Genomic DNA, 144,179 nt, shown 5'->3' with positions numbered 1-144,179 from the left:
CCTTAGAAACAAGAGAGAGAGAGAGCAATAGGTCCTCCTAGCTTCCCAAATAACTCCACACAACAACTCACAAACTCTAATTGAAGAGGTTTTATGGAGAAATTGCAAGTTTCAATGGTTGGTTTTGATGATTTGGAGCAAACTTGAAGAGTTTTCTTCCTTGTGCTTAGAGTAAGAGAGAGAGAAAGAGAGAAAGAGAGAGCCGACCAAGATGGAGAAGAAAAGAGTGAATTTTTGGTAATTTTTGAGATATTTTAACCAAATGGTAAAAGCATGAATAGCAGTCAAAAGTTGCAACCACTCACAAAGTGACACTTGTCACTTCATTAAAGCATCTCTATCCTTTTGTTTCCTCTCACATCAATCACATATCATCCTCTAATTATCTCTTAACACCCGATAAATTTAACCCAATATCCGAAACTTAACCTAGTTGGCCGAATTTTTCCGAACTTTTCGCACTAGTGGGCCCCACGTCCGGTATACGCTCTTAATTTCAAAAAACTATTCGATACTAGAAAAATCATCTAAAAACTATATTTACTCATAAAAATTATTTTCACAATTTTTCAAATCAATAAAATGTGGAAAAACGTGCAATTAAAAGAAAAATAAAACTTGGTACTTAAAAAAAAAAATTACGGGCTCTCACATTTACACCAAGAAGTTTCGGATAACAAGTCCCAAAACATCGTTAGTTTCAAATCTATCCAAATGCATGGTTTTCCTTCACAAAACCAGTTTCGAATTTTGATCATAAATCACTCAATTCAACTCGGAATTATGCGTGGTTGATGGCGTTAGAAAATAGACTCATAAGACTATATTTTCTCAGAAGAAACCATTTTCAAAATCTGTCCATAACCAGCTCATACGTGAGCATCAAATTGCAGTTCATAATCTGCCTCCCAGTGACAAACGAAACAGGACAGCAATTTTTAAATGAATGGTTTGGCTCCCTCGAGAGGAACCAGAAAGTGCATTTTACACCAAATGAAATCTGGGAATGTCTAGTTTCCAGTGCCGCAAACGGCACTTTATTCCGACATCGGAGCGATGAGTTATAGCCAAAACAAGACGACTGCCTGGGCAGTGACGGGAACAAAATTCCAGTTTTCTACCCTTTTGAAATTTCAACATTTGGGTGACCAAATCAAGTTATTTTTCAATGAAACTTTTTACACAACTAATATAACACGTAAACAACATAAACAAGCCATTAGAACCTCAAAATTTTGCACAAAAGTGGTCGAACAATGCAGGGGTAAAACGGTTACTTTTTCCCATTGCACCTCATTTGAGTTTCCATCAATAACCCAACATTAATCCACTAGTTTAAGCACTAAATAAACATTATTACCATCAAAACACCACAAATCACTTCATATATCCAAGGTGGGAGTTCATAGAGCCCACACAACCAATTTTCCATCACAAACAAGCTACCCATATGCAAGTAAGAGTTTAAAGGTGCACTAGAACTTCCATAAATTTAGTTTCCGAGGTTTGATCGTTACCTACTTGCTTTGATGTGTACAATAGAAATTTCGGCTCTCCTTGGCTCAAGAAAAATCGCGGACAGCAGCTCCTTTTCTTAGCTAGATGAAATCTCCAAGTGTTGAGCTAAGTGTGGTTGAAATTTGAAGTGAAATGGTGATGATTTGGAGCAAGTTTAGGTGAAGAAAATTAAAGAACTTGAGTTGTTCTTCTTTGGGATGGTGGCCGGCTGTCTTGGAGAGGAAAATGAGAGTGTTGTACGCCACTTTAGATGATGAATTGAAGGGTTATGATCTAGTGTGATGCACCCAAGAGAAACTTAATAATGTGTGGCTCAAAATGCTCCAAAAGTCAACTAAGGATAATGCGCGTACACACGCACTTCGTGCTCGATTCCTCTCGAGTTTATTTCACTAGTGCACTAAACCTTTAATGCACTGATATTCATATAAATATTGTCCACTCTTAATTGTCCCAAAATGAGGGTCTAAAATCTCTCAATTAAGTCGCGCGTGTGAAAACGCGTATCCCAAATTAAGCGCGATAAAGCGAAACTTCCAAGAATTTTTTATAACGATAGTACTAATAACTATCACTTAAGTATTTAAACATAAAATTACCTATTTTAAGTCTATCCTACAAGTATCTAATTTTCCAAACATAGTGTATCCTCGAATCGATTATTAACTCCAATCGCGTATTCGCTATTTTCACTTCACGAGTTTCCAAAAATTAAATTTTGAAACGAGTCACTTTAAAATTATAAAGAAGCTATAAACTCATGTAATTAGGTCTAAATGGACTAGAAAATAATATTCAGAGTAAATGGGCAATTAAATATTTAAATAAACTCGAAATGGAATTTAAAATAATAAATTTTGCGAGTCCTCACATGAGTCGAGTTTTAACTCCTCAAATCTCAAGTTAACTTTTCTTAATCTACTATTGATCATTCTTACTTCTCCAATTAATATACTCTCGATTCAAATATAGCCTCAAAAAGTGTATACTTGTTGTTCTGAACTAAACGAGTTTTCGAAAAGTAAATTTTCTAGCAAAACGTTTTAAAAACATAAAAGAGGTGTTTTTCCATATAAATGGATTTCAAGTAGTTGAATTAAATAATTCAGAGAAAATAAGTAAATAACTATTTAAATAAACCAGTAATATATGACGAAAATAAGAAAATTTTCGGATCCTCACACACCTTCCAAACCTTCAATGTCTCGATGAACTCCTTGTTGGTCTTGCACATTCCACACAAGGGTTTGGAGTGATTCCTTGAATTGCTTAGCCCGTGTACGTGTAACTAGGCCCAATGGTACTCGAATTGGGTCATTGCGTGGGCCAAGATCTGTGCACACATCAGTACCCCAACAACTTCACAAAAGAAGGAAAAAGAATCAAGCAATTTAGAGACGATTGCAAATGATTTCTTAATGAAGAAGATGATGCAAAATCCGAAAATGCTTAAAGAATATTTGAATTATTTGCAGAATTAAGACAAAAAAGATGAGTTAGCTAGATCATCGTCAGAATCTACTTTTGATCCGTTCGGTGGTCCTTGTGCTCAAGACCCGGCAGACTTTTGATAAAGTTGTCGGCCAATTTCAAAAAATAAGGATAAGAATTTCAAAAGCAACCAATCAAGATAAGGTGTCGGCAAAAAAAGCAAAATGAAAAGGTGTCGGCAAAAAAAGTAAATGAAATTCAAATAAAAGTATCGGAAACCAAATGAAGATGAAATTACAAAAGCCTCTATAAATAGAGTTCAAAACCAGAAGAGGAGGCATCGAGTGTTTTAGCTGTTCTAAGAAACTCTCTGAAACCTCTTACTTCCATTCAGTTTTAAATTCCCTTATACTCATATTTCAATATTTCAATAAAGACATGAAGTTTGATTTCATCTCAAAGGCTCTACAATTAAAGCTTCCGTTCCAAAGATTACTCTGATTTTTTGTAAGTTTTTATTATGCTTATCTATTTAACATTATTAATTAGATTTATTTTATACCCTGGGTTGGTTCTGGTATCAGAGCCAAAACCATAGTTATTGTTATTTTGAAATATTTCTTATCTTAAATTTTTAATTCATGCATTCATGTTTAGATATCTCATTTAAAATTTTATCTTAGCATTGGTAAGACTTTGAAGCTTTGTAAGTCGGTTGGTAAGTCCAAGATAGGATGTTCCACGCTTAGGCTTGGTTGTTCCTGATAAGATAAAAGATTAAACAAGATATTAAATATGGCAGCATTTCTTAGACAATTGAAGATAGGATCTAGTTCAAAACATACAAATATAGTACAAAGTCATGACTAGCATATGCCCATAAATAATTCAGATTAGACTATTCCAGAAGAAAAAAATAGAACATATTTATAGAATAGGCCTTAGATTTTAAAATAGCTTTATCAGTTAAAACTCATGAAGAAACAATATCTATTCAAGAAGAATATCAATCCATTCCATTATTGAATCATAATACAATTCAAAAGTATCTTAGTAAAGGGTATAGATATATTCATATAGGATTAATCCAAGTTGCAGGAAAACCTTTATTCCATCTAGGAGTAGATGCCCCTATATATCTAGCTTTAAGAGACACAAGACTTAAAAGATATAAAACTTCACTTTTATCTATGATCCAAACAAATGTATGTAATGGACCAATTTACTTTAATTGTGCTCCAAATTTTTCAGTAGATTTAACTAATCCACATGTTTTAAATTTAGTAATATTGGATATTCATTTACAAGGTGATGAATTTGAAAAACATACAAAGAATTTTGCTGCGAATTACAGAACGTATTATCGACCTTTGTTTTCGCAATTAAATCCAAAATTCATTATGACTCCAACTTTAAAAAAAGAAACAATATTATTACAAGTTGATGCAGCCTACTACTTATACTTCAAAATGACTAAAATGGAATGAAATCACTATACCTAATGAATTTATAATACAAAATCCACAAATACCAAGAAATATAGAACAAACAAATCCAGAAGATATAATAGAAGAACTTGATGGAAAAATTTTAATGAGATTTTTTTCATTTAGAGAAAGATATTCAACATCAAGCCATTCTTGGATACCAGCTAGACGATCTAGTTATGAATCAATAGATACAAATTTTCCCTTAGAAAGTTCTTCAACCTTAAAGTTTAAAACTCCAGTACTAGAAATAGTTAATCAAAATCAATCAGAATATTCTCCAACACATTCTCAAATGAAAGCAGAAATAAATGTAATAACCAGAGAATATAAAATAAATCATAAAAATTACAAGAAGATTTTGATGATGAAGAAAACACAAAAAAAAGAATTTGATTTTTTTAATTATCTTTTGAATATAAAGAAAAATTAATATTAGAATGGAAGAATGAACTAGAAACTAGAAAGTTTGATTTTCCTTTCTTTACTTGGTTATCATTCTACATTTCAAAAATAGGAATAGAGGATGTGTGAGGACCCGAAAATTTTCTTATTTACCGAATATTACAAGTTTACTTAAATATTTATTTATTTATTTTCTCCGAATTATTTATTTCGACCATTTAAAATCCATTTATATGGATTACGCCTCTTTTATATTTTTAAAACGTTTTGTTGGAAAATTTACTTTTCAAAAAAAATTCGTTTAGTTTGGAACAACGAGTGCACGTCTTTCGAGGCTATACTTGAATCGGGAGTGTATTAATATTAGAGAGTTAAGAATGATCAATGGTAGATTAAGAAAGGTTCATTGAGGAATTAATACTCGACTCATGTAAAGACTCACAAAAATTTACCTATTTTAAACTCCAAATTCTAGCTCATTTAATTATTTATTTGGCCAATTGCCCCAAATATTATTTTCTAATATTTTTAGACCTAATTAAAGGGATCTATGGCTTAGTTATATTTTTAAAGTGACTCGTTTCAAAATTTAATTTCTGAAGACTCGTTAAGTGAAAATAGTGAATACGCGATTGGAGTAAATAATTGAATCGAGGATACAATAAGTTTGGAAAAATTGGAGACATGTACATTAGTCCTAAATTGGGTATTTTATATTTAAGTGCTCAAATATTAGTTAGTAATATTATCGTTATAAGAATTTCTTAGTGATTTCGCGTTATCACGCTTAAATTGGAAATACGCGTTTTTACGCGCGCGATTAATTGAAGGACCATAGACGTTTACTTTGGGACTACTAAGAGTGAATAATGATGATATGAATGTAAGTGCATTATAGGTTTAGTACACTAGTGTAACAAATTTAAGAGGAATCGAGCATAAAACGCGCACGTACGCGCATTATTGGAGAGTTGACTTTTGTACACTTGAAACCCACAATTTCTAAGCTTCTCACGGAAGCCTCACCATCAGCAAACACTCTCCATTTCTCACCTCAACACAACCGAACAGCAAGGGAAAGAAGAAGACCAAAAAGCTTCTTCATCTTTTCACTCCATCTTGCACCAAACTACTTCAAATCTCCACCAAATTACCCCAAATTTTAACTACACTTTGCTAAACACTTGGAGAGCAACTCAAGCTAGAAAAAGAGCCTCAACTCCATGGTTTTCTTGAGCTTATTTGGGCCGAAAATTTCTGTTTGAGTCATCCAAAGAGGTAATGAACGATCAACCTCTTAATTCTTGATTTATGGAAGTTAGATTACACTCATGAGCTCTTGGATTCTCATGGGTAGCTTTAAATTGTTGTAAAATTGGTGAGTGGGCTCTATGAACTCTCACTTTGATGGAAAGACTAATTTGATGATTGATGATGAAATTAATGGTGTTTTAGTGCTTATATTAGTGGATTAATGTTGTATTGTTGGTAGAAAATCAAAGGAGGTACTTGGAGCAAAAGTGACCATTTTACCCCTACCTTGTCCGACCACTTTTGTGCAAAATTTTGAGGTTCTAATGGCTTGATTATGTTGTTTTACATATTATATTGGTTGTGTAAAACATTTTATTGAAAAATAACTTGATTTGGTCACCCAAATGTTGGATTTACGACAGCTTAGCAATCTAGAAATTTACCCCGTATTCACCCAGGCAGTGTATTTGTTTCGGATATATCTTTTTATTCCGATGTCAGAATTGAATGCCATTTATGGCACTGGAACTACACATTCCCAGCTTTCTAACGGTATAAAATGCATGTTTTGGTTCCATTTGAGTGAGCCAAACCATTCGTTTGAAATCCACTGTCCTGTTTCGTTGCTTCCTGGAAGGCAGCGCAAGAGTTGCAAATTGATGATCACGAATGAGCTATTTATGGACAGATTTTGAAAATGGTTTCTTCTGAGAAAATATAGTCTTATAAGTCTATATTCTAACGCCACCAAACACGCTCAATTCCGAGTTGAATTGAGTAATTTATGATTGAAATTCAAAACTGACTTTGTGAACAAAAATAGTGTTTTGGACAGATTTGAAACTAACTACGGTTTGGGACTTGTTATCCAAAGCTTCTTATTGTAAATCATCTATCGAATGTATCTTGAACATATTTTGGACATTTCCTACTGGAATGAACCATGTTGGAGATGTTCCTTGACCAAATGTTTGGAAACGGCAAAACGGAAGTTCAAAGGCAGCTTAGCCTTAGAATTTCTTGTGATTTCAACGGTTTTGTTAACCCACTTTCTGTGCTTATTTCTCCATGAAATTTGGTAGAGGAACAACCCTTATATGGTAGTATTATACTACTAATTTTGGTGTTATTTCGATGCCGTTTCATTTCTCAACTAAACTTCCAAAGTTTGTGACTTGATTTTGGAAAACCCTTGTTTAACAAGGAAATTTGGGTAATTTTGAGCTACCATATTTTGATGCTCGAAACTTTAATTCTCATTCTGCTTATTTTGTTTTAAACCTGGATTACAACTCTAATAGAGTTCCAAATTTCAAAGGCTAGTTCAAATTGAGTGAATTTTGCCGAATTTCCAAAGTTGGCCAAAAACAAACCCTGAAAGCTGTCTTCATGTTCAAAACAGCAACTTTGAGCCAATTTTTGAATACTTTCCATCTGGAATCATGGGAAAGTGTATTCTATGAACTTTTAGTACCTTGGAAGAGGTTTCCAACGGTATCAAGTTTTCCAATTTTTGACTTGTAAAGTGTGAGATACGATTTTTCTAATATATCGTATCAAAACTGAAAATTTTCAAATATCAAGGAAATGGAATTTTTCGAGTACTCCTTATTCCTTTGATATTACTGGAACGTTTTATACTTGATTTCCAAGATGGAAACTAAATCTCTCTTGTACTGTGAAACCCCACTTGAGAGCCTTGATTTAGGATAAATAAGGCTCGTTTCACGAGACTTCTCTATGATTGTACTATGGTACGATCTTCTTTAATAATAGGGGTTTGTAAATGATAGTCTATTGTTAATTGCTCAGGCATACAAGAGGACCCCACAGTGAACGCCTAAAGCTCCGAGGGATATTTCTTCCTCATTTCTTATATTGGTGAGTGTCTAGTGTGTGTATTATGTGATGTATCTGCAAAGTGATAAGTGTTATATAAATTGAGATTTTGAAACCTTTGAATCGAGTGTTTACTTTATCACACTCGTCCTCATTTAAACGAAGTAAACTTGAGTTCGTGAAGTGAAGTGCTTACTTGTTTAAGTAACTTGTTAAGTGAATATATGTGAAGTGTTTAAGTGATTATTTATGCTGTGACTGCATAAGTCGTTGGAGTGAACTTCCTCGATACAAAAGTGTAAAAGTGGGGGACGTCCAAACTCTCTTAATGGCTAGCCTTGGACTCGAGCTAGCATGGATTTGATCGAGCTCCTCAGTGAACCATGAGATTTCATAAGCTCGACCTATTGAGATGTCTTGCTTGGCATACTCGCTGAAGTATTGCCTTATAAATGTATTGCAGGCCCGGTGTGGTATGTAAGGTTGAGAAGGGGAAGTGTAAGTGATGTTTCTACGGATTAAACCTATCCGGTTGACGGAGTGTCAACGCGTGGAGATTCGTGATCGTGCAAGTGAAAAATAGTTCCTGAGAGCTCCCATATCCTTGAATTGTTTCTGTTTACTTTTCAGTAAAGTGCTCTTTATTGAATGGTTATTGTTTTAAATTGATTAATTTGGGAGTGTTACTTGAACTACATGCTTGCATGTGTGTTCTTGGCCTCACGAGCGTTTTGCTCACCCTGTAGATTTGTTTTCCTTAGCAGGTTTTGGGCTTGGAATGAGATTCGAAGGAATTTCTCTTTTGTGTACTCTTGAAATGGGGTTCCAACTCTTTTGTCTAGACTCTTGGATATTATATATTTTGGGCTGTATTATAGGAAATCCGATGTGAGGATTGGATGATTGTTATATTTTGTTAAGCTTGAACGCTTTCGCACTAATTGTATTTATCTTTTCCAGTTGTTGAATCCTAGCACCGCTATAAGCTTGAATGGAAATTGCTTGAGTCTTAGCGAGGGCTGGGCAGGCGTCCCGCGGATATCCTTTGGTTCGCTTTAGGGAGAAGTGGGGGCGTCACAGTTGGTATCAAAGCTTAGGCTTTAGATCTCTGTAGTGTATCCTAGGTTTAAAAGTTTAGGATGCCGGACTGTGGAACAGGTTAGGAAGTTAAGTGACAGCTTGTGAAAAAAAAAAAAAGAAAATTTGAACCGAGGTTTGAATTAGTGGATGACAAGAAGTCTTGATCTTGTGTGATACATGTGGGTTAGTACGAAATGATCAAATCTAGTTTATTGAATATATCTGGACCCACATGAGTTTTTACTTTTAAGTGTAAGCTATAGAAGGTAAGGGTGATATTAAATTGTCTCGACGCGCCTTCCGGTGGTCCATTATCGAGAAAGACCTAACGGAGAATTAAGACTTTATGTGATTTTCAAAGGACTTGCTCGCGCCCAAATAATGGGGTATTAATAGTGGTCAATCATTAAAAGTGGCTATCCGAGGAACTTAGGGTGATTCGAGGGGATAATCGAGAACTGAGGGCAATTGCGGATGCCTAGACTACTAGAATTCCTGAAGTGGAGATTGAGATACTTAAGGAGCGAGAAAGACAAAGGCTCCTTGTGAGAAGATTTAAAAACTAAGACCCGACTTGTTAGGGTAGTGCTTGAAATTAAAGACATGATGGATAAGTCGATGGCTGGGTGTGTTACCTTGGTTGAACAACTGGAGAATGACAAGATGTTCGATAAGGGACATGAGATCTAAAACTCCTAGTGCTGGAAATGAAAATGATCCTACGGAAGTAGTGAAGATTTTTGGCTTCGCCAATCTCTAAGTGAGTGATTTAAACTATTTTAATAGTTTTGCCAAAGATAGACGGGTGGCGCTCGCTTAAAGGCCATTGCATTTTTTATTTTGTTTTACTATGTTTCCTATCTTTTGAGGTAAATAAACGTTACTCATGACATGCTTGACTTTACTGCTTCATGATTTCAAATCTATGATTGGGATGTACACATTTGTGATTATTTTGGTGTCTTCCCTTTTATTCTTGTATTTGTTTGACGTGATAAAGGTATCACTTTTCAAACTCCAGTTATCTGCACTCACTTTTTGTCATGCCTTTAAACATGTTAAATTTATGAGTAGACGAACAAGTGAAAAGGGACTGAGGGCGAGGGATTAAGCAACCCCAAGTTCAAGGTGATGATTAGGGAACGACTGTTGGACTGAACCGAAACCCTAGAAATGAAGGAAAACAATCACGTAGTTACTGCTATTGACCATACGATTGATGCCCTAGCACGATTAGTTGAGCACTAAATCTCTAAACCAATTCACCAACCTGGGGACCAAGAGAGATGTGAAAATGGAATGATTCTTGAAGTTCGCCTATCTAGGCTTCGTGGAGAACCTAATTTCGAAATAGTAAGATTGATTTAAAAGGATACAATAAGGCACTAGTGAGCGCAAGAGGTTATGATTTCTTCTCGAACAACTTTGTAGATAAGTATTGGAGAGTGAACTAAGACATGGAATTTTATAGTAAGGAATAAGGTCTCCGTATCTGGTTGTGTTTGTAAGTAACGATAGTAATCTTGTGGAGACTTAAGAGCTCGCCCGTGTTAAGCGGAGAGTAGTTAAGATTTAAAATCCGGAGCAATCTATAAGCAAAAGAATGCAAGAGTAATATGGCTCGAGCCTCCCTTATGAATGGCTACTCATTTCGATTCTTTGATTTGCCTGGCAGGCTAGCATTTGATTTGAACCAACCGGTAAGATGACAAATTTGGGAGAAATGCGTAAAGAGATGAACATTCTTCGAAATGAGGTAGAATTTCAAAGAAAATTAGCTGAGTACTGGGAAGGACGGTGGAAACAAGAATATACAGAGAAAACTGAGTTGTTACGCCAGAACGTAGAACTTGAGAAGAAACACAAAGGAAATTCTCAAGCTAGTCAGGCCGTCACTTCTCATGTAACTTGTGGATACTGTGGCATGATTACCCACACTAAAGCCGGGTGCTGGAGAAAGCAAGGAAAATGTTTTAAGTGCGGTAGTGTCGAGCATAAGTTTTCGAATTGCCCTGGTAACCCTAACAAAAGGAAGAAATACTCAGCTGCCAATTAGATTTGCTCAAAGCAATCGAATGTCAGATGTGAGTAATAAATACTAATGGCTGTAAAGAGGACCCAAGTAGTGGAGGTTTCACATAGAGGTTGTAACTTTACCCTCGACTAGACTGGTACTTTTGGAGATTTAATCTTTTGTATAAGGGAAAGTCTTTTGTTATTTTGTATCTTGGTAACTCGGCACGTTTTGCTATAATCTTGTTGTTTTCCTTTCCCTTCTGAACTGATTTGATAAATCTATTCCAACTTGATGTACCTATTATGATCCTTATGACATATGAAACTTTACTCACTTTTGATTGGTTTTATGACTTCCATGTATGTTCAAATCTTGCCCCACACTTTTAGATTCATAATAAAACACGAACGATGTTAGACGTAGTCGAGATTGTGCTTGAGAATATAGACCACCCTGAGGTCTTGGAGGCGACCAGGGATCATGACCAAATCGAGAGTTTGGGGTTGAAGTTGGGATCCAATGTTTGGTTACCAATTTGATATATTAATACTGTGAGACTTGGGTTAGTGAAAGAAAATCTTTGGTAGAATTGATGAGCATAATGATTGAGGGATCGGATATCACATTTGGAATGGAAGCTCCAGGGTATATATATATATATATAGATTATCGAGATTTGAACGATGTAACTACTAAGCACAAATACTCCATAGCTTCACATAAACGGAAATTTTGATCAATGGCCAGGAGCTGTGAATAAGGAATTTAAAGTTGAGCTATTACCAGTTGAGGATCCTAGAAACTGATGTGGTTAACACCGCTTTCAATTTAAGACATGGACACTTTGAATTTTCAGTACACCCTTCGAGTTGACTGAAGCACTAGTAGCATTTATAGGTCTAATGCATTGGAGTTAAATCGTATTTGGATGAATCGGTGGTGGCATTGGTTGATGATATATCGGTATACTCTAAGGTTTGAGAAGATCACGAAAGATACCTGATAATAGTTTACAAACCTCTAGAGAGCATCAACTTTCGTTAAGTTCAATAGATGTGAGTTCGAATGGAAGAAGTAACCTTTCTAGGTACACAACATCTAAGGAAGGAATTGTTATTGATTCAACTATAGTGGAAGCTGTTTAAAAGGAAATGACCAAAGAATCCTACCAAAATTTGGAATTCTTAGAGTTAGTCGAATACTACCTTTGGTTTATCAAGGATTTTATAAGAGTGCAAGACTTGACAAGTTAATTGGGATTCTAGATGTGAGGAAGATTTTGAAAGTGGAAAATGTTTAATCGATGCACCAAGGCAATTTTGTGATTTATATAAATGTTTCAAATGATGGTTTAGAATGTATACCACTGATACATCATGAGTTGATTTTGTATGCCTCTGGAAAGTTAAGATATCACGAGAGAAAATAACCAACTCATGATTTGGATTTAATGGCTGTAATAATGGCATTAAAGAAGTGAGAACATTACCTATGTGAGGTAGACATGAGGCCGATTAAGTTGCCCTATGACTCGGAAGTTAAAATGCCTATTGAAAAAAAAAATATATATATATATATACATTTAAATTAAGTTTTGATTACTAGTTGAATGAACAGAAATTATGAAGTATAAGTTGAAAAACGTAAGTTAGTGATTGGCCTGACAGGCTTAACCATTAAGAGAATGATATTATCTTAGGTGTGAATTTCGGGGACGAAATTCCTTTTAAGGAGGGGAGGATGTGAGGACCCAAAAATTTTCTTATTTATCAAATATTACAAGTTTACTTAAATATTTATTTATTCATTTTCTCCGAATTATTTATTTCGACCATTTAAAATCCATTTATATGGATTATGCCTCTTTTATATTTTTAAAATGTTTTGTTGGAAAATTTACTTTTCAAAAAAAAATTCGTTTAGTTCGGAACAACGAGTGCACGTCTTTCGAGGCTTTACTTGAATCGGGACTGTATTATTATTAGAGAGTTAAGAATGATCAATGATAGATTAGGAAAGGTTCATTGAGGAATTAATACTCGACTCATGTAAAGACTCACAAAAAATTACCTATTTTAAACTCCAAATTCTAGCTCATTTAATTATTTATTTGGCTAATTGCCCCAAATATTATTTTCTAACCTTTTTAGACCTAATTAAAGGGATCTATGGCTTAGTTATATTTTTAAAGTGACTCGTTTCAAAATTTAATTTCTGAAGACTCGCTAAGTGAAAATAGTGAATACGCGATTGGAGTAAATAATTGAATCGAGGATACAATGAGTTTGGAAAAATTGGAAACAAGTACATTAGTCCTAAATTAGGTATTTTATGTTTAAGTGCTCAAATATTAGTTAGTAATATTATCGTTATAAGAATTTCTTAGAGATTTCGCGTTATCGCGCTTAAATTGGAAATACGCGTTTTTACGCGCGCGATTAATTGAAGACCTTAGGCGTTTACTTTGGGACTACTAAGAGTGAATAATGATGATATGAATGTAAGTGCATTATAGGTTTAGTACACTAGTGTAACAAATTTAAGAGGAATCGAGCATAAAACACGCACGTACGCCCATTTCTCACCTCAACACAACAAGGGAAAGAAGAAGACCAAAAAGCTTCTTCATCTTTTCACTCCATCTTGCACCAAACTACTTCAAATCTCCACCAAATTACCCCAAATTTTAACTACACTTTGCTAAACACTTGGAGAGCAACTCAAGCTAGAAAAAGAGCCTCAACTCCATGGTTTTCTTGAGCTTATTTGGGTCGAAAATTTCTGTTTGAGTCATCCAAAGAGGTAATGAACGATCAACCTCTTAATTCTTGATTTATGGAAGTTAGATTACACTCATGAGCTCTTGGATTCTCATGGGTAGCTTTAAATTGTTGTAAAATTGGTGAGTGGGCTCTATGAACTCCCACTTTGATGGAAAGACTGATTTGATGATTGATGATGAAATTAATGGTGGTTTAGTGCTTATATTAGTGGATTAATGTTGTATTGTTGGTAGAAAATCAAAGGAGGTGCTTGGAGCAAAAGTGACCATTTTACCCCTGCCTTGTCCGACCACTTTTGTGGAAAATTTTGAGGTTCTAATGGCTTGATTATGTTGTTTTATATGTTATATTGGTTGTGTAAAATATTTCATTGAAAAATAACTTGATTTGGTCACCCAAATGTTGGATTTACGACAGCTTAGCAATCTGGAAATTTATCCCGTATTCACTCAGGCAGTGTATTTGTTTCGGCTATATCTTTTTACTCCGATGACATAATCGAGTGCCGTTTGTGGTACTGGAAACTAGACATTCCTAGCTTTCTAACGGTATCAAATGTACATTCTGGTTCAATTTGAGTGAGCCAAACCATTCGTTTGAAATCCACTGTCCTGTTTCGTTGCTTCCTGGTAGGCAGCACACGAGTTGCAAATTGATGCTCACGAATGAGCTGTTTATGGATAGATTTTGAAAATGATTTCTTCTGAGAAAATATATCCTTATGAGTCTATTTTCTAACGCCACTAACCATGCTCAATTACGAGTTGAATTGAGTGATTTATGATCGAAATTCAAAACTGACTTTGTGAACAAAAACAGTGTTTTGGACAGATTTGAAACTAACTACGGTTTGGGACTTGTTATCCAAAGCTTCTTATTGTAAATCATCTATCGAATGTACCTTGAATATATTTTGGACATTTCCTACTAGAATGAACCATGTTGGAGATGTTCCTTGACCAATTGTTTGGAAACGGCAAAATGGAAGTTCAAAGGCAGCTTAGCCTTAGAATATTTTGTGATTTCAACGGTTTCGTTAACCTACTTTCAGTGCTTATTTCTCAATGAAATTTGGTAGAGCAACAACCCTTATATGGTAGTATTATACTGCTAATTTTGGTGTCATTCCGAGGCTGTTTCATTTCTCAACTAAACTTCCAAAGTTCGTGACTTGATTTTGGAAAACCCTTGTTTAACAAGGAAATTTGGGTAACTTTGAGCTACCATATCTTGGTGCTCGAAACTTCAATTCTCATTCTGCTTATTTTGTTTTAAACCTGGATTACAACTCTAATAGAGTTCCAAATTTCAAAGGCTAGTTCAAATTGAGTGAATTTTGTCGAATTTCCAAAGTTGGACAAAAACCAACCCCGAAAGCTGTCTTCATGTTCAAAACAGCAACTTTGAGCCAATTTTTGAATACTTTCTGTGTGGAATCATAGGAAAGTGTACTCTATGAACTTTTAGTACCTTGGAAGTGGTTTCCAACGGTACCAAGTTTTCAAATTTTTGATTTGTAAAGTGTGAGATACGATTTTTCTAATGTATCGTATCAAAACTGAAATTTTCCGAATATCAAGGAAATGGAGTTTTTCGAGTACTCCTTATTCCTTCGATATTACTGGAACGTTTTATACTTGATTTCCAAGATGGAAACTAAATCTCTCTTGTACTGTGAAACCCCACTTGAGAGCCTTGATTTAGGATAAATAAGGCTCGTTTCACGAGACTTCTCTAATATTGTACTATGGTACGATCTTCTTTAATAATAGGGGTTTGTAAATGATAGTCTATTGTTAATTGCTCAGGCACACAAGAGGACCTTCAAGAGGACCCCACAGTGAACGCCTAAAGTCCGAGGGACATTTCTTTCTCATTTCTTATATTGGTGAGTGTCAAGTGTGTGTATTATGTGATATATCTGCAAAGTGATAAGTGTTATATAAATTGAGATTTTGAAACCTTTGAGTCGAGTGTTTACTTTATCGCACTCGTCTCATTTAAACGAAGTGAACTTGAGTTCGTGAAGTGAAGTGCTTACTTGTTTAAGTAACTTGTTAAGTGAATATATGTGATGTGTTTAAGTGATTATTTATGCTGTGATTGCATAAGTCGTTGGAGTGAACCTCCTCGATACAAAAGTGTAAAAGTGGGGGATGCCCAAACTCTCTTAATGGCTAGCCTTGGACTCGAGCCAGCATGGGCTTGGTCGAGCTCTTCAGTGAACCATGAGATTTCATAAGTTTGACCTATTGAGAGGTCTTGCTTGGCATACTCGCTGAAGTATCGCCTCATAAATGTATTGCAGGCCCGGTGTGGTATGTTGGGTTGAGAAGGGGAAGTGTAAGTGATGTTTCTACGGATTAAACCTACTCGGTTGACGGAGTGTCAACGCGTGGAGGTTTGTGATCATGCAAGTGGAAAATAACTCCTGAGAGCTCCCATATCCTTGAATTGTTTCTGTTTACTTTTCAATAAAGTGCTCTTTATTGAATGGTTATTGTTTTAAATTGATTAATTTGGGAGTGTTACTTGAACTACGTGCTTGCATTTGTGTTCTTAGCCTCACGAGCATTTTGCTCACCCTGTAGATTTGTTTTCCTTAACAGGTTTTGGGATTGGAATGAGATTCGGAGGAATTTCTCTTTTGTGTACTCTTGAAATGGGGTTCCAACTCTTTTGTCTAGACTCTTGGATATTATATATTTTGGGCTGTATTATGGGAAACCCGATGTGAGGATTGGATGATTGTTATATTTCGTTAAGTTTGAACGCTTCCGCACTAATTGTATTTATCTTTTCCGGTTGCTGATTCCTAGCACCGCTATAAGCTTGAACGGAAATTGCTTGAGTCCTGGCGAGAGCTGGGCAAGTGTCCCGCGGATACCCTTTGGTTCGTCTTAGGGAGAAGTGGAGGCGTCACAAGATGCATATAATACTCCGCAAATAAATGTTCCGTCTAATTTATATAAAAAATGGAAATTAAAAGACGATCAAGTGATAACTTTAATTCATCCTCCATTACAAGAAATAAAAATTAACATAGGACAAGGAGATATAATCGCATCTCCTTTCAAAAAAGGAAGAGAAGCTGAATCAAGTAGTAGTAGTAATGTAAATTTGGAAGATATTAAAAAATTATACCAGCAAAATAATTATACAAATCAAATTCTTCACACTATATCACAACATATAGAAGCAATAAATACAAAGATAGAAAGTATTCAAAAACCAGTTACTAGATTTCCTAATGATATTACAGCACCTCATTTTCAACCTAGAAGTTTAACTAGAGTAAGAAAACAAGAGTTAGTTCAAAATGTTAATATTCAGAAAATAAACAATATAGATAATATATTGAATAGAATATCTCAGACGTTGCAAAGTTTAACAACAGAAGCTCAAAATCAAACTCCTAGAATAAATACATTAGATAATGTAGTAACTGAAGGAATAATATCAGAAGAATCAAGTTATTCAGAAAATGATGAAGATATAATTTTACCCATTGAAGATCAGTTTAAAGATGAAGGAGATAATCAAATAAATAAAATAAGAAGAAGAAAGCCTTTTAGAAGTAATAAAAAAGATTGGCAATTGGTAAGCACTATAAATTATTATCCAAGACCTAACCCCCAGATATTCAATATGAAGAAAGATCCAAATTTTATACTACTAAATATGATAGAGATTCAATTTATGAATGGAATATAGATGGAAGAGCAAAATATGAAGTATTAAACACTTTACAAGAAATGGGAATGGCTAGATTAGCTTATAAGATTAGAAATATTCAAGAAATATTGCAACATTATTAGTATCAGGATTTACAGGACAATTAAAAAATTGATGGGATAATACTTTAACACTTCAAGATAAATTATCAATATTAGATCATACACAAGAAATTGAAAATGATCAAGGTAATATTCAGGTACAATCAGATGCTGTAGAATTTTTAATTGTAACAATAATAATGTATTTTGTAGGAAATCCAAAAGAAGAGTTAAATGCAAATAAAACATTCTTAACAAATTTAAGATGTCCAACTTTGTCAGACTTTAGATGGTACAAAGATATGTTTTTACAAATATACTAAGAAGACCAGATTGTAATGCTTCATTTTGGAAAGAAAGATTTATTACATGATTACCAAGTTTATTTTCACAAAGAATAATGGATAATTTACAAAAAGAAATGGGAACAGATGTTATTTCATTCGAAAATATTACTTTTGGACAATTATTTGGTTTTGTGAAAAAAGAAGGTTTAATATTATGTTCAGAATTAAAACTTCAAATTAAATATGGTTCCAAAATAAAACAAGTAGGGTCATTTTGTGAAGCATTTGGTATAAAAAGAATTAAATCACCATCAGCACATAAAAAGAAAAGTAAAAAAGATAAAAAAAATACATAAGATATAAAAAATCTAATAAAGATGGAAATTTTGAGAAAAAGAAAAGCAAAAAAATTTATAAAAAGAAGATTGTTTATTATAAATGTGGGAAAGTAGGACATAAAGCAAATAAATGTAAATTAAAAGAAAAAATAAATGAAATCTGTGCAGAAGACGAAGAAATAAAAAATAAATTAATAAATTTATTAATAAATGAAAAAGAACAAAGTACAGAAGATGATTATTACAATGATATAAATAGTTCAGAAAGTGAAGTAGAGTGTAATTGTTCAAGTGATCTAAAATATATAAATGTAATTACAAACTCAAAGTACATAAATGTCATTACAAAAAAGGATGATAAAGAATTTTTATTAGGTATAATAGAAAAAATTGATGATCCTTTAGCTAAAAAAGAATATTTGGAAAGATTACAAAGTTTAATCATATAAGAAGACAAGATGCCAAAAACAATTGAACCATTTAGTATTTCAAAATTAATGGATAAATATCCTAATATAAATAGTATGAAAAAAGAAACTACAAAAGATCTTCAATCATAAATTAATAGTTTAAAGACTCAAGTAAAACAATTACAACAAGAAATTATAGAATTAAAAACTAAAGATTTAGAAATAGAAGCTAAAATGACATTAATAGAAAATAAAAAAGATCAACCTTCTACTTCATAAACATTAACTACAGAAGAAATAATTATTCCAGAAAAACCAGTAAATGAACAACAATATTTAAATGTAATAGAAAAAATGACATTTCAAAAGTGGTATTTTGAGACCCCGTAATTTTCTCATTTTCTGGGTCTTATTCTATTTAATGGCATATTTTTCTGCATTTTCTTTATTAGGAAAATTTCTAGATAATTTTTATGAGTAAATATTCTTTTTAGAAGATTTTCTAGTATCGGTTAGTTTTCGAGAAATTAAGAGCGTATATCGAACGTGGAACCCGCTAGTGCGGAAAGTTCGGTACAATTCGGCCAATTAGGTTAAGTTTTGTGTACTGGGTTTAATTTGCTAGATGTTAGGAGATAATTAGAGATTGCTTAGATGGTTAATGATGGAGAGACAAAAGGATAAGTTTTAACAAAAAGGGATGCTAGGTGTCTTCACATGGTTGGAACTTGGACTTTGATTACTAATTCCTAACTTTACTAAATACCAATTTGGACCAAAAATCATCTTCATTTTGTCTTGCTTTGGCCGAATTTCTTAGAGAGGAAAGGAAAGAGAAGGCTTCAACTACTTCATCCATTTCTTGCACAAATCTTGTGATCCAACCATCCAAACTTGAAATCACTCCATAAAACTCCCTAGCTAGGTAGGATTGTGGAAGGTGGTGGAGTGGTTTGGAAAGAGGAGGTGCTAAAGTGCTTCTTTTCTTGAGGTTTCAAGGTGAGTAGCTAAGGAATTCCCTCTTTGATCTTGTTAATGTCAAATTAATGGTTTATGTTGGTTAAAGATGTGATTTTATGGAAGATTAGCACTTGAATGCATGAATTTCAGATTAGGGTTTCTAGTTTCTTCAATTCTTCCCGATACTGTTACACCTAGTTAGAGGCTGAATTGGCCTTAGTACAAAACATGAAAGTTGTATAGAATGATTTTTTCTAGTTTCCTGTAAGTTTTCAGCCCAATCCGAGCTCGGTAGCCTGAGATAAGACGGAAATACCCAGACTGGTCTAGGTAGGAGTTCAGCGAACAGGGTTGACATTTCACCCAATCTGACCGTGATTTTTCACCATTAGCCTTACCGAATTAGATTTTGGCCAAAACATGAAAGTTGTACCCAATAGTATAAACTAGTTTCCTGAAAAATTTCAGCTTGACCCGACCACTGTAGCATGTCAAATGATCGAAATACCCTTGACTGTCCATGAAACCTGTTTCGTGCCCAGAATTTTGTTTTCGTGTAGTTTTCCATTTTTGATCATGAAAATACGTGATTTGGCCTTGGAGGTCTTCATAAGAAATGTAGGGTTGTGTTTGAGCTTCAAAACACCATAAGATACACTTCAATCGGACTTCGGTAGCCTGAGTTATTGCTGTTTAACAATTGTACGGTTAGCCAACCTGTTTGTGAGATTCTGGTTTCGTATATTTCAATTTTGACCTAGATACATTGCAAACTGGACTGAGTGGACTTCTTCAACTTTGTAGCCCCCTGTCTTAGCTTCGAAATGGTATAAGTTTCACCTCAATCTGATAAGCATAGCCTCGGACGCACCCATTCCGTAAAAACCCGTCGAAACTGTCTTTTGTAAACTTCGTTTCCGCACTTGTTGTTAGCCTAAATCTTGTCCTTGTATTGTCTTGAGCATATTGAGTGGCTGTTTATGTTATGTGTAATGTTAGGATTGATTGAGGAAAACAATGAAGCCATAAATGGCTGGAAATAGGAAAATACAAAGGGCGTGCTGCCCAAATTTTCGCTCAAGGGCTAAGATTCTATTTGAACTTGTATATTTTTCGTTTGGCAAATACTATGACCGTTTTCCATCTTAAAACATGATACCTTTTCCATTTGAACCTTCAAATGTTTATTTACTACTTCATACCAAAATATAGAGGTATGACCTAAGGTTTTCTCAGTCAAGACATGTAGGCCATAATACCTACTTGAATGTATATTGATTTTGAACATAAATGATTCCGAAAAATAATATTTCTGAGCCTATCTAGTTGGATTCCGACTTGACTGTGATTCAAGTGTTTTCCATTGGAACTATTATAACCCTTTGAGTTTGGTTTATAAAACCCTAGTTGTTTCCGTCCACAGATCCAAATGGCTTTATTTTCACTTTAAAGTCACCTTTATCAGTTTTACTCGTAACTAGTCGAGTTCCTTGATTCCACTTACTTGTTTTGCTAGATGAATTGTAATATTCTTTCTCGTTGAATCATAGGTTTTCTCAGTGACCGAGGGTAAGATCCGATAGGACATTTTGGACATTATTTTGCATAATTCGGTGAGTGTTCCTTGTTTGTTGTATTTTCTTGACTTCATGACTTGTATTATTGTTTGATAACGTGTTAAGTGCTTTCAATGATTTTCAAAACGAGTTTTTTAGGCGAGTGTGTACTTTATCGCATTCGACCTAAATAAATGTGAAATTTTCAAAGATTGAATGATTGGAACGTTACTTGTGCATGAATGTAAGCCTTTTGGCTGAACTGGGCCCTACCCCTTGTTACCGATCGACTCGAGCCAGAAGCGGACTCGGTCGGGCGATTTGGTGACCTGGGTGAACGTTTGGTATACTCGAGTATTACCTTGTAGGTTGGTGGAGGTTGGTGGAGCCTGACCAATGTCCAGGAAGGGTTGAATGAAATGAACGAACGAATGAACGAGGGTTTTATTGATAAATGAAAAATGCATTTTCAAACGAATGAAGGAATAAGGGGAAGGACAGGAGAACGAACGAATGAGCGAACGTATCCTTTTCATGTGTGACTTATTGTAAATGTTGTAAATGTTTCTTGACTTATTGTTTGATTTATGGCTTGATTCTATGTTCGGAACCTCACTGATCTTTTAGCTCATCCCTTTAGTTTTGTTTTCCTTCACAGGGGAAGGCGAGCAAGGGCGAGAGCTCTGTATCGACTAGTTGGGTCTAGTTTTGGTTTTGTTTTGGTTCTAGCCCTAGTGCTTGGCACGGGCTGGTTGTATGGTGACTTGAGAACTTTTGCATTCTCGACGGTTGTACTTCTTTCTGAGATAGCAATGTATATAAGTTTTGTTTTAAGTTTTGGATCCTTGTTTTCCTCTTTCTTGTGGTTTTATTTTCGATTTGTGTGAGTGAACGACTGAGTCCCGGCGAGAGCAGGGCAGGCGGTCCGCTGAACCCTCTGGTTCGCCTAAGGGGAAAGTGGGGCTGTCACAGTTGGTATCAGAGCCTGCTTCGCGTGGTCTCTGAACGGAGTGAGCCTGGACTGAGTGGTGAATAGATATGAAGGAATAAGTGCTTGTTTGAGCATAAGTTATGAATTGTGAATGTTATAGGTTTTAAATCTCTCTCATGGTATCTGAGGACCATAGATAGGTATGTCAGGTTGGAATTTCGATAGTAGATGGTTTACTTTCGGGACTGGCCAGCTCGAGATGTGAATTGTCTTATTTCGGATTCTTGTGCCCGAGTACTCTAGCGTTGAGGCGATGCTCAGTATTTGAGATTCACACTTTGGGAAATGAACAGGCTTTGTCTAGCTAGAATGATTTCAAGAGGCCAATGGACATCTAGTTGGATAGAAAGTGACGTGAGAGACCGGACGGGGTTAACAGGGTGTGGGACAACGTATCCCTTTTCTTTTGATGCACCCATATATGGCTACTACATAACGTTAGCCTGTGAATTCATGTATATGATTATCTGTCAAACTTGATATGTATTTGTGACATGTATTTGTGTATTTGATTATCTGCCTCCTTGATATGGCGTGTTACGTGCATATATGATTACTTGTGTATTTGGTATGCTGGAATTGGTGCTTAGTCAATTTACTGTGATTATTCACTAAAATTACCTTTTGGGGAAAAAGAAAAGAAAAGAGAGAGGGAAAAACATATCTATGGACGGGAGACGTAGTCATGGACGTGGTCGAGGCCGGGGAACTAAGCGGACCCCGGAATCAAGAGGAGAAAGGGAAACGTCAGCCGAGCAAGGGCAAGGATCAAGAGCTGCGACTGGAGACCAAATGGCAACGGCAATGCAACAAATGACGGATATATTGGCAAGACTGGTGGATCAACAAGGCCAAATACCCGTAAACCAAAATCGGAACCCTGAGATAGGGGAGGATAAGGCTCTTGAAAGGTTCCAGAAGTTTGCTCCGCCAAAATTCCTTGGAGGGCCCGATCCGAACGTGGCTGAACAATGGATAGAAACCATGGTTAATATCTTCACAGCCCTAAACTACACTGAGCAAAGGCAAGTGAACTTTGCAGTATTTCAATTTGAGGTTCCGGCCCGATCATGGTGGAACGTAATTAGAGCAAAGTGGGAAAGAGAACAGACTATCTGGACATGGGCGAACTTCATATGAGAGTATAACGAGAAGTACCTCCCACCTTTAGTCCAAGAAAGGAGGGAGGAGGAGTTTATTGGGTTACGCCAGGGAACGTTAAGTGTGACCGATTATGAAACAAAATTTACAAGATTATCCAAGTTTGCTTCTGAACTGGTAGCCACTGAACGGCGAAGAGTAAGACGGTTTATACAGGGACTGAATTTGGACATCCAAGAGGCGTTAGCTGCGGCGCAAGTGAATACTTTTACGGAGGCCCTTGAGAAGGCTCAACGAATCGAGAATGCAAAGGCACAAGTAAAAGCCTCCCAAACTCGGAAAAGAGGTGCAGTTGGTAGTGTGATTGAAGAACCTCCTGGTGAATCAATAGCACCTTCTAAAATGCAGAAAGTGAACTTTTTGTCCTACCTGCCATGGATAGTAGGGGCGAGAGATGAAAGGTCTACTAAAAGAGGCCAAACCGGATATGGGGAGACTTCTCCAGAAAGCCAAAAGATGGCTCCCTACTTGACTTGTGGCTATTGCGGAAAGGCCAATCATACCGAGAACGATTGTTGGCGGAAAGGGCGGAAGTGCTTGATTTGTGGGAGTGGTGAGCACCAAGTTAGCAACTGTCCGAGGAAACAGTCACGCGGAGGTAGTATTCCGCAACTGGAGGGAGCTAAAACAAAACAAGCAAATGAAAGAGGGAACCGAACTAGTGGGCCAGCAAAAGCTTATGCGTTAGGCACCCAAACAGTTCCGGATTCGTCTGAGGCAAATGAAGGTAAAATTTCGAGGGCGAAATTTTTTTAAGGGGGAGAGGGTGTGAGACCCCGTAATTTTCTCATTTTCTGGGTTTTATTCTATTTAATGGCATATTTTTCTGCATTTTCTTTATTAGGAAAATTTCTAGATAATTTTTATGAGTAAATATTCTTTTTAGAAGATTTTCTAGTATCGGTTAGTTTTCGAGAAATTAAGAGCGTATATTGGACGTGGGACCCGCTAGTGCGGAAAGTTCGGTACAATTCGGCCAATTAGGTTTTATTTCCGATTTGCGTGAGTGAACGACTGAGTCCCGGCGAGAGTTGGGCAGGCGGTCCGCTAAACCCTCTGGTTCGCCTAAGGGGAAAGGGGGGCTGTCACAGGTATGCTTTAATTACAATAATGGTAGAATATTTCAAAGAAACATGTGTAGCTTTATTGGATAGCGTAGCAGATTCAAGTTATATAAAAGAAGGAATAATTCCCGCTAAATACTGTGAAAGAACAAATGAAATATTAATAGCAGCAAATGGAGAAAATTTACAAGTAAAATATAAATTTACAAAAGGATCAATATGTAATAATAATTATTGTCTTAGACATAATTTTTTAATTGTAAAAAATATAAGTAATGATATAATATTAGGTACACCCTTTTTAATTCAAATATATCCATTTTTAGTAGGATATGAAGGAGTTTCTACTAATATTATGGGAAAAACTATTACTTTTAAATTCTTAACTCCAATTAAACAAAGGGAATTACAAATATTACAATCATCCTCTATTTATAAAACAATAAATACTATTACTAAAGTTAAACAACATATAAATTACATAAAGGAAGAAAAATCTTATTTAAAAATTAAAGAACAATTGAAAGAGATAAAAATGCAAAAAAGAATTTCAAAATTAGAAGAATTAATTGAAAAAGAAGTTAGTGCAGATATTCCGAATGCCTTTTGGGATAGAAAACAACATATGATAAATTTACCATATGAAAAGGATTTTAATGAAAAAAAATTCCAACAAAAGCTAGACCTATACAAATGAATACTGAATTATTAGAATTTTGTAAGAAAGAAATACAAACATTAATAGATAAAGGATTAATAACACCTTCAAAATCATCTTGGAGTTGTGCAGTTTTTTATGTAATGAATCAAGTTGAAAAAGAGAGAGGAGTTCCAAGATTAGTTATTAATTATAAACCATTGAATAAAGTATTACAATGGATTAGATATCCAATTCCAAATAAAAAGGATTTATTAAATAGATTATATAATGCAAAGATATTTTCAAATTTTGATTTAAAATCAGGATATTGGAAAATAATAATAGCTCCCGAAGATAGATATAAGACGGCATTCACAACACTCTTTGGTCATTATGAATGGAAAGTAATGCCATTTGGATTAAAAAACGCGCCTTCAAAATTTCAAAATATAATGAATGATATATTCAACTCTTATAGTTCATTTAGTACAGTCTATATAGATGATGTGTTAATATTTTCAGAATCATTAGAACAACATTTTAGACATCTAAATATATTTTTAAAGGTAGTTAAGAAAAATGGATTAGTAGTATCAGCATTTAAAATAAAATTTTTCCAAACTAAAATAAGATTTTTAGGACATGACATAGATAAAGGAACAATAAAGCCAATAAATAGAGCTTTAGAATTTGCAACTAAATTTCCAGAAGAAATAAAAGAGAAAAATCAATTGCAAAGATTTTTAGCATGTTCAAATTATATTGCAGATTTCTTTCCTAAACTAAGACAAGAATGTTCCATATTATTTAATAGTTCCAAAGTACTAAAAGTTTCTAGAAGACACTTTTTCAAGATTCAAAATAGAGGATATTCAAAATTCAGCTTAAAGTGGCTGATTTGAACCTATAGGCAGTTTCAGTCTTAGTTTTCGGTAAACTTTGGAAATTCGGCAAAATTTATAGAACGTGAGCTAGCCCATGAAATTGGTAACTCAATTAGAATTCCAATCAAGATTTAAAACACAATAAGTGGAACAAAAATCGGAGTTTCGAGCATCAAGATATACCAACTCAAAGTTGGCAAAAAAATGAAAACTGTTTGCACATTTTCCAAATTTGAAGAGCAGATTTGGGACATCATTTGTTTATTGAAATGGTTTTAGATTGACACCAAAATGGTACAATTCAACTTCCATATGAGGACTACTCCTCTATCAAATTTCATTTGAAAAATTCACACGGGAAGGTAGTTAACAAAACTATCAAAGTTCAAGGAATTTCCAAGACAAGTATGTCTTCTTGCTTCCTTTTCCCCTTTTCAAACATTTGGCCAATGAAATCAACTCCAATTTGGTTCATTTGTGACACTATGGTCTAGGAAATATCTAATATACATTTGGTAGGTGATTGATACCAATATTTTCAAAACAACATGTCCCAAGTCAAGCTAGGCCATTCGGCTAGCAAAATTAGGGTTTTCTATCTTTGTTACTGGTTAGGAATTGGGCTATATCTCACTCAATACAAGGCTACATTTCATTAGAAGAAATTGTTCTGAAAATCAGTTCATAAATAGCTCGAATTCAAGCAACAAGCCTCAGCTTATTACTGCTACTCGAACAGTGCAGCAGAACAGAACAGGAAACTTTTGCGAACTACTACGATTCACTCAGTTCGAATTAGGAGATGCATTTTACACTGCTAGAAAACTACGAATATCTAGTTTCGAATGCTACTGACGGCACTCAATTCCAACCTCCGTACAGAGAAATATGTTCGTTCAAATGTGCTCTGTCCAGATCACCTGAATACACTTTTCCAGATTTCCAAAATTTCGAAATTTTCACTTTCATTCAATCAAATCAAATGATTCTTGGTAGAAACTTTCTACACATCATATACAACATATCTACATGAGTTTCAAAATCATTTGAGCAACAATAATTCGAGTTAAAGCCACGGCAAATTAGAACAGTTTTTCGGTCAACTTTCCTAGGAAATTTCCTTCAACCTTTCTTTCATTTTCTATCCATAATGTCTTCAAATAACATGTAAACAATATCAAACAATCATTATATCATCATCTCAGCCCATATATCCAATTTGGAAATTCATAGAGCCCACTCCAACCATTTAAATCCAAATGACAACAACCATAATGAGGCTACAAGCTTCATAGCAACAATTAAACCCACTAAAGCCAAGATTAAATGGTTGGATGATTACCTCCTACTCCTTGAGATAAATCAGAAATTTTCGCACCTCTAAAGTCCAAGAGAAACCGTAGGATGATGCTTTTCCCTTAGCTTAAGTTGCTCTCCAAGTGAAGTGAAAGTTGGTTGCAAAGTTGGAGGTGATTTGGAGCAAGAATGGAGTAGATGATGAAGAGCTTTCTTTCCTTTCTTTTCTCTAATTCCAGCCAGCACTAAGGAGAGAGATGAGAGAGGTTTGTGTGCCGAAACTTGGAATAGTAGGTATAGGTGTTGGCCCAACAAATAGTAGGTATAGGTGTTGGGCCAAAAAGTTAACTCTTAATAGTTGTCGCGCGCGCGGGTTTCGTATCCGATTTCTCTTGGATTTGTTTCACTAGTGCACTAAACCTCAATTGTAATTCCTTTAACACTATAATTATTCACTCTTAATAGTCTAGCATAAGTTTCTTAAATCTCCATTTAACCATTCCGGTTCGATAGACTCGAACTTCCGATTCGCGCGCTCTAAGAGCTTAATTAAAACTCATTCACCTCTACTTTCTCAATTGACTTTTCTTAGTCTACTATTAATCATTCTTTATTCTCCAAAATTATTAATACACTCTCGATTCATTTATTATCTCGAAAAACATGAACTCATTATTCTTTACTAAACTAGCCTCCGAAAAATTAAATTTGCTAATGAAATATATTAAAAACATAATTGAAACATTATTCCATGAAAATAAGTTTAAAATGGTTGAAATAAATTATTCGAAAAAAACGGGTGAGTAAATAATTAATTAAGCCAGTAAATTAAAATACAAATAAAAAAAAATGCGGGTCCTCACAACCTTCCCCCCTTAAAAGAATTTCGTCCTCAAAATTCATACCTTCCATAACCTCAGATAATTCTGAACCTTGTTGTGTGATCATTTCATATGTTGTTGCAGATGCCATTGGTCGATTTCCTCCTCCATTGACTTGTCGAGGAATAGTTCTATTTCCTTGTTGAATAGTAGTCTCTCGTGGATATTTCTTTGGGCAGTCATGAACTTTATGGTTGGTGCTCCCACATCCCATACACTTTCGCCCCTTCACCCAACAGTTTTCTTCGGTATGATTCATCCTTCCACAATATCCACAGGTCAGACGAGGCGTTATGACTTGACTTGCCTGCGAAGTTTCCCTTGATCGTATCTATCCTACTGGAGCGCCTCTTGACATAGTCCCTTCTGGTTTCTTTATCATGAGTGGTGAAGGAAGTGATAATTTTATTCCATCCATTCCTTTTCTAACTTTGGGTAGTGGTCCAATTTCTCTTAATCTGCTATCGGATACATCTCTTTTCCTCACTTGAAAGGCTCTCAGTTGGGATTTTGTGCTCTCCACCCTTTGTGCTTTCTCGAGAGCGTCACTAAATGTTTCAATCTGTGCTGCAGCAAGGGCATCTTGGATTTCTAAACTTAATCCTTGGATAAACCGTCTTATTCTCTTCTGTTTCGTAGCCACCAATTCTAGAGTATATGTAGATAATTTCATGAATTGTGTTTCATACTCAGCCACACTCAAAGTTCCTTGACGAAACTTTATAAAATTGTCTTCTCTTTTTTCTTGAATTAGTGGAGGAAGAAATTTTTCATTAAATTCTCGTACAAAGTATATCCAAGTCCTTGGAGTTTGATCTCTTTCCCACTTGTTTCTTATAACATTCTATCAAACTCGGGCTACTCTCTCAAGTTGAAACACAGCAAAAGTGACTTGTCTTTCTTCTGTGTAGTCCAAGGTATTGAATGTATTCCTTATATTCTCTAACCAATTTTCAACCACTTCTGGGTCAGGCCCTCCAGAAAATTTGGGTGGAAAGAATTTATGAAACCACTCCAAAATTCGATCCTCCCCTATCTCATGGTTTCCACGTTGGTTTCCTTGTCCAATCCCCTGGCCCTGTTGAGCTACCAAGAGCTCTAGTACACCCGTCATACGAGTTAAAACTAATTTCATCTGGTCATCTCCTCCTCTAGCTCTTGGCTCGGCGTTTTGATCAATATTAGACCCATTATCTACTCTTTGGTTTCGGGGTTGTCTAGGTTGACGTCCCTTTCGTTGTCCTCTAGTTTCCATGTTCACAGCTAATCTATATGCATATGCATAAACCTCATACTAAACCATAATTGAACTACACACACATACCAGTAACAACTTTAAAGAAAAATGAAATCACTTGCACAAATAATATTATCACCATACAAGTAAACACAAACTAGAGCTCATTAAATCATAACACAAGTTATAGTCAAGTAAAGTTCATACCAAGTCAAAGTCAGTAAACAAAAGTAAATAGGTGATTATCAAAAGTACATTCATCTCCAAGGCACAAACTCTTAAGTTCTACTCCCATCATCCCACTACAAAAGATCACAAGTAGTGCTTCACTAGATTAATTGGAACTAGATAGTTCCCGTTCCCTAACACATTCAACTTCATTCCCAGCACTAGGATCACTAGGATCTTCTGGACCACGATCCTTTCCACCTCTCTCTCTTAAGCGCAACTACATTCCACTTTTCTCTGGCCGATATTGTCCCACACTCGGTTAAAATATTTTTCACCCGATGTCTCACTTCTCTTACTGAACTTGACGTCCGTTGACCTCTTGCACTCGCTTTCACAAAATATTAGTCCATTCTTATTCCTCGCAAATGGAGATCTCAAATCCTTAGCATTGCCCTCAACTCTTAAGTACTCGGGTACAAGAATCTGAAATAAGATAATTTACAACTCGAATCGGCCGGTCCCAAGAGTAAATCACCACATTTGAGATTCACAACATACATATCTAATTTTTTTCCAAGTATCAAGATAAAGGGTTTGTACCTATCACATTCATGATTCACAACTTACGCTCTAGAAAAGTATATAAACCTTTACTCATTCATATAATAAAGACCATAACACCACTTGGCCCAAACTCACCCCGCGCAGAGACCACGCGAAGCGGTTCTGATACCACCTATGTCACCTCCACTTTTCCCAATGGCGAATCCAAGAGTATCCGCGGAACGCCTGCCCTGCTCTCGTCGGGGCTCACTACAATCCATAATTCAAAACTAGAAATACTTCAAATAATTTCAATATATATATATAAAGTACTCCAAAACATTTCATACTTACAAATAGTTAACCTTCAAACTTAAATACAACATAACGGAATATGTACTATAGTCATCTATTATAATACATACAACTTAAAATCTCCAAAAGAAAACAATTAAGTACTATTCATGAGCACTCTCGATTTTGAACCCTGTTAAGGAAAACAAAAACGTGAAATGAGGTAAACAGTCCAGTGAGGTTCCAAGACACTCTAGCAATTCTAATAAATCAAGTAATTTGAGCATAACACATGTATGGTTCAAGGTTGCACACATTAACATGAAACAGTTATTCTTCTATAGAAATAAACACATATTGAAGGATACGGTGTTCTAGTGGAATCATTTCGGTCAACTTCACCTTATAACTTCAGATCCTCTCGGTTTGTCTGGCCATCACCTTATCCCTCTAATGGTAATACTCGAGTATACCGAAACGGTGGCTCAAGATTCCAACCTAACTGACCGAGCCCAATCCTGGATCGAGCAGGTTAGTATCCAAGGGTAGGATCCAGTTCTGCTTAGAGCTTACAACATGCGCAAGTAATCAAGTAAATCGGTAAACGGTAAGTAATCAAATAGATCGGTAAACGATAGTAATGCACGGTTAATGGTAGAAATTTATCATTTTAGTAGGTCGAGTGAGATAAAGTATACACTCGCGTTAAAATGGTGGAAAAGTTTATAGGAGAATTATCGGTAGCAGTTAGCAGTTAAACACATAATGACCATGGAGTAAACATGTCGTAAAACTATTCAAGTCACGTACTCCTATATGAAGCACTTACCAATTCAAAATAGAGTGTAAGTGCTCAAACAAACTTTTAGGCATCCATTTCGAGATCTTCTTGAAGGTCCCCTTGAGCGCCTGAACAAATAATAATTGGCTATAACACACTATTGTTTATAAACCCCTCGTTAACAAGGAAGGTTGTACACTTGTACAATACTAAGAAAATATCATGAAAGAGAGCCTTAATTACTCATAAATCAAGACTCAAAAGTGGGATTTAATAACACAAGAAAACTGATTTCCTTCATGAAATCAAGTTTAAAACAGTCATTCAATATCGAAGGGTAGTGACGAGTTTCTAAAAACTCATTTCCAATCAAGTTAAAAAATTTCAGTTTTAAGGAGCAATCTTTGAAAAATCGGATCTTGCACTCATTAGGTCCAAAATTAAAAAACCTGGTACCGTTGGAAACTAGTTCCAAAGTACTAAAAGTTCTTAGAAGACACTTTTTCCAAGATTCAAAACAGAGGACATTCAAAATTTAGCTTAAAGGGCTGATTCGAACCTATAAGCTGTTTCAGTCTTAGTTTTTGGCAAACTTTGGAAATTCGGCAAAATTCACAGAACGTAAACTACCTCATGAAATTGGTAACTCAATTAGAATTCCAATCAACATTTAAAACACAACAAGTGCAACAAAAATTGGAGTTTCGAACATCAAGATATAGCAGCTCAAAGTTGGCCACAAATTGAAAACTATTTGCACATTTTCCAGATTTGAAGAGCAGATTTGGGACATCATTTGTATATTGAAATGGTCTTAGATTGACACCAAAATTGGTACAATTCAACTTCCATATGAGGACTACTCCTCTATCAAATTTCATTTGAAAAATTTGCACAGGAAGGTAGTGATACGCTCCTCGATCAACACGTTTCGAGACACATAGCACGTTGCTCAAGGATCTAGCGAGGTTGTCCAACGCTTGGGTTGCGAAACCTAAAACCAACACGGATGACACGAATTGGTAGACGGTGGTAGAATGACGACTCCAACAGAGGTGACTACTCTAATGGATAGGTTGGTAGAACAATCAAGGACCTTCACGAGATTGCTCAAACACCCTTGCCAAAGCAAGTAAAAGAACGAAATTCTCACAATAAGAAAATTGAAAGAACAATTTGATTAATCAATCGAGTCTACCCTTCATGCTTACAAAACAAACCTTTATATAGGCAAAACTAATGAAACCCTAATATCCGAAACCCTAATATTGAAAAACTAGATGGTCGGTCACTCTTTGGACAAGGTGGGCCGATCCATGGACTCAATAAAAAGGACCTAGTGGATTCGGCCATCCTTAGACAAAGGTGGACCGAATCCATGGCTAACAAAAGGACTAATCTAAACTTAAGACTCCTAATCACCAAGGCCTAATCGGCCATGGCCCACTTGGCTCTTCACGGGCTCTCATCACGGGCTTGGATCATTGTGTAAACAACTGGGTTATCACCTTCCAAGTCTACAATGTCTCGATGAACTCCTTGTTGGTCTTGAACATTTCACACAAGGGGTTGGAGTGATTCCTTAAATTGCTTAACCCGTGCACGTGTGACTGGGCCCAATGGTACTCGAACTGGGTCATTGCGTGGCCCAAGATCCGTGCACACATCAGTCCCCTCCACTTGAGAAGGATTTGCTCTCAAATATGTATCGTCGTCCTCAAGAAATAGGCTCAAATCTGTGACATTGAAGGTCGCGCTAACATTATACTCCCTAGGCAGCTCCAACTTGTAGGCGTTGTCATTGACTCTTTGGAGTACTCGAAAGGGTCCATCTCCCCTTGGGAACAGTTTGCCCTGGCATTGCTTAGGGAATCGTTCCTTCCTTAAGTGTAGCCAAACCCAATCTCCAAGTTCAAAAATCATCTTACGACGGTGCTTGTTAGCTTGTTAGATGTATTGTTCAGTATGCCTCTCGATGTTTGCCCGAATGGCCTCGTGTAATCTGCGCACAAAATCAGCCTTCTTTTTCCCATCTAAGATTGTGTGCTCAGAGGAAGGTAAGGGTGCCAAGTCAAGGGGAGTCAAGGGGTTAAAACCATACACAATCTCAAAGGGTAAGTAGTGTGTTGCACTATGAACAGTGCGATTGTAAGCAAATTCCACATTTTGCAAACACTCTTCCCAAGATTTGAGATTCTTTTTAATCAAAGCCCTGAGTAACGTGCCAAGTGTGAAATTGACAACCTCAGTTTGCCCATCGCTTTGTGGATGACTTGTGGTTGAGAACAATAATCTAGTACCGAACTTGGACCACAGAGTCTTCCAGAAATAACTCAAAAACTTTACATTTCTATCACTAACAATGGTTTGAGGCATACCATGTAGACGGACAATTTTGCTTCCTTGTGGAAGTGGAGCAAGTGACAGGGTCGACCGTCCTTTGCTTTCGTTTTTGACGGTCTAAGTCACACTCCCTTTGCAATTTTAATTAGTTCTCATAAACTTGTACAGGTGTGAGTGGTGTGAGGACCTTACGTTCTCATAAGCAAAGGATGGTCGACCCTGTCACTTGCTCCACTTCTCACTAGGAAGCAAAAATTGTCCATCTGCATGGTATGCCTCAAACCATTGTTAGTGATAGAGATGTAAAGTTTTTGAATTATTTCTGGAAGACTCTGTGGTCCAAGTTGGATACTAGATTATTGTTCTCAACCACAAGTCATCCACAAAGCGATGGACAAACTAAGGTTGTCAATCACACACTTGGCACATTACTTAGGGCTTTGATTAAAAAGAATCTCAAATCTTGGGAAGAGTGTTTGCCGCATGTGAAATTTGCTTACAATCCACTGTTCATAGTGCAACACACTACTTACCCTTTGAGATTGTGTATGGTTTTAACCCCTTGACTCCCCTTGACTTGGCACCCTTACCTTCCTCTGAGCACACAATCTTAGATGGGAAAAAGAAGGCTGATTTTGTGCGTAGGTTACACGAGGTCATTCGGGCAAACATCAAGAGGCATACTCAACAATACATCTAACAAGCTAACAAGCACCGTCGTAAGATGATTTTTGAACCTGGAGATTGGGTTTGGCTACACTTAAGGAAGGAACGATTCCCTAAGCAATGCCAGGGCAAACTGTTCCCAAGGGGAGATGGACCCTTCCGAGTACTCCAAAGAGTCAATGACAACGCTTACAAGTTGGAGCTGCCTGGGGAGAACAATGTTAGCGCGACCTTCAATGTCGCAGATTTGAGCCTATTTCTTGAGGACGACGATACAGAATTGAGAGCAAATCCTTCTCAAGTGGAGGGGATTGATGTGTGCACAGACCTTGAGCCACGCAATGACCCAGTTCGAGTATCATTGGGCCCAGTCACACGTGCACGGGTTAAGCAATTCAAGGAATCACTCCAAGCCCTTGTGCGGAATGTTCAAGACCAACAAGGAGTTCATCGAGAAATTGAAGGCTCAGAAGGTAATAACCCAGTTGTCTACACAATGATCCAAGCCCGTGATGAGAGCCCTTGAAGAGCCAAGTGGGCCATGGCCGATTAGGCCTTGGTGATTAGGAGTCTTAAGTTTAGATTAGTCCTTTTGTTAGCCATGGATTCGGTCCACCTTTGTCTAAGGATGGCCGAATCCTCTAGGTCCTTTTCATTGAGTCCATGGATCGGCCCACCTTGTCCAAAGAGTGGCCGACCATCTAGTTTTTCAATATTAGGGTTTCGGATATTAGGGTTTCATTAGTTTTGCCTATATAAAGGCTTGTTTTGTAAGCATGAAGGGTAGACTCGATTGATTAATCAAATTGTTCTTTTCGATTTTCTTATTGTGAGAATTTCGTTCCTTTACTTGCTTTGGCAAGGGTGTTTGAGCAATCTCGTGCTTGTCCAAGATTGTTCTACCGACCTATCCACTAGAGTAATCACCTCTGTTGGAGTCGTCATTCTACCACCTTCTACCAATTCGTGTCGTCCGTGTTGGTTTTAGGCTCCGCAACCCAAGCATTGGACATTCTCGCTAAATCTTTGAGTAAACGTGCTACGTGTCTTGGAACGTGTTGATCGAGGACCGTATTAGTGCTGATGTATGCATGGACCTTAACCCAAGTAATGACCCAGTTCGAGTTTCATTGGGTCCAGTCACACGAGCACGGGCCAAACACTTCAAGGAGTCACTCCAAACCCTTGTGCGAAATGTCCAATACCAACAAGGAGTCCATAGGGACATTGAAGGCTTGGAAGAGGATAATCAAGTTGTTTATATGATGATCCAAGCCCATGAAGAATCAAATGGGCCTCCAAGTGGATGGCCGACTAGGCCTTGGGCCTTAGTGCTAGGTTCACTTGTTTAGAATTGGATTAGATTATTTCATTTGAGTCATGAGCCGATCCACCTTGTCCAAGGAGTGGCCAAACCTATTTAGCTAGTTTCCTAGGGTTTCATTAGCCTTTTAGCCTACATAAAGGGTTACTTTGTGCGGTTAACGAGTACACAAGTTTTACAATAAAAATTCTGATTTGTTTCTCTTCACTTATTGAGAGCATTCGATCCTTTACTTGCTTTTTGGCAAGGGCTCTTGAGCAATCACGCGAAAGTCCTTGATTGTTCCACCGACCTATCTATTAGAGTATCCACCTCAATTGGAGTCGTCATTCTACCACCTTCTACTGATTCGTGTCGTCCGTGTTGGTTTTAGGTTCAGCAATCCAAGTGTTGGACAACCTCGCTAGATCCTTGGGCAATCGTGCTACGTGTCTTGAAACGTGTTGATCGAGGAGCATATCAGTTGGCTTCAGAGCTTAGGTGGAGGTATCTTTCATTATATCCTTGTTTTTCGTAGTTGTGTCGTACGGCTTTTGTGTTTTGTCCGCTGCCTTGTTAATAAAAAAAAATGACACTTAACTCTACTAAATTAGCAGGGCAGAAACGGCATCTTCACATGCAACTCCTCATTTGACTTCCTTTTCATTTTTGCCACTTAACTCTACTAAATTAGCACTTAATCAACACAATCAGCATCCAATCCTATCAAATCAAATCATCCAAGTCATTGTGGGATTTCATAGAGCCCATTCACCAATTTTCCAACAATTTAAAGCTGCCCATGAGAATCCAAGAGCTCATGAGTGAAATCTATCTGCTATAAAACAAGAATTAAGTGGTTGATCATTACTTACTTCCTTAGAGAGCCAAGACAGAAATTTTCGGTCACTTTGAGCTGGAGAAAAACCGTGAGAGACAGCTCCTTTCCTAGCTTATCTTGATCACCAAGTGATTTGAGGGTTGCATGTAAAATTTGGAGGGAATTGAGCAAGGAGTTGAGGAGAGAGGGTGGAGGAATTTTTCTGGTCTTGTTCTTCCTTTGCTGCTCGGCTATTTGAGAGTATTAGAGAAAGGGAATGCTGATGGTATGAGCTTCTAATGGTAAGCTTAAACGTGTGGCTCAATTGTACTCAAAGCTGTCTACTAAAGTAGTGCACGTCCGCGTGCGTTTCGGGCTCGATTCCTCACGAGTTTATTGTACTAGTGCACTAAACCTCTAATGCACTTGCATTCATATTATTATTATTCACTCTTAATAGTCCCAAAATAATGGCCTAAGATTCCTCAATTACTTGCATGCGTAAAAATACGTATTTCCAATTTAAGCGCGATATAATGAAATTTCTAAGAAATTCCTATGACGGTAATATAACTAACTAACCTTTGAACACTTAAATATAAAAATACCTATTTTGAGACTAATGCACAAGTCTCCAATTTTTCCAAGCTTATTGTATTCTCGAATCGATTATTTACTCCAGTCGCGTATTTACTATTTTCACTTAACGAGCCTTCATAAATTAAATTTTGAAACTTGACACTTTAAAAATATAACTAAGCTATGGATACATTTAATTAGGCCGAAAAAGGTTAGAAAATAATAATCGAAGCATTTGGCCAAATAAATAATTAAATGGGTTAGAATTTGGAGTTTAAATTAAATAAATTTTTTTTTGAGTCTTTATATCCTCTCCCCCTTAAGAAAATTCCGTCCTCAAAATTTACCTTGATCTGCGAACAGGTCTGGATGCTTTTCTCGGATTGCCTCTTCAACTTCCTAGGTCGCTTCCTCTAACTCGTGGTTCCTCCAGAGAACTTTTACTAAAGGTATCTGCTTATTTGTCAATTCTTTCACCTTTCTATCTAGAAGTTTCACCGGTTTCTCCTCATAGGTCAAAGTCTCATTAATCTCAATATTTTCCGGTTGCAAAATGTGAGAAGGGTCTGGATGGTACTTCTTAAGCATGGATACATGGAAAATATTATGGATCCGAGATAAACTCAGTGGCAATTCCAACTTATAGGCTACACTCTCCACACGCTGGATAATCTTATAAGGCCCTACGAACCTTGGTTGTAGTTTCTTCCCCTTTCCAGACATCAAACTCGCTTTCAAAGATGTCATCTTGAGAAATACTAACTCTCCAACCGCAAATTCCAAATCCTTCCTCCAGTTATCTGCATAACTCTTTTGACGACTTTGTGCGGTTTGAATTCTCTGACGTATTAACTTTACTTTCTCATTAGTTTTCTCAATCCATGGCACTGTAGTCGGATCTAAGATCTTTCGTTCCCCTACTTCGTCCCAACAAATCGGAGACCTACACTTTCGACCATAAAGTGCTTCATACGGGGCCATTTGAATAGAAGAGTGGTAACTATTATTATAAGCAAATTCTACCAAAGTTAAATACTTGTTCCAACTCTCCCCAAAATCCAACACACAAGTCCTCAACATATCCTCAAGGTTTTGAATCGTTCGCTCGGACTGTCCATCAGTCTGGGGATGGTAAGTAGTACTGAAACTCAATTTAGTCCCAACACCTCTTGCATCTTTTGCCAGAATCTCGAAACAAATCTTGGATCTCTATCCGACACGATACTGACAGGGATTCCATGTAATCTAATGATCTCATCCAAATACAACTTGGCCAACTTCTCTAATGGGTACCTCATGTTAATCGGTAGAAAATGAGCCGATTTGGTCAATCTATCCACTATTATCCAAATAGCATCATGGCCTCTTTGTGTCCTCGGTAATCCTGATACAAAGTCCATAGTGATGTTCTCCCATTTCCACTAAGGTATTTCCAAAGGTTTCAAAAGTCCTGATGGTTTCTGATGTTCGGCTTTAACATGTTGACAAATTAAACGGGTTTGGACAAATTAGGCAATTTCCTTTTTCATGCTCTCCCACCAGTACAATCTTTTCAAATCTTGGTACATTTTATTCCCTCCAGGGTGTACCGTAAATTTCGATCGGTGTGCCTCCTCTAAAATTTCCTTCTTAAGCCCTTCATCTTTTGGCACCACTATCCTATTTTGAAACTTCAAAATACCATTTGATCCCAAATTAAAATCTGACTTTTCTCCCTTTTTGACACACTTTCCATCCACTTTTGCGCTTCAGGGTCCTTTTCTTGAGACTCTTTAATACGTGCCATCAAGGTGGAATTCACTACAATGTTCCCAAGGATTATTTTCCTCGGCTCCAATCGAGGATTCCAATAACTAATTTCTTCTAACAAGTGAAGCTCCTTAATCATCAATCCGGCCACTTGTATTTGACGACTTAGAGCATCAGCCACTACATTGGCTTTTCCTGGATCCATGCAATCATAGTCTTCTAGAAATTCCATCCATTTACGTTGTCTTAAATTCAGCTCCTTCTGAGAAAATAAGTACTTAAGGATTTTGTGATCAGTGAAAACCTCAAATGTCACCCCGTATAGGTAATGCCTCCATTTCTTTAAAGTAAATACCACAACCGCTAACTGTATATAGTGCAGAAATGAAAAACTAGCTTAAAGGGTTAAAATCAAAGCAGGGATATGGATCCAAAGAGGGCTACTGGATCAACCCGATACCAAAAATTTTCCAGAAATTTTCATGTTCTCGTTTCTTTCTTCAGCCCCCGACTCTCTCGTTTTTCCTTTGTTTTCCTTCTCTGATTTCCTCCTGCCCGAAGCTTCTCTCTTCTAGTTTTTCATTTTTGTCCAGATTTCCCAGATCTTCAACTCAGCCCCGCCGTTTCTCTTCCTTGGCTCTTTTCTTGCCTAGCCGAAACCTCTCTTTCGGTTCAGCCTCCTTTTCTTCTCACCCTAGCTACCACTCCTCCTTATTCTCCCTCCCTATCTCTCTCATTTTCTGGTTTCCCTCTGTCTGGTTTCTCTTCACTCAGCCCCTCTCTTTTGCTCTCTCCTCAATCCACAGCCGCCAACTTTCTTCCTCTCCTGCCCTAGCTCTCTCTCGCTCTCTCTTATCTCTCGGCCTCCTGTCTTTTCTAGCCGTCCACCTTTCTCCTCAACCCCAGCCGTCCAGACTCTCCCTCGGTTTCTTTCTTTTGTTCTCGGTTCTTTTGTTGCTTCCTTCCTATCCCTCAATCCCCCTTTGGCTGCGGCTTGTTTTCAGCCTTTTATATCCAAATCAGAAACCCTACAAACCCTCTTTTGGATGGCTAGAAACCAACCTCCTCAAGTCCTTCTCCCTTGGCCATCCGATGGTCATTTTATGTGAAACAGCTTTTTTTTTTTTAATGAAAACAAGATAAATAAAATGTTAAAATATTAAATTTAACAGTAATAAATCCTATTTGGCCAACGAAAATAAAAATAACAATAATAATAATAATTAATAATCTAAAATAATATAAAATGCTAGACAATGCCCAAAACATGAAATTGACCAATAAAATAGAAAATGCAATAAAAATTATTCAAAAATTTGGTGTCTACAGTTTGCCCCTCTTTGTCTGAGTTTTGAAAAAACTTGAGACAAAGAAGTAGACACCAAATACTCACCTGTGTTATTTGGCTGCGAACGCCTCGAACGATGGACGTTTTAGAAATGGGAACTGACCCCTTGGACAAACTTGTGAAATGGGACTGACCCAGACAAGAAAATTAAAACAGAAAATTTAATCGGGACTGACCCGAGCAAGAAATTTAAACGGGACTGACCCGAACAGGAATTTAAAACGGGACCGACCTGAACAGGAATTTAAAACGGGACTGACCCGAACAAGAAATTTAAAACGGGACTGATCCCAAACAGAAATTTAAAACGGGACTGACCCGAACAAGAAATTTAAACGGGACTGACCCGAGGGGACTAACCCCAACATGAAATTTAAATTCGGGACTGACCCGAGAGGACTGACCCCAACAGAAATTTAAAATCGAAATGCTCACTAGTGGGACTGACCCACGGCTAGTGGCAGTGAAAAAGGAAATACTCACTGGTGGGACTAACCCATGTTCAGTGGCAGTGAAAATGAAATGCTGGTGTGTATGTATGAAGAAACTGTATAAGACTTGCTTAGAAAATTATCCAAAGATTTGCCCCAGTGTGATGAATTGGTCAGTGGGATTAAACCCGAGCCTGCCTTAGTTGGTGGTACAAAATCTAAGCCCAACGTGATTTTTGTGAAGTTGGCGGCACGAAATCCAGGCCCAACGTGAATTTTGCGATGTTGGCGGCACCAAGTCCAGGCCCAACGTGCTTTTTGTGAAGTTGGCGGCACCAAATCCAGGCCCAACGTGATTTTTGTGAAGTTGGCGGTACGAAATCCAGGCCCAACGTGAACTTTGCGATGTTGGCGGCACCAAGTCCAGACCCAACGTGATTTTTGTGAAGTTGGCGGTACGAAATCCAGGCCCAACGTGAACTTTGCGATGTTGGCGGCACCAAGTCCAGGCCCAACGTGCTTTTTGTGTAGTTGGCGGCACCAAGTCCAGGCCCAACGTGAACTTTGCGATGTTGGCGGCACCAAATCCAGGCCCAACGTGCTTTTTGTGAAGTTGGCGGCACGAAATCCAGGCCCAACGTGAACTTTGCGATGTTGGCGGCACCAAATCCAGGCCCAACGTGCTTTTTGTGAAGTTGGCGGCACCAAGCCCAGACCCAACGTGAACTTTGCGATGTTGGCGGCACCAAGTCCAGGCCCAACGTGCTTTTTGTGAAGTTGGAGGCACGAAATCCAGGCCCAACGTGAACTTTACGATGTTGGCGGCACCAAGTCCAGGCCCAACGTGCTTTTTGTGAATGGTCAGTGGGATAGAACCCAGTTCTGCCGAGGTTGGCGGAATAAAACCCAGTTCCAACGTGATATGAGCGGCCAGCGGGATAAAACCCAGTCCTGCCGATATTGGCAGGATAGAACCCGGTCCCAATGTGATATGAGCGGCCAGCGGGATAAAACCCGGTCCTGCCGATATTGGCGGGATAGAATCCGGTCCCAATGTGATATGAGCGGCCAGCGGGATAAAACCCGGTCCTGCCGATATTGGCGGGATAGAACCCGGTCCCAATGTGATCTTTGTGAACAAGAAATTGCATTTGATTTGTCAAGAAACAAGAAATTTTGATTTTCCAAGAAACAAGAATTTGAACTTGATTTTTGATTTTTTTGAATTTTGAATTTTTCTGATTTTTCGAGAGAATCTTTTCAAAATAATTTGCCCCAGTTTCCACCAATTATTAAACTGATCAATTGATTTTCCTTATGGCGTGGTTGCTCCTCCTTGAGGCCTTGATTCGTAAGATTTTGACTTACGCTCCTTCATCGATTTCAACCATGGATACCTGCACAGGGGCTTACCAAAGTATGACATGCACTTGAATTTCAAAATATTGCAACTACTATTCATAGAAAGAGCAGTGTGATTGATTTGAAAGTATATTACTTGGCTCTTTGACGAAATCCTCAAATGGACTATAAAAAATTTACCCCAGTGTGGGTTTATTTTGCGAAATCTTGCAAATAAAAATTTTTGCCCCAGTGTGGGCCCATTTGATTGCAAAAATTGATTTGGATGCCTTTCCATTTATTTAAACAACGTAAGAAACTGTGTTTCCTATATAATGTGAAGAAAATTGAACGTCTTGCTTAACTCATACAGGAAATTTCATGATGAATTTCTCAAAATAATGCCAAATTAAAAGATTTTTCCTCACTTTTGCATCGATGTTTTGGGTAATGGGTCACCATTTCCTGTTGGCTCTCTTTCAGGACCAATCAAGTGGGGCGTTATTTCTGATTTGGAAGTGGCTAAGGAAAATGAGAAGTCTGGACGTGTTTTTATTCTTGTGCCCAAATTGTATGTAATTCCTTCAATACCACATCTTAGTGAAAGCAAAGAGTTTGTCACTCTTATTTCTTAAGAAAACTTAGTCAACGTATAAGCTTTATAGGCTTGCAACAAAATGGGTAGAAGCGATAGCTAAACCTGTGAAAACTGGTTATACCCCCATGATCACAAATGATTGATGGATTTCTTACGAGCATAATCCTCACTTTGGATTGTCATGAAGGAATAAGTCAACGATGGACTTTGTTAGCTTGTAATGTAGCTTGAAAACGATAGTTAAAGAATAAAACTTTCAAGGACATTGCACCGAAGATCGCATTTTTCAAAATTGCCCCTATTTTGAACTCAAAAAATCTCAGACTTTGTTTACATTTTTTCTCATCATTCACCAGGGACTTCAGCGTCGAATTTTTTCTGCATTTTCCTTGCATTTACTTTTCTTGCTTTGCTTCTTTTTTTTTTTCCTCTTTTTCCTTTCCCTCAACTTGGTGGATTTTCACATGGTGAGTAGCGTCAACCCCATACCCAGGCAATTCAGAAATACAGCTAAAATTTTCCGGCATCAGAAATTTTCTTGACAGGGCCATTGCAAAGAACAGAAGTCAGGACTTTCGGCTTTTGTAATGGGGTCTGGTGGGGTGTTTAGAAAAGTTAAGGCTTGAAGGCAGATTTCAAGAGTGGTTTAAGTAATCTGAGATCGCATTGTTGTGCCAACCCTATTTTAGGGTTAAATCAAGACTTGCCCCAGAGTTTATGCTCAATTGAGGCTTTTTCTCTTTCATTTTCTTTCTTCTTTTGATTTTTCGGCCTTCTGCCATTCTTTGCAATTTTCAAAATTTGCCCCAGTTTATTTGTGAACTGAGGTTCTCTTTTCTTCTTTTGTCTTTTGATTTTGTGGCTTTTCACATTTTCACTTCTTGAAATTTTCCTTTTCAACTCAAACTTGCCCCAGTGTGGGGTTTGCGATTCTCAGGGGTTGCCAAATGAAGTATTTTATTCTGAAGGCTCAAAAGGGATAACTAGGGATAGAATGCTTGATCGGAAAAGAAGAGGGCCTGACTTTTATTCTGTTCCTTACAATAACTCTGAAAGGAAACTTTCATTAATGGAAAATTTCTGGCATGTATCTGAATTAACTAACTGAGGAAGACTCTTGTTCATCCATATGTGGTTCTTTCCTTTTCTTTTCCAAACTGAAACCCAGGTGGAATCAAATTTCCCCAATTCGCGGTTCCCTTTCCTTTTTCCTTTTTTCTTTTTCAAGATTCCCCAATCTCCTTCCCCAATGTGGGGTGCGATCATATGTGCACTCGAAAAGAACCACCAATTTTTGGCTCAAATGAGGATGCAAGGGATAAATGGTGTTTAGGTTGTAGAAACGATGGCCAAAGTATCATTCTTACGCCTCATGACAACCAAGTAAACGAATTGCTCGTTGAGAATCCATTCCCTTTTGAAAATCTTCCCAATGTAGGGTAGTGATCATTAAGGCTCTTATTTGAAACGAAATTATTCTTTCAAAGGCTCAAATGGGAAAGCAAATGATAAAAATCTGTATAGGTAGAGAAACAAATGCTCGAAGTATCATTCCAAATTTTCAAAACAAACAAGAATAATGCACATTTTTTCTTTCACTTAGATGTGGATTGAACTAGATTAGACACAATGAACATTTGCAAGCAAAAAGTTGCCCCAATCTGCAACTTATCAATCAATGTGACTGATTTTTATTTTGGGGTTAAGTGAAGGAGAAAGGTATCTCATGGGCTTCTGTGTGAGAATCCGTAAAACCCTAATATTTTTTTCCTAGGGTTTATTACCCCTTAATTGCATAATTTTTGCATTTTCTGGCTTAGAAATATTTTTTCTGGTAGATTTTATGAGCAATTATAGTTTTTAGATGATTTTCTAGTATTGGTGAATTTTTAGAAAATTAAGAATATATATTGGATGTGGGACCCACTAGTGCGAAAAGTTCGGAAAATTTCGGCCAATAAGGTTAAGTTTCGGATACTGTGAGAAATTTATCGGGTGTTAAGAGATATGTAGAGTGTGTGAAATGATTGATGTGAGAGAGAAAAGAAAGATAAGAATGCATTTATGAAGGTGACAAGTGTCACCTTCTCATTGGATGGCTTTTAAGAAACACTATTCATTTTCTTGACTTTTTTGACCAAGGGATTAAATATCAAAAATTGCACAAAATTCACCATTTTGCACCCTTGATGGCCGGCCCTCTCTAAGCAAGAAGAAAGACAAAACTCTTCAACATTCTAGCAAACTCCTAGCTCAAATCAACTAAACCACTTGTTTAACTTAGTTTTCACTCCATAAAATTCTTCCTTCTAGAGCTAGTAAGTTGTTTGGTGAACTTTGTTTGAAGGATTAAGGTGCCCAACATCTTCCTCTCTCTTGGTTCTTGGTAAGTGAAGCTTGAAACACCCTACTACACCTAATGATGCTTATGTTGTGCTTATTAGTGATAAGAGTGCTGAAATTTCTGGTTTTAATCTTGGTTTGAAGTGATTTGGTGAAGTTTTCCATTTTATGATGATTTTTCTGGTTTAATTGGATTATGATGGTGTGGTTGTTTGTGATGATTGGCAATGGACTATAATGACTCTTGTAGGTGTGAATTGTTGCTAAATGCAACTAATTTTGGATTTGGATGGAAAATGGAAAGTTAGGGTTCTTAAATCCCCAATTCTGTCCGGTTTTAGATCATAGGGTTAGAGGCCGAATTTGACTTTGCTCAAAACATGAAAGTTGTAGGGATTGATGTGTTTGAGGTGCCTGTAAAATTTCAGGTCATTTGGATTAATGTAGAATGAGTTATGACGAAATTACTGTAGCTGTTCTGCTTTGGACAGAATGCGAAAACTGTACTGGTTATTGGCCATTTTGACTGGAATTGGTTTGGATTTAGTTGTTGGTGTCTTCTGATGAAATGTAGCTGGATGTCTTAGCTAACATATGCCTTTGGAATTTCGGAATTTGGACTTGTATAGACTAAGTTATAGTAATTACAGTTTTGTGTGATTTGCAAACCTGTTTTGGTAATTCTGGTATAGTATTTGGCATTTTCGACCTAGTTAAGCTAGGAACTGGATTGAGTGACCTTCTACATTGTTGTAGCCCTGTTTCATAGCTTCGAAACGGTGGGTCTTACACCCGCATCCGATAACCGTAGAGAATTTTACACCATTACCGCATAATAAGGGCAAAACAGTTTTCTATTTGGGGCCAAGACTAAGGCCATTTTCTAATTTCTGGTTTGCTATTATGCTCATTTATGCATATGAAACCCTATTGGGGTTGTGTTTAGCATTGCTATATGACTCGTTATCGAGTCTCATTGCATTTGTTGCGTGATTTTAGGGCGTGACGGTGGTGCACAACGTTCTTTTGACTAAAGTGTTTGAAACCGCATTGTGCTAGCTTGGTGAGTGTACTACTCACTTATGTGCTATTACATGGCTTTGATCTTTGTACTCGAGATGTTGAATGTTGATTGATCCAAGTGAGAGTGTACTTTATCACTTTCATTTATTGTGTCGCATGTTATTGGAAAGTTATATGAAATGTTATATGAAATGAAATACATGACTTCAAATATTATCCATGAGCTCAACCCCATTGGTTATTGATTGAATCGAGCCGGCGAGGGCTTGGTCGTGCCAATTAATGTGCCTTGGGGCAACATCATAGGGAATCTTGTAGTATGAGAGACTCTTGATACCGGTTTACTCGAGTAATACCACAATGCAAGTGTTTGGATTTCGGGCCCGGTTGAGGAATGTTAGGAGGAAGGGAATGGAAGTTAAGAGGAGTCTACGGTTGGTTACCTTTCAGACATTGACGGAGAGTCAATGAGACCTGATCAAGAATTCAAACGAGGAAAAGGGCTCTTGAGAGCCACCCGTATCCTTTTATCCTCATTATTAATGTGTGGCTTTATTTATTTTGGTAAATTGGACTGTTAAATTTGATGTATCCATGAATTTGGTTGCTTGAGTTGTATTCTCACTGGGCAATTAGCTCACCCCGTTCCTTTTGTTTTCCTTACAGGAATATGACTCTTTTGGAATGAATTTTGATAAATGGTTGCCGAATGGACTAGATGAATGACTCTTTTGTATTGTATATAAAATGGGACCCTAAATGTATCATTAGGGCCGTTTTCACTTTTGTTTTGGCAAACCATATATGTAGCGACTTTTGTATCACTTTTAAATGTCATTTTTGGTTTGTAAAGGCTAAATGTTATGTGGTTTATGTAATTCGATGTTTGGTTGGGTTCGGACGAGTCGGTTACTATTCATGGCCGACTCCGGATTTTGTTTCTTTTATTTTGGGTTATTTTGCCCTTTTGCCTTATTTGCGCGCGTTATAAGTTCCGGAACGTGAAAGATCGCTCTATACTGCACCGTTAGTCCTGGCGAGAGCTGGGCAGGCAGTCCGCTAACCTCTTTGGTTCGCCTTAGGGGAAGGTGGGGCTGTCACAGGTGGTATCAGAGCCACTTCGCGTGGTCTCCGCGCGGAGTGAGCCTAGGGCCAAGTGGTGTTATGGTCCTGATTTCATGGAGATGTCTAAGTGCTCGTTTGAGCGTAAGTTATGAATGGGGTATGTTATAAGTGTAAAAATCTTTATTATGCAACTTGAGGAAGATAGATATGTATGTCGGGTAGGAATCTATAATATGGACGATTTACGCTTGGGACCGGCCGGCTCGAGTTGTGAATTATCCTAAATGGGATTCTTGCGCCCGGATACGAAAGAGACGAGAGTCTAGGTTAGAAAGAATGGGGCGAACTAGAAATTGCGATTCTATGGATGACTTTATATGTACTTGACTGACTGTTCTGTATACATGTTGATACTGTTATGTGTTCTCTGTATATGTGTTATGTGTTTAAATGCTCGACGAGGGAGTGGAGTAGTTAATTGTTCTTGTTTACTTGTTCCTGTTTCGGGCTGCGAAAAGGAGGGGTTAGGTGCCCATTGCCCATTAACAGTATATTTATTTTGTGACCTAGATCGACTTAGATTGTATGGACGGCACACGTAGTGGACGGGGCCGTGGGCGCGGGAATAGGCAACCTACGCCAGACCGGGGTACTGGAGAAACCTCCTCTGGACCCCATCCTGAACCGAGAGTTGACCCTAATGTACAGATAACTGCCGCTATGCAGCAAATGACAAACCTGTTGGCACAAGTGGTGCAGCAACAAGGCCAGAATCCAAACCCAAATCCTGGAAACCCTGGCAATCATGTCGAGAGCGAAGACAGAGCTCTGGAACGATTTCAAAAGTTTGCCCCACCCAAGTTCATCGGGGGACCTGATCCGGATGTTGCCGAAAGGTGGCTCGAAAAGATGGTCGATATTTTTGCCGCCCTGCACTATACCGAAGAACGGCAGGTGACTTTTGCCGTTTTCCAGCTAGAAGAGGCGGCCCGCTCCTGGTGGAATGTCATTCGGCAAAAATGGGAGAGGGAACAAACGCCCAGGACTTGGGTAAATTTTATGAGGGAGTTTAACGCGAAATTCTTCCCTCCTCTGGTTCAGGAAAGGAAGGAAGATGAGTTCATCCGACTCCGCCAAGGAGCTCAATCGGTGGCGGAATACGAGAGCCAGTTCACCCGCCTGTCCAAATTTGCGCCTGAGTTGATTGTGACGGAGCAACGTCGAATTAGGCGTTTTATCCAGGGCCTAAACGTGGAGATTCAGAAGGACCTCGCAGTGGCTCAAATCAATGCTTTTAGCGAGGCCGTTGAGAAGGCCCAACGGGTAGAGAGTGCCAGATTGCAAGTAAGAAATTTCCAGGCGAAAAAGCGAGGATTTCCTGGAAATAATTCGGGGCAGGGGAATGAGAGTACCCCTTCCAAGTTTGGGCGAGGAATTGGGGAAGAAAGGGTACCGGGAGTGTCACGAGAGAGCCCGTCACGAGGCAGCCAGTTGGGGAGAGGCCAGAGAGGAGGCTCGGCTTCTGCAGCACGCGGACCTTGCGGGTATTGCGGAAAATCGAATCATTCTGAAGACAATTGCTGGAAGAAATGAGGCAAATGTCTGCGTTGTGGAAGCGCAGACCACAAGCTTGCTACCTACCTACTTATGACGCAAGAAGGAAGAGGAGCTCAAACTATGTCAAAGACCAACACGGGACCGGATAAGGGGAATGGGACGAAACCTAAGGTAGCAGCTCGAGTGTATTCACTGGAGCCACAACAGGTCCCCGATTCTCCTGAGATTGAGGAAGGTACGATTGCGGTATTTCTGCGGAAATATTAGTAGATCCCGGTGTTACTCATCCATTTGTCAGTCCCAATTCTGATGGACGAAATAGATATCACGCCTACCTGAAAGTAGTAATCCTTTGGGAAAAATCATCGTTTGAGTCTTGGTATGGTTTGTAAGGATCGTAGGGTTTGGGTAGGAGAGAGAATAGTGTTCGCGAAAAAAAAAAATCATGGGATAGAAAAGGCTACCTGGGAGGTGGAAAAAACAATACCCTGAGCTATTTGTGAATCAAGGTGAGAAAATTTCGAGGACGAAATTCTTTTAAGGGGGGGAGAGTGTGAGAATCCGTAAAACCCTAATATTTTTTTCCTAGGGTTTATTACCCCTTAATTGCATAATTTTTGCATTTTCTGGCTTAGAAATATTTTTTCTGGTAGATTTTATGAGCAATTATAGTTTTTAGATGATTTTCTAGTATTGGTGAATTTTTAGAAAATTAAGAATATATATTGGATGTGGGACCCACTAGTGCGAAAAGTTCGGAAAATTTCGGCCAATAAGGTTAAGTTTCGGATACTGTGAGAAATTTATCGGGTGTTAAGAGATATGTAGAGTGTGTGAAATGATTGATGTGAGAGAGAAAAGAAAGATAAGAATGCATTTATGAAGGTGACAAGTGTCACCTTCTCATTGGATGGCTTTTAAGAAACACTATTCATTTTCTTGACTTTTTTGACCAAGGGATTAAATATCAAAAATTGCACAAAATTCACCATTTTGCACCCTTGATGGCCGGCCCTCTCTAAGCAAGAAGAAAGACAAAACTCTTCAACATTCTAGCAAACTCCTAGCTCAAATCAACTAAACCACTTGTTTAACTTAGTTTTCACTCCATAAAATTCTTCCTTCTAGAGCTAGTAAGTTGTTTGGTGAACTTTGTTTGAAGGATTAAGGTGCCCAACATCTTCCTCTCTCTTGGTTCTTGGTAAGTGAAGCTTGAAACACCCTACTACACCTAATGATGCTTATGTTGTGCTTATTAGTGATAAGAGTGCTGAAATTTCTGGTTTTAATCTTGGTTTGAAGTGATTTGGTGAAGTTTTCCATTTTATGATGATTTTTCTGGTTTAATTGGATTATGATGGTGTGGTTGTTTGTGATGATTGGCAATGGACTATAATGACTCTTGTAGGTGTGAATTGTTGCTAAATGCAACTAATTTTGGATTTGGATGGAAAATGGAAAGTTAGGGTTCTTAAATCCCCAATTCTGTCTGGTTTTGGATCATAGGGTTAGAGGCCGAATTTGTGACGCCCCGAAAAAAAAAGAGTTTGAGAACCCGGAAATTTTCTAATTTTCTAGGGTTTATATTTTTTTTAATCACCCGCCTTTTCTACATTTTCTTGATTAGAAAAATTCCCCAGATAAAGTTTATGAGCAAAAATAGTTTTAAAATGATTTTCCTAGTATTGGAGAGTTTTTAGAAAATTAAGAATATATAACGGACGTGGGACCCACAAGTGCGAAAAGTTCGGAAAAATTCGGCCAATTAGGTTAAATTCCGGATACTGTGTAAAATTTATCGGGTGTTAAGGGATAAGTAGAGGATGTGAATTGATTGATGTGAGAGGAAAAAGAAAAGATAAGATTGCATTTATGGAGGTGACAAGTGTCACCATTATATTGGAAATAGCTTATGACTTACTATTCATTTTCTTGACTTTTTGACCAATTGCTTAAATATCTTAAAAATCACACAAAATTCATTCTTGTCTTCAACCTCTTGGCTGATTCTCTCTCTAGCAAAGAAGGAAGAAAAAACCTCTTCAAAGTTTGGCAATTATCTAGCTCAAATCCTCCAAAACACTTGCTTGATCTAGTTTCTACTCCATAAAACCTCTTCTTTTAGTGATAGTGAGTTGTTTGGTGAAGTTGTTTGGAAGCTTAAGGTGACAAGTAGCTCTCCCTCTTGTTTTGCTAAGGTAAGTGGTGGATGAACACCTCTCCTTCCTCTAATGATGTTCAATTCATGATTAGTGGTGTTATAAGATGCAATTTCATGGATTATTTCTTGAGTTTGGTTGAATTGGTGAAGTTTTATTATTTTTGGGGATTTTTCTGTTTTCATAGGGATATGATTGGGTGGTCATGTATGATGATTGGAAATGATGTTTAATGACTCTAGGAGGTGGAAAAAGTGATTAAGTGCAATCAATTTCTGTTTTGGAAGAAATTTCAGAAAATTAGGTTTTGTAGTTCTTCATTCTGCCCGAATTTATTGCACCATGTTAGAGGCCGAATTGGACTTTGCTCAAAACATGAAAGTTGTAGGTATTGATGAGTTTGAAGTGCCTGTAAAATTTCAGGTCATTTGGATTAGTGTAGAGTGAGATATGCCGATTTTACTGTTGCTGTTCTGGGTTGATCAGAATGCGAAAACTGCACTTGTAATTGGCCATTTTGACTGGAATTTCTTTGGATTTAGGTGTTGGTGTCTTCTGATGAAATGTATCTGGATGTCTTAGCTACCATATGCCTTTGGAATTTCGGCATTTGGACCTGTATAGACTGAGTTATAGTAATTACAGCATTATGTGATTTGTAAACCTGTTTTTGGTGTTTCCGGTTGAGTATTTGGCACATTTGACCTAGTTGTGCTAGGATTTGGACTGAGTGGCCTGCTACATTGTTGTAGACCTATCTCTTATCTTCGAAACGGTGGGTCTTGCACCTTCTTCCGACAATCATAACGCCTTTGGTACCATTACCGCAAAATGACGTCAAAACTGTTTTTCTGGTTTTGAGCTTAAGTTTCATTTCCGGATTTTTTCCCCCTAGCTTGACTTGCACTAGTATTACTTGGAGCTTGCTGAATGACTATGGATGAACTTGTTGTTGTGTGTGTACCTTTGGGACTGGCTGAGGAAATAATGAAGCCATGATGGCTGGAAAAGTTAGCAAATGTAGGGGAAGTGCTGTCCGAACTTTTAAAGGATTTGTTTGCATTGAGTTTGTGATCTAAGACTTGGGTTTGAGCAAGGCAATGATACATGATGGATGATTTCTGAGCCATTGAGGTGAGTGACCCCAAATTATTGTTAAAGCTTCTTATGAAATGTTTCTTGCATTATTTACTCGATTGCATCTCATGCGTGCTTGCATGTGAATTCATGATATGATTTTGGCTTCAATGAGTTCTTGGGGAGTCTTGTGCTGGACACCAACGTCTCCACCTCTGTTTACTTGGAGCAAATGGCTCCGGAGCTCAAAAAGGGGCTCCCTCTTAATGTTAATGTTAATGTTAAATGATCGATTTGAGCGTTGGGTGTTCAAGTACTATGATTTCACTGGCTCACGAGAGCAATAAACGGACATTTGTTCTTTGAATCATGACATCATCGAAAGGATCGAAATGCAATATGGTGAAATATATTTGATTTCTGATTTTACTGGTTACTCGCTGAGCTTCTAGCTCACCCCAAAACTATTTTATTTCCCCTCCACAGGGCTCGTGGCGAAGGAAGGACTTGTAGTACTTGTTCACGTGATTGGATGGCATATCTCTTGTATAATTTGGATTTGGAATCATTTATGTATAGTTGAGAATCGTTTCCGCTTCGCTTATGACATGTAATTATTGGAGACTTTGATGTATGTTTGTGGACCATGTGATGTATATTTGAGATTTATATTGTAATTCATTTGAGAATTGTAGTGAACGACTGAGTCCCGGCGAGAGCTGGGCAGGCGGCCCGCCGAACCCTCTGGTTCGCCTTAGGGGGAGGTGGGGCCGTCACAGAATTTGACTTTGCTCAAAACATGAAAGTTGTAGGGATTGATGTGTTTGAGGTGCCTGTAAAATTTCAGGTCATTTGGATTAATGTAGAATGAGTTATGACGAAATTACTGTAGCTGTTCTGCTTTGGACAGAATGCGAAAACTGTACTGGTTATTGGCCATTTTGACTGGAATTGGTTTGGATTTAGTTGTTGGTGTCTTCTGATGAAATGTAGCTGGATGTCTTAGCTAACATATGCCTTTGGAATTTCGGAATTTGGACTTGTATAGACTAAGTTATAGTAATTACAGTTTTGTGTGATTTGCAAACCTGTTTTGGTAATTCTGGTATAGTATTTGGCATTTTCGACCTAGTTAAGCTAGGAACTGGATTGAGTGACCTTCTACATTGTTGTAGCCCTGTTTCATAGCTTCAAAACGGTGGGTCTTACACCCGCATCCGATAACCGTAGAGAATTTTACACCATTACCGCATAATAAGGGCAAAACAGTTTTCTATTTGGGGCCAAGACTAAGGCCATTTTCTAATTTCTGGTTTGCTATTATGCTCATTTATGCATATGAAACCCTATTGGGGTTGTGTTTAGCATTGCTATATGACTCGTTATCGAGTCTCATTGCATTTGTTGCGTGATTTTAGGGCGTGACGGTGGTGCACAACGTTCTTTTGACTAAAGTGTTTGAAACCGCATTGTGCTAGCTTGGTGAGTGTACTACTCACTTATGTGCTATTACATGGCTTTGATCTTTGTACTCGAGATGTTGAATGTTGATTGATCCAAGTGAGAGTGTACTTTATCACTTTCATTTATTGTGTCGCATGTTATTGGAAAGTTATATGAAATGTTATATGAAATGAAATACATGACTTCAAATATTATCCATGAGCTCAACCCCATTGGTTATTGATTGAATCGAGCCGGCGAGGGCTTGGTCGTGCCAATTAATGTGCCTTGGGGCAACATCATAGGGAATCTTGTAGTATGAGAGACTCTTGATTCCGGTTTACTCGAGTAATACCACAATGCAAGTGTTTGGATTTCGGGCCCGGTTGAGGAATGTTAGGAGGAAGGGAATGGAAGTTAAGAGGAGTCTACGGTTGGTTACCTTTCAGACATTGACGGAGAGTCAATGAGACCTGATCAAGAATTCAAACGAGGAAAAGGGCTCTTGAGAGCCACCCGTATCCTTTTATCCTCATTATTAATGTGTGGCTTTATTTATTTTGGTAAACTGGACTGTTAAATTTGATGTATCCATGAATTTGGTTGCTTGAGTTGTATTCTCACTGGGCAATTAGCTCACCCCGTTCCTTTTGTTTTCCTTACAGGAATATGACTCTTTTGGAATGAATTTTGATAAATGGTTGCCGAATGGACTAGATGAATGACTCTTTTGTATTGTATATAAAATGGGACCCTAAATGTATCATTAGGGCCGTTTTCACTTTTGTTTTGGCAAACCATATATGTAGCGACTTTTGTATCACTTTTAAATGTCATTTTTGGTTTGTAAAGGCTAAATGTTATGTGGTTTATGTAATTCGATGTTTGGTTGGGTTCGGACGAGTCGGTTACTATTCATGGCCGACTCCGGATTTTGTTTCTTTTATTTTGGGTTATTTTGCCCTTTTGCCTTATTTGCGCGCGTTATAAGTTCCGGAACGTGAAAGATCGCTCTATACTGCACCGTTAGTCCTGGCGAGAGCTGGGCAGGCAGTCCGCTAACCTCTTTGGTTCGCCTTAGGGGAAGGTGGGGCTGTCACAGGTGGTATCAGAGCCACTTCGCGTGGTCTCCGCGCGGAGTGAGCCTAGGGCCAAGTGGTGTTATGGTCCTGATTTCATGGAGATGTCTAAGTGCTCGTTTGAGCGTAAGTTATGAATGGGGTATGTTATAAGTGTAAAAATCTTTATTATGCAACTTGAGGAAGATAGATATGTATGTCGGGTAGGAATCTATAATATGGACGATTTACGCTTGGGACCGGCCGGCTCGAGTTGTGAATTATCCTAAATGGGATTCTTGCGCCCGGATACGAAAGAGACGAGAGTCTAGGTTAGAAAGAATGGGGCGAACTAGAAATTGCGATTCTATGGATGACTTTATATGTACTTGACTGACTGTTCTGTATACATGTTGATACTGTTATGTGTTCTCTGTATATGTGTTATGTGTTTAAATGCTCGACGAGGGAGTGGAGTAGTTAATTGTTCTTGTTTACTTGTTCCTGTTTCGGGCTGCGAAAAGGAGGGGTTAGGTGCCCATTGCCCATTAACAGTATATTTATTTTGTGACCTAGATCGACTTAGATTGTATGGACGGCACACGTAGTGGACGGGGCCGTGGGCGCGGGAATAGGCAACCTACGCCAGACCGGGGTACTGGAGAAACCTCCTCTGGACCCCATCCTGAACCGAGAGTTGACCCTAATGTACAGATAACTGCCGCTATGCAGCAAATGACAAACCTGTTGGCACAAGTGGTGCAGCAACAAGGCCAGAATCCAAACCCAAATCCTGGAAACCCTGGCAATCATGTCGAGAGCGAAGACAGAGCTCTGGAACGATTTCAAAAGTTTGCCCCACCCAAGTTCATCGGGGGACCTGATCCGGATGTTGCCGAAAGGTGGCTCGAAAAGATGGTCGATATTTTTGCCGCCCTGCACTATACCGAAGAACGGCAGGTGACTTTTGCCGTTTTCCAGCTAGAAGAGGCGGCCCGCTCCTGGTGGAATGTCATTCGGCAAAAATGGGAGAGGGAACAAACGCCCAGGACTTGGGTAAATTTTATGAGGGAGTTTAACGCGAAATTCTTCCCTCCTCTGGTTCAGGAAAGGAAGGAAGATGAGTTCATCCGACTCCGCCAAGGAGCTCAATCGGTGGCGGAATACGAGAGCCAGTTCACCCGCCTGTCCAAATTTGCGCCTGAGTTGATTGTGACGGAGCAACGTCGAATTAGGCGTTTTATCCAGGGCCTAAACGTGGAGATTCAGAAGGACCTCGCAGTGGCTCAAATCAATGCTTTTAGCGAGGCCGTTGAGAAGGCCCAACGGGTAGAGAGTGCCAGATTGCAAGTAAGAAATTTCCAGGCGAAAAAGCGAGGATTTCCTGGAAATAATTCGGGGCAGGGGAATGAGAGTACCCCTTCCAAGTTTGGGCGAGGAATTGGGGAAGAAAGGGTACCGGGAGTGTCACGAGAGAGCCCGTCACGAGGCAGCCAGTTGGGGAGAGGCCAGAGAGGAGGCTCGGCTTCTGCAGCACGCGGACCTTGCGGGTATTGCGGAAAATCGAATCATTCTGAAGACAATTGCTGGAAGAAATGAGGCAAATGTCTGCGTTGTGGAAGCGCAGACCACAAGCTTGCTACCTACCTACTTATGACGCAAGAAGGAAGAGGAGCTCAAACTATGTCAAAGACCAACACGGGACCGGATAAGGGGAATGGGACGAAACCTAAGGTAGCAGCTCGAGTGTATTCACTGGAGCCACAACAGGTCCCCGATTCTCCTGAGATTGAGGAAGGTACGATTGCGGTATTTCTGCGGAAATATTAGTAGATCCCGGTGTTACTCATCCATTTGTCAGTCCCAATTCTGATGGACGAAATAGATATCACGCCTACCTGAAAGTAGTAATCCTTTGGGAAAAATCATCGTTTGAGTCTTGGTATGGTTTGTAAGGATCGTAGGGTTTGGGTAGGAGAGAGAATAGTGTTCGCGAAAAAAAAAAATCATGGGATAGAAAAGGCTACCTGGGAGGTGGAAAAAACAATACCCTGAGCTATTTGTGAATCAAGGTGAGAAAATTTCGAGGACGAAATTCTTTTAAGGGGGGGAGAGTGTGAGAATCCGTAAAACCCTAATATTTTTTTCCTAGGGTTTATTACCCCTTAATTGCATAATTTTTGCATTTTCTGGCTTAGAAATATTTTTTCTGGTAGATTTTATGAGCAATTATAGTTTTTAGATGATTTTCTAGTATTGGTGAATTTTTAGAAAATTAAGAATATATATTGGATGTGGGACCCACTAGTGCGAAAAGTTCGGAAAATTTCGGCCAATAAGGTTAAGTTTCGGATACTGTGAGAAATTTATCGGGTGTTAAGAGATATGTAGAGTGTGTGAAATGATTGATGTGAGAGAAAAGAAAGATAAGAATGCATTTATGAAGGTGACAAGTGTCACCTTCTCATTGGATGGCTTTTAAGAAACACTATTCATTTTCTTGACTTTTTTGACCAAGGGATTAAATATCAAAAATTGCACAAAATTCACCATTTTGCACCCTTGATGGCCGGCCCTCTCTAAGCAAGAAGAAAGACAAAACTCTTCAACATTCTAGCAAACTCCTAGCTCAAATCAACTAAACCACTTGTTTAACTTAGTTTTCACTCCATAAAATTCTTCCTTCTAGAGCTAGTAAGTTGTTTGGTGAACTTTGTTTGAAGGATTAAGGTGCCCAACATCTTCCTCTCTCTTGGTTCTTGGTAAGTGAAGCTTGAAACACCCTACTACACCTAATGATGCTTATGTTGTGCTTATTAGTGATAAGAGTGCTGAAATTTCTGGTTTTAATCTTGGTTTGAAGTGATTTGGTGAAGTTTTCCATTTTATGATTATTTTTCTGGTTTAATTGGATTATGATGGTGTGGTTGTTTGTGATGATTGGCAATGGACTATAATGACTCTTGTAGGTGTGAATTGTTGCTAAATGCAACTAATTTTGGATTTGGATGGAAAATGGAAAGTTAGGGTTCTTAAATCCCCAATTCTGTCTGGTTTTGGATCATAGGGTTAGAGGCCGAATTTGACTTTCCTCAAAACATGAAAGTTGTAGGGATTGATGTGTTTGAGGTGCCTGTAAAATTTCAGGTCATTTGGATTAATGTAGAATGAGTTATGACGAAATTACTGTAGCTGTTCTGCTTTGGACAGAATGCGAAAACTGTACTGGTTATTGGCCATTTTGACTGGAATTGGTTTGGATTTAGTTGTTGGTGTCTTCTGATGAAATGTAGCTGGATGTCTTAGCTAACATATGCCTTTGGAATTTCGGAATTTGGACTTGTATAGACTAAGTTATAGTAATTACAGTTTTGTGTGATTTGCAAACCTGTTTTGGTAATTCTGGTATAGTATTTGGCATTTTCGACCTAGTTAAGCTAGGAACTGGATTGAGTGACCTTCTACATTGTTGTAGCCCTGTTTCATAGCTTCAAAACGGTGGGTCTTACACCCGCATCCGATAACCGTAGAGAATTTTACACCATTACCGCATAATAAGGGCAAAACAGTTTTCTATTTGGGGCCAAGACTAAGGCCATTTTCTAATTTCTGGTTTGCTATTATGCTCATTTATGCATATGAAACCCTATTGGGGTTGTGTTTAGCATTGCTATATGACTCGTTATCGAGTCTCATTGCATTTGTTGCGTGATTTTAGGGCGTGACGGTGGTGCACAACGTTCTTTTGACTAAAGTGTTTGAAACCGCATTGTGCTAGCTTGGTGAGTGTACTACTCACTTATGTGCTATTACATGGCTTTGATCTTTGTACTCGAGATGTTGAATGTTGATTGATCCAAGTGAGAGTGTACTTTATCACTTTCATTTATTGTGTCGCATGTTATTGGAAAGTTATATGAAATGTTATATGAAATGAAATACATGACTTCAAATATTATCCATGAGCTCAACCCCATTGGTTATTGATTGAATCGAGCCGGCGAGGGCTTGGTCGTGCCAATTAATGTGCCTTGGGGCAACATCATAGGGAATCTTGTAGTATGAGAGACTCTTGATTCCGGTTTACTCGAGTAATACCACAATGCAAGTGTTTGGATTTCGGGCCCGGTTGAGGAATGTTAGGAGGAAGGGAATGGAAGTTAAGAGGAGTCTACGGTTGGTTACCTTTCAGACATTGACGGAGAGTCAATGAGACCTGATCAAGAATTCAAACGAGGAAAAGGGCTCTTGAGAGCCACCCGTATCCTTTTATCCTCATTATTAATGTGTGGCTTTATTTATTTTGGTAAACTGGACTGTTAAATTTGATGTATCCATGAATTTGGTTGCTTGAGTTGTATTCTCACTGGGCAATTAGCTCATCCCGTTCCTTTTGTTTTCCTTACAGGAATATGACTCTTTTGGAATGAATTTTGATAAATGGTTGCCGAATGGACTAGATGAATGACTCTTTTGTATTGTATATAAAATGGGACCCTAAATGTATCATTAGGGCCGTTTTCACTTTTGTTTTGGCAAACCATATATGTAGCGACTTTTGTATCACTTTTAAATGTCATTTTTGGTTTGTAAAGGCTAAATGTTATGTGGTTTATGTAATTCGATGTTTGGTTGGGTTCGGAAGAGTCGGTTACTATTCATGGCCGACTCCGGATTTTGTTTCTTTTATTTTGGGTTATTTTGCCCTTTTGCCTTATTTGCGCGCGTTATAAGTTCCGGAACGTGAAAGATCGCTCTATACTGCACCGTTAGTCCTGGCGAGAGCTGGGCAGGCAGTCCGCTAACCTCTTTGGTTCGCCTTAGGGGAAGGTGGGGCTGTCACATTCTGAGTGACCTCTTTTAATTCTGAGCACTCTTATTGTGTATCTCGGATCACCAATCTAGTGTACACAAGGATTTTTAGAAAACATACCCTTGCGAATTTTCAGGCTGGAGGTTGAAAAAATCCCAATTTAGTCTTATTTCTTAAAATTCATCATGAAATCTCCAATGAGTTCAATAAAGAATGAAATGTACACGAGTATTATTCAAAACAAATAAATGTCTGAACAAAAGCTTCATTATTGCCAATGTTTGAAAAAATTTTAAAAGTAATACATATGATAAAAATTCGAAAGAACTCCTTTACATGTGTATACACACTTTTCTCTCTTAATAGCCCCTTTTTCCTTTGAGCAATGAAATCCCTTAGATGTTTTGCACGAGCGCTTTCAGATGAATTTTCGAATTCACATTGTAGGGCCTGCCTAAGAATCAAGTAATACTTGTAATTTTCAAACCTTATCAGATTAAAATTGTTATCAGATATGGAAAGATATTTTTCACCTTATTGAACTATTTTCATGAATGCAGGGGGAAGGTGGAAAAACAAAAGAAAAATTCCCTGAGTTAGTAATCAAGATTATAAAATCGGCATGCATGTCCTATGGGAGAGCCCTTTTATGCCAAGGGTAGGCCTATTATGAAAATGCAATCCTCTAGGGTAGGCACTATACCATACCTGACGAATCCGATCAATTGATTGAGTGAAAAATGATTTGAAAAATTTGGCCAATTTGGAGTGAGAAGAGACATTTGTCCTAAAGATGAGGGTAAAGTCGGAATGGATTGCTTGCTTCGTTCGACGCATGATGTGCCAAAGAGGGTAAAAATGGTCAAATTCATTGAATGAAATTTGATTATTTATTCAAAATTGAATGGACAACCCTAAAATGAATTAAACTACTCAAATGAATTAAATGAAATCAATTGATCAAACAAATCGAGTGAAATGATGATTTATTCAAAATCGACCGAATTGCCCTAAAAATAGGTAAATTGGTCAAATGGATCAGACAAAATTGATGATTTATTCAAAATTGATAAGATTGCCCTAAGAATGGGTAAACTAATCAAATGAATTGAATGAAATTAGTGATCTATTCAAAAACGACTTGATTGCCCTAAAAATGAACAAATTGATAAAATGGATTGGATGAAATTGATGAACAAAATGGTCCAATGGATTGAATGGAATTGACGGCTTATTGGTAGTTTCAAAATTTATTGCGATGCATTAGTCTGTGAGCCTTCTAATATCAAATTTTTGCCTCAAATTATTTATCGTCTCAATAGTGAGGAATTACTTGTGAATTTCTTCAAATTAATGTCCTTTACGCCAGGGATCTTTACCAATTTTGATAAAATGGCCAAAAGGTGATTATTAAACGCTCATATTCCAAAGATTGCTCTATGAAAATGATCGGATCCTACCTTACCTTGTGCACTACCCCTTTGGATGGTACAAAATGTAAACGTGCAAGTCTCCTTGGATTAAGTATCCGAGACACAAGGTGGCTTATTCCTAGCATGGGATCGCCTAAATGGCATTCCCTTTCTAGGGTTTATGCGTGATGCCAGTTTATTAAAGCAGTAAAATATGCAATTTGAAATGAAACATGACCTAAAGGACCCTTTATTTGCCAGGGTAAGCCTAAAATGATATGACATTATTAATTTATGAACGAAATATACCACAACTTCTTAAACGTGCAATATCCTATCTACACGGGTAGACTTCTAAAAAGAAGGTCATGCCAGACCTCTTATTTGCTAGGGGTTTGCAATGGGGACACAAAACAAAGAAAAGTTAGTTCAGGCAGATAAATACACATAACACATTGTAGCAACGAGATAAAGCAATCAATACAAAGCAATAAAAGGGAAAAAGGGGTTGGATCCCTCCCCTCGTGAATAGTGTCCCTAGCTCAGGATAAGGCCGACTCTACCCTAGGCAAGCTATCATGGATGCATGAGGTATTGGTTCACTAATGCAGCTAGACTCGATAGGTTTTAGGTCCCCGAGCCTTCAGACTTGGAAACCAAGGGTCATCAATCCCAAGGTTCTTTGTCGGTGGCTCGAGCGATTCCCCAGACATTGCTACGCACACATCGTGTCACGGCTACATGTCATGAGTGAATCTATCAAAAATCCTCAACCTTCGACTAAAAGCTAAAGGCTATCAACCCAAAGCTTAAAGCGGAAGATTGAGTGACCCATCGGATCATGCTACACACACATCGTGTCGTGATCACACGTCCAAGCGGGTCACCTAATCCTAATAGGGTGGAGTGATGTGACAAGCCACTAAAAGAAAAATAAATGAGGGGTGAAAAATTAAAGTGTATGCACGTATGCTAGTGCTCGTTTGGAGGGAAGGGGTCGAGAACCAACACGAGGCTCTAGGGTAATGTCCCCCGCCCAAATGCAATGCAAAGCGCGGAATCACATAAATAAACCATCCATCCATCAAATCAATCGTATGCCAAATGGGTGAGTGAGTGAGTTGATACGTGCGAAATGTAAAAATCCTAAAAAAAAGGAAAAATGCAACCCTAATATCCAAATGCTATGCATAAAAAGGGTAGAAAAAGGAAAAGAATAGCTAAATCAAAATGCTTGGACCCACTTAGGAAGTCCCCAGTGGAGTCGCCAAGTTGTTGCGCCCCATTTTTTGAATAGTGTGAAAGTAGTGTGTGAGATATGTATGTGAACGTGTGTGAAAGTGAAAAGAAAAGCCCATAGGATTGTGAAATGCCACGGTTTGGCCAAATAAAGTTCAAAAAGGGTTTTTTGGATGAAAAAACGGAGTCGCCACTTGGTATAGAGTTAGGGTGTACCAAGTCACCCAAAAATGATTTTTGTTTTTTGAACGAAAAAGTAAATAAACCCTTTTTAAGAACTTTTAGGTCTACGTAACCAAAGAAAGGGATCGGGGGTCACATTTGATAAGGGAGAAGGCAAAGGCAAAGCCTAAGGCACTCCCTTACCCTAGCAAGAGCTAGTTGCGTGACTTAGCCCCACTTTTCCTAATTCTTCTACCCAAGGTATGTATCGCATGTTGGATATGACTAATGGATGCGAAAAGGAAAGAAAAATGCAATCCTAAATCTAAAATGTCTCTTATGAGGTTTTTTTGTCCCAACCACATGAATTGTGGTGGCCAATAAGGAAAGCTCTCATAGAAGTCGTGATTAATGCAAATGAGGACTCAAGTGTAAGTGTACAAGTGTGAGAAAATAAAGGTGTTTGTGTGTGCAAATGAATGAAAATATGATAGTAGATACGTATAAGTGCAATTGGGTGCCATAAATAAGTGATAGGAAGAAAGTGGTGAGAAAGTGTGAATTGAGAAAAATCTAAATAGTGAGAAAATGTGGCTAAAAGAGTGAGGAGGTGATGATAAAAATGAAAGTGTATGACCCTAAAGGAATGCATCAAGTCGGGCACGGGAGTGACTCCTAAATTCACGACTTTGATTTTCCCTTGGATTAGAAGGAAGAACTAGCGTGCTAAGGCTATTTCGTAGCCACACTCGCTCGTTTCCCTTATCGAAAGGGGACTCTCAAGCAAATGTACCCTATAACTAGCATGAGGATGCAAAAACCTAAAATGAAAGGGAAAGGGTTGGAGGGGCATGCCAAATGCTAAAAAACTAAGAAAAATGCATGAAATGTAGTGAAACATGCAAGTATGTATTAACAAGAGGAGACGGCCTATTGGGTCTAGCGTTGGACTAACCCTTATCTATGAATTCCTACTAGCGTTGGACTAGTGGAAAACGGGACAATGAGCCACAACTAGCATTGGACTAGTGTGGTGACGTGCATTCATCTATCACATTCATCTATGACTATGGAAAGCAAGTAGACATGCCAATCACCTATAAACACGTAGCACATAACACTTAGCATGCTCGACTAAATGCAAGAGCCTAATAAAGCAAATTAACACGTAGCAACAAAAGCAAGCAATCAAGCTAATGAACCTATTACATTTGCTAACTAAAACAAAAGGGGAAGGGGAAAAATGGATAAAATTGCTCTCCAAGACCTATCTATTACAAGCCAAGAGGTGTACACATACCCCATAAAAGAATAATTTAATAAAAACAAAAGCAAATGAATAAATGAAAGGAATTAAGGAAAGACAAGGAAAGCAAAGTAGACATGCAATTCTCACTTAGCACGTTAGATCACATAGGGGAGAGACAAAAAAGATAAAAGAAGTTATACCTCCCTTGGAATGGTGTCCAAATGAAAGAAAAATGGCTTCAAAACAATAAAAAGATCAAGGTACCACTTTAATTGAGAAAAACTAAAAGAAATGCGCAAATACAAAGCTCACTTGATCGTAAAGCCCCTAAATTCATGACTTAAGTGCAATTGACAAAGCATGGTAGTTAATTGAAGCAAGCAAGCAATGAAGTTGCAAAAATTAAAACTACCAAGGACCAAATTGAGGAGATTATTCAATTGATTGGGTCATAGCAGCATTGGCTGGAAGCCAAGGGGTCAAAGTGCAATTCTTAGAAGATTTTCCATGCAAAATTCACGCAAAAGCTACGAAGATGGCTTCTGCAGCAATTTGCTGCACTTCCTTCTACTAATCTTAAGCAAATTCATGCTACATAAATTCACCAACTCCTCAAACCACAAACCAACTTCAGGTTCTCATCAATTATCATACACACAAGGGAAGATTTTCATGCATGCAAATCAAAGTTCAAGGCAAGAACTGAAGCTAGTTTTCCTTCTTTTTTTTTCCGCCCCATTCTGCTGCAACTTTCATTACTCCTTATTGCAGCTTATCGAATCACATTCTCAAGCACAAGATAGCTATTTCAATCAAACTCAACTGGGACACAAGGACTTGGGGCAAAGTGCAAACTCCAGAAAATTGTTCATGCATGCAAATGAAGATTTCTAGCAAACCGACGCCTTCTTTGCTTATTTTCTGTTGCGATTTTGCAGCTTGTGAGCAAACCAGAGGAAAAGCAACCATCATTGACACAAGATTTTAAATGTACAAACAAAGTGATGAAACCAACTTGTGAGTTGCTGCGGGAATAAAAACATGAAACTAATGCAGCTTCAAGCAAAATAACATGAGAAAAAACTTCTGCAATTTTTATTTGCTCACTATAGCAGCTTATCAAATTACATGCTCAAACCGCAAGCTAGTTATTTCAGTCAAATCCAACTTGAATCAAACAACAAAATTTCCTACGTATCCCTCTAGCATGAACTGCCCAGCAACTAACATCAAGAGAGTGAATTAAACTACCTCATTTCAGCCCCCCAAGACAAGAATGTGCAAAGCAGGGGAGGACACAAGCAGCGGGAAAAAACTGTCTGCAACTTTCTCAATTTCCTTATTCAAGCAACCAGAATTAGAGCTATTCATTTTATCACGAGCAAGACGATTTATACACAATCAAATTATTCCTGTGAGATAGGCAAATGAATCCAAACCAAAAACCAAAACAAGTAGCTTACTTGGTTCAAGCATAACAGAAACAGGAGACCGAGAATAAGGAACATCAAAACTACGTTTTTGCTTGCTAGTTTCTGGTTTGAGGAGAAATTCTTTTTGTAAAGGAAACCAATTCAATTATGCATCCACTACACCATGCTAATCCAAAGTAGGAGAAATGACAAAGGCAATCAAGGAATAGCAAACTGATTCTAAAAGGTAAGCAAGCTAAAAACTTCAGCAACTCAAAAGGAAAGAAACCTGTTTGCATAGCTTCAACATGATCAAGGGTGACTCTCGGCTCCCCTAAACTCCTATGTTAGCCTAGAAAGGACTCAATACAAGTCTTAACTTACTCTAGCATAAAAAACCTGGGACAAAGGGGAGAGGGAAGATCCAATAAAATTCCTGAACATGAAATGCAGCAAGGCAATGAAACGGATTCATCCAACCCCCACCGAAGTTCAGCAACAACGCAAGGAGATATAAACAATTACTGACCCCTAACTTAGAACTTCGAGAAAACATTCTAAAGCTCAACCACGACAACAAACAAAGTGCTAAGAATAAAATGGAAGGGAAAACAGCAACAAGGCACTGCCACACGCAAACAGCTAGAAGAAAGCATCAATCAGATTTTGCCCACAGCATCGTATTCTCATGAAAAGAACTTGCCGAAGCAACAAGGGAGGAAACTATGGTTACCTGAGAGGAGTAAAATGAACGTGTAATACCCCAGGAAGTCGCGCTGATTCCAGAAATGAAAGTCGCAAACTTCGTCGCCGACGTTCCAAGGTTGATGATCCCGTGAGTCGGAGCTCAAATTCAAAGGCGTTAATGGTGTTTTATGGGGAAATTTTCAACAAAGAAGTTGTTTCCCTACATCTGTATATAGTGCAGAAATGAAAAACTAGCTTAAAGGGTTAAAATCAAAGCAGGGATATAGATCCAAAGAGGGCTACTGGATCAACCCGATACCAAAAATTTTCCAGAAATTTTCATGTTCTCGTTTCTTTCTTCAGCCCCCGACTCTCTCGTTTTTCCTTTGTTTTCCTTCTCTGATTTCCTCCTGCCCGAAGCTTCTCTCTTCTAGTTTTTCATTTTTGTCCAGATTTCCCAGATCTTCAACTCAGCCCCGCCGTTTCTCTTCCTCGGCTCTTTTCTTGCCTAGCCGAAACCTCTCTTTCGGTTCAGCCTCCTTTTCTTCTCACCCTAGCTACCACTCCTCCTTATTCTCTCTCCCTATCTCTCTCATTTTCTGGTTTCCCTCTGTCTGGTTTCTCTTCACTCAGCCCCTCTCTTTTGCTCTCTCCTCAATCCACAGCCGCCAACTTTCTTCCTCTCCTGCCCTAGCTCTCTCTCGCTCTCTCTTATCTCTCGGCCTCCTGTCTTTTCTAGCCGTCCACCTTTCTCCTCAACCCCAGCCGTCCAGACTCTCCCTCGGTTTCTTTCTTTTGTTCTCGGTTCTTTTGTTGCTTCCTTCCTATCCCTCAATCCCCCTTTGGCTGCGGCTTGTTTTCAGCCTTTTATATCCAAATCAGAAACCCTACAAACCCTCTTTTGGATGGCTAGAAACCAACCTCCTCAAGTCGTTCTCCCTTGGCCATCCGATGGTCATTTTACGTGAAACAGCTTTTTTTTTTTAATGAAAACAAGATAAATAAAATGTTAAAATATTAAATTTAACAGTAATAAATCCTATTTGGCCAACGAAAACAAAAATAACAATAATAATAATAATTAATAATCTAAAATACTATAAAATGCTAGACAATGCCCAAAACATGAAATTGACCAATAAAATAGATAATGCAATAAAAATTATTCAAAAATTTGGTGTCTACAGTAATACTCGAGTATATCAATTAGCCGAGGAGATAACACTCCACTCGACATCACTAATTACCCAGGGTTCGTTATCTAATCGACCAAACCCTTGCCGGCTCGACTCGATTAACTAGTCACAGGGTTTCTGGAATTCCAGGCAAGATACAATTCATACGCATGTAGAGCAAGTCAATTGAAATCGATGAACAAGAACAAATCTCGTTAGGGCAAGTGCGATAAAGTACACCCTTGCCCTATCAAATCACTTATATATCATGTAATCACATTGGTCAAAGATAAATCACAAATATCAAGTTCAATCAGATATTTGGAAGCACTCACCAAAAGTAGTGCCTCTAGTGATCGCGTCTGGGTTGTACTCTGGGTTTGGAGTCCAAATCTGCGATAAAACTTGACTTAAGAACTTTGAAAATCGACTAAGGTTCGAAACTTAGACGTTTCGTTCAATAAGAATCAAGAAATTGAAATTTACTTGGAGAGTAGTCGTGAAACACTTGCTCGCTTTTTAAACTATAAAACTTTGTAACATTTATACTTGAAAATGCCATTTGAGTCGAAAGTACAAGGAAAACATACTCCGAGCAGTCATTATTTTATTTCTCAAGGGTACAAGTTCGGCCAAGTCCCTACTAATATACCTCAGTAAAAGAAGATGCAAATATCCTAGATGGTTTAAGTAGTAATCACTCTTAACCCTTACTCAAGTTGCAAGTATGTCTACCCAGCCCTTGAGCGTAAATTTGGGCAGCACGCCCTTTGTATTTTCCTATTTCTAGCCATTTATGACTTCATTCTTTTCCTCAATCAAACCCAAAGTTACACACAAAATAATCTCATTTCAATAGCCGTTCAATAGGCTCGAGGTCTTACGAGTACAAAATCAAGCTAACGACATGTGCGGAAATGAAGTTTAGCAAAAGACAGATTTGACGTGATTTTGTGTAACGGGCACAACCGAAGCTACGCTTATCAGATTGGGGTGTAATTTATACCATTTTGAAGCTAAGACAAAGGGATACAATTTTGATGAAGATCACTTAGTCCAAATTCCAGTGTAACCTAGTCAAATTCCCAATTCACAGAACCAAATTCCAACTAATAACTAATAGACCAGTTAACTGTACTTCTTTCAAATGGCCATATCTCAAGTTACCGAAGCCCGTTTAAGACATTCTTGGAGGCGTTGGAAAGGTAAGACATAGTACTAAAACTTTCATGTTTTGGCTAAAAGCTAGTTCAGTACGTATGAAGGTGAAAAAATACAACCAACTTAGTGTACTGTCAAAACTGTCCACTGACTTTACTCCTATGGCAGTCAGGGTATGTTACGTTGCTCTGATTGAGCTGAAATTTTGTAGGCAATCATAAAATATCATTCTCTTCAACTTTAATGTTTTGTGCTAAGCCTAATTCGGCCTCTAACATAATGAAATAGAACCAGGCAGAACTGAAGCTACAATTTCCAGAAATCTGGAATTTTGTTACATTCAAGCTATAATTCACATTTTTACCTTAAAACTACCACTACTTTCTCCTTTACAAGATTATATAAAATATATATACATCATATAACACCTAACCCACAAGAAACCCTAACTTAAAAGTCATCCCTCTAATCATCAAAACCATTTGAAACAAGCATCACAAGCACAATTCTAACATTAATACCCAACTTAATCATGATTAATGGTGAAAGAAAGGGTGATCAGCCATTATACCTTAAGACAAGAGCTTGCAAGAATGATCCTCCACCTCTCCTTGAAATTTTTGGTTCCTTAAGCTTCCCAAGCTTCCAAACTAGTGATTAATCGGTTTAGTTTTTCTTGTTTGCACTCAAAAGGTTGGATTCAAGGTAGAAAATTGAAAACTCTCTTCACTTTTTTGCCTCTCCTTGCTCTCGGCCAAAACCGAAAAAAATGAGGAAGAATGAGCTCAAATGGAAGATAAGAAGGTAAGACTTTGGCTTGGTCAAGGAACCATAGGTGGTTGACAATTGTCACCACCAAAACCAACTAAAATTTTGTTTTCTTTTCCTTGCATTTTGGGTCAATAATTTCGGCTATAAGGCTGAGGATGAGAGAGATATTTTGCAAAAATATCAAGGGTATGTGGTGGTAGGGAAGTGGTGGGTTCAATCGGTAGTGATCGATACCCGTAGGTTTGAGCCGATTTCTTAAATCGCGTATACTAGGGTTTTTAACTTTTAATCTCTAACTTATTATTATCACTTCTAATCATATAATATTTCCTCATCCAAAAGTCACTCTTACCTACCAAATTTGTTCCTCACTCCGTACCGAATAGTCATACTACGGAAAAACGTGATAACCCTAATTCGCTCTAACTTGAAAACGGACAACGAAAACCCTTACTTCTATATTCATTTACACTTATTGTGGGGTGATTGGGTAGTAGGGCCATAATAAATGAATAATTTCCAAATAAAAGGGCATTTTTAAGAAAAATATAAGAAATTTGCAAGTCCTCACACTCTCTCCCCCTTAAAAGAATTTCGACCTCGAAATTCATACCTTTCGTCGTGAACAGGTCGGGATATTTCTCTTGCATGTCTTTTTCTAGCTCCCATGTTGCTTCTTCCACTCATGATGCTTCCATAGAACCTTTACTAATGGAATCTGCTTGTTTCTCAGGTCCTTCACCTTCCGATCCAATATTTGAATGGGTCGTTCTTTATAGGTTAAAGACTCGTCGAGTTCAATATCTTCTGGTGGCAAAATATGAGTCGGATCTGGATGATATTTCTTAAGCAAAGAAACATGGAAAACGTCATGGATCCGAGACAAACTAGCTGGTAACTCAAGTCGATAAGCCACCTTTCCTATTCGCTGGAGTATATTGAAAGGTCCTATGTATCGTGGTTGCAACTTTTTCCCTTTTCCTGCTCTAATCTTTCCTTTCAACGGGGTAATCCGAAGAAATACCTTATCTCCTATCTCAAACTCCAAATCCTTCCTCCGATGATTGGCATAACTTTTCTGTCGGCTTTGGGCTGTTTGAAGTCTCTGGTGGATCACTTTTACCCTTTCGTAGGCTTCCTCAACCCATGATATTGTAGCTGGATCTATAATCTTTTTCTCTCCTACTTCATCCCAATGGATTGGAGATCGACACCGTCGTCCATACAAGGCTTCATATGGGGCCATTTGAATAGAAGAATGATAGCTATTGTTATATGCAAATTCAACCAAGGTTAAGTATTGACTCCAACTTCCTCCAAAATCCACAATACAGGCTCTCAACATATCTTCAAGAATTTGAATGGTTCTCTCATATTGTCCATCAGTTTGTGGGTAATACGTTGTACTATAGTTCAACTTAGTTCCTAGAGCCTCTTGCAATTTCTGCCAGAATCGAGATACAAACCTAGGATCTCTATCAGATACAATACTCACTGGTACCCCATGTAGTCTCATCACTTCATCCATATAAAGTTTGGCAAGTTTCTCCAAAGAATATTTCATGTTTACTGGCAGAAAATGTGCGGTCTTAGTTAATCGGTCAACTATTACCCATATCGCATCATGCCCCTTTTGTGTTCGTGGCAACCCTGATACAAAATCCATCGTTATGTGCTCCCATTTCCATTCAGCGATCTCTAAAGGCTGTAACAGACCTGACGGTTTTTGATGCTCAGCTTTTACTTGTTGGCACGTAAGACACTTTTGTACAAACTGGGCAATCTCCGCCTTCATATTATCCCACCAATACAGACTTTTGAGATCCTGGTATATCTTATTACTCCCTGGGTGCACCGTATACCTAGAAAGGTGAGATTCCTCCAAAATCTCCCTCTTTAACTCCTCACCCCTAGGTACAACGATATGATTTCAGAACTTTAAGATTCCATCAGAACCTAGGTTAAAGTTAGGCAACTCCCCTTTCTTCACTTTTTCCACCCACTTTTGCACCATTGGATCATTCACTTGGCCCTCTTTAATCCGATCCAACAGTGTCGACTTCACCTCAATATTTCCAAAAATCACCTTCTTCGGTTCCAGACGAGGTTTCCACTCACATACATCTTTTATCAAGCTCCACTCTCCCACCATGGAACTTGCTAGTTGAGCCTTTCGACTTAAAGCATCTGCTACAATGTTGGCCTTTCCGGGATGATAGTTAATCGTACAATCATAATCTTCTAAGAACTCCACCCACCGACGTTGTCTTAGATTTAGCTCCTTCTGAGAAAACAGATACTTAATGCTCTTGTGATCCGTATATACCTCGAAAGTCACCCCGTATAGATAATGTTGCTATTTTTTCAAAGCAAACACAACAGCTGCAAGCTCCAAGTCATGGGTTAGATAGTTTTGCTCATGAGGTTTTAACTTCCAAGATGCATAGGCAATCACATTCCTATTTTGCATCAACACGCACCCTAGCCCCTCTCTCGAAGCATCGGTATAAACCGTATAGCTATCGTTCCTATTGGGCAAAGCTAATACTGGAACCATGGTCAATTGATTCTTAAACTCTTGGAAACTACTCTCACACTTAACATCCCAAATGTACTTTCTTTGTTTCTTTGTCAAGTTAGTTAAGGGTCCCGCAATTCTTAAGAAGTTCTTTATAAATCGGCGGTAGTACCCTGCTAAACCTAGAAAACTTCGTACCTTTGTACGATTCTTTGGCCGCTTCCATTTGGCTACAGCTTCCACTTTCGCCGGGTCTACAGCAAGCCCATCTTTTGAAATTATATGACCTAGGAATGCAACTTTTTCCAACCAAAATTCACACTTGCTGAACTTAGCGAACAATTGGTGCTCTCTTAGGGTTTGCAACACTATTCGCAAGTGTTATCCATGCTCCTCCCTTGACTTCGAATATACTAGGATATCATCAATAAACACCACTACAAACCTATCCAAGTAAGGTTTAAACACTCGATGCATTAAATCCATGAATGCCGCTGGGGCATTGGTTAAGCCAAAAGGTATTACCGCGAACTCAAAATGCCCATATCGAGTGTTAAATGCCATTTTTGGTACATCCTCCTTTCTAATTCTCAATTGATAGTACCCTTGTCGAAGGTCCAATTTAGAAAACATCACAGCCCCTTGTAATTGATCAAACAACTCATTGATGTGGGACAAAGGATATTTATTCTTAATAGTTACTGCATTAAACCCTCGATAATCAATGCATAACCTTAAACTCCCGTTCTTCTTTTTAACAAATAGCACTGGAGCTCCCCACGAGGACTCGCTCTCATGTATGAATCCCCGTTCTAGTAAATCTTGCAATTGCACTTTTAACTCCTTAAGCTCAGCAGGGGCTATTCGATAAGGAGTTTTCGAAATGGGAGTAGTTCCGGGTACTAGGTCAACCTTAAATTCAATCTCCCTTTCGGGTGGCAGTGACCCCAACTCCTCCGAAAATACGTCCAGATATTCACTGATTACCGGCATGTCTTCCAACTTAATCTTTTCTCCCGGAGTGTTAACTAGAAAAGTTAAATAACCGCGTGCCCCACGACTAAGCAATTTCCTAGCCCTTATTCTCGAAATGAGCGCAGATGAGGCTAACATATCCCTCACGTCTAACTTTAAGGTTGCCTCACCTGGTATACAAAACTCTACCACCTTCATCCTATAATCTACCTGAGCATGGTAATGAACTAGCCAATCCATACTTAGAATAACATCGTATCCCTTAATGGCTAGACTAATAAGGTCGACTACCAATTTCCGTTCACCAACCCAAATATCACAATTTCTGTACACCTCATTCGCAAGTAAAATTTGGTTACCTGTAGGTGTTCTTACTTCTAAGTCATAAGGTAGCCTATCAACTTTCATGTCAATTCCAAGCATAAATGTAGGGCTAACAAAAGAATGGGTGGCACCAGGGTCTATCAAAATTTTGGCTAACCGGTGAAAATAGGGATCGTACCTTCCACTACCACCATTGGTTCAGGCACCGATTGTCGGTCCAGCGAATACACTCTGGCCGGTACCCTCGACTTGGTCCCTCCGACATTGGTCGACTTTGGATTTGACTTGCTAGTCGACTGAGTATCGCTGATCAACGGGCAGTTGACTATCTGGTGCTCCGTACTTCCACACCTTAGGCACTTCCGAGCCTTTCTCCAGCATTCGTCATCTGTATGGTTCGATTTCCCGTAATATTCGCATGTTACTCGGGGAGTGGAGGTCTGGCCTCCCTGTGGAATGCCTCTACCTTGTCCCCTACCACTTTGACCTCCCCTCTGGGCACCTCCTCTCTGAGTACCTCCCCTGGATGCACTCGAAAACCGTCCACCTCCAGCCCCACGATCGGATTTAGCAGGTGGCCTGTTCCGATCACTCTGCGCTGACCCTTGAACTCCACTAGGTGCCCCTCTCCATTTTGCGTGGAAATTTCTCACTTATGCCCTGGCAGTCTCTATCCTTTGGGCCTTCTCCAGAACCTCCGTAAACGTATTAATCTGGGCCGCCACCAAGGCTTCTTGTATCTCCACATTGAGCCCTTGTACAAACCTCCGTACTCTTCTTTGCTCCGTAGCTATCAGTTCAGGAGCAAATTTTGATAATTTCGTAAACTGAGTCTCATACTCAGCTACACTAAAAGTTCCCTGCTGGAGCTTAATAAAATCGTCCTCTCTCTTCTCCTGGACGATAGGTGGAAGGTATTTCTCGTTAAACTCCCGTACAAAGTTTAACCAGGTCCATGCAGTTCCCTCTCTCTCCCATTTGGCCCTAATTACATTCCACCAAGCCCTGGCTGGACCTCCAAATTGGAAAACAGCGAATTGTACTTGCCTATCCTTTGTATAGTTTAAAGCGGCAAAGATGTTGATCATGGCCTCTAGCCATCTCTCGGCTCCTTCGGGGTTTGGTCCTCCCAAGAACTTAGGTGGAGAGAACTTCTGGAATCTCTCTAAGGCCCTATCTTGCCCCATATCGGGGTCCCCAGGTTGATTTACAGGGGCTTGACTCTATTGTTCCACTAAATGGGCCAAAATATTAGTCATTTGTTGGATTGCAGTTGCCACTTGATCTCCTCCTACAGCTTGGGTCCAGGTTGTGGCTCAATCGTTGCTTTTTCCTCCTCTTTCTGTTCTCGCACCGGTTCCTGTGCTTGTCTACCCCCACGGCCACGACTAGGACCGCGTCCTCGGTTAGTTCCCCTAACTTGACTTCTTCTACCCTCCATGTTTTGGATTTAACCAACTATAGACATGTAAACAAGGTAAGGTATGGCTCATGTAGCACGTTGCAAAAGGATAAACAGAGGCAATAAAATGCATAATAAACAGGTTCTTTATATACATGGCAAACAAGTCACATATACATGCCAACCTAGGCAAGTCAAAGGCTTTACTAGCCAAGGAACATAGAATAAAAGAAACCCTATTTACATCCACCGTGACACGTCAAAGTCAAAAATAAAAGAAAACGTGTCGTCCTACTATGTTCCTAACTATCCCACAAAAAAAATCTCCTTAACCCTAACAAGTCGTCTGGCTAGATGCAGACCCAACCAACTCCGTGGGTGCACTCGGCTCCCCCTCCAGGTCCTCCTCAGGAGCGCCAGGAACATCAAGGACTGCAGGCACTTGACCCTCTTCGGCCAAGTCCTGAATCACGTCCTCCACCAAAGCCTCGCACTCAGTCAGGATATGGCCGGTCCGGTCTTGAATATCTCCAACCACTCGCATAAGGCGTTCAGTAGTCGCTTGAGCCTGCTGGCGGAAGGCATCAGTCCGCTGCTGCTCCTCCAAAACCGAGGCCTCCAGTTCTCGAATCCGAGCTCCCTGAACTCGGAGAGCAGCCTGGAGACGCCCTATCTCCGACTGGCACCTACGACTGGCGCTACCCAATCGTTTCCGCTCATCGTCCACTGCGACCACTCCCCGATCGGGGTAGGAGTAGGTCTTCCAGCAATCACAACGTCGGATCTTGCGCGCTAGGGACCACCGATGCATTGGCCTACCGGGGCTCTCCCGGTACGTGAGCACGCGACAGACGGCCCCTCCAGATATGGGTCGTCAGTAGGTGCGTCAATAGGTACGGGCTGAGACGGCCCAACACCACCAGAAGCATCAGTAGCCACCATCACCTATGTTTGCATGTAACATTGTAAAAAGTAAGTACATGAGACATAGAAAACAAGGCTAAAGGCTAAGCTCAAGAATAAAACCCTAGCCTATCGTATCAAGCACTCAATCTATCCAGATCAATTCACCCCTAGGCTCTGATACCACCTGTGACGACCTACCTCCCTCAAAGGCATACCAAAGGGTTCGGTGAACCGTCTGCCCAACTCTCACCAGGACTCACTCACTCGTATCACGTGCATACATCCATAGACAATAAATAACATCGCAATTCAAACTTACAATTTACATCGATGCACAATCAAGATACAAAGCCTCTGTATACCCAAACTGGTTCAAAGTATATACAATTCAAGTACAAATCATTCTAATCGAGTGATAGCACGAGTACAAGTCAAAAGTCAAAAACAACTAGGCTACGCTAGTCTTTACACATTTCACGCCTCGCTCGTACCCCTGTAAGGAAAACAAAACTAATGGAGTGAACCAAAGCTCAGTGAAGTTCCAAATATCAAATTGGCCATCAAATAAAGTAATAACAGCGTGATAGTGAAATAGCGAGCAACAAGTCAAATTAGAGGGATAACACTTCATATAATCAAGGAATAACTGGTTCACATTTCACATGTAAGGATACGTGGCTCACATCTTGGCTCCATCACAGATTGATCGATTGGTAGTTGACACTCCGTCAACTTTCAAGTAATAAACTAGTCCAGAAAAACCCCACTTCACGCCAGTCTCCGTCCATCGATCAACCACCTTACCGGGCCCGCACACCACACGAGACACGGGTGGTAATACTCGAGTATACCAATTAGCCGAGGAGATAACACTCCACTCGACATCACTAATTACCCAGGGTTCGTTATCTAATCGACCAGGCCTTTGCCGGCTCGACTCGATTAACTAGCCACAGGGTTTCTGGAATTCCAGGCAAAATACAATTCATACGCATGTAGAGCAAGTCAATTGAAATCGATGAACAAGAACAAATCTCGTTAGGGTAAGTGCGATAAAGTACACCCTTGCCCTATCAAATCACTTATATATCAAATCTCGTTAGGGCAAGTGCGATAAAGTATACCCTTGCCCTATCAAAGTACACCCTTGCAAAAAGTTAGCAATGAAAAGAAATTTTCCTCCCACACACAAGATCACGCATGTACACTCTACTCTCGTGCATCACTTATCCTCGTGTGTATTACTCAAATAAAACGCTCTAAGGGACTTACCAAATACCTTTATGTGACGGCCCCACCTTACCCTAAGGCGAACCAAAGGGTTCGACGGACCGCCTGCCCAACTCTCGCCAGGACTACGGAGACGAAACATGCAATAGTAATTTAACTCACAAGAGAAATCAAAGAAAATGAATTATTGAAGCCTAATAAATCACTCACACACTAGGGATATCATCACGAAGGAGACTACAGCCTTCGAACGCGGAACTGGACACGGAAACGAAGAAACAAAATTGCCGCGGATGAACAGTACCGCGTCAAGAGTTTTCCTCTTTTGCAACTTTGTATTTGTATGAAAGTCCGACCAACATACACAGAGCTTATCATCACTAAAAATGTAGGAACATATCATGTAAACTATACATTATATAACATAACAAAACACCTTCTCAAAGGTATAGGATTACAAGTACAAATCAAAAGAGAATGTATGATTGGTTACAGTTAACGTTTCTCCAAAAACGAGGAGTTATGCAAAAGAACAAAATGCCTAACTAGCTCAACCCATTTCTTTAATACTGATGAGGGGCTCAAGGATGGTCAAACACAAGTTGCACAAGCCATTCAAGTACCAAGTGGTCCAGTCTCAAGAGCTCGTGCCAAGAAGATGCGTGAATCTTTACAAGCCCTTGTGAGTACAATCCAAGGCCGCATTGGAGATGATTTAAAGATTATTGAAGGCTTGGAGAATGAAGATTCAAAACTTTACACATTGCTCCAAGTAGAAGACCCTCCAGCGCCTGTTGCTAGTTAGGCGTGAGGGTTAAGCTAGTTCTATTATTTATCTTTTTTTTATAGTTAAATATTAGTTAAAGTCAGTCCATTATGAACTTAGGGCTGGCCGAATCCTTGTCATTAATTGGTAGGGTTAGTTTAGTCAATTTTGGGATTAGGGTTAATGCTTGTAAAGGCTATAAATAGCCATACTTCCTCCTTGTTAAGGGAGGCAAAAATTAGATAATATTTGTGAGTTTATTCACTTTTCTCTTCCAAGAGAGCTTTTGCTTGAATACTTGAGAGTTTTCTTGAGTTATTCAAATTGAACTTATCAATCAAGTATACACCTTGATTGTGGCGTTCTTCTACCCAGACCGTTGGTTCACTAAATCGTTAGTTGTTGGGTTGAGATTCATCTTAGTTCATCAACTCGGGGTTTAGAGGGGTCATACGTGCCCGCCTTTTCAACTTGATTGTTCGTCTAGATCCGCGCATTCGTATCAGTTGGTATCAAGAGCTAGTCGACGACATCAAGTATATCCCATTGCATCTTGTAAGTTTTCCTTAAAGAAAAAAAAAATTTTTTCCGTTTCTTATAGTGTTAAATTCTGGTCGTATAGGAATTCCATAAGCGGCTAGGGTTTTATCTTGTGTTCTTGTTGTTTATCCTTGTTTTCGTTGATTGTCTTGAATTTTCGTGTTGGTTGTTGTCCGCAATTCATCCATCGTGTGTCTTGATTTCATGGGTCTCGTGTCTTGTATCTTGAAGTCTTGAATTCATATAGAGTCATCCAAAAAAAAAAAGGTTACTGTTTATCGGGTACTATTCACCCGAAAACACTGTTCATCCGAAAAAGAGAGGGAAAAACCTATTTTCTGGTTGTGTCTTGATGAAACCATGGCTGACCTTGAAATTTCCTAGCTTCCTTGATATTGTGGGGATTGAATCTTGAAGTTCTTGGGCTGCAAAATTGATATCTTGAACTTCTTGAAAATTGGTGTTAGGGTTTTTCTTGGAAATTACGCTAGGGTTTTGTAGTTTCTCGAATTTTCGTGGGCTGCCATCAAGTTTTTGTTGGATATTGTTGTTCAAACTCTTGAAATCTGGAAATTTTGATTAAATCTTGAAGTTCTTGGGTGGGAAAACAAGGGTTCTTGAAAATCTTGTTCTCAACCTTTCCAAATCTTGAACCTTCAAAACAAAACCAAAGTTCTTGTCTTGAACTTGCGGCTGCCCTTGCTCAAATTTGACACAAAGATCTTGTTTATTGTGTGTAGGATCCGAATTGAAAAAGAAAGAAAGATCCATCTTGCAAAAAAAAAAAAACAACGCAAGAAAGAAAAAGAAAACATAAATCGGATTTCAAGAACAAGAAAATAATTTGCTTGGGTAGCCTAGCCGAGCTTGGGTTGAAAGAACAAACCTTGTTGCCTTCAATCTTGCACTATTGGCCGCCTCTCTTTGTCCACGAAATACCAGAAAACCAGCAGCCATTAACACCCCAAAACAACCAAGAAACCTTGCTATTAAATAGCCACAAAAGGTGGGAAGATAAGATAGGGTTTCCTACTTTGTAGCCACCTCTTGCTTTTGTTTCTTGATTGTGGTTTGTGCCAACTGCCCAGCCGATCCTTGGTGCATATTTTATAGTATTTCCAGCCAATACAAACGTGGTTTACAAGTCCCAAGAGTCCTAATCAGTTTTGGATTCCACTTGGTAGTTAACTCCTAAAATTAGCTACTAGTCACAATCCAAACTTTCCCTTTTCTAGGTTTTTTTTTCTTGGGCGGACAGCTTAGGGTATTTTTTTTCCAGCATATTATACATTTCCTTTTGTGTCTTAAAATCAGTCTAATAAACTTCCAAAAAATCACAGCCTTCATCTGCCACACTTGGGTGTAATTTGGTTCAAGTTTGATTGAATTTCTTCAAGAAAATTCTGATTTCTTCAAGAAAAGCAATCTAGTGCCTTGAGAAGTGATTGGTGAGATCATTAGAGTGTTTTAATACACTTGAGTGAAACACGAGTGCGAGTGACATACTAAGGGAGTGAGTGAGGTGTTATTTCCACTAACCCTATTTTTGCAGGAATACCTCAACATGTTCGAAGGGAAGGAAACTACTCCTTTTGATATTAAACTTGTGATGGAGGCTATGACTGAAAAATTGCTTAAGATAATGAAACAGGAATTAGAACCATTGCATGAGAGGATGGATAGTCTCGAACACTCCCAAACCAATTCTAAGTCCCGGAGACACAAAGCACCAACCCGTGACTATGAAAGTTCCAACTCCGAGGAGGAATATGGGTCGAGGACATGGAGGAATAAACACCGCAAAGCTGGTGTGGATCCAATCAAAGGCTTTAAAATGCAATTGCCTACTTTCCAAGGCAAATCCGACCCCGATGTCTATTTGGAATGGGAGAAACGAGTGGAGTTGATCTTTCATTGCAATGATTACACCGAGGAGCAGCAAATGAGACTTGCGGTCATGCAATTCACCGACTACGCCATAGTGTGGTGGGATCAAATCACTACTAGTAGAAGGCGAAGAAGTGAATACCCTATCACTACATGGACCGAATTGAAGGGTGTCATGAAAAAACGCTTTGTTCCTAGTCACTATCACCGTGACTTGTACCTCAAACTTCAAAATTTGACACAAGGAACCAAAAGCGTGGAGGACTACCATAAGGAGATGGAGATAGCCATGTTAAGGGCTAACATTGTCGAGGACCGGGAAGCTACTATGGCACGATTTTTAAGTGGATTGAGGCCTGAAATAGCGGATCAAGTGGAGATGCACCATTATGTGGACCTCCATGATATGCTAGACAAAGCTATTAAGATTGAAAGGAGGCTCAAGAGGAGGGGTCCAATTCGCCAAAATTCCAACTTTCAAGCTGGACATTGGAGAGACCAACCCTTCAAGAGGGAGGTCAGCCCCTCTAGTGCATTCCCTTTGACCAAACAAGGTGGGACAACCAAGGAATCACTAAGGCCGAATGCAACTTCCTCAAAACCACCCTCAAGGGGCGATGGTAGGCCTACTCATGAGGTAAGCAAAGTTCGATACCGAGACACTAAGTGCTTTAAGTGTCAAGGATTTGGACATATTGCTTCCCAATGCCCAAATCAAAGGGTTATGCTTATGCTACCAAATGGGGAAGTACAAACGGATGAGGAGGATGAGTGTGAGGACATGCCTCCCTTGGTCGAGGAAGATGAGGAATTTGAGGAGATACCAGCTCATGGTAAAGTTGGTATGGTTGCAAGGCGAGCTCTAACTACTCAAGCTGGTAGAGATGACCTTCAACGAGAGAACATATTTTACTCAAGGTGCCATGTGATGGATAAGCTTTGTAGCTTAGTAATTGACCCAGGGAGCTGAACCAATGTTGCTAGTGCACTCATGGTGGAATGATTGAACTTGCCAACAAGTGATCACCCCCGACCTTACAAACTACAATGGTTGAATAATAGTGGTGAGGTACGTGTTCATAAGCAAGTTTTACTTAATTTTGCCATTGGTAGATATAAAGATGATGTTTTATGTGATGTTGTGCCTATGCAAGCTACTCATATTATTTTGGGTCGGCCATGGCAATTTGATAAAAGGGTCATTTTTTATGGATTCTTGAATAAGTATTCCTTTATGCATAATACTAAAAAGATCACACTTGCACCTCTTACACCTCAACAAGTGCATGAGGACCAAATTGGGTTGCCAAAGGAATATGACATGCATTGTGACAATAAAAAGAAAAATTTGCATGATACAAAGAGCAAAATGGCCGAACCATCTTCTCATAAAATTGACACTTCACATTCGGCCATTGAAGGGAAAAAGGAGAGAAAATCCATCATGCTTGCTAGAACTAGAGATGTGAGAAAGGCTTTGCACTCTAACCAGATTTTGCTTATCTTGTTTTGTAAAGAGTCTTTGCTCACTAATGAACTTGGTGCTTCCTTGCCTAGTGCTATTGCTAACCTTTTACAGGAGTACCAAGATGTATTCCCTGAGGATATACCTAATGGGTTACCACCTTTGAGGGGAATTGAACATCAAATTGATTTCATTCCTGGCTCTTCCCTTCCAAATAAGGCACCATATAGGACTAATCTGGAGGAAACTAAGGAGCAACAAAGGCAAGTAGAGGACTTGCTTAGTAAGGGCTGGATTCAAGAGAGTCTAAGTCCTTGTGCTGTACCTGTCCTACTTGTGCCAAAGAAAGATGGAGGATGGAGGATGTGCACCGATTGTAGAGCCATAAATGCCATAACGGTAAAGTTTCGCCATCCCATACCTCGATTAGATGACATGCTTGATGAGTTACATGGTGCTATTATATTTACTAAGATTGACTTGAAAAGTGGTTATCACCAAATACGCATGAAAGAAGGGGATGAGTGGAAAACAGCATTTAAAACAAAACATGGTCTGTATGAGTGGTTGGTCATGCCTTTTGACTTAACTAATGCACCTAGTACCTTCATGAGGTTAATGAACCATGTTTTGCGTTCTTTTATTGGTCAATTTGTGGTAGTCTACTTTGATGACATTTTGATCTATAGTAAGAGTGCAGAAGAGCATGTTGTGCATGTACGAATGGTCTTAGATGCACTTCGAAAGGCAAGTCTCTATGCTAACCTTAAGAAGTGTACTTTTTGCACTAACCAACTTGTCTTCCTAGGTTATGTTGTGAGTGAACAGGGAATACGAGTTGACCAAGAAAAGGTGAAGGCCATAAATGAGTGGCCAATTCCAACCAGTGTAAGTGAGGTAAGGAGTTTTCATGGCTTGGCAAGTTTCTATAGACGCTTTGTCAAGGATTTTAGCACCATTGCTACCCCACTTACAGCCATTATCAAGAAAAATGTGCCGTTCCAATGGGAAGAAGAACAAGCTAAGTCTTTCCAGTTACTTAAACACAAGCTCACACATGCACCTGTATTAAGTTTACCTAATTTTGACAAGGCTTTTGAAGTAGAATGTGATGCTTCTGGTGTAGGTATTGGAGCTGTGCTAATTCAAGAGGGGAAACCAGTGGCCAACTTTAGTGAGAAGTTGAACGGTGCTTCGTTGAACTACTCAACTTATGACAAGGAGTTGATGGCCTTGGTGCGAGCTCTCCAAACTTGGCAACACTACCTCAGACCTCGGGAATTCGTACTCCACATTGATCATGAATCGCTCAAACACATCAAATTACAAACCAAATTGAGCAAAAGGCATGCGAGGTGGGTAGCTTTCATTGATAGTTTTGCTTTTGTCATCAAATATAAGGTTGGAAAGACTAATGTAGTGGCTGATGCACTTTCTAGAAGGTATGCACTAATCACTACATTAGACACTAAGTTGCTTGGCTTTGAATTCATTAAGGATTTATATGCAGCTGACCTAGACTTTGGTGAGATTTTCACAACCTTGCCACGAGTTACTCGTGAGCATTATTCTATATCGCAGGGGTTCTTGTACTACAAAGGTAAACTGTGTATTCCAATGTGCTCCATGTGACTTTTGTTGGTTAGAGAGGCTCATGGTGGAGGCCTCATGGGACATTTTGGAGTGGCCAAGACCTTGTCAATTCTCCAAGAGCATTTCTACTGGCCTCGCATGAAGAGGGATGCCGAGAGGCATACACAAAGGTGTGTAACTTGTCACCAAGCAAAATCAAAGGTACCTCCTTATGGACTCTACACTCCTTTACCCATTCCACATGAACTTTGGGTAGATTTGTCTATGGACTTTGTACTTGGATTGCCCAGAACTAGACAAGGGCATGATTCCATTTATGTGGTAGTTGATCGTTTCTCAAAGATGGCTCACTTCATTCCTTGCCATAAAACTGATGATGCTAAACATGTGGCTGATTTATTCTTTAGAGACATAGTGCGTTTACATGGGGTACCTCGTACCATTGTTTCTGATAGGGATGTAAGGTTCCTTAGCTACTTTTGGAAAACTTTGTGGTGTAAACTAGGGACTAAATTACTTTTTTCTACTTCTAGTCACCCACAAACTGATGGACAAACTGAAGTGGTTAATCGGACTTTATCTACATTGTTGCGAGCAATTATTAAAAAGAACATTACATCTTGGGAAGATTGCTTGCCTCATGTTGAATTTGCATATAATCGTACTGTGCATACTTCTACTCAATTTTCACCTTTTGAAATTGTTTATGGATTTAACCCTCTCACACCTTTAGACTTGTCTCCTTTACCTATTTCTGAGAGAGTTAACCAAGATGGTAAGAAAAAGGCTGAGTTCGTGCGGGATTTGCATACCAAGGCTAGAGCTAATATTGAGAAACGTACCCTTCAATACATTCAAAGTGCCAACAAGGGATGTCGCAAGATGGTGTTTGAACCAGGTGATTGGCTTTGGATACACATGAGAAAGGAGCGTTTTCCAAACCAAAGGCGCAACAAACTCCTTCCACGGGGTGATGGCCCATTTCAAGTTGTGGAGCGCATCAATGACAATGCCTACAAACTTGACCTTCCAGGTGAGTATGGAGTACATGCTACATTCAATGTGGCTGACTCGAGTCCTTTTCATGCAGATGACGAGCTTGATTTGGGGACAAATCGCCTTCAAGAGGAGGGGATTGATTAGGGGCTCAAGGCTGGTCAAGCACAAGTTGCACAAGCCATTCAAGTACCAAGTGGTCCAGTCACAAGAGCTCGTGCCAAGAAGATGCGTGAATCTTTACAAGCCCTTGTGAGTACAATTCAAGGCCGCATTGGAGATGATTTAAAGATTATTGAAGGCTTGGAGAATGAAGATTCAAAACTTTACACATTGCTCCAAGTAGAAGACCCTCCAGCGCCTGTTGCTAGTTAGGCGTGCCCTCACCTAGCGGTCACGCTTAAGGAAGGGTTAAGCTAGTTCTATTATTTATCTTTTTTTATAGTTAAATATTAGTTAAAGTCAGTCCATTATGAACTTAGGGCTGGCCGAATCCTTGTCATTAATTGGTAGGGTTAGTTTAGTCAATTTTGGGATTAGGGTTAATGCTTGTAAAGGCTATAAATAGCCATACTTCCTCCTTGTTAAGGGGGTCAGAAATTACATAATATTTGTGAGTTTATTCACTTTTCTCTTCCAAGAGAGCTTTTGCTTGAATACTTGAGAGTTTTCTTGAGTTATTCAAATTGAACTTATCAATCAAGTATACACCTTGATTGTGGCGTTCTTCTACCCAGACCGTTGGTTCACTAAATCGTTAGTTGTTGGGTTGAGATTCATCTTAGTTCATCAACTCGGGGTTTAGAAGGGTCATACGTGCCACCTTTTCAACTTGATTGTTCGTCTAGATCCGCGCATTCGTATCAAATACGGTTCCAAAATGATCCCTGTAAGGAAAACAAAGTAACGAGGGTGAGCTTACGCTCGTGAGGTACCAACAAGACACACCAGTAAACACCTTTTATCACATAGTGATCCCAAAACTCATAAACAAAACAAGTCAATAAAAAGGATACAATTGGCTCTCAAGAGCCACTTTCCACTTGCCACACTTGATCTCCAACCCGTTGACACTCCGTCAACCTTTAAAGAGAAGAACATCCCGTAGATCCCCACTTTACTCCATATCCCTTCCACCGGTCACCCCCTTACTGGGCCCGAATACCTCACAGTAACAGAGAAGGTAGTACTCGAGTATACCATAAGGTCGAGGAGTTAACACTCCACTCGACTGTAGTGAACCCAAGGTCCGTTATCGATTCGCCCAAGCCCTTGCCGGCTCGACTCGATTAAAGACCAATAGGGTATGAGCTCAGATAGCACAGTTAAGTTGTCGGGCAAAGCCCCAAGCCATGTCAAATCACACATGTATACAATTTCACATTTGACAATAACAGTAATACAGATAAGAGATCGAGAGCGATAAAGTACACTCTCGTCTCATTCAAGCCATTCAAGTTCGCATAACAACTATAAAAAACCATCTAAGCATTAGACCATATAATGGTACACTCACCAAGGTAAGTAAGCAAATTCACAAATTAGCTTCAGGCATAGGCGTCGGATCACCGACACGACCTATACAATAAGAATATCACAATTAAGACTCGAACACGAGCCAAATCAAATCCACACACTACCAAAATAAGGCCCAATAGAACGTATAAGTGCATAGTCAAGCTAGGGAGAGTCCGGAAATGAAGTTTATGCCCTAAAACCAAAAGACAGTTTTGACGTCATTTAGCATATCGATACAACCAAAGCTACGGTTACCGGATTGGGGTACAACCTATACCGTTTCGAAGCTAAGACAGGGGGCTACAACTTTGATGAAGACCTCTTAACCCAGTTCCTAGTGTATCCAGGTCAAAACAATCAGATTAGTTAACTGCGTGATGGTTAAACGACAACAACTCAGGCTACCGAAGTCCAATTGAGGCATTTTCAGGGCCATTAGAAAGCTAACACATAACACTACAACTTCCATGTTTTGACCAAAGGGTAAATCAGTACGCATCAGGGCGAACAGACACGGTCAGATTGGGTGAAATGCCAACCCTGTCCACCGAACTCTACCTATGGCAGTCAGGGGTATTTCGGTCTTTTCACAGGCTACAGAACTCGGATTGAGCTGAAATTTTACAGAAAACTATAAAACATCATTTCCTATAACTTTCATGTTTTAACCTAAGGTTAATTCGGCTTCCATCATGGCTAAAATGAACCAGGTAGAACAGGGTCAGTGGAAACCCTAAAACCGAAAATCCCTCTAAAATCTGGAAATTTCCACAATAAACCACAATAATCACATAGAGGCTCCAAATTACTTCATATAAGACTATCAATCCATAGCCAACCACAAGATACTATATAAAACAGAAAATATCTCAATAAATAGGAAAATTTGCACAACTCAACCATAAGTCATGAAATAATCCACAAACTAACATATTCAACCTCTATAAACCTCCAATTCCACATTATTAAGGACAAAAGAGAATTTCCTTGACAACTTACCTTTGCAACTCCAAGAAACAAGATATTTAAAGCTTGTTCTTCACAAATGACTCCACCAAAGGCCTTAAACTAGCTTATCAACTCACTTTTGTGGAGGAATTTGGAATTTAAACGGTAGGTTTGAAAGATTCAAGCAAGAAAGGAAGGAAAATTGAAGAAACTTTTCTTTCTTCTTGTCTCCAAGATGCACGCCTAAGAGGGAGGAAATAAAGATGATTTTTGGTCAAAAATTATTTTAGTAAAGGTGAAGAAGACTAGTCAAAAGTCCACCATCCAATGAAAATGCAACATGTGGCCTTTTTAAGCTTATCTCAACTCTTTGTCTTGCAATACTTAATTAACTAGCTAACCTCTAATTAGCTCACAATACCATGTAATATAATCCCTGTATACAACTTCTCCCAATTAACCATAGTTACCACTCTTATCGCACTAGCGGATCCCACATCCACTGTACACCACCATTAACACAGAAAATAACTTATATGGGAAATATAATTTTAAAAAATTATATGTTCTCATAAAAATTTCCAAAGTATTCATATAAGGAAGAAAATATGGAATTTAGGCACAAAAGACTAAAATAACTGCCTAGAAAATAAGAAAATTTTCGGGTTCTCACACTTTACCTATTGGTTTAGGTAGTTGAGAAATGCCGCTCAAGTCCAATAATTGTCACCACTTTTGCCATAAGAGTAACCAAGAAGGTAAGACACAAATGTGGGTGCAAAATGAAGTGGGAATGGACGAATTTGGAAGGCCAATAGTGGCGAACAGAAATGGAAGTGCACCAATGGGAACACAAAAGAAAGAAACCCTAGCTTCCTAAAATGTAGAAGTGGGTTTCTAGAATGTAGGAGAGTATTCCTAAAATGTAGGAGAGAATGTAGGAGAGTGTTCCTTAAGTGTAGGAAAGAATGTAGGAGAGTGTTCCTAAAATATAGGAGAGAATGTAGGAGAGTGTTCCTAAAATGTAGGAGAGAATGGTGTGTGCACGGACCTTGGCCCACGCAATGACCCAGTTCGAGTACCATTGGGCGCAGTCACACGTGTACGGGCTAAGCAATTCAAGGAATCACTCCAAGCCCTTGTACGGAATGTTCAAGACCAACAAGGAGTTCATCGAGACATTGAAGGCTTGGAATGTGATAATCCAGTTGTCTACACGATGATCCAAGCCCGTGAAGAGTCAAGTGGGCCATGGCCGATTAGCCCTTAGTGTTAGGAGTCTTAAGTTTAGATTAGTCCTTTTTGTTAGCCATGGATTCGGCCCACCTTTGTCTAAGGATGGTCGAACCACTAGGCCCTTTTTTATTGAGTCATGGATCGGCCCACCTTGTCCAAGGAGTGGCCGACCAACTAGCTTTTTGATATTAGGGTTTTGGATATTAGGGTTCCATTAGTTTTGCCTATATAAAGGCTTGCTTTGTAAGCAATAAGGGGGACTAAATGGATTAATCAAATTGTTCTTTCGATTTTCTTATTGTGAAAATTTTATTCCTTTACTTGCTTTGGCAAAGGTGTTTGAGCAATCTCGCGTAGGTCCTTGATTGTTCTACCGATCAATCTATTAGAGTAGTCACCTCTGTTGGAGTCGTCATTCTACCACCTTCTAGTCGTCCGTATTAGTTTTAGGTCCTGCCTTCCAAGCGTTGGACAACCTCGCTAGATCTTAGGGCAAACGTGCTATTTGTCTCAAAACAAGTTGATCGAGAACCGTATCAGTTGGCTTCAGAGCTTAGGTAGAAGTATCTTTCGTTATATCCATGTTTTTCGTAGTTATGTCGTAGGGCTTTTGTGTTTTGTTCGCTGCCTTGTTAATTAAAAAAAAAATGACACTGTTCAGGTACTGTTCACCACACTATTTACGTTACTGTTCATCCGAACACAAAATCTGTTGGTGTGTTATCTCCTTTGTGTTTGTGTCTAGTTTGTTGATAATTCTATCCACAACTTGTTTCTTGTGTTTGAGTCATTTGTTGCATAAAAAATTCTGGTTGTTGGTGTTTCAACGTTGCTCCCAAATCTGTCTTGTTAGTTGGTTGTCGCTTGGGCAGCAAGACCAATAACGTGATGGCTGCTAGGGTTTCCTTATCTTGCTAGGGCCTCCTTCTCTGGCTAGGGCTTTTGATACGAACCAAGAGACACCATTGCGAACTATTCGAGTTCCCCTAGGACCCGTAACTCGAGCACGAGCTAAGAAGATGAGGGAGGAACTCCAAGGACTTGTTCATGAGATACAAGGCCAAGAAATTATCCCCATGGTCATTGAGGGACTTGAGCATGAAGGAATGAAAGTCATCCATGTAGTGCACGTCAAAGAGAACCATGTGTGACCCTTCTCTAGTCACATTTGTTGTTTTAGTTAAGTCATTGTAATAAGGGCTTAATGGTCCATAGCCTTGCTTTATTTACCTAAGCGATGACCTCATAAGGTTATTTACCTAAGCGATGACCTCATAAGGTTGTTTACCTAAGGGATGACCTCATAAGGTTTGGTCAAACCCACAATTCTTAGTCTTATGGAAATAGTCAAGCCTACAATTGTTAGTCTTAGTCAAGACCACAACTCTAGACTAGTTCCACATTTAGTTGTTCATCTCTATGTAAGGCTATAAATAGCCCACATTTCCAATGGTTTTAGGCATTCAATCAATAAATCAGATTTTGAGAGTTTTCTTGGTTTCTCCAAGGCTTCTTGAATACCTTAGAATTTCTCTAGGTGTTCGTGACTTATCAATCTAGAATCGCACTAGGTTGTGGCATCTTCTACCATTATACCAAGGTTCGTTAACCACGTGATTAACGGGTTGAGGTCATCCGCTTCAAACTTGGTGTCCTCTTGTCGATCCTGAAGCTAATCTTTTACGGGTTTCGTCACAAGGTTGGCGACGTTCGTATTAGTTGGTAACTAGATATGACTCTAAAACCCTTGCTACAAACTGATTTTTTTTTCGGATGAACAGTAACCTCGAATGATCAAATAGAACAAAAGACTGGAATTGAATGGATATAACAGGATAGAAACAAGACTCAAACAAAGAATCAAGAATAAGACACACAAAAAAAAAAAAAAAAAAGCTGGCTAACCTTACAAAAATTCCTGGAAATCTGTCTTGATCAAAACTTGGGTTTCTTGAAGTTCCTAATTGTTTAAAACCACAATCTTGAAGTTCTTGGAACTTTAGTTGGGATTCTTGAAGACAACCAAAATCTGTCCTGATCAAATCGTGAAATCTTGGATTGTTTGGGGAGGAAATCATCTTCAATTTCGTGTTTCTTGAATTCTGGAAATTAACATCTTGAATTCTTGAAAGAATCTTGAAGTTTCTGGGTTTTGGGAACCAAATCTTGGTAAACAACAAGGCTGTAAAATTCCAGCTGCCAAAATCCTTGTCTTCACGACAACAATCTTCTTTCTTGACTAAGAACATTTTAGCCACGAAATTTGACTCTTCTTGGCTGATTAGAAAACAAAAACAAAGGAAGAAGAAGAACATTCAGCCTATTCAAGTCAAATTTCCCAACCTATTCAAGTCAAATTTTCCAAACTATTCAAGTCAAAATTTCCAACCTGTTCAAGTCAAATTTTTCACCCTTGTCCCCAAAAAAAAAAAAAAACCAAATCAGTTCCAATCTTGAACTTGACCTTAGAATTCATGGGAACCAGTAAATAGGAAGACTAATCCTCGTTTCCAAAGGATTAAGGAAGAAAAGCCAGCCTTGGGTTTCCAAAACAATCCTACTGCAACACAAATTCATCTTCCATTTGGATTCCATCTTTGCAACCATTGGGGATTTCTATCCAATCATTAATTCTGGAAATTTTTATGCATCATTAGGTCAGTTTTAAGTGTCATTCTGAATCCTCTAAGTGTCCATTTATCTACCAAAACACTGCCCAGAAATGCAGCAACCAGCAGCTCAAAATTCCAGTTTTGGGTAGAGTTTTGTCTAGGATCCTTAAAATTCAACTTTGAGTCATTCATTGAGTCGTGGTCAGTCCCTTCATCTTTTGTTCTTTTTTCGTTCAAAGTGCTACAATCTTGTGACCCTAGTTGGTAAGTCGATCCACACTAGAAGGAGTTCTAACTTCTTCGAGGAGTTGACCGAGGAGCCTTGAAAATACCTTGGTGAGTTCATTAGAGTGTTCAAACACGAGAGCGAGAGTAAACACGTGAGGAAGTGTGCGAGATAAACTTTGCTTCTTTCCATTATTATTATTATTATTATTATTTTACCCTACCATGGCTAACGAGGGGGGAGCAAGCTCCCAAGCTTTTGATCTTAAACTTTTCACAGAAGCAATCAAAGGCGAATTGGGACGCATGATGGACCAAAAACTTGAACTGATGCACCAACGCATTGACAGCTTAGAGTTGTCTCATGGAAGCTCCAAAGGCAGCCGTGGAAAGGCTTATGCACATGAGTCTAGCGACTCTAACTCAGACAACAACTATGAGCATAAGCAAAGTAGGTCCAAGCGTGATGCTAGGCCTTCAAATGACCACATTCCGGGCATAAAGATGAAAATTCCGCCTTTCCAAGGACGATCAGACCCCGATGCCTACTTAGAGTGGGAGAAGCAGATTGAACTTGTCTTCGATTGCAATACTTACTCGGAGGAGCAAAAGGTCAAGTTGGCCGTGGTCAAATTCACCGACTACGCCATTGTGTGGTGGGATCAACTCTCCACTAGTCGAAGGAGGAGTCGTGAACCTACCATACAAACTTGGACGGAGCTAAGACGACTAATGAGGAAGCGTTTCGTACCAAGTCACTACTACCGTGACTTGTACCAAAAGCTTCAAACCCTCAACCAAGGAGCACGAAGTGTCGAGGACTATCACAAAGAAATGGAAATACTCATGCTACGGGCAGACATCATGGAGGATCGAGAAGCAACAATGGCACGCTTCTTGAACGGACTAAGGCCCGAAATCGCTGACCAAGTAGAGTTACACCACTATGTGGAACTTGGGGATCTGGTGGAAAAGGCCATCAAGATTGAAAGGAGGATTAAGAGGAGGGGTTCGACTCGGAGTTACTCCAACTTTTCACCCTCTTATCTCCGAACTACACCACCAAAGAAAGAGGATAAAGGGCCAAGTAATTCCATCCCTTCAAGACCGAGGCCGGATATGACTAAGTGGGAGTCTAAGGCAACACCAAAGACTGCCATTGAGTCGAGCATGGGGCGAAATCGAGATACTAGATGCTTCAAATGCCAAGGCCGAGGGCATATTGCTAGCCAATGCCCGAACCAACGCACTATGATCATCTTATCCAATGGTGAGTTTTTCACCGATGATGAAGATGAGAAGGAGGAGTTGCCATCCCTTGAGGAAGAAGAGGAAGAAGAGGAAGCATTACCCGTCGATGAACGAGTTGGACTCGTTGTCAGACGAGCCTTAGCAACCAAGTGAAAGCTGCCGACCATGTACAAAGGGAGAACATTTTCTACACCCGTTGCTATATCAAAGGCAAGGTATGTAGTTTGATCATAGATGGAGGAAGTTGTGCTAACGTCGCTAGTGCCTTGATGGTGGAGAAACTAGCACTACCCACTCTACGACATCCAACACCTTATCGTTTGCAATGGTTGAATGATAGTGGGGATGTTCGTGTGACCAAGCAAGTCCAAGTACCTTTCCGAATTGGAAAGTATGAGGACGTGGTGTTATGCGACGTGGTCCCTATGCAAGCATGTCACATACTATTGGGGAGACCATGGCAATTCGACAAGGGAGTTACATTCGATGGCATTACCAATAAATACTCCTTCAAGCAAGGCGAGAAGAGGATTGTGCTTGTGCCACTCACTCCTATCCAAGTTCGTGAAGATCAAGAAAGCCTGATCAAGGAGAGCGAGCTTGAGAATGAGAAGAAACAAATAGAAAAAATCGAGAGCTCAACAGAAAATGATAAGGCCGAGAAAATTGAGAGGAAAAAGACATATAGTGAGCCGGTCAAAATTGAAAAGAGAGAGAAAAGGCAAAATCTATTGATAAAAGCCAATGTAGTAAGAAAAGCTTTGAGTATTAATACACCCATCTTTGTACTTTTGTGCAAAGAGGTGTTGGTTGTTACAAGTGATCTTACTAACACTCTACCATCTAGTATTGTCTCTCTTTTGCAGGATTATAAGGATGTCTTTCCCGATGAGATTCCAAATGGACTACCACCAATAAGGGGAATTGAGCATCAAATTGATTTGGTTCCAGGTGCCCCACTTCCTAACAGACCAGCCTACAAAATGGGTCCAGATGAGACAAAGGAGCTCCAACGCCAAATCGAAGAGCTTCTAACAAAGGGATGGGCACGAGAAAGCTTGAGCCCATGTGCGGTTCCCGTCATCTTGGTGCCTAAAAAGGATGGAAGTTGGCGAATGTGCACTGACTGTAGGGCCGTTAATGCAATAACGGTAAAATATCGTCACCCTATTCCTAGACTTGATGATATGTTAGATGAGCTATATGGTGATGTGATTTTCACTAAAATTGATCTAAAAAGCGGTTATCATCAAATTAGGATGAAAGAAGGGGATGAATGGAAAACGGCCTTTAAAACCAAACATGGCTTGTACGAGTGAGTGGTTAGTTATGCCATTTGGACTAACTAATGCACCTAGTACGTTCATGAGGTTGATGAACCATGTACTTCGTCCATTCCTTGGAAAATTTGTAGTTGTATATTTTGACGATATCCTGATTTATAGTAGGAGCTTAGATAAGCATGTTGAACATGTGAAGCTTGTTCTTGATGTACTTCGAAGGGAAAAGCTCTATGCTAACCTTAAGAAGTGCTCCTTTTGTACTGATCAACTTGTCTTCCTAGGCTTTGTTGTGAGTAAACAGGGAATCAAAGTGGACGAGGAGAAGGTTAAAGCAATTCGAGAATGGCCTACTCCAAGCACGGTGGGTGAGATACGTAGCTTCCATGGTCTTGCTAGTTTTTATAGACGATTTGTTAAAGATTTTAGTACCATTGTTGCACCTCTAACTGCTGTAGTTAAGAAAAATGAGCCATTTGTGTGGAGAGATGCTCAAATACGTGCTTTCCAAATGCTTAAACATCAACTCACACATGCACCACTACTTGTATTACCATGCTTTGACAAGATGTTTGAAATAGAGTGTGATGCATCTGGGGTGGGTATTGGAGCTGTCCTAATGCAAGAGGGCAAACCAATTGCATACTTTAGTGAAAAACTCAATGGGGCAACTTTGAACTATTCCACTTATGATAAGGAGTTGTACTCCTTAATCCGTGCTTTAGAAACTTGGCAACATTACTTGAGACCAAGGGAATTTGTCATACACACTGACCATGAGTCGCTTAAGCACATTAAGTCACAACACAAGTTGAATAAGCGTCATGTTAGGTGGATTGCATTTATTGAAACCTTCCCTTATGTGATTAAGTACAAAGTGGGAAAAACTAATGTTGTTGCTGATGCATTATCACGTCGGTACTCTTTGCTCACTCAACTTGATGCAAGGTTGTTAGGATTTGAATTAGTTAAAGAGTTATACACCAATGACCCAGATTTCTCAGGTATTTATGACTCTTGTGGTTCAGCAACTCAAGGTAAATTCTACATCCTTGATGGATTTCTTTTCTACCTCAATCGACTATGTATACCTAACTGCTCTATTCGCTCTTTACTTGTTAGGGAAGCACACGGAGGTGGCTTGATGGGACACTTTGGCATGGCTAAAACCTTAGCTATCCTTCAAGAGCACTTCCATTGGCCAAGGATGAAACGAGATGTGGAGCGAATGGTGGCTAAATGCATTACTTGCCACAAAGCTAAGTCTAAACTTCAACCCTATGGCCTTTATAGTCCTTTACTTGTACCTAAGGAACCTTGGACCGACATTTCCATGGATTTTGTTTTAGGGTTGCCTAGGTCAAAGAGGGGAAATGATAGCATCTTTGTTATTGTTGACAGATTTTCAAAAATGGCACATTTTATACCATGTCACAAAACAGATGATGCATCGCACATTGCTGATTTATTTTTCAAAGAAATCATTAGATTGCATGGCATGCCTAGGACAATTGTCTCTGATAGGGATGTCAAATTTTTGAGTTACTTTTGGAAAACTTTGTGGGGAAAATTGGGTACCAAATTGCTATTTTCTACTACTAGTCACCCACAAACTGATGGCCAAACTGAGGTTGTCAATCGTACACTATCTACACTCTTGCGTGCCATCATTAGAAAAAACATTAGAACCTGGGAAGAGTGTTTACCCCATGTTGAGTTTGCATACAATCGCACGGTGCATAGTTCTACTCATTTTTCACCATTTGAAATAGTCTATGGTTTTAACCCTTTAACACCACTAGACTTATCACCTTTACCTTCTTCTGAGCACATTAACATGGATGGTGCTAAACGAGCAGATTTTGTCAAGAAATTACATGAACAGGTACGCCTAAACATTGAGCGAAGGATGGACCAAGTTGCTCAACGGGTTAACAAGGGACGCCAACGCGTCGTGTTTGAACCTGGTGACTGGGTGTGGTTACATCTACGCAAGGAAAGGTTCCCAGTCCAAAGGCGCAATAAATTACTTCCCCGAGGAGATGGGCCGTTCCAAGTCATCAAGCGCATCAATGACAATGCTTACAAACTGGACATACCCGGTGAGTACAATGTGAGCGATACATTCAATGTCTCTGATCTATCTCCTTTTCTTGCAGACGATGAAGCTGATTTGAGGACAAATCCTTTTGAAGAGGAGGGGGATGATACGAACCAAGAGACACCATTGCGAACTATTCGAGTTTCCCTAGGACCCGTAACTCGAGCACGAGCTAAGAAGATGAGGGAGGAACTCCAAGGACTTGTTCATGATATACAAGGCCAAGAAATTGTCCCCAAGGTCATTGAGGGACTTGAGCATGAAGGAATGAAAGTCATCCATGTAGTGCACGTCAAAGAGAACCATGTGTGACCCTTCTCTAGTCACATTTGTTGTTTTAGTTAAGTCATTGTAATAAGGGCTTAATGGTCCATAGCCTTGCTTTATTTACCTAAGCGATGACTTCATAAGGTTATTTACCTAAGCGATGACCTCATAAGGTTGTTTACCTAAGGGATGACCTCATAAGGTTTGGTCAAGCCCACAATTCTTAGTCTTATGGAAATAGTCAAGCCTACAATTGTTAGTCTTAGTCAAGACCACAACTCTAGACTAGTTCCACATTTAGTTGTTCATCTCTATGTAAGGCTATAAATAGCCCACATTTCCAATGGTTTTAAGCATTCAATCAATAAATCAGATTTTGAGAGTTTTCTTGGTTTCTCCAAGGCTTCTTGAATACCTTAGAATTTCTCTAGGTGTTCGTGACTTATCAATCTAGAATCGCACTAGGTTGTGGCGTCTTCTACCATTATACCAAGGTTCGTAAACCACGTGATTAACGGGTTGAGGTCATCCGCTTCAAACTTGGTGTCCTCTTGTCGATCCTGAAGCTAATCTTTTACGGGTTTCGTCACAAGGTTGGCGACGTTCGTATCAGCTTCTTTGTGTGGCTAGGGTTTTTGTTTTGCGCTAGGGTTCTGTATTTCAAATCTATCCAAGTTGTTGTGGGTTCATCCAAGTTGTTTTCTTAACTTTCAAATCTGATTTGTGGTTAACTTGTTGGTACTTGTGAATCTTGAAGGAAACTTACAAGAATCTAGGGTTTCTTGAAATTCTTGAACACATACTTGAAGTTCTTGAAAGTTCTTGAGAACCTCCGTGGGTGTTCTTGAGGGATCTTGAGTATCTTGATTGTTTCTTGTGAATTGTTTGGGCCGAGCCAAAATCTGGAAAAAAATTGCTTCCATTCGGCCAAATTGTAAACTTTTTTTCCGTGTTTAGTCAAAAAAAAAAAAAGAAAGAAACAAAAGGAAAAGAAAGAAAAGGATTTAGGTGGCAAGGGATCAAACAAGAAAGAAAGGTCGAGTCCTTTATTACCCAAATCAGTTGTTACCCTTGTTTCTACCCAAAAACAGAAATTTAAACCCAACAAAAGTACTCAAAAATTCTGACCTACCGTCTTCTTGACTTGAACAAGGGCCGAAACTGTTTGAGCTCTAACCAAAAAAATCTAAATTGTGTTGGTGTGAGAGGGTGTCGAGTTTCCTTGAAGGATTTATAGAATTCCAACTGACCTTTATGAGGTGTTTTGGAAGGAGAAAAATCTGGAAAATTTTGGTTGAAGAGGGAGATACCAAATCTGATTTGCAAGCCTACTTGGAGAGGAATTTAGAAGTTTCTAAAAGTTGTTCAAGAAAGGTTTTCTAAAGAGTTTCCAAAACTAACTTGTTTTCCAAATCACTTTAGGAAACTAAGCAAAACACTTGGATACCCTCTTTGTTTTCACTTGGACACTCTCATATATTCTCTCCTATATTTTGGGGCACTCTCCTACATTCTCTCCTATATTTTAGGAACACTCTCCTACATTCTCTTCTACGTTTAAGGAATACTCTCCTACATTCTTCCTACATTTTAGGAACACTCTCCTACATTCTTTCCTACATTTTAGGAATACTCTCCTACATTCTAGGAACTCACTCCTATATTTTAGGAAGCTAGGGTTTCTTTCTTTTGTGTTCCCATTGGCGCACTTCCATTTCTGTTCGCCACTATTGGCCTTCCAAATTCGTCCATTCCCACTTCATTTTGCACCCACATTTGTGTCTTGCCTTCTTGGTTACTCTTATGGCAAAGGTGGTGACAATTATTGGACTTGAGCGGCATTTCTCAACTACCTAAACTAACAGGTAAAGGTATTTGGTAAGTCCCTTAGAGTGTTTTATTTGAGTGAACATACGAGGATGAGTGATACACGAGAGTAGAGTGTACATGCGTGAGTTTGTGTGTGGGACGAAAATTCCTTTTATTTGCTAACTATTTTTGTAGGTCACGTAATCATGCCTAGGGGAGTTGTCTCTTACTCATACAACCAAGAATTCTTGGAGAATGAGCCTCTCAAGAGGAGGGGTTCCAAGCGGCCTACTCCCAAGCACAGTTCCATGAAATCTAGTTCACAACGTGAGTTTCGTTCACTTCGGGAAGAGATGGAACGTTACCGTGCTTTGTGTGTATATGAAAGGTATAAATGAGATTGTGATGAGTACGAGAAGGAGCAAAGAAGTTTCTGTCGAGCATTTAAATCGAGGTAAACCTCAAGCAAACGAGATGCATCTAAAAAGTGTCTTGACAATCAAGACAAAGAGTTTGAGAATTCTCGAATTGAGTCAAAGCTTCGTGAATCAAACGCTAAATTCCGAAGTCGGACTAAGGCATTGATTGATTCCATGATGGAAAGACTTAGCCAAGTGTTGGATTCACACTTGGAGCAACTTAATCATGTGTCAACCAGAGCTAATAAGGGAAAATTTCATTCTGGTTCCTCGTTGATTGAAGAGCCAAATATGAATGAGTTGCAACCGAGCCATGAACATGAGCTAGACAATGAAAATCAAACCTCATGTACAATAAGTGAGCAATGGTCCGAGAAGAATGGAGTGAGAAAAGGCAAGACCAGTTTAGCCATAGTAAAGAGAAAAAAGGAGGAGTTGACCGTGTTTACAAAGGCTGAAAGTGTGAACATTTTGTTTGCTAACTGGCTAACATGTGTTTTGTTTAATATCTCTTCGTTTGTCCAAATCAAACAAAGTCAAGTAGAGTTGGTCATGGCATGTTCCATCCCGAAGTCACTTGGACACTTTGTGAGTTTCCATGGAGTTTGTCTTCTAGGAACTAAATTTCTTTGGTATCAATTCATGGAACAATGTCCATTCACACCTGTCTGAGCCATTGGAGGATTCATTCGAGCTCATCTTAAAAAGGAAATTCCAGATTCTACTTCTTGTTCTCTAACTATGGTTCATTCCTCACCTTTGCCTCATGTTGAGCATATTACTAGCTAGGTGCTGATGAGAAGTGTAAAGGACTAGGACTGGAATCTCAAGTTGAATCAATCGGTGGAAGGAATATCGAAGTGTCAAAGGGAGTTTTCTCATTTAAATCTTGTTCTACACCTTCTTACCATCAAGCTAATAATGTCCTATTAGTCCTTTACCCGATTTCTAAATTGTTTCAAGTTGAAGGTTATTTTGTTTTTGTAGGTTGTAACGCTATCCAAAATTTTCCAACTATGGTTAAAGACTTGCAACCTGATTTCATGCTTATTCCTGCTGAAAGTGGTGCACATTCGTGCTTCTTCACATGTCCAAAATGATATGGTCCTCGATCAACTCGTTTCGAGACACGTAGCACGTTTGCCCAAGGATCTAGTGAGGTTGTCCAACGCTTGGATTGCAAAACCTAAAATCAAACGGACGACACGATTTGATTGAAGGCGGTAGAACGACGACTCCAATTGAGGTGATTATTCAAGTGGATAGGTCGGTAGAACAATCAAGGACGATCACGAGATTGCTCAAGAACCCTTGCCAATGCAAGTAATGGAATTGTACTCTCCATGTAAGAGAAACAAAATCAAAGTTTATTATCATAAAACGGCTACCTTAATACTTACAAAGCAAGCCTTTATATAGGCAAAACTAATGAAACCCTAATATCGAAAAGCTAGATGGTCGGCCACTCCTTGGACAAGGTGGGCCGATCCATGGACTCAATAAAAAAGGGCCTAGTGGTTCGGCCATCCTTAGACAAAGGTGGGCCGAATCCATGGCTAACCAAAAAAGGACTAATCTAAACTTAAGACTCCTAACACTAAGGCCTAATCGGGCATGGCCTACTTGGCTCTTCACGGACTCTCTTGACGGGCTTGGATCATCGTGTAGACAACTGGGTTATCACCTTCCAAGCCTTCAATGTCTCAATGAACTCCTTGTTGGTCTTGAACATTCCGCACAAGGGCTTGGAGTGATTCCTTGAATTGCTTAACCCGTGCACGTGTAACTGGGCCCAATGGTACTCGAACTGGGTCATTGCGTGGGCCAAGGTCCGTGCACACATCAATCCCCTCCTCTTGAAAAGGATTTGTCCTCAAATCTCGATGGGAATGAAAGATACTAACAAGAGTTAGTAGTATGACAACTCAAATCGACAGTGCGTTTGGAGGTCAACCACGTTGGGAACAAATGAAAGGTCACGAGCCAAGTTAAATGCCATCTGGTCAGCTTCATGAGGTTTTCAAACAAGGACATGCGCCAAGATCGGAAAGAGCTTGTGTAAGGCTCGCGAAACTTCCAGGTAGCAATCCAAAGCTCTTTAACCAGCCTTCGGCCATGGATTGTCATATTGTCACCTACATAATAAATCTCATAGTTAATGGGGTCATAGGCATTGATACATTCCTTGATCCACAAGTTCGAGACACGTAGCACGTTTGCCCAAGGATCTAGCGAGGTTGTCCAACGCTTGGATTGCGGAACCTAGAGTCAAACGGACGACACGATTTGACTTTGGCGGTAGACGACACTCCAATGAAGGTAGATACTCCAGGGGAATAGGTCGGATGAACAATCAAGGACGGGACGCAAGATTGCTCAATAACCCTTGCCAAAGCAAGTTAAAGGCTCGAATTCTCTAGAAAGAAAACGAAAGCAATAAGAATTTTATTCATAAAACGTGTCCTTAAACCTTACAAAGCAAGCCTATTTATAGGCTAAGTAACTGAAACCCTAAAGAAACCCTAAGGGCAAAGTCGGCCAGCTTGTCTTCAAGACGGGCCGGCCCATGCCTTCTACTAAGCATCTAATCCAATGAAATAAATGACAATGACTAAGGCCCTACTCGGCCGGCTCACAAAGAGGCCCACTTGATTCTTCATGGGCTTGGATCAAAGTGTAAGTTGCTTGATTGACTCTTTCCAAGCCTTCAATATCTCTATGGGCTCCATGTTGATCTTGGACAACTCGAACAAGGGCTTGAAGGGATTCTTTGAAGAGTTTGGCCCGTGCACGTGTGACGGGGCCCAATGGGACTCGGACTGGGCTCTGGTTCATGCTCACATCAGTCCCCTCCTCTTGAGAAGGATTTGCCCTCAAATCTGGATCCTCCTCACCAAGAAATGGGCTCAGGTCCGCGACAGTGAAAGTTGCGCTAACATTGTACTCCCCAGGTAGCTCCAATCTGTATGCGTTGTCATTGACTCGCTGGAGCACCCGGAATGGTCCATCACCTCTTGGGGATAATTTTTGTGACGTTGCTTGGGAAAGCGCTCTTTCCTCAAGTGTAGCCAAACCCAATCTCCAGGCTCAAAAATCATTTTGCGACGGTGTTTGTTGGCTTGCTGGATGTATTGCTGCGTACGCTTCTCAATGTTTGCTCGTACGGCCTCATGTAACCTGCGCACAAAATCAGCTTTCTTTTTCCCATCTAAGCTTGTGTGCTCAGAGGAAGGTAAGGGCACCAAATCAAGGGGTGTCAGGGGGTTGAAGCCATAAACAACCTCAAAGGGAGAATATTGTGTTGCACTATGCACAGTTCGATTATAGGCAAATTCAACATGAGGTAAGCATTCTTCCCAAGACTTAAGATTCTTCTTTATCAAGGCCCGAAGTAAAATGCCAAGTGTGCGGTTGACTACTTCAGTTTGTCCATCACTTTGTGGATGACTAGTGGTGGAGAATAATAGCCTAGTGCCTAGTTTGGACCACAGAGTCTTCCAAAAGTAACTCAGGAACTTGACGTCTCTGTCACTAACAATAGTCCTAGGCATGCCATGCAGACGAACAATCTCTTTAAAGAACAAATGTGCAATATGAGATGCATCGTCAGTTTTTTGACAGGGGACAAAATGAGCCATCTTAGAGAATCTATCAACCACCACAAATATGGAGTCATTACCCCTTGACGATCTAGGCAAACCTAGTACAAAGTCCATAGACAAGTCAACCCAAGGATGGTGAGGAATAGGTAATGGGGTATACAAGCCATATGGATTTGTCTTAGACTTTGCCTTGTGACAAGTAGCACACCTACCAACGATGCGTTCAACATCCCTACGCATATGGGGCCAGTAAAAGTGCTCTTGTATCATGGCCAGAGTCTTGGCAATGCCAAAGTGGCCCATGAGACCACCACTATGTGCCTCTCGAATCAAAAGATCACGAATGGAGGAATTAGGCACACACAGTTTATCGACATGGAATAGAAATCCATCATGCAAAAAGTACTTTCCATGCGGGTTCTTAACACAAGCAGCATAAATATCACCAAAGTCATGATCATTTGTGTATAGTTCCTTAACCATTTCGAACCCGAGTAATTTGGCATCAAGGCAGGCAAGCAAGGAGTGTCTATGTGACAAGGCATCAGCTACCACATTTGTCTTGCCAGTCTTGTACTTAATCACATAAGAGAAGGTGTCAATGAAGCTTACCCATTTGGCATGTCTCTTGCTCAACTTGGGTTGCCCTTTGAGGTACTTCAATGACTCGTGATCAGTGTGTATCACGAATTCCCGAGGGCGAAGATAATGCTGCCAAGTCTCCAAGGCCCTCACTAAAGCGTACAACTCCTTGTCGTACGTGGGGTAGTTTAATGCAGCTCCTCCCAACTTCTCGCTAAAGAAGGCACACGGCCTTTTGTCTTGCATGAGGACTGCTCCAATACCTACACCAGAAGCATCACATTCAATTTCAAAGGTCTTGTTAAAGTTTGGCAATGCTAACACAGGTGCATGTGTGAGTGTGTCCTTGAGGGCGAGAAATGCTTGTTCTTGTGATTCTCCCCAAAGGAACTTGTCATGCTTCTTTGTCACGGCGGTCAACGGGGCGGCAATCGTGCTAAAATTTTTGACAAATCGTCGGTAAAAGCCCGCCAATCCAAGGAAGCTGCGCACGTCAGGAACGGATGTGGGAGTTGGCCATTGCTCGATGGCCTCAATCTTGGATTTGTCCACCTTGATGCCCTGCGAACTTACCACATAGCCTAAGAACACAAGCTCGTTAGTACAAAAGGTGCACTTCTTGAAGTTAGCGTATAGACACGCCTGTCGAAGTGTCTCAAGAACTAATCGTACATGCTCCAAGTGCTCATGCTCGCTACGACTATAGATCAGGATGTCATCAAAATAAACAATGACAAATTTGCCAATAAAGTGTCGTAAAACATGGTTCATGAGTCGCATGAAGGTGCTAGGGGCATTTGTCAAGCCAAAAGGCATGACCAACTACTCATAGAGACCATGCTTGGTTTTGAAGGCTGTTTTCCACTCATCGCCTTCCTTCATCCTAATTTGATGATAGCCACTCCTCAAGTCAATCTTGGTGAAAATAATAGCACCATCGAGCTCATCAAGCATATCATCAAGTCTGGGAATGGGATGTCGATATTTGATAGTGATAGCATTTACAGCCCGGCAGTCAGTGCACATGCGCCAAGTGCCATCTTTTTTGGGGACAAGGACCACAGGCACAGCGCATGGACTTAGACTCTCTTTCACCCAACCCTTACCTAATAGGCCATCGACTTGCCTTTGAAGCTCCTTGGTCTCCTCAGGGCCCATGCGGTAGGCAGGTTTGTTGGGTAGTGGTGCTCCAGGAATGAGGTCGATTTGGTGCTCAATCCCTCGAATAGGTGGTAGACCATCAGGGACTTCGTCGGGGAAAACATCCTCAAATTCCTGCAAAAGAGCAACCATACTCGCAGGCAACGCCTTATCGAGTTCAGCAACATCTAAAAGCACATGTTTGCAAATCATGAGAAGGACAGGCTGATCAGAGTTGACAACTTTCCTAACGTCCTTAGCCTTAATAATCATGTTTTGCTTCCGAGTGGTAGGTGCAGTGAGTGATTTGTCATGCGTAGCACTAGGAGTGCTCCCTGGACCCTTGGTCGATGGCTCACTTGCAGAAGTAGAGCCGTTGCCAGGGTCGACCGCCTTTTTGTTTTCTCCTTTGACGGTCGTGTTCACACTCTCTTTGTAGCTTAAGTTGGTCCTCATACACTTGTGCAGGTGTGAGTGGTGTGAGAACCTTGCGCTTGCCATCATGCAAGAGGGTGTACTTGTTGGCCCTTCCGTCGAATGTGACGTGTTTGTCAAATTGCCAGGGTCGACCCAAGATAATATGGGTAGCATGCATAGGCACGACGTCACAAACAACTTCATCGGTGTAAGTTCCAATGGAAAAAGGTATGCATACCTGTTTGAAGACACGTACCTCTCCTTCCTCGCTCAACCATTGGAGGCGATAAGGGTGCGGATGTCTAGTGGTTGGAAGCCCTAAGCTCTCAACCATGAGTAAGCTTGCCACGTTTGTGCAACTCCCACCATCGATGATGAGGCTACAAACCTTGTCACCCACTTTGCAACGGGTGTAAAAGAGGTTTTCCCATTGTAGCTGCTCGTCCTCCTTAACTCGGGCTGTTAGTACTCGCCGTGCCAGCAAACACCCTACCATACACCCTACTTCCCCTTGTGTAGGCGGGCAGGCTTCCCCAGCAGAGTCGTCTTCCAGGCAGTCGCCTTCGGGTATCTCCTCACAGTCGTCGTCATCGGACACGACCTCGCCATTGTGAGTGATCAGTATTACCCGTTGGTTTGGACATTGAGATTGAATATGCCCAAACCCTTGGCATTTAAAACATTTGATGTCCCTACTCCTAGCTTTAGGAGTCTCTTGCGGTGCCTTAGAAGTAGACCTGGACGCATCGGAAACCTTGTTAGGTGTAGAATAGGCATTACGGGTAGAGGCATTACCTTGAAATCGGTTAGAAGAGGTTGGAGTTGTCGTACTTCCAACTTCGTGGGTCGCTCTCCGTGGATGGTTGCCCTTCCACGAAGTGGTGGTAGAAGATTGGAAAGAACGTGCTCCTCGTCTTAATTTCTTCCCCCGTTCGGCCTTAATAGCGAGTTCTAGCAGGTCGTGCATGTCCAAGTAATGTTGAAGCTCCAAGGCTTCTTGAAGGTCAGGATTGAGACCTCGAAGAAACCTAGCCATCGTGGCTTCATTGTCTTCTTGAATGTTGGCCCTCATCATGGCTATCTCAATTTCTTTGTAGTAATCCTCCACACTCATGTTGCCTTGCGTGAGCATTTGAAGCTTAGAGTGGAGATCGCGATTGTAGTAGCTAGGAACAAATCGTTTGCGCATCAGTGCCTTGAGTTCTCGCCAAGTCCGGATACGTGGTTCTCCCATCCTTCGCCTATGGGTCCTTACTTGGTCCCACCAGACTAGTGCTTAATCGGTGAACTCCACGGTGGCAATTTTAACCTTTTGTTCCTCGTTGTAGTCGTAGCAGTCGAAGACCATTTCGATACGGCCTTCCCACTCCAAGTAAGCTTCAGGGTCACTTTTGAGCAAGAATATGAGACGCAGCATGAAGCACGTTCCTCGATCCACACGTTCGATACACGTAGCACGTTTGCCCAAGGATCTAGCGAGGTTGTCCAACGCTTGGATTGCGGAACCTAGAGTCAAACGGACGACACGATTTGACTTAGGCGGTAGATGACACTCCGATGAAGGTAGATACTCTAGGGGAATAGGTCGGATGAACAATCAAGGACGGGACGCAAGATTGCTCAATAACCCTTGCCAATGCAAGTAACGGAATTGTACTCTCCATCTAAGAGAAACAAGAACAAGTTTATTATCATAAAACCGCCCCTTAAACCTTACAAAGCAAGCCTTTATATAGGCAAATACTAATGAAACCCTAAACCCTAATATCGAAGAGCTAGATGGTTGGTCACTCCTTGGACAAGGTGGCCGGTCCATGGACTCAATAAAGAAGGGCCTAGTGGTTCGGCCATCCTTAGACAAAGGTGGGCTGAATCCATGGCTAACAAAAGGACTAATCTAAACTTAAGACTCCTAACACTAAGGCCTAATCGGCCATAGCCCACTTGGCTCTTCACGGGCTCTCTTCATGGGCTTGGATCATCGTGTAGACAACTGGGTTATCACCTTCTAAGCCTTCAATGTCTCGATGAACTCTTTGTTGGTCTTGAACATTCCGTACAAGGGCTTGGAGTGATTCCCTGAATTGCTTGGCCCGTGCACATGTGACTGGGCCCAATGGAACTCAGATTGGGCCATTGCGTGGGCCAAGGTCCGTGCACGTAGCAAGAATATGAGGGTCACTTTTTTTCTTTTTCCTTGCTGTAATTTTCAGGGTCTTTTTCCTTGTAGTAGCTCTGATACCAACTGATACGTTCCTCGATCCACACGTTCGAGACACGTAGCACGTTTGCCCAAGGATCTAGCGAGGTTGTCCAACGCTTGGATTGCGGAACCTAGAGTCAAACAGATGACACGAATTGACTTAGGCGGTAGACGACACTCCGATGAAGGTAGATACTCCAGGGGAATAGGTCGGATGAACAATCAAGGACGGGACGCAAGATTGCTCAATAACCCTTGCCAAAGCAAGTTAAAGGCTCGAATTCTCTAGAAAGAAAATGAAAGCAATAAGAATTTTATTCATAAAACGTGTCCTTAAACCTTACAAAGCAAGCCTATTTATAGGCTAAGTAACTGAAACCCTAAAGAAACCCTAAGGGCAAAGTCGGCCAGCTTGTCTTCAAAACGGGCTGGCCCATGCCTTCTACTAAGCATCTAATCCAATGAAATAAATGACAATGACTAAGGCCCTACTCGGCCGGCTCACAAAGAGGCCCACTTGATTCTTCATGGGCTTGGATCAAAGTGTAAGTTGCTTGATTGACTCTTTCCAAGCCTTCAATATCTCTATGGGCTCCATGTTGATCTTGGACAACTCGAACAAGGGCTTGAAAGGATTCTTTGAAGAGTTTGGCCCGTGCACGTGTGACGGGGCCCAATGGGACTCGGACTGGGCTCTGGTTCATGCTCACATCAAGCATACAATTATGCAACAGCTTACCATTCTCATGCACAAGATAAGGATCTTCATAATGATGCTCATGGGAGCAAGAGAAATTCCGAATCGGGTTGTTCAAGGTGGTATGATTCGTCCCTAGTTGTCGCTGATTTGGCACAACTTGCCTATCTGGAGGTGGAACATTGAACCAGTCGGGTTGCACTTCCCTAGAAGCATGAACCAGTGATGTAAGACCAACATTCGAATCTTGATTGACACATTTGTGGGCATCACCCGACATAAGTGGCAGCAATAAAATGAAACGCACTCCATACGAATCGCATGAATTTGTGCAAGTTGGAGTTGGTGAAGTAAGCTCGTGGTGACCAGCTTTTGGACATGTGAAGAAGCACGAACGTGCACCACTTTCAGCAGGAATAAGCACGAAATCAGGTTGCAAGTCTTTAACCATAGCTGGAAAATTTTGGACAGCGTTACAACATGAGAAAACTCCCTTTGACACTTCGATATTCCTTCCACCAATTGATTCAACTTGAGATTCCAGTCCTAGTCCTTTACACTTCTCATCAACACTTACAGAAGAGCAATAAGGGTTAGTGCTAGTAACATGCTCAACATGAGGCAAAGGTGAGGAATGAACCATAGTTAGAGAACAAGAAGTAGAATCTGGAATTTCCCTTTTAAGATGAGCTCAAATGAATCCTCCAATGGCGCAGACAGGTGTGAATGGACATTGTTCCATGAATTGATACCAAAGAGATTTAGTTCCTAGAAGACAAACTCCATGGAAACTCACAAAGTGTCCAAGTGACTTCGAGATGGAACATGCCATGACCAACCCTACTTGACTTTGTTTAATCTGGACAAACGAAGAGATAGTAAACAAAACACATGTTAGTCGATTAGCAAACAAAATGTTCACACTTTCAGCCTTTGTAAACAAGGTCAACTCCTCCTCTTTACTCTTTACTACGGTCAAATTGGTCTTGCCTTTTCCTACTCCATTCTTCTCGGACCATTGCTCACTCATTGTACATGAGATTTGATTTTCATTGTCTACCTCATGTTCATGGCTCGGTTGCAACTCATTCATATTTGGCTCTTCAATCAACGAAGAACCAGAATGAAATTTTCCCTTATTAGCTCCGGTTGACATATGATTAAGTTGCTCCAAGTGTGAATCCAGCACTTGGCTAAGCCTTTCCATCATGGAATCAATCAATGCCTTAGTCCAACTTTGGAATTCGACCTTTGATTCATGAAGCTTTGTCTCAATTCGAGAATTCTCGAACTCCTTGTCTTGATTGTCAAGGTATTTCTTCGATGAATCTCGTTTGCTGGCGGTTGACCTCGATTTAGATGCTTCGCGCAAACTTCTTTGCTCTTTCTCATACTCATTACAATCTCGTTTATACCTTTCATATACACACGAAGCACGGTAACGTTCCATCTCTTCCCGGAGTGAACGAAACTCATGTTGTGAACTAGAGTCCATGGTACTAGAGTGCTTGGGAGTAGGCCGCTTGGAACCCCTCCTCTTGAGAGACTCATTCACCAGGAATTCTTGGTTGTATGAGTAAGGGGCAACTCCCCTAGGCATGATTACTTGACCTGCCAAAAGAGTTAGCCAAGAAAAAAGAGATTCCTCACGACACACAAGCTCACGTGTATGTGCTCATCACTCGTGTATCACTTAAAGCACTCAAATAAGCTTACCAAAATTCCTTACCTGTTGGACCGAGTAATTGAGAAATGCTGCAAAAATCCAGTAATTGTCACCACACTTTCCACAAGAGTAATCAAGAGGTAAAGACACAAATGAGGATGCAAAAAGAGTGGAGTAATGCACGGTTTTGGAAGGTTTTTAACCTTGGGCAGCAATGGAGGAGGCACTAGTGTGAACAAAGGAAGAATGAAACCCTAGCTTCCTAAAATGAAGGAATGTGTCCTAATTGATTTTGGAAACAAGTTAGTTTTGGAAACCCTTTAGTAAACCTTTTTTTTCTTGAAATAACCTTTAGAAACTTCCAAATTCTAACCCAAGAAAGCTACAAATCAGATTTGGTTTCCTTCTTGAAACAACCTTTAGAAACTTCCAAATTCTAACCCAAGAAAGCTACAAATCAGATTTGGTTCCCTTCTTAAAACAACTTTTAGAAACTTCCAAATTCTAACCCTAGAAAGCTACAAATCAGATTTGGTTTCCTTCTTGAAACAACTTTTAGAAACTTCCAAATTCTATCCCAAGAAAGCTACAAATCAGATTTGGTTTCCTTCTTGAAACAACTTTTAGAAGCTTCCAAATTCTACTCCAAGAAAGCTACAAATCAGATTTGGTTTCTTTCTTGAAACAACTTTTAGAAGGTTCCAAATTCTACTCCAAGAAGGATTGCGCAAATCAGAAATTTCCTTCCCACAATTCGGTTGCCTTCCCTTTTTTTTTCTCTCTTGTTGTGTTTTGCCAACCGATCCTTCCTTCTCTTTTTTTTTTTTTCATTTCTGTTTTGTTCCTTTTTTTTTTACTTGTAACAAACCAACACAACACAAAGATTTGACCGAATGGACTACTGTTTTTCCAGATTTGTGTTCGGCCAATTCATTCACACAAGAAACCTTCAAGATCCTCAAGATCCTTCAAGAACTCCCAAGTAAGTTATCAAGAAATTCAAGAACTTCAAGATTGTGGTCAAAAAATTCAAGAAACTCAAGATTCTTGTAGGTTCTCTTCAAGATTCACACATACCAACAAGTTTTACCAAAATTTGGATTTGAAAAATAAGTAAACAACTTGGATGACTCAAGAACCCACTTGGAAAGATTTGGAACAAAGAACTCTTGCGCACAAACGAAACCCTAGCCGCCAAAGCAATACCCTAGCCACACAAGAGTGGGTTTTCTTTCCGCCCAAGCGACGACCAACTAACCAAAACAGGTTTGGGGCTCCAACCAGAATTTTGTATGTTCCAAGTGCACACAAACCACAGCCAACTTGACACAAAACAACGCACAAGATTATGGACAGATTTGATGACAACTAACGACTCAAATGCAAGAAACAAGTTGTGGATAGAAATTTTAACACACCAACAGATTTTGTGTCCGGATGAACAGTAACATGAACAGTGTCGGTGAACAGTACGATGAACAGTGACGCTTTTTTTTTTATTTGACAAAACACAAAAACCCTACGACACAACAACGAAAAACAAGGACATAACGAAAGATACTTCCACCTAAGCTCTGATACCAATTGATACGGTCCTCGATCAACTCGTTTCGAGACACGTAGCATGTTTGCCCAAGGATCTAGTGAGGGTGTCCAACGCTTGGATTGAGGAACCTAAAATCAAATGAACGACATGATTTAATTGAAGGCGGTAGAACGATGACTCCAATTGAGGTGATTACTCAAGTGGATAGGTCGGTAGAACAATCAAGGACGATCACGAGATTGCTCAAGAACCCTTGCCAATGCAAGTAATGGAATTGTACTCTCCATGTAAGAGAAACAAAAACAAAGTTTATTATCATAAAACGGCTACCTTAATACTTACAAAGCAAGCCTTTATATTGACAAAACCAATGAAACCCTAATATCCGAAACCCTAATATCGAAAAGCTAGATGGTCGACCACTCCATGGACTCAATAAAAAAGGGCCTAGTGGTTCGGCCATCCTTAGGCAAAGGTGGGCCGAATCCATGCCTAACAAAAAAAGGACTAATCTAAACTTAAGACTCCTAACACTAAGGCCTAATCGGCCATGGCCCACTTGGCTTTTCACGGGCTTGGATCATCGTATAGACAACTGGGTTATCACCTTCCAAGCCTTCAATGTCTCAATGAACTCCTTGTTGGTCTTGAACATTCCGCACAAGGGCTTGGAGTGATTCCTTGAATTGCTTAACCCGTGCACGTGTGACTGGGCCCAATGGTACTCGAACTGGGTCATTGTGTGGGCCAAGGTACCTGCACACATCACAAAAGTTGGTCACCACGAGCTTACTTCACCAACTCCAACTTGCGCAAATTAATGCAATTCGTATGGAGTGCGTTTCACTTCATTGCTGCCACTTATGTCGGGTGATGCCCACAAATGTGTCAATCAAGATCCAAAAGTTGGTCTTACATCACTGGTTCATGCTTCTAGGGAAGTGCAACCCGATTGGTTCAATGTTCCACCTCCAGATAGGCAAGTTGTGCCAAATCATCGACAACCAGGGACGAATCAGACCATATTGAACAACTCAATTTGGAATTTCTCTTGCTCCCATGAGCATCATTATGAAGATCCTTATCTTGAGCATGAGAATGGTAAGCTGTTGCACAATTGTATGCCTATGACCATGATACGTTCCTCGATCAGCTCGTTTCGAGGCACGTAGCACATTTGCCCAAGGATCTAGCGAGGTTGTCCTACGTTTGAATTGCGAGACCTTAAATCAACACGTACGACACGTTTTGATTTAAAGCGGTAGAACGATACTCCGATGAAGGTGAATACACCAAGGGAATAGGTCGGTTGAACAATCAAGGACAGGACGCAAGATTGCTCAAAAACCCTTGCCAAGCAAGTGAAAAGCTCGAAACTCACTCTTGGAGGAAGAATCGAAATAAAGGAAAAACTTTATTGATAAAACTTGTGTTTAAAGCTTATAAAGCTAGCCTATTTATAGGCTAAAGGTAACAAGAAAAACCCAAAAGAAAACCCTAAAAAGCAGTCGGCCATCTTGGTGGACAAGATGGGCCGGCCCATGATCTTCTAAACAACTAATCCAATCTAATAGGCATTAAGGACTAAGGCCCTACTCGGCCGACCCACGTGGAGGCCCACTTAACCCTTCATGGGCTTGGATCAAGGTGTAGATTACTTGATTGTCTCTTTCCAAGCCTTCAATATCTTTATGGACCCCATGTTGGTCTTGGACAATTCGAACAAGGGCTTGGAGGGAATCTTTGAAGAGCTTGGCTCGTGCACGTGTGACTGGGTCCAATGGAACTCGGACCGGGTCATTGCGTGGGCCCTGATCCATGCACACATCAATCTCCTTCTCTTGAAAAGGATTTTCCTTCAAATCTAGATCCTCCTCGTCCAGAAACGGGCTCAAATCCGCGACATTGAAGGTCGCGCTAGCATTGTATTCTCCAGGTAGCTCCAATTTGTAAGCATTGTCATTAACTCGTTGGAGCACTCGGAAGGGTCCATCGCCTCTCAGGGACAACTTGCTTTGGCGTTGCTTGGGGATTCTCTCCTTTCGCAAGTGTAGCCAAACCCAATCTCCAGGCTCAAAACCATCTTACGACGGTGCTTGTTGGCCTGCTGGATGTATTGTTGAGTACGCCTCTCAATGTTCGCCTGAACGGCTTCATGTAACCTGCGCATAAAGTCAGCCTTCTTTTTCCCATCTAAGCTTGTGTGCTGAAAGGAAGGTAAGGGCACTAAATCAAGGGGGGTCAGCGGGTGAATAGTGTGTAGCACTGTAAACAGTTCGATTGTAGGCAAATTCGACATGAGGCAAGCACTCTTCCCAAGTTTTAAGATTCTTCTTAATCAAAGCCCGAAGTAGTGTGCCAAGTGTGCGATTGACAACTTCAGTTTGTCCATCGCTTTGTGGATGACTGGTGGTGGAGAATAGTAACCTAGTGCCAAGTTTAGACCACAAAGTCTTCCAAAAGTAACTCAGAAATTTTACATCTCTATCACTAACAATGGTTCTAGGCATACCATGCAGACAGACAATTTCCTTGAAGAACAGATTAGCAATATGAGATGCATCGTCAGTTTTGTGACTGGGGATAAAATGAGCCATCTTAGAGAATCTATCAACCACTACAAAGATGGAGTCATTTCCCCCAAGTGACCTAGGGAGTCCTAAGACAAAGTCCATGGACAAGTCTACCCAAGGAAAGTGGGGGATAGGCAATGGGGTATACAAGCCATACGGGTTTGTCTTAGACTTCGCCTTATGACAAGTGACACATCTACCAACCATGCGCTCAATATCTCGACGCATGTGAGGCCAGTAGAAATTCTCTTGTAACATGGCTAGAGTCTTAACCATGCCAAAGTGTCCCATGAGACCATCACTATGTGCCTCCCTAACCAAAAGATCATGAATGGAAGAATTAAGCACACATAGGTTATCCACATGGAATAGAAATCCATCATGCAAAAAGTACTTTCCATGTGGGTTCTTAACACAAGCAGCATATATGTCACCAAAGTCATGATCATGCGTGTAGAGTTCCTTAATCATTTCGAACCCTAGTAACTTAGTATCAAGGCAGACAAGCAAGGAATATCTACGTGATAAGACATCAGCTACCACATTCGTTTTGCCAGTCTTATACTTAATCACATAGGAGGTGGCAATGAAGCTTACCCATTTGGCATGTCTTTTGCTTAACTTGGGTTGCCCCTTGAGAAACTTTAGTGACTCGTGATCAGTGTGTATCACGAACTCCCAGGGCGAAAATAGTGTTGCCAGGTCTCCAAGGCCCTCACTAGCGCGTACAATTCCTTGTCATACGTTGGGTAGTTTAAAGCAGCTCCTCCCAGTTTTTTGCTAAAGAAGGCACAAGGCCTTTTGTCTTGTATGAGGACAGCGCCAATACCTACACCAGAAGCATCACATTCGATTTCAAAAGTCTTGTTAAAGTTTGGTAATGCCAAAACAAGTGCATGTGTGAGCTTGTTTTTGAGGGTAAGAAATGCTTGTTCTTGGGCTTCCCCCCAATGGAACTTGTCATTCTTCTTGGTCACAGCAGTCATTGGGGCGGCAATGGTGCTGAAGTCCTTGACAAAGCATCGATAGAAGCCTGCCAATCCAAGAAAGCTGCGCACCTCAGGGACGGATGTAGGAGTTGGCCATTGCTTGATGGCTTCAATCTTGGACTCGTCTACCTTGATACCCTGTGAACTTACTACATAGCCCGGAAACACAAGTTCATTAGTACAAAAGGTGCACTTCTTAAGGTTAGCGTATAGACGCGCCTTTCGAAGTGTCTCAAGAACTAGTCTCACATGCTCCAGGTGCTCATGTTCATTGCGACTATATATCAGAATATCGTCAAAGTAAACTATGACAAATTTGCCAATAAAGTTTCTCAAGACATGGTTCATTAGACGCATAAAGGTGCTAAGGGCGTTAGTCAATCCAAAAGGCATGACTAGCCACTCGTAGAGACCATGCTTGGTTTTGAAGGCCGTTTTCCATTCATCGCCTTCCTTCATCCTAATTTGATGATAACCACTCCTTAGATCGATTTTAGTGAATATGATAGCACCATCGAGTTCATCAAGCATATCATCTAATCGAGGAATGGGATGACAATACTTAACAGTAATGGCATTGACAGCCCTACAGTCAGTGTACATGCTCCAAGTTCCATCCTTTTTGGGGACAAGGACCACAAGCACAGCACAAGGACTGAGACTCTCTTGTACCCAACCCTTACTTAACAGGCCATCAACTTGCCTTTGAAGCTCCTTTGTTTCCTCAGGGCCCATGCGGTAAGCAGGTTTGTTGGGTAGTGGTGCTCCAGGAATGAAGTCGATTTGGTGTTCAATCCCTCGGATAGGTGGTAAGCCATCAGGGACCTCGTCAGGGAAAATATCCTCAAATTCCTGCAAAAGAGCAACCATACTCGAAGGCAATGCCTTATCGAGTTCAGCAACATCCAAAAGCACATGCTTGCAAATCATGAGAAGTACAGGCTGATTAGAATTGACAACTTTTCTAACGTCCTTAGTCTTAATGATCATGTTTTGCTTCCTAGTGGTAGGTGTAGTGGGTGCTTTGTCATGTGTAACACTAGGTGTGCTCACTTGACCCTTGGTCGATGGCTCACTTGCAGAAGTGGAGCCCTTGCCAGGGTCGAACGCCCTTTATTTCCTCCTTTGACGGTCTTGTTCACACTCTCTTTGCAACTTAAGTTAGTCCTCATACACTTGTGCGGGTGTGAGTGGTGTGAGGACCTTGCGTTTGCCATCATGCAAGAGTGTATACTTGTTGGCCCTTCTGTCGAATGTGACGTGTTTGTCAAATTGCCAAGGTCTCCCCAAGATGACATGGGTAGCATGCATAGGCACGACGTCACAAACAACTTCATCAATGTAAGTTCCAATGGAAAAAGGAACGTGTACCTATTTTGTGACGACTGGAAAAATTTTCTTATATTTTTTCTTAAAATCCCCTTTTATTTGGAAATTATTACTTTATAATAGCCCTACTACTCAATCACCCCACAATAAGTGCAAATGAACCTAGAAAGTAGGGTTTCACTTTTCGTGTTTTAAGTCAGCATGAATTAGGGTTTTACGCCTATTCGTAGTTTGGCTATCCGATACGAAGTGTGGATCAAATTTGGGGATTAAAAGTGAGTTTTAGATGATATTAAGAGTGTGATTAGAAGTGATAATAATAAGTTAGTGAATTATAAGTTAAAATCCTAGTATACGCGATTTAAGGAAAATCAGCTCGAACCGACGGGTACTGTTTGTTACCGGGTAAACACACCACCTGACCCATACTTTATTACCTTAATCTTCTCATTTTATTTCAGCTAATTAACCCTCAAAATATCTCATACATCAACCACAATATTTGACCAAGAAAACAAGAGAAAAGAAAAAAAAATTGAGATGGATTTTGGTGGTGACAAGTGGAGGCTATCCAAGCACCTTTGACCCAAACCAAGACCAAGTCTTATAACCTTTCTTAGCCTCCAATCTTCTCCATTTTTCCAGCTGAAAACCGTGAGCATGAGGGAGAGAGAGAGCAAGAGAAAGAACTCCATGTCATCTTGAGTTTGATCCATTTGAGTGAGAAAGCAAGATTCTAAACCGATTAAATCCTTCTTTGAGCACTTGGAAAGCTTGGTGTGCAAAAGGATTACAAGAAAAGGTGGTGGATAACTCTTATAAGCATCTTTGGGAGGTATATTGGCTGTCTTTTATCTTTGGTTCTTTAATTTTTGCTTAAGTTGCTATACAACCCATGTTTTGATTAAATTGGTAGCTATTCAAGTAGTTGTGATGATTTTGGGGGCATTAGTAAGGTAGGGTTTTGTATTGTTCAGCCCTATTTCTTATTGTGTGGATGGTATATGATGTATACAAGCTTGTATATGAGGTAGTAGTGATGGTTTTGAGCTGGAAATGTGAATTATACCTTAAGTGTAACAAAATTCCAGAAGTGAAAATCCTTAGTGCCCTGTTCTGCCCGGTTTTAGTTCACCATGATAGAAGCCGAATTATGCTTAGCACAAAACATGAAAGTTGTAGAGAATGATATTTTATAGATTTCTATAAAATTTTAGCCCAATCTGAGTACTGTATCATGTGAAAAGACAAAAAATACCCCTGACTGCCATAGGTAGAACGTGAGGGACAGTTTTGACATTTCACCAATCTGATCGCATCTGTTCACCCTGATCTGTACTGAATTAGACCAAAACATAGAAGTTGTAGTGCTATGTCTTAGCTTTCTAACGGCGCTGAAAACGTCTCAATCGGACTTCGATAGCCTGAGTTATTGTCGTTTAACCATAGTGCGGTTAGCTAACCTGTTTGTGAGATTCTGGTTTGGTACATTGAAATTTTGACCAAGCTACACTACAAACTGGACTGAGTGGTCTTCATTAAAGTTGTAGCTCTTTCTCTTAGCTTCAAAACGGTATAAATTTCACCCCAATTTGATAAGCGTAGCCTCAATTGTGTCCGTTACGCAAAACAACGTCAAAATATGTCTTTTATTTCTTGACTCAAACTTCGTTTCCGCACATGTTCCTAGCTTGGTTTTGTACTTGTATAACGTTGAGCCTATTGAACGGCTATTATAATGAGTTTACTTACATTGTGTATGACTTTGGGACTGATTGAGTAAAAAATGAAGCCATAAATGGCTGGAAAATAGGTAAATACAAAGGGCGTGCTGCCCAAATTTGCCCCCGAGGGTTAGGTAGATGTACTCTTTTCACTTCCAAAACTATATTTATACTTTGTACAAGTAAATATTCGAATTTTCTTTGGTTCACCTAAACTTTGAGGGTTTACCTGTAATATTTTCTCTTGGTTATTATTTGGGTTTGTTTATCTTCCTTTTCATATGATTTTACCCAAGACACTTGTTATACGTTATTTCTTTGCATATGAGTTAGTTTCGGACCAAACGAAGAACTTTACGAAAATTTGAACAACTATCTTTTCATATCCGGCCGTATTTTGAAGTGGCACTATTAATTTATTTTCAATGGAATTTTCTAAAACCTTTTTGGTATGGTTTTGTGTTTGATTTGGGAAAACTCTTAGTTACTAATGTCCTCTAATCTAAATATACACTTTTCATCTTAAAACTCATATTTATGTATTGCACTAGTACGTATTTGGATTCTCTTTGAATCACTTAGGTTTTTATGGTAGAAGCATAATGTGTTCTTTTGATTACTATTAGGGTTCCTTGGTGATTGAGGGTAATACCCGGAAGAACGTTTTGGACATTATTTTGCGTAAATAGGTGAGTGTTCCTTGTTTGTTACATTTTCCTTGACTTCATGGCTTGTGTTATCGTTTGATAATGTGTGTTAAGTGCTTTCAATGATTGCCAAAATGAGTTTTCTAGGCGAATGTGTACTTTATCGCACTCGACCTAAATGAATGTAAAATTTTCAATGATTCAATGATTGAAACATTACTTGTGCATGAATGTAAGCCTTTTGGCTGAACTGGGCCCTGCCCTTCGTTACCGATCGACTCGAGCCAGAAGCGGACTCGGTCGGGCGATATAGTGACCCTGGGTGAATGTTTGGTATACTCGAGTATTACCTTGTAGTCTGGTGGAGCCTGGCCAACATCCAAGAAGGGGTGAATGAAATGAACGAACGAATGTCAATGCAAATAAGGGGTTTTATTTATCAAAATGCAATTTCAAATGATTGGAGGAATAAGGGAATGAAAGGAGAATGAATAAATGGCTCCCTGTGAGCACGTATTCTTTTAATGAATGTGTTATTATCACTTTATATTGTACATGTTTCTTGACTTATTGTTTGATTATTGCTTTTACTGGACTTATTGTTTGATATGTGTTGGGAACCTCACTGAGCTTTTAGCTTATTCCTTTAGTTTTGTTTTCCTTAACAGGGGAAGGCGAGCAAGGACGAGAGCTTTGTATAGACTAGCTTGGTCTAGTTCTTTGAATTTTTTTTTTTTGTAATGGTTCTCGCCCTAGCGCTTGGCACGGGCTGGATGTATGAAGAATTGAGAACCTTTGTATATTTGAGTTTGTACTCCCTTTTGAGATAGAAATGTATATAAGTTTTGCTTTAAGTTTTGGATTGTTGTTATATCTATTCTTGTGGTTTCTTCCGATTTTGATTGAGGTATGACTGAGTCCTGGAGACAACTGGGCAGGCGGTCCGTCGAACCCTTTGGTTCGCCTTAGGGTGAGGTGGGGCTGTCACATGTTTGAAGACACATACCTCTTCATCCTCACTCAGCCATTGGAGGCGATAAGGGTGTGGGTGTCTAGTAGTTGGAAGCCCTAAGCTCTCAACCATGAGTAAGCTCGCCACATTCGTTCAACTCCCACCGTCGATGATGAGGCTACACACCTTGTCACCTACTTTACAACGGGTGTAAAACAGGTTCTCCCATTGTAGTTGCTCGTCTTCCTTAACTCGGGCGGTTAGCACTCGTCGTGCCACCAAACAACCTACTTCTCCTTGCGTAGGCGAGCAATCTTCTTCAGCTAAGTCGTCATCCAGGCAGTCGCCTTTGATTAGTTCGGGCATCTCCTCACAGTCGTCATCATCGGACACGATCTTGCCATTGTGAGTGATTATCATGACCCGTTGGTTCAGACATTGAGATTGAATATGTCCAAACCCTTGGCACTTAAGCATTTGATGTCCCTACTCCTAGCCTTAGGAGTTTTATGTGGTGCCTTAGAAGTAGACCTGGATACATCAGTAACTTTGTTAGGGATGGAATTGAAATTTCGGTTAGGCACATTACCTTGTATTCGGCTTGAAGAGATTGGGGTGGCTGAATATCCAGCTTCGTGGGTCGCCCTCCGTGGTTGGTTGCCCTTCCATGAGGTCGAGTTCGAGGACTGGAAGGTATGGGCTCCTCGCCTTAGTTTCTTTCCCCTCTCGGCCTTGATAGCGAGTTCAAGAAGGTCATGCATGTCCACATAGTGTTGGAGCTCCAAGGCTTTTTGAAGGTCCGGGTTGAGTCCTCGAAAAAACCTAGCCATGGTTGCTGCACTATCTTCTTGAAGGTTCGCCCTCATCATAGCCATCTCGATCTCTTTGTAATAGTCCTCCATGCTCATGCTGCCTTGAGTGAGGGTTTGCAGTTTAGAGTGGAGATCTCGGTTGTAGTAGCTTGGAACGAATCGCTTACGCAACAATACCTTGAGCTCTCGCCAAGTTCAGACTCGCGGTTCCCCCATTCTCCTCCTATGGGTCCTCACTTGGTCCCACCACACTAGGGCGTAGTCGGTGAATTCAACGGTGGCAGCTTTGACTTTTTGTTCCTCACTATAATCGTAGCAGTCGAAGACCATTTCGATGCGGCCTTCCTACTCCAAGTAAAGCTTCAGGGTCACTTTTGCCTTTGAATGCGGGCACTTGAATTTTAAGCCCCTTTAATTCGTTCTTGGATGTGTCCCTTCGAGGCCTCTCGGGCTGCTCCTCATCCTCACTAGCGGATAGTCCTCACCGTTGGCCGTTTTGGTACCTCGGTTGCTCTGGTTGTGAGATTTAGAATGAGATCCTCGTGTGGGACTCTTGGAAAGCTCCTCAAAGCGGGTATGCATCTCCTCCATTTGTTGTTCACTGATGCGCCTAAGCTCATTCTTCATAGCAGTGAACAACAATGGGTAGTCGGTGGTTTCTTGTTGTTGCTCCATGTCTCTCGTGGTGTCCTGTAAAAGGTTAGTAACAAGGCAAAGCAAGTATAACCTCACCTCACTCCCTTAGTGTATCACTCACGCTCGTGTATAGTACTCAAGTCGCTCTATTAGACTTACCAAGTACCTTTACCTGTTGGTTTAGGTAGTTGAGAAATGCAGCTCGAGTCCAATAATTGTCACCAACTTTTTTCCCACAAGAGTAAGCAAGAGTGAAGGACACAGTTGGGTGATACTTTGAGATGGAGTGGATGAATTTTGAAAGGTTATTGCCGGCGGGCAGATTTGGATATAAAGCCCAAGGAAGGGAACCCTAGATATCCTAAGATGTAGGAGCGGTTCCTAAAACATAGGAGCGAAAGTAGGAGTGGTTCCTTAAGGCAAGGAGAGAAAATAGGGAAGTGTCCAAGTGAGCAAAGAGTTATCCAAGTCTTTTACTTAGTCTCCTAAACTAATTTGGAAAACAAGTTAGAGTTGGAAACTCCTATGAAGACCTCTCTTGAGCAACCTCCAAACCCCTCTCCAAAACAAATTTGGTTTCTTTCCTCTCTCAACCGAAAATTTCCAAAAATTGCACCCTCTTAAACCCTTCCACAAGTCGGCTAACCTTCCTATAAAAACCCTCTTAGGCAGCCGCACCCTACTCCCACAAATTCGGTTCTTTCTACTCCCAAGAAACAACAATTCGGCTCTCCCCCCCAAGGCAGTTTTGGTTCTTGTTTCAAGACAATGGCTTCCCAAGATGACGTGAGCAATGTCACTCAAGGGTCCCCCAAATGGCTTGCCCAAGAAGCTCCTAAGAAATTTACTCCTAAACCAAGAAAGTCCTGTATGGATGCGAGAGCGTACAAGAAACTTTTTATTCGAAGGGAGGTGCAAGTTTTCAAGGCTCAAGATGATCAAGAACTCCAAGAACCTCAAAGGGTGGTTCAAGTGATCAAGGCTCAAGGTGATCAAGATTTTCAAGAAGAGGTTGGTCAAAATTTTTGAGCACTTGTCTTGGGTTTTAATTTTCTGTTTTGGGGTAGAAACAAGATGTAACAAGTCTGTCTTGGTAATAAAGAACCTCGTTCTCCTCTTTATTTTCTTGTTCGGCCTTGTTGCCACCCGCGCACTTCCTCCTTCTCTCTCTCTTTTTTTTTTTCCTTTCCGATTCTGTTTTCTCTCTTTTTTTGTTCTTTCGCTTATCAAACGACTAACACCACAACCTGACCGAGCTTGAAGTTAAGATTCCAGAATTGATTCGGTCCTCAATGCGCACAAGCCTCCAAGAATTCCCTTGCGAGTTTCAAGAACTTCAACTTGCGTTTCTGTTTTGTTCCTTCTCTCCTTTTTTTTTGACTTAAAGACAACACAACTACTTGGCCGAATGAGTAAAACCAGATTCGCACAGCCCTCTTTTGTTTCGACTACAAGCTATGCTCAAAACCACAAGTTCTTGCAAAAACTTTCAAGAGCTTCAAGAAGTTCAATATTGGTTTCAAGAACCTCAAGAAACCCAAGGTTCTTGTTGGTTTCCTTCAAGATTCGTAAGTTACCAACAAGTTAACCACAAAATCAGTTTAGGAAGCTACGCAAACAACTTAGACGAACAATTGAACACTTGGACATATTTGACAACCAAAAGGCAAACCCTAGCCGCGCAAGTCTCCTAGCCGCACAAACCCTAGCCGCTGTATTTTTTTTTTTTTTTAGTTTCGGCTATGACCAAATGCTGGGCAGAGTTGATGCAACAAGAGTATAAAACCTGGTCAGATTAGAGCTAGCAACAATAACGCACAACTTTGGACAGAATTGGGGTGTACAACGAACAAGTTCGTGACTCAACAATACTAACCAAGTGACGGCCAGATTTGTAGCACTACTTGGACAGAAAATTTTCCACCAAGTTATGGTACAAATCAAGGTCAAATTGGTGACAATCTACGACCAGAATTTGATGCAACACGTAACACAAAATGGCGGACAGAGAAACAACAACAACACAACAAGAACAAGGCACGTGCGGACAGATTTTTTTTTTTTTGGCTCGGACAGATTAGGCTCAAATGACAAGACAACATGACACAAAACAAAAAAATATTTTTTTTTGTTTTTGTAAGACAAAGGCAGCAAAAAACAAGGAAAACTAAAACAAAATAAGACAAACAACGGATATAACGGAAGATACCTCAACCAAAGCTCTGAAACCAACTGATACATTCCTCGATCAGCTCGTTTCGAGGCACGTAGCACGTTTGCCCAAGGATCTAGCGAGATTGTCCTACGTTTGAATTGCGAGACCTTAAATCAACACGGACGACACGTTTTGATTTAAAGCAGTAGAACAATACTCCGATAAAGGTGAATACTCCAGGGGAATAGGTCAGTTGAACAATCAAGGACAGGACGCAAGATTGCTCAAAAACCCTTGACAAGCAAGTGAAAAGCTCGAAACTCACTCTTAGAGGAAGAATCGAAATAAAGGAAAAACTTTATTGATAAAACTTGTGTTTAAAGCTTACAAAGCTAGCCTATTTATAGGCTAAAGGTAACAAGAAAAACCCTAAAGAGCAGTCGGCCATCTTGGTGGACAAGATGGGTCGGCCCATGATCTTCTAAACAACTAATCCAATCTAATAGGCATTAAGGACTAAGGCCATACTCGGCCGACCCACGTGGAGGCCCTCTTGACCCTTCATGGGCTTGGATCAAGGTGTAGATTACTTGATTGTCTTTTTCCAAGCCTTCAATATCTCAATGGGCCCCATGTTGGTCTTGGACAATTCGAACAAGGGCTTGGAGAGAATCTTTGAAGAGCTTGGCCCGTGCACGTGTGACTGGGCCTAATGGAACTCGAACCGGGTCATTGCGTGGGCCCTGATCTATGCACACATCAGACCACTAACTATGAGATTTATTGTGTAGGTGACAATGTGACAATCCATGGCCGAAGGTTGATTAGAGAGCTTTGGATTGCTACTTGGAAGTTTCGCGAGCCTTACACAAGCTCTTTCCTATCTTGGCGTATGTCCTTGTTTGAGAGCCTCATGAAGCTGACCAAATGGCATTTAACTTGGCTCGTGACCTTTCATTTGTTCCCAACATGGCTGACCCCCAAACGCACTGTCGATTTGAGTTGTCATACTACTAACTCTTGTTAGTATCTTTCATCCCCATCTAGATTTGAGGACAAATCCTTTTCAAGAGGAGGGGACTGATGTGTGCACGGACCTTGGCCCACGCATGACCCGGTTCAAGTACCATTGGGCCCAGTCACACGTGCACGGGCTAAGCAATTCAAGGAATCACTCCAAACCCTTGTGCGGAATGTTCAAGACCAACAAGGAGTTCATCGAGACATTGAAGGCTTGGAAGGTGATAACCCAGTTGTCTACACGATGATCCAAGCCCGTGAAGAGCCAAGTGGGCCATGGCCGATTAGGCCTTAGTGTTGGAGTCTTAAGTTTAGATTAGTCCTTTTTTGTTAGCCATGGATTCGACCCACCTTTGTCTAAGGATGGCCGAACCACTAGGCCCTTTTTTATTGAGTCCATGGATCGGCCCACCTTGTCCAAGGAATGGTCGACCATCTAGCTTTTCGATATTAGGGTTTCGGATATTAGGGTTCCATTAGTTTTGCCTATATAAAGTTTTGCTTTGTAAGCATTAAGGGGACTAAATGGATTAATCAAATTGTTCTTTTGATTTTCTTGTTGTGAGAATTTCGTTCCTTTACTTGCTTTGGCAAGGGTATTTGAGCAATCTCGCATAGGTTCTTGATTGTTCTCTCGACCTATCTATTAGAGTAATCACCTCTGTTGGAGTCATCGTTCTACCACCTTCTACCAGTTCGTGTCGTCCGTATTGGTTTTAGGTCCCGCCTTCCAAGCGTTGGACAACCTCGCTAGATCCTTGGGAAAACGTGCTACGTGTCTCGAAACAAGTTGATCGAGGACCGTATCAGAGAATGTAGGAGAGTGTTCCTAAAACGTAGGAGAGAATGTAGGAGAGTGTCCAAGTGAAAACAAAGAGGGTATCCAAGTGTTTTGCTTAGTTTCCTAAAGTGATTTGGAAAATAAGTTAGTTTTGGAAACTCTTTAGAAAACCTTTCTTGAACAACTTTTAGAAACTTCCAAATTCCTCTCCAAGTAGGCTTGCAAATCAGATTTGGTATCTCCCTCTTCAACCAAAATTTTCCAGATTTTTCTCCTTCCAAAACACCTCACCAAGGTCGGTTGGAATTCTATAAATCCTTCAAGGAAACTCGACACCCTCTCACACCAATACAATTCGGATTTTTCTTGTTAGAGCTCAAACAGTTTCGGCCCTTGTTCAAGTCAAGAAGATGGTAGGTCAGAATTTTTGAGTACTTTTCTTGGGTTTAAATTTCTGTTTTTGGGTAGAAACAAGGGTAACAACTGATTTGGGCAATAAAGGACTCGACCTTTCTTTCTTGTTTGATCCCTTGCTACCCAAATCCTTTTCTGTCTTTTCCTTTCATTTCTTTCTTTTTTTTTTTGACTAAACACGGAACAAAAATTTACAATTTGGCCGAATGGAAGCAATTTTTTTTCCAAATTTTGGCTCGGCCCAAACAATTCACAAGAAACAATCAAGATACTCAAGATCCCTCAAGAACACCCACGTAGGTTCTCAAGAACTTCAAGTATGTGTTCAAGAATTTCAAGAAACCCTAGATTCTTGTAAGTTTCCTTTAAGATTCACAAGTACCAACAAGTTAACCACAAATCAGATTTGAAAGTTAAGAATCCACAACAAATTGGACAGATTTGAAATACAGAACCCTAGCGCAAAACAAAAACCCTAGCCGCACAAAGAAGCCCTAGCCAGAGAAGGAAACCCTAGCAAGATAAGGAAACCCTAGCAACCGTCACGTTATTGTTCTTGCTGCTCAAGCGACAACCAACAAACGAGACAGATTTGGGAGCAATGTTGAAACACCAACAACCAGAATTTTTTATGCAACAAATGACTCAAATGCAAGAAACAAGTTGTGGACAGAATTATCAACAAACTAGACACAAACACAAAGGAGATAACACACCAACAAATTTGTGTGCGGATGAACAGTAACGTGAACAGTGTCGGTGAACAGTACGGTGAACAGTAAAGATGAACAGTGACGCTTTTTTTTTTCTTTTTAAACAAGGCAACGGACAAAACACAAAAACCCTACGACACAACTACGAAAAACAATGATATAACGAAAGATACCTCCACCTAAGCTCTGAAGCCAACTGATACGAATCTCGATCAACTCATTTCGAGACACGTAACACGTTTGCCTAAGGATCTAGTGAGGTTGTCCAACGCTTGGGTTGTGGGACCTAAAACCAATACGGACGACACGAATTGGTTGAAGGCGGTAGAACGATGACTCCAACAGAGGTGATTACTCTAATGGATAGATTGGTGGAACAATCAGGGACTTTTGCGTGATTGATCAAGAACCCTTGCCAAAAGCAAGTAAAGGATCGAATGCTCTCAATAAGTGAAGAGAAACAAATTAGAATTTGTAGTGTAAAACTTGTGTGTCCGTTAACCGTACAAAGTAAGCCTTTATATAGGCTAAGGGACTAATGAAACCCTAAGAAACTAGATAAGGAAGGTCAGCCACTCCTTGGACAAGGTGGGCCACTCCTTGGACAAGGTGGGCAGACCCATAACTCAAATAAACTAATCTAATCCAACTCTAAACAATTGAAACTAACACTAAGGCCTAAGGCCCTACTCAGCCAACTCTCTTGGAAGTCCACTTGTCTCTTCATGGGCTTGGATATGGTGTAGATAACTTGATTGTCTCTTTCTAGGCCTTCAATATCTCTATAGACTCCATGTTGGTCTTGGACAATTCTCTCAATGGCTTGGAGTGACTCCTTGAATTGCTTAGCCCGTGCACATGTGACTGGGCTCAATGGTACTCGAACTGGGTCATTGTGTGGGCCAAGGTCCGTGCACACATCACGTTTTGAGACCGAAGGGCATGACCTTCCATTAGAAATAGTGATTTGGAATACAAAAGCCAGTTTTATGCCTATCATCAGGATGTATTCCCAACTGCCAAAAACTAGATTTTAAATCAAATTTTGAAAACCATTTTGCTTTGGAAATCTGGGCAAAAAGTGTAAATCTGTTGGGAATGGGAAATTTGTCATCAAGAATGAAAATATTGAGAGGTTGGTAATTAATCACCAATCTCATCTTACCTCTTACCTGTTCAGATCTCTTGTTGACATATAATGCTTGGCAAGCCCACTGAGAATCAGAAAGTTCTATCAATCCAAATTTTAAGAGCTCATTGCATTCTTGTTCTGCAAGCTTAGTATCTTCAGGATTCATTCCTGAATGACTTGCTTTTGTGGGATTTATATCCTCATTCTTTTTGAAAGGAAGTTGGATATAAAAATCAGGATTTTCCCACAGAGGATGATCACATTTTCCCAAAAATTCTTGATGATTAGAAGCACATGATTCTTTCATCATTTTTTCTTGAAAATCTTTGAGTTGAGCTTCTATCACCAAAAGTCGTTCTTCTTGGATTAAATACAACTTTGGAATATCAATATAAGGTTTAAAATACCTTTTTGATTTTATCCCTTTTCCTGTAGCAAGATATTTATCTTCACGATAAACATCAAATCCAAGGAGAAGATCTTTAGAAACAAAAGTTGCTCCAAGAAATTTTGAATTCACATAGCAATCTGGAAGAAGTTTGAGAGTAATGGGAGTTTTAGTTATGAATTCAGTATAAAAAAGATTCCCATCAGCTCCTTGGAACTCATGAACATGTGGAGTCCAGTAATGATCAGGTAAAACATCTTTTTTCATTATAGAAAGAGACGCACCAGAATCAAAAAATGCAATAAGTGGAATTGGTTTAGAATACTTATCCAATAAGATATAAACCAAAGCTTGGGATAAGTCTTCTTATCTTTTTAATGGAGTAACAGTAAAAATTTCATTAGGGACTTGTAATGCCAAAAAAGTTGAGTCAGTAGCTTTTTCTTGTTCAGAAAATTTTGATTCTAAATCAAAAATAAGAAAATAAAGTTCATTTTGAATTTCTGAAATAAGATGTACTCCCTTTTGGTTTTGAGGACAATTTTTTGCAAAATGTCTTGGTTTTCCACATACGAAGCATTTATCTCCTTTTTTCCCTCGGAATTGTTTGCCTTTTCTTTTGAAGTATCTCCATTTCTTCCTGAAAGGTCTTTTAGGAAATCCTTTGTATCTCTTGCTGAAACTTTTGAATCTTTTGAATTTCTTCCTTCTTTTGAAAGGGACGCATGCTTGGCATTTTCCTTTAGTGATCAGTTCAGGCTTTTTGCAAGCTTGATCTAAGCAAACATCTCCTTTGAGATATTCACGAATGACCTTTCTCTTGTTGCATAGATCATCAAAGGCTAGGAGGACTGCTTGTTTTATTTGTCCGGTAGATAAATTGAGAATAGATCCATATTTATTATGGATATAGATCTCAGCACCATCTAAAAGAGACTTTGGAAATGAACTGATAAAAGCCTGTTTGAGATTGATATCTGCACCAAGAGCAAAAAATAGTTTAGTCATTTTGTTAAAATGTTTATTCAGATCTTTTCTGTCATAAGATAAGCATTGTATCTGAAAAAATTCTCTTCTCTTTGTCTCCTAGCTTTCTTTAACATCTCCAATAAACATTAAATGAAGTATATTAATGTTTTCAGAGAAATCTTGAAGCGTCAAGAAAGTCATCTTATCCCTATCTCCTAAACTTGTCCACCAATGCTTAAGGATTCCTGCAAAATGAGCAGTAAAAACTGATAAGATTTCAAAATGAGATTCTTCAGTTAAATTTTGCACAATCATCCAAGCATGAAATTCTTGGAATCTTGCTTCCCAGTGCTCAGTAGGAATATTATCAATTGTAAAAATTTGTACTCCTTTAGACTTTGGAAAGTCAGGCTTTTGAGCTCTGGTAGTGTTAGAAGCTTCTGTTTCATCTTCAGGATGTACAACTTCAGGTTCATCTACCATATGAATTTCGGGAATTTGTTCTTCAACAGAAATATCAGTGTTTGTGACAGACTGTTTTGAAGAAACTTCCTCAGAGATTTCAGAATCAGATGTGGGAGTTGTAGTATCTTGTTCTTCTGATTGACTCAAGTCATTTTCCTCTAAAACTTGTGAATATGTTGAAATGTATGGATTGAGTCATCATGGAGATGTCTCGTCATAGAGGAAAGAGGATTATCATAGATCTTGGTGGCTTCATTTGCTTTTCTTTGCTATTCAAGAGAGAAAATAGGATTAGTATGTACAGAGTACATTAATGAAGTATCTACTTCCTGTGCTACTTGTTTTGCCTTTCTTTTTTTTTTTCTTCTTCAGGCTTTTCTTCTGCTTTTAGAGCTTTTTGCTTGGCTGCTTCTTCTTCCTTTTGCTTTTGTTTGGGTTTTCGATATTCTTGTAGGACCTGTGCAATATCAAAAGGTTTACAAGCTTTAGGTGTTTGATCAGGGAAAAATATTGAAGGATTAGGAGTGGTGACTCCTCCAAAATAAAAAGGTGTAGGCTAGTTTCTGATGGGTGTAGCACCAAATCCTGGACTTACCTTTGAAGTTGGTTCAACTGGCCCAATGTCAAATTTAGGGACTTCTCCTGTTGTTTTTAATGTAGCAAGTTGATTTTGAATAAATTGAGTTTCCTTTTCTATTCAAAATAAAACTAGCTAAAGAAGATGAATCAGTTGGTATTTCATATTTGAGCCCCTCAAGCCTTTTTTGAAAAACATCAATCATATGTGATACCTGAGAATTTTGAGTTTTGATTGCCGTATCAACATGATCAATTTTTCCTCTTACTTCTGTAACATTCTTGCGAATAGAAGTAAGTGCAAAATTTTGAACAAGAGAATTCTCTGTATGCCAGTTAAGGACTTCTTCAGATGGATTAGGATTGACTGTTTCTCCTATTGGTAAAACTATAGGAACGGCATTTTGGATTTTGGGGTTGTGTTTAGAACCATTTTTATCAAATGACTCTAAAGGAGGAAAATCTGTTTCTCGAAACATAAAACATTTAGACGGAACTTGTACCTGTGGTTCAATCTTTTGATTAAAAATTGGTTTGGTAAAACAGATTTTGATTTCCAACTTTGGGTCAATTTCTTTGTTTGCACCCTTGCTTCCTTTTCTAAAATATTAAGACATTTTTGGTAGTAAGGATGAAGGGATGTAACTTCCTTTTTTGGCTGCTGGAAAACCCAAGAAGATGGAATTTTATAGCCATCAAAGCTACTCCGGACTGACTAGAAATTATCAGTTTCTGGATCTTGAGGTGGAAGGTTTGGCTTACATGGTCAAGGCTCAAAAGGTTCAGGATCAATTGGTTTGGATTTTTTCTTTCTATTATTAACAGGGTCTGAAGTACCATATGTATGTTCCCAGCAGCAATCTTCACATTTTGTACATACATCAAAATAGATGTGTCCAGAGATTGGATCCTGAAAATAATAGACTGCATCCCTGTTGGTATTAAAATACTGTATAATATCCTGAAGAATACAGGATTTTTTTACAGTTTTCTTCATAAGCTCCCAAATGAATTGCTTCTTCCCTTGGTGATTTCATAGGAATCTCTGCAAGCATAATAGAAGGAATATGTGATTTAGAGGAAGATTTTAAATGAGAATGATCAAATGAAATAGAAATTCTCCCTTCTGTTGTTCGAACTATCTTTGAGTTTGAAGACTCAAGGGGTTCATTGGCCTATGTATGAAGAGATTCATAGTCAGTTATCCAACTGTTAGGTAACAGTGAGATTAGGTCTAACTTAGAAATCTATCTTGGAACATGAGTACATGATGCCGAATTCTTTTCATCAACCTGGACAAGAAGATCAAGGGCATGATTTTGAACCCTATACACCATATGATAGTGTAAAGTTGCTGCTACCGCATCTTGAACTTGATCTACACCAACAATCTGTACCTGTACTTTTAAAGTATCAAGAAGATGTGGATCTGCTAAAGACATATTACAGTTAGGGAAAAGGGTTACAAAAACTATTCCAGCATTTAAGTTGTTTCAATAGTTGCTATGCAAGCATGCTGGTATGTAGTGAATCTTGTGTCAAGTAGTGCTACACGAGCGACTACTGGTAATCCTTTTCTCCCATGGAATGATAAGGAAATCCTGATTGCTCCAAAGTGTATATGATGCGGTTGAGCACGATGCACATGGTGTTCAAGTAGACCCTGTGAAAGTGCCCCCAGGTCCAGGGACACGAGCACGAGCTAAGAGATTCAAGGAGTCCCTCCAAGCCTTGGTCCGTGCCGTCCAAGCCCAAGAGAAACGGGGCATTGAAGGAATTGAGCTGGAAGATCCTTGCACGACTACTAAAATGCTGCTTACAATTGAAGGTGCAAGTGTTCAAGCTCCAAACGGCGGGCTGAGCAGCAGTTAAGTACCCTCGCTGAGTCGCAGTTAAGTCACATTTGCTGTTTTAGTTATGTCATTGTAATAAGGGCTTAATGGTCCATAGCCTTGCTTTATTTACCTAAGGGATGACCTCATAAGGTTATTTACCTAAGGGATGACCTCATAAGGTTTGGTCAAGCCCACAATTCTTAGTCTTATGGAAATAGTCAAGCCTACAATTCTTAGTCTTAGTCAAGCCCACAATTCTAAGACTAGTTCCACATTATTTAGTTTTTCATCTCTATGTAAGGCTATAAATAGCCCACATTTCCAATGGTTTTAGGATCGAATGAATAAATCAGTTTTTGAGAGTATTGAATAAAATTTCCAGAATTTCGTCCATTCCTTGTGGCAAATTCCCTTAGCTTGTGAAAGCTAAGTTGAACATCCTAGAGCTGATCCTAGGTTGTTCTAGACCTATCAATCAAGCACACGCACTTGATTGTGGCGTCCTCTACTGTTAAATCCGTTCTTGAGTGATCCAAGTTCGGGTTCAACTCCATCAAATCTTCATCGTGTTCCTCTAAATCCGAAGTAGCTTCCGCGTCTCGCATCAGTATATGGGTATATCCTTGCTATTTTCACTGCAAAAGAAAATCATTTGGAATATGGAGAGTGATGAATTGTTCCTTTCTTGTGGTAGAAATTGGATGCTGATCAATTTTAGAAGCCTGGATGTATTCTTTAACTCCTTTGGGATGATATTGAATTAAAGACTTAATTACCCTTGTTGGGGAGAAAGATTTTTTCCCAAAAGCAGTATACGGATTTATAATAGGAATAGAGGTAGGATTAACCACCTCTGGTTCAATAGAAACTTCATATAGATAATCTAATTTATTACTATTAACTTTATTTAATACATGCCCATTTGAAGTAGTTACAGCTGAAAAACTAGAAGTAGACATGGTAAATAAAGACTTAAATTCTAAAAACTTTAAGATTCTGATCAATAATCACACGACTTGTTTTTGCTTTTTCTGATTCTTTTCGTGCTAACTCTTCACACCAAAGAACATGAAGACGATGATAAAGCAAATCAATGTGAACTTGTCGACTGACTATAGTATATGACATAGGATGTAACACCTCTGCTGCCTCTTTTTGTTCTTTTTCATAAATATCAGTAAACATTAAACAATTTTCTTGATTATAATTATCATAAGCACACCAATGATTACCTTGAAATATATGATCACGAATATGATTATACCAAGCAGTATAATTATTATGTAACTCTAACCATTGCATAGTATTGCGATATTCATTGACAATATTCATGTGAACAGAGAGATTAAACAAAGAGATTTAAGAATGGAGTATGATAAAAACTTATTTCCTTTGAACGTATGGCTCTAATACCAACTATCAGAGTTGCCAGCATCCTTCAAGATATTCCCAATCAACACAGCCATCCTCTTTGGCTTTTCAATGATCAAGGGACTTTTATGAAGCGATTTTAGATACTCTTCTAGCCATATATCATTGCCTTGTTCAAAGGAAATAAAGGAAAACTTAGGCTCTCATAATTATGAAAACACTCTGAGATTTGTTGATATGAGTCTTACAAAGTCTGCCCCGTCTGCCTTTTGCTGAGGTAGTTGCATCTATTTATAATACATACAAATGTCCTTTCCCAGCATCTTGTGGTCATATGTCTTTTGGAGGCTGAGGGACAAACGACCTTTCAAATAAATGACTAAACAACTTTTCAGACAAACGACTCTTCAAACAACTTTTCAGACAAACGACCTTTCAGACAAACGACTTTTCAAACGACTTTTCAGACAAACGACTCTTCACAGAAGTAAACAAAGCGATAATCCAAAAGATTCAATCTTTTGGTCTTTTTACAGAGGACAAGTTTTGGAGATAGGGATAAGGTGACTTTCTTGATGCTTCAAGATTTCTCTGAAAACATTAATATACTTCATTTAATGTTTATTGGAGATGTTAAAGAAAGCCAGGAGACAAAGAGAAAAGAATTCTTTCAAATGAAAACACTCTGAGATTTATTGATATGGGTTTTACAAAGTCTACGCCGTCTGCCTTCTGCTAAGGTAGTTGCAATGGGTAAGTTTCATCAGCACCTTCTCTTATGTCCTTAAGTACAAAACGGGCAAAACGAATGTGGTAGCTGATGCTCTATCATGTAGACATTCCTTGCTCACTGTGCTTGATGCTAAGTTGTTAGGATTTGAAATGCTTAAGGACCTATATGCTCATGACATTGACTTCAGTGATATTTATGCATCTTGTATGAAGAGTCCACATGGGAAGTACTTCTTGCATAATGGGTTTTTGTTTTATGTGGATAAGCTATGTGTGCCTAATTCTTCCATTCGTGATCTTTTGATTAGAGAGGCACACAGTGGTGGTCTCATGGGACATTTTGAAATTGTTAAGACTCTAGCCATGTTACAAGAACACTTTTACTGGCCCCACATGTGTAGAGATGTGGAATGCATGGTTGGTAGATGTGCCACCTGTCACATGGCAAAGTCTAAAACATACCCATATGGCTTGTATACCTCGCTGCACATCCCTCATTACCCCTTGCAGTGGGTAGACTTGTCAATGGATTTTGTCTTGGGACTACCTAGATCACCAAGAGGTAATGATTCCATCTTTGTAGTGGTTGATCGACTCTCTAAGATGGCTCATTTCATCCCTTGTCACAAAATCGATGATGCATCTCATATTGCTAATTTATTCTTTAAAGAAATTGTCCGTCTGCATGGTATGCCTCAAACCATTGTTAGTGATAGAGATGTAAAGTTTTTGAGTTATTTCTAGAAGACTCTGTGGTCCAAGTTGGGTACTAGATTATTGTTCTCAACCACAAGTCATCCACAAAGCGATGGACAAACTGAGGTTGTCAATCGCACACTTGGCATATTACTCAGGGCGTTGATTAAAAAAAATCTCAAATCTTGGGAAGAGTGTTTGCCGCATGTGGAATTTGCTTACAATCACACTGTTCATAGTGCAACACACTACTCACCCTTTGAGATTGTGTATGGTTTTAATCCCCTGACTCCCCTTGACTTGGGCACCCTTACCTAAAAGAAGGCTAATTTTATGCGCAGGTTACATGAGGCTGCTCGAGCAAACATCGAGAGGCATACACAGCAATACATCCAACAAACTAACAAGCACCGTCGTAAGATGATTTTTGAGCCTGGAGATTGGGTCTGGCTGCACTTAAGAAAGGAACGATTCCCTAAGCAATGCCAAGGCAAACTGTCCCTAAGGGAAGATGGACCCTTCCGAGTACTCCAAAGAGTCAATGACAACGCCTACAAGTTGGAGCTGCCTGGGAAGTACAATGTTAGCTTGACCTTCAATGTCACGGATTTGAGCCCATTCCTTGAGAACGACGATCCAAATTTGAGGGTAAACCCTTCTCAAGTGGAGGGGATTGATGTGTGCACGGACCTTGGCCGCGTGCAATGATCCAGTTCGAGTACCATTGAGCCCAGTCACATGTGCACGGGCTAAGCAATTCAAGGAATCACTCCAAGCCCTTGTGCGGAATGTTCAAGACCAACAAGGAGTTCATCGAGACATTGAAGGCTTGGAAGGTGATAACCCAGTTGTCTACACAATGATTCAAGCCCGTGATGAGAGCCCGTGAAGAGCCAAGTGGGCCATGGCCGATTAGGCCTCGGTGATTAGGAGTCTTAAGTTTAGATTAGTCCTTTTGTTAGCCGGGATGGGATTAATCCTAACCAACAATCTAATCTAGGGATGGGATGGCGATATTTAACAGTAATTGCATTAACGGCTCTACAGTCCGTGCACATGCGCCAAGTACTATCCTTTTTGGGGACAAGTATCACAGGTACAGCACAAGGACTTAGACTCTCTTTTACCCACCTCTTACTTAGTAGGCCATCAACTTGCCTTTGAAGCTCCTTTGTCTCCTCAGGGCCCATGCAGTAAGCAGGTTTGTTAGGTAGTGGTGCTCCAGGAATTAGATCAATTTGGTGCTCAATCCCTCGATGGGTGGTAAGCCATCAGGGACCTCATCAGGGAAGACGTCCCCAAATTCCTGCAAAAGAGCAACTATCCTTGAAGGCAATGCCTTATCGAACTCAGCAACATCTAAAAGCACATGTTTGCAAATCATGAGAAGTACAGGCTGATCAGAGTTTACAATCTTTCTAACATTCTTAGCCTTAATGATCATATTTTGCTTCCTAGTGGTCGGTTGAGTCAAGGCATGTTCACGTGGTACACTAGGTGTGCTTACTTGACCCTTGGTGGGTTGCTCACTTGTGGAAGTGGAGCAAGTGCCAGGGTTGACTGTCATTTGCTTTCTCTTTTGACGGTCTAAGTCACACTCCCTTTGCAGTTTTAATTGGTCCTTATAAACTTGTGCAGGTGTGAGTGGTGTGAGGACCTTACGTTTGCCATTGTGCAAAAGTGTGTACTTATTTGCCCTTCCATCGAATGTGACGTGTTTGTCAAATTGCTAAGGTCTCCCCAAGATGACATGTGTAGCATGCATAGACATTGCATCACACACAACTTCATCAATGTCAGTACCAATTGAGGTGTGGGAAAGGAAGGCTTGTTCTTGGGCTTCTCCCCACGGCGGTCAATGGTGCTGAAATCTTTGACAAATCAGTTTGGTAATCTGCCCTAGCGTTGCTTAGGGAATTGTTCCTTCCCTAAGAGCAGCCAGACCTAATCTCCAGGCTCAAAAATCATCTTACAACGGTGCTTGTTAACTTGTTGGATGTATTACTGAGTACGCCTCTCGATGTTTGCCCGGACGGCCTCGTGTAACATGTGCACAAAATCAGCCTTCTTTTTCACATCTAAGCTTGTGTGCTCAGAGGAAGGTAAGGGTGCCAAGTCAAGGGAAGTCAGGGGGTTAAAACCATATACAATCTCAAAGGGTGAGTAGTGTGTTACACTATGAACAGTGCGATTGTAAGCAAATTCCAATTGCGGCAAACACTCTTCCCAAGATTTGAGATTCTTTTTAATCAAAGCCCTGAGTAATGTGCCAAGTGTGCGATTGACAACCTCAGTTTGTCCATCGCTTTGTGGATGACTTGTGATTGAGAACAATAATCTAGCACCCAACTTGGACAAAAAAGTCTTCCAGAAATAACTCAAAAACTTTATATCTCTATCACTAACAATGGTTTGAGGTATACCATGCAGACAGACAATTTCTTTAAAGAATGAATTAGCAATATGAGATGCATCATCGATTTTGTGACAAGGGATGAAATGAGCCATCTTAGAGAATCGATCAACCACTACAAAGATGGAATCATTACCCCTTGGTGATCTATGTAGTCCCAAGACAAAATCCATTGATAAGTGTACCCAAGGATAATGAGGGATGGGCAGCGGGGTATACAAGCTATATGGGTTTGTTTTAGACTTTGCCATGTGACAGGTGGCACATCTACTAACCATGCGTTCCACATCTCTACGCATGTGAGGCCAGTAAAAGTGTTCTGTAACATGGCTAGAGTCTTAACAATTCCAAAATGTCCTATGATACCACCACTATGTGCCTCTCTAGTCAAAAGACCACGAATGGAAGAATTAGGCACATAGCTTATCCACATAAAACAAAAACCCATTATGCAAGAAGTACTTCCCATGTGGACTCTTCATACAAGATGCATAAATATCACTGAAGTCAGTGTCATGAGGATATAGGTCCTTAAGCATTTCAAATCCTAACAACTTAGCATCAAGCACAGTGAGCAAGGAATGTCTACTTGATAGAGCATCAGCTACCACATTCGTTTTGCCCGTTTTGTACTTAATGACATAAGAGAAGGTGTTGATGAAACTTATCATTTGGCATGGTGTTTGCTCAACTTGGGCTGGCCCTTGAGAAATTTCAAGGATTCGTGATCAGTGTGTATCACGAACTCCCTTGGGCGGAGGTAGTGTTGCCACGTCTCCAATGCTCTTACAAGTGCGTAGAGCTCCTTGTCGTACGTAGGGTAGTTCAGGGCAGCACCTCCCAGCTTCTCACTAAAGAATGCACAGGGCCTCTTGTCTTAAATGAGAATGGCGCCAATACCTACACCAGAAGCATCACATTCAATTTCGAAGGTTTTGTTAAAATTTGGTAATGCTAAAACTGGTGCATGTGTGAGTTTGTCCTTGAGGGGAAGGAAGGCTTGTTCTTGGGATTCACCCCAATGGAATTTATCATTCTTCTTTCTCATGGCGGTCAATAGTGCAGCGATGGTGCTGAAATCTTTGACAAATCGTCGGTAGAAACCCGCCAATCCATGGAAACTCCGTACCTCAGGGATGGATTTGGGTGTGGGCCATTGCCTGATGGCCTCGATCTTGGACTTATTCACTTTGATGCCCTGTGACCTCACAACATAGCCTAAAAATACGAGCTCATTAGTACAAAATGTGCACTTCTTAAGGTTGGCATATAGACACGCCTTTCGAAGTGTCTCAAGAACTAGGCTCAAATGCTCCATGTGCTCATGTTCGCTTCGACTATATATCAATATATCATCAAAATATACAATAACAAACTTACCAATGAACTGCCTCAAGACATGGTTCATGATTACTAAAAAGCATGTTTAAGGCACACATCACCAAGGAGCTTATCTTTTTAATTAGGGTTTCATTAGTCTCGCGTATCAGTTGATCAAGTTCCCGCATTCAAACGTAAAAGTAGCCCTGAGGCTTACTTGAAATGAGAAGGCCGCATTGAGATGGTGATGTGTGCATGGATCAGGGCCCACGCAATGACCCAGTCCGAGTTCCATTGGGCCTAGTCACACGTGCACGGGCCAAGCTCTTCAAAGAATCCCTCCAAGCCCTTGTTCGAGTTGTCCAAGACCAACATGGAGCCCATAGAGAAATTGAAGGCTTAGAAAGAGATAATCAAGTAACTTACACCTTGATCCAAGCCCATGAAGAATCAAGTAGGCCTCCAAGTGGGCCTCCGCGTGAGACGGCCGAGTAGGGCCTTAGTCCTTAATGCTTATTAGGTTGGACTAGTTGCTTAGAAGAACATGGGCCGGCCTATCTTGTCCACCAAGATGGCCGACTGCTCTTGAGGGTTTCTTTAGGGTTTGTTTTATTGTTACCTTTAGCCTATAAATAGGCTAGCTTTGTAAGATTACAGACACAAGTTTTATAAATAAAATTCTTAGTATTCTCGTTTTCTTCCTAAGAGAGAATTCGAGCCTTTAACTTGCCTTGGCAAGGGTTCTTGAGCAATCTTGCATCCTGTCCTTGATTGTTCAACCGACCTATTCCCCTGGAGTATTCACCTTCATTGGAGTGTGTTCTACCGCTTTAAACCAACTCGTGTCGTCCGTGTTGATTTAAGGCTCCGTAATCCAAGCGTAGGACAACCTCACTAGATCCTTGGGCAAACGTGCTACGTGTCTCGAAACAAGTTGATCGACGAACGTATCAGTTGGCTTCAGAGCTTTGGTTGAGGTATCTTCCGTTATATCCGTAGTTTTGTTGATTTCGCTGCCTTATTCTTTAAAAAAAAAAGAATTTCTATCTGTTAGTTTCTTGTCCTCGTCGCGATTAATTTCTGTTTGGTGTTGCGTCGTGCATGCTGCCCGTAAAGTCCCCACGTATGGCTGCAATTTGTGTCTTGTTGATGGAGTCTTGTTCCTAATCTGTCCGTCCTTGTTGTGCCTTGTTACAAAAAAAAAAGGGGGGGGAAACAAAATTCTGTCTGCACTTGTTCTCGCCTTGTTCTTGTTGCATTGTTTTCATTGAAAGATTCTGTCCACTATTTGTGTGTCGTGTTGCGTCAAAATTCTAGTCGTAGATTGTCACCAATCTGACCTTGATTTGTGCCATAGCTTGATGGAAAATTTTCTGTCCAAGTAGTGCTACAAATCTGGCCGTCACTTGGTTAGTATTGTTGAGTTGTGAACTTGTTCGTTGTACACCCCAACTCTATCCAAGTTGTGCGTTATTGTTGCTAACTCTATTTTGACCAGATTTTGTACTCTTGTTGCATCAATTCTGCCAAATATTTGGTCATAGCCAAAACTACAAAAAAATAAAAAAAAAGGTGTGGCTAGGGTTTTGTGCGGCTAGGAGTCTTGCGCGGCTAGGGTTTTCCTTTGGTTGTCAAATCTATCCAAGTGTTCAATTGTTTATCTAAGTTGTTGCGTAGCTTCCTAAAACTGCTTTTGTGGCTAAACTTGTTTGGCATTGGAATCTTGAAGAGGAACTACAAGGTCTTAAGGTTTCTTGAAGTTCTTGATTACTATCTTGAAATTCTTGAAAGTCTTGAAGAAATCTTGTTAGTTTGAGGAAGTTGGGTTGTGTGTTATTGCGTATTGAGGGCTGACATTATTTCTGAAAATTTGTTTCTACTTCAGCCGAGTTGTTGTGTTGATTGCTTAAGTTTAAAAAAAAAACAAGAAGAAACCCATTCGGGTGGAACAAAAAAAAAACAAAGAAGGGCCGAACAAGAAAGAGGAAAACCTGGTTCGTTTATTGCCAACTCAGATTTGTTACATCTTGGGTTACCCAAAACCAGAAAATTACACCAAGGAAAAGGAAAAGAACTCAAAAGTTTTGGCCTACCTTTCCTTGAAAATCTTGATCACCTTGAGCCTTGATCACTTGTACCACCCTTTGAGGTTCTTGGAGTTCTTGATTATCTTGAGCCTTGAAAACTTGCACCTCCCTTCGAATAAAAAGTTTCTTGTACATTCTTGCATCCATACGGGGCTTTCTTGGTTTAGGAGTAAATTTCTTGGGAGCTTCTTGAGCAAGTCGCTTGAGGGATTCTTGAGTGACATTGCTCGCGTTATCTTGGGAAGCCATTGTCTTGAACAAAGACCAAAACTGCCTGGAAGGGGAGGGGCCGAATTGCTTGTTTCTTGGGAGTAGAGAGAGCCGAACTTCTTGGAGCAAGGTGCGGCTGCCTAAGAGGGTTTTTATAGGAAGGTTAGCCGACTTTGGGAAAGATTTAAGAGGGAAGAAATCTGGAAATTTCAGGGGTCCAATTCGGTTGAAATAGGGAGCTACCAAATCTGGTTTGTGTTGGGTGTGAAGTGTTCGGCTGTGAGAGAAGGTTTTATAGGGAGTTTTAGCTGACCTTGGGGAGGATTTAAGAGGAAAGATTGTGGAAATTCAGTCAACTAAAAGGGAGAGGCCGAAACTGATTTGGGGAGGGTTTGGAAGTTGCTCAAGAGAGGTCTTCAAAAGGAGTTTCCAACTCCAACTTGTTTTCCAAATTGGTTTAGAAGACTAAGTAAATACTTGGATAACCCTTTGTTCACTTGGACACTTCCTTATTTTCTCTCCTTGCTTTAGGGAACCACTCCTACTTTCACTCCTACGTTTTAGGAACCGCTCCTACACCTTAGGAAATCTAGGGTTTCCTTTCTTAGCATTATTTCCAAACCTGCCCGCCGGCAATAACCCTTCAAAATTCGTCCACTCCATCTCAAAGTATCACCCAATTGTGTCCTTCACTCTTGCTTATTCTTGTGGGAAACGGTTGGTGATGATTATTGGACTTGAGCAGAATTTCTCAGCTACCTAAACCAACAGGTAATGGTACTTGGTAAGTCTAATAGAGCGACTTGAGTACTATACACGAGCGTGAGTGACACACTAAGGGAGTGAAGTGAGGTTATACTTGCATTTTCTTTGCTTGTTACTAACCTTTTGCAGGACACCACGAGAGACATGGATCAACAACAAGCAACCACCGACTACTCATTATTGTTCACCGCAATGAAGAATGAGCTTAGGCGCATCAGTGAGCAACAAATGGAGGAGTTGCACACTCGTTTCGACGAGTTATCCAAGAGTCTCACACGAGACTCTCGTTCGAGATCCCACAACCGGAGTAACCATGGCACCAAAGAGGCGCATAGCGAAGACTACTCTGCTAGTGAGGATGAGAAGTGACCCGAGAGGCCTCGAAGGGATATGCCCAAGAACGAACTAAAGGGACTTAAGATTCAAGTACCCGCGTTCAAAGGCAAGAGTGACCCTGAGGCGTACTTGGAGTGCGAAGGCCGCATAGAAATGGTCTTCGACTGCTACGATTATAGCGAGGAACAAAAAGTCAAAGTTGCCATCGTTGAGTTCACCGACTACGCCCTAGTTTGGTGGGACCAAGTGAGGACCCATAGGAGGAGAATGGGAAAACCGCGAGTCCGAACTTGACGAGAGCTCAAGGCATTGATGCGTAAGTGATTCGTTCCAAGCTACTACAACCGAGATCTCCACTCCAAATTGCAAACCCTCACCCAAGGCAACATGAGTGTGGAGGACTACCACAAAGAGATCGAGATGGCCATGATGAGGGCGAACCTTCAAGAAGATAGCGAAGCAACCATGGCTAGATTTCTTCGAGGTCTCAACCCAGACCTTCAAGAAGCCTTAGAGTTTCAACACTATGTGGACATGCATGACCTTCTTGAACTCGCTATCAAGGCTGAGAGGGGAAAGAGACTAAAGGGCAACCAACCACGGAGGGCGACCCACGAAACTGGATATTCGGCCACACCAACCTCTTCAAGCCGAATACAGGGTAATGTGCCTAACCGAAATTCCAACTCCGCCCCTAACAAAGTTACCGATGTATCCAAGTCTATTTCTAAGGCACCACATGAGACTCCTAAGACTAGGAGTAGGGACATCAAATGATTTAAGTGCCAAGGGTTTGGACATATTCAGTCTCAATGTCCAAACCAACGGGTCATGCTAATCACTCACAATGGCGAGATTGTGTCCGATGATGACGACTGTGAGGAGATACCCGAATTGACCAAAGGCAACTGCCTGGATGAAGACTCTGCTGAGGAAGATTGCTCGCCTACACAAGGGGAAGTAGGGTGGTGGCACGACGAGTGATAACCGCCTGAGTTAAGGAGGATGAGCAATTATAATAAGAGAACCTGTTTTACACCTGTTGTAAAGTAGGTGACAAGATGTGTAACCTCATCATTGACGGTGGGAGTTGCACAAACATGGCAAGCTTACTCATGGTTGAGAGCTTAGGGCTTCCAACCACTAGACATCCATACCCTTATCGCCTCTAATGGCTGAGAGAGGATGGAGAGGTACGTGTCTTCAAACAGGTACGCGTTCCTTTTTCCATTGGAACTCACACTGATGAAGTTGTTTGTGACGTCGTACCTATGCATGCTACCCATGTCATCTTGGGGAGACCTTGGCAATTTGACAAACACGTCACATTCGACGGAAGGGCCAACAAGTACACACTCTTGCATGATGGCAAACGCAAGTTCCTCACACCACTCACACCTGTACAAGTGTATGAGGACCAACTTAAGTTACAAAGAGAGTGTGAACAAGACCGTCAAAGGAGGAAGCAAAAGGCGGTCGACCCTGGCAAGGGCTCTACTGCTGCAAGTGAGCCATCGAACAAGGGTCAAGTGAGCACACCTAGTGTTACGCATGACAAAGCACCCACTACACCTACCACTAGGAAGCAAAACATGATTATTAAGGCTAAGGACATTGGAAAAGTTGTCAATTCTGATCAGCCTGTACTTCTCATGATTTGCAAGCATGTGCTTTTAGATGTTGCTGAACTCGATAAGGCGTTGCCTTCGAGTATGGTTGCTCTTTTGCAGGAATTTGAGGATGTCTTCCCTGACGAGGTCCCTGATGGCTTACCACCCATTCGAGGGATTGAACACCAAATCGATCTCATTCCTGGAGCACCACTACCCAATAAACCTGCTTACCGCATAGGCCCTGAGGAGACAAAAGAGCTTCAAAGGCACGTTGATGGCCTATTAGGTAAGGGTTGGGTAAAAGAGAGTCTCGGTCCTTGTACTGTGCCTGTGGTACTCGTCCCTAAAAAGGATGGTACTTGGCGAATGTGCACTGACTGTAGGGCCGTCAATGCCATTACTGTTAAGTATCGTCATCCCATTCATAAATTAGATGATATGCTTGATAAACTCGATGGTGCTATCACCAAAATCGATTTAAGGAGTGGCTATCATCAAATTAGGATGAAAGAACGCGATGAGTGGAAAACGGCCTTCAAAACCAAGCATGGTCTCTATGAGTGGCTAGTCATGCCTTTTGGGTTGACTAACGCCCCTATCACCTTTATGTGACTAATGAACCATGTCTTGAGGGAGTTTATTGGCAAATTTGTCATAGTTTACTTTGATGACATTCTGATATATAGTCGCAGCGAACATGAGCACTTGGAGCATGTGAGATTAGTTCTTAAGACACTTCGAAAAGTGCATTTATACGCTAACCTTAAGAAGTGCACCTTTTGTACTAATGAACTTGTGTTTCTGGGCTATGTAGTGAGTTCGCATGGTATCAAAGTAGACAAGTCCAAGATTGAGGCCATCGAGCAATGGCCAACTCCCACATCCGTTCCTGAGGTGCGCAGCTTTCTTGGATTGGCGGGTTTCTATCGGCGCTTTGTCAAGGACTTCAGCACCATTGTTGCCCCAATGACCGCCGTGACCAAGAAGAACTACAAGTTCTATTGGGGGGAAGCCCAAGAACAAGCATTCCTTACCCTCAAAAACAAACTCACACATGCACCTGTTTTGGCGTTACCAAACTTTAACAAGACCTTTGAAATTGAGTGTGATGCTTCTGGTGTAGGTATTGGCGCTGTCCTCATACAAGACAAAAGGCCTTGTGCCTTCTTTAGCGAAAAACTGGGAGGAGCTGCCTTAAACTACCCAACTTATGACAAGGAGTTGTACGCACTGGTGAGAGCCTTGGAGACCTGGTAACACTATCTTTGCCCTCGGGAGTTCGTGATACACACTGATCACGAGTCACTAAAGTTTCTCAAGGGCCAACCCAAGTTGAGCAAGAGACATGCCAAATGGGTAATCTTCATTGACACCTTTTCCTATGTGATTAAGTACAAGACTGGCAAAACGAATGTGGTAGCTGACGCCTTATCACGTAGACACTCCTTGCTTGTCTTCCTTGATGCTAAGTTATTAGGGTTTGAAATGATTAAGGAACTCTACACGCATGATCATGACTTTGGAGACATATATGCTGCTTGCGTTAGGAACCCACATGGAAAGTACTTCTTGCATGATGGATTTTTATTTCATGTGGATAAGCTGTGTGTGCCTAATTCTTCCATCCGTGATCTTTTGGTTAGGGAGGCCCATAGTGGTGGTCTTATGGGACACTTTGGCATGGTTAAGACTCTAGCCATGTTACAAGAGCATTTTTACTGGCCTCACATGCGTCGAGATGTGGAGCGCATGGTTGGTAGATGTGTCACTTGTCACAAGACGAAATCTAAGACAAATCTGTATGGCTTGTATACCCCATTGCCTATTCTCCACTATCCTTGGGTAGACTTGTCCATGGACTTGGTGTTAGGACTCCCTAGGTCACCTAGGGGAAATGACTCCATCTTTGTAGTAGTTGATAGATTCTCTAAGATGGCTCATTTTATTCCCTGCCACAAAACTGACGATGCATCCCATATTGCTACGTTGTTCTTCAAAGAAATTGTCCGTCTGCATGGTATGCCTAGGACCATCGTTAGTGATAGAGATGTCAAATTTCTGAGTTACTTTTGGAAGATTTTGTGGTCTAAACTTGGCACTAGGTTATTATTCTCCACCACCAGTCATCCACAAAGCGATGGACAAACTGAAGTTGTCAATCGCACACTTGGCACACTATTTCGGGCTTTGATTAAAAGGAATCTTAAAACTTGGGAAGAGTGCTTGCCTCATGTTGAATTCGCCTACAGTCGAGCTGTTCACAGTGCTACACACTACTCACTTTTTGATATTGTTTATGGCTTTAACCCGCTGACCCCTCTTGATTTAGTACCCTTACCTTCCTCTGAGCACACAAGCTTAGATGGGAAAAAGAAGGCTGATTTTGTGCGCAAGTTACATGACGTCGTTTGAGCAAACATTGAGAGGCGTACTCAACAATACACCCAGCAGGCCAACAAGCACCGATGCAAGATGATTTTTGAGCCTGGAGATTGGGTTTGGCTACACTTGCGAAAAGAAAGGTTCCCCAAGCAGCGACAAAGCAAGTTATCCCCAAGAGGCGATGGACCCTTTCGAGTGCTCCAACAAGTTAATGACAACGCTTACAAATTGGAGCTACCTGGGGAATACAATGTTAGCGCGACCTTCAATGTCGCGGACCTGAGCCCATTTCTTGATGAGGAGGATCCAGATTTGAGGGCAAATCCTTCTCAAGAGGAGGGGACTAATGTGTGCATGGATCAGGGCCCACGCAATGATCCAGTTCGAGTTCCATTGGGCCCAGTCACACATGCACGTGCCAAGCTCTTCAAAGAATCCCTCCAACCCCTCGTTTGAATTGTCCAAGACCAATATGGAGCCCATAGAGAAATTGAAGGCTTAGAAAGAGATAATTAAGTAACTTACACCTTGATCCAAGCCCATGAAGAATCAAGTAGGCGTCCAAGTGGGCCTCTGCGTGAGACTGCCGAGTAGGGCCTTAGTCCTTAATGCATATTAGGTTGGACTAGTTGCTTAGAAGAACATGGGCCGGCCCATCTTGTCCACCAAGATGGCCGACTGCTCTTTAGGGTTTCTTTAGGGTTTGTTTTATTGTTACCTTTAGCCTATAAATAGGCTAGCTTTGTAAGATTATGGACACAAGTTTTATGAATAAAATTCTTAGTATTCTCGTTTTCTTCCTAAGAGAGAATTCGAGCCTTTAACTTGCCTTAGCAAGGGTTCTTGAGCAATCTTGCATCCTGTCCTTGATTGTTCAACTGACCTATTCCCTTGGAGTATTCACCTTCATTGGAGTGTTGTTCTACCGCTTTAAGCCAACTCGTGTCGTCCGTGTTGATTTAAGGCTCCGCAATCCAAGCGTAGGACAACCTCGCTAGATCCTTGGGCAAACGTGCTACGTGTCTCGAAACAAGTTGATCGAGGAACATATCAGATGGTCTTCGACTGCTACGATTATAGCGAGGAACAAAAGGTTAAGGTAGAACCACTGTCTTGCACATGCGTTATTGGTGAGTGCATGTGCCCTCAAGGTAATCTATCTCAAAAGAAACTCCCTAAGTAACTGTCACAAACTTGGATTTCTCTTGTGTCACCCAAAATCGATTTGGCCACGTCTCGTTCTTTTCTTCAAATCTATCCTGTTGGATTAGGTAGTTGAGAGATGCCGCTCAAGTCCAATAATTGTTACCAACTTTTTCCACAAGAATAACCAAGAATGTTAGACAAAAATATGGGTGAAGGAATGAAGTTGGTTGGGTTACGGAACCTAAAACCAACACGGACGACACGAATTGGTAGAAGGTGGTAGAACGACGACTCCAACAGAGGTGACTACTCTAACGGATAGGTCAGTAGAACAATCAAGGACCTTCGCGAGATTGCTCAAACACCCTTGCCAAAGCAAGTAAAAGAATGAAATTCTCACAATAAGAAAATCGAAAGAACAATTTGATTAATCAATCGAGTCTACCCTTCATGCTTACAAAGCAAGCCTTTATATAGGCAAAACTAATGAAACCCTAATATCGAAAAGCTAGATGGTCGGCCACTCTTTGAACAAGGTGGGCCGCCGATCCATGGACTCAATAAAAAGGACCTAGTGGATTCGGCCATCCTTAGACAAAGATGGGCCGAATCTATGGCTAACAAAAAAGGACTAATCTAAACTTAAGACTTCTAATCACCAAGGCCTAATCGGCCATAGCCTACTTGGCTCTTCACGGGCTCTCATCACGGGTTTGGATCATTGTGTAGACAACTGGGTTATCACCTTCCAAGCCTTCAATGTCTCGATGAACTCCTTGTTGATCTTGAACATTCCGCACAAGGGCTTG

The sequence above is a fragment of the Coffea arabica genome, chromosome 1c (genome assembly GCF_036785885.1).
Source record: "Coffea arabica cultivar ET-39 chromosome 1c, Coffea Arabica ET-39 HiFi, whole genome shotgun sequence".
Classification (NCBI taxonomy): Eukaryota; Viridiplantae; Streptophyta; class Magnoliopsida; order Gentianales; family Rubiaceae; genus Coffea; species Coffea arabica.
Note: the sequence above shows the minus strand (reverse complement) of the source record.